Below are 144,179 nucleotides of genomic sequence, written 5' to 3' on the forward strand. Positions count from 1 at the left end.
TCTTTCGTGGCCCGTTTGTACAGGCTGAGCTGTATCTGAACCCATCATAAGTAAATTGGCCTTGATACATAAGATGCCACCGAAGAAGGAAAGGAAAACCTCTTTGAATTCAATCTCAGTGTCCCTACAGTACAGATTGTGTGAATGTTGATATGATGCGTTTGATCATCTTGTTCTTTGAATAGAACAGAACAGACCAGAACAACACAGAACAGAACAGAACAGAACAGAACAGAACAGAACAGAACAGATCAGAAAACAACAGAAAACTTTTATTGTCATTGTATAAGAGAAAAAACGCACAATGAAATTTAGAGAAGCTGCTTCTGAAAAACAGTGCAAATGTACTTTGAAATAGAATAATGGTGGTTACCTATTAGTTATTGCACAGAATGAAAATTATGTGAATATGTATACACATATATGTGTGTGTGTGTGTGTGTGTGTGTGTGTCAATATATCATATTTATGAATTGAATGAATGTAGAGCTCTAATGGTCCAGGGAAAGCACCAATCCTCCCTGAACGCAGGTTTTCAATGTGGACATTCAGCTTTGAGCATCTCCAAAGTTATCTAGTAATAGATGAGGGACGTCAGAGAGAAAAACATTTATACTTGTTGTTTGTTTGGATGCATCATAAATGGCAGACAAAGTAAGAAAGTGGTGCAGAATACAGCTGTGTTACACTCTGCTTGTCTTTCATAGATTAAACTACCTTCCATATAAAAGTAAAGAGAAAATGATTAGCTGATTAACTGACTGTTTGATTGACAGAAATTAAGCCTGAACATATATTGATCATCAATTTTGATGGTAAATGATAAACATTTCATGGTTATTGCTTCTCAAAAAGTGAGGAATTATTGCTTTTTATTCTAATTATATAAATTGTTTCAATTAATTTTTAATAATGTTTAGGTTTGAAGTGTTTGAAGTGTTCTCCAATGAACCTGCAGGTCTTTGGAATGAGAGAGGAAGCTGAAGAACATGCAAACTGCATTTGTTCATCTTTAGCTGCAGCCGTCTTGAACTAGTTTGAAATTAGCTGCACGTCAACCAACTACAGCAGTAAAAATGCTGCAGAAGTTTCAATGCATGTGAATTTTAGTCTCATTTTGTAAAGATATAATCGTGTATCAGTCACAGGGAACATTTCTCTGCATTGAGTACTTTTTTTTTGCACATTTTCTGATTACATCTGATAAAATTGTCATTTCTGCATCCACCAAATACAATGGAGGTGACTGGGGAGCTCACAGCCCAGAAACAAAATATACATTATGATGTTAACTTCTTTTTTTTCCTATAATAATAACCTGTTTCATTTACGTGTTGGACACACTGTTAGTCTTAATTATCCACAGAATACAGTGTCACAAGTTTATACAGGAACTATTTCTCCAGGAAAAAAAATAGTTCCACCATTCACAGAGATCTTTGGGTTATCCAGAGTGACCTGGACACTGTTTCTGCTACGAGACGTTGCTGCTGAATTTTGAAATATGACTTGCTCGTTGCTCTAAGTTACAAAAACAACATTTAGTACCAGTAATGCAGCTACCCTATGAAATGAAGATGCATATCAGTATTTACATCTAATGAAAACGATTGATAACAATGATAATGGTCAATGATCATTAGGATTATTTTCATCACAACACAATTTTTAAGATATTAGAAAAGCATCAGTTGTAATGTAGATATCTGAAAATAGAATTGGTAACAAACAGCATTTACTAGCATATACAACAGAAGTAGTAGTTTGTCAAAGTTCTTGACTTCACGGTCTGCTTTCTGGAGCTTTCTGTTACATCTAATGACCTTTAATGTTGGCTGAATATTTCTTACTGTTTACATGAGAAAACTCTCTTCATCAACCAGACTGTGAGAAGTGGGTACATTTACCAGTTAATGCTCTTATGTGCCAATTTAGGAATAATAATAAAAATGTTCTTTCCTGTGATCAACTGATCACATTTGATGAGAGAGTATGATAGTTATTTTTTACTCTTATCTTTCACTTGAGTCCAACATTTTACCTTTAGCTGTTTTAATGAATACGACCGCAAAATAAGAAATTCAACAAAAAAAACAAAAACAAAGGGAGGGCCCCTCAGTTGAAGATTAAATTAGTATTATTATATCGTTTCATTCTGTAACATTCTGGATTCGCTCCTGATATTGTTTTCCCTCTCATCATCTGTGTCCCTGAACGCAACCCCTGCCGCTGTGGGGCGCGTTCACGCAGCAACACTGCGCGTCCCAGTCATGTGACAGCGCCTCACCGCGCCTGCGCGCAGAAATACAAGATGGCGGAGAGTGCGGAACTGAAGGTAAGGCGCAGCTTGAAATCGTCTTAAATGTACTCGCTCCCCGAGCGTTTGTCTGTCGACTCCCGCGTCGCTTCAGTGGTTTAAGCCTCCGGGGGATGAGGCGGTGTCGGTCCCGGGGTTTCTCGTTCAAACGCGGCAGAAACTTTTCCTGAACGCGCCCGCGCTCGCAGGAGCATGTTTATGTTGATGTTGGCTCGTGTGAACGGACCGTTTTCTCCTGCACACCCGCCGCTGCCGAGGCGGGATTCAATTTTAAAAAAGCAATCCTCCTCTGCGTCCGGTTGTGAGACGTCTGATCCACGGCTCCGTGGCGACCGCTGCGGGAGACTCTCTCGGGAGAAACGGACGCGGACTTCGGGGGCGTCTGTCGCGCCGACGGGCTCCAGACTGTCAGTGGGTTTGAATGTGACAGCGGCTTCGCGTGTGATGATGCTTCGTGTTTGAAAACGCGCCATCGGCCCCGGTTGACATCGCCCTCATCGATAGCGATATGGCAATGTAGATATCGATACGACGATGTGGTTGTAGCGGCAGCAGCGGTGGTTCGTGTTCGTAAAGTTGATGTCGATGCCTCGCATCGTGTCCGTCTCCTGCCGGAGTGACGTGACCTGTTGATACTCGCGCAATAAAAACACGCAGCTCCGTGTCAAAAAGCTTCGATCGGTGGGGAAGTGGTCGAGTCTCAACCAGCGACCACACATCCCTGTTTGCTGCACAGCATCTGGGTTAACGTGCTTGATTGGTTGATTAATTCATTAATTCATTAATTTTAAATCGGTTAGAAATGTGCACCAATCAAGTACAAGGCTCTTGACACTGTCACTTTATTCCAGGATTTATCACTTTATTTCAGTACTGTCTATACTGTCTCTCTCTCTCTATTCCTTGTATATATATATATATACATATATACAATTTTATTTTTTACGCTATTTCACTGTGTTTTCTTAATCTATAAGGTTTAAAGCTGCAACAATTAATCGATTAGCAATTGACTACTAAATGAGCTTTTTATTTGCATGCACTTATGAGTTTGTGTGCATGCATGCACAGAACTGTATATAAGAGGGTGTATTGTGTTTTTTTTTTTTTGCTTGAATGTTTTTGCTGTTTTTGGCTGTTTTGTTGCATACCATGTTGTGACTGCAGCGTGCATGTCTGTGTGGGGACAACGTCATACCAACACCATGAATGTAGATGTTTTTGAATCTTTTTAAATCTTTAAAAAAAAATGTTTTAACTGCCATCAATCAATATCAGCGATTCACTTCCCTTCTCAGATTACTGCTTTTGTGTAAAAATAATCGTTAGTTGGAGCCATAATAAGGTTTTACTGGTTAATTCCATATATTTTAAAAGCTTTTATTTTACGCTTTAGTTGTTTCCTGTACAGTTACCAGATTAGACCTCTATAGGCATGCTCAACACAAAATGTCATCGTACTCGTACAGCGACAGTATAGATCTTGTTCTCTCTGCACTTATTTTATCAGTTTGCTCAGTTAAAAAGGTTATTTGCACCACAGTCGTACAATATATGCGCCATGCATATGAGTCCCTCATCTGGCCCCTGCGCTGTCAGACTCCAGCTTTTAAGACTTTAATTAAATGGTCCTTAACATTGTGTTCAATCAAATGACCAGAGTCGTGTCAGAGCCGGAGGTGTGGCTGCACAGGGGCAGGGTTCACATTCAGGGGTCAGTGATCGGCCTCGCTCCTTGATGGACTTTACAACAGTGTTGACGTGGTAACCAAACTGAAACCACGCTGTGGTTTAACTTAGCAAAGCCGAGTTGGAACCGATCTAGCTGCTATTGATCCCAGTCTTGGGCTATTTTTAGACTTTTCCCCAGTGTGTTGCTGTGGATCTATACATGCTCCTCTTTGTGCCAGCTGCTGTTCGGCTTCAGAGGCCCTAATGAACACAGACAGACCCTCTGCCTCTTTTGAAAAGCCAGATGTGGTCTTACTATATAATCTACCGGCGCCTGTACATTATGCTCTTTCTCTGATTAATGGTCGTCAGATGCAGTTCTCTGTGGAGTTTCTCTTTACTTGGCTTGATTTTTAATTTTCACATTTTCATAATGTAAGTTTGGTGCAGGGCTGCAACTCATGTGTATTCTTATCGTCAATTATTTGCTTAATCTACACAACATCAGGAAAACACTCAGGGATATTTTCCTTTTCTTTGCTCGTTATCATTGATTATCAAAATAGTCGCCAGTTGATTCTCTGCCATTAGTTGTTTGACTGAGAAATAAGTGGCAAATAATATGATAATCATTTTACAAACACAGATTAAAGCTGCTTTTCTCTGATTGGTAATTGATTTTTTTTCGGGTGGGCATTTTGGACTGTTTGTTGAATTCAACAAATGGTAAGTGATTGAGGTTTCCTGTCTGCACAGTCGTGTCAGGCTGGTCTTCTCTTATACTGCGTGCATCAGTGCCATTAGTTTAGTGCATTAACTTCACGTCCTGCTGTTGAGTCTATAATAGTGTACAATTTGAGTAACGTTTTATAGATGCATTGATATTGTTTTAGTGTCAGTTGATTCAATTTCACATTGTTTTTCAACCACTGTATCTGACAAACTGGCCTCAGGTCTTTGTTTAACAATCCAAACAACTGAGGTTTGGTTTAGCAGGGATTTACTGGTGACTGAGTGGTTTTACAGGGGCCAGTCACTCGGGGATGAAATATGCGAACTGTGTTCAATAAATGAGGGCAGCACATTCGGTGACGAAGGCCTGATCTGGACTTTACACTGAAAGACATGGCATGGATGTGGGACAACACTAGAGCAACCAACAGTTTCATTATCGATTAAACTGTCAGCTAGATTCTGGATTTTATACAACAATGTCAAGAAAAGCCTCATATCCTCACTTTTAAGAATCAGGAACCAAAGTGATTATTTATTGAGTCATTCAAATAGTTGCTGATTATTGTTTTAGCTCTGGACAACACATTACAAGATCATAGGTGTAAGAAAAAGGCTGCGTGATTATTTTCTCTCTCGATTAATGTAACGATTGTTCTCTGTTTAGTCTATGAATCCTTTGGTTAACTTTCCAATAAAGGATACCCTTAACTTCCATTAATCTTCCAACCTTTACTCAAGCATTTCTCATAAGAATACTTAAGGATAGAAATTTTAAATCCCAACTAAAAAATAAATCACGTGCCGTTCACTTTAAAGTCTAAGACCAACTTAAATTCAGCCCAACATAAATAATCCAAAAAAGATTTTAGGGCATGTATTAGTAATTAAAGTCTGACAAATATACACAGAAAATCTATGAATGAATGAAGGAACCATTTCAAACTATACTGCAGAGGCCCTTTTCGCATGTGTCTGCTCGAAAATGACATGTTCAAAATGAAAAGAGTATATTTCTGCAACTTCAGGGTCCATATGAATCAGATATATGAGTCAGAGTAATTGAAAATGGAACACAACATTAGTAAAGTCGATTTTGATTTTTGCCTAAAAAATCATATTATAGTGAATATTCTCTATGTAATAAAGCAGATGAAGCAAAAACTTCCATACACAATCCATAGCAGAACATCTGAACATTATCTCTTCTAAATGTCATGCTGATAAAGTCAAGGAGAGCAATGTAACAGTCTTCTATCGGGACATGGTCAGCCTGTACACTTGAGGTCTCATTTAATTTCTCTTATACGTCTAAATACAACTGTTTTATCAAAGACAGGTGTTCATCTCACTCTACAAACACTCTTCGTAGTCCTGCGTAATGACATCAGAGCTGTAATGTGTCATCTCAAAGTGACGACCAGCCTTTAAAGGATTTATAGAACAAAAAAACCCATTCATGACTAAACATCAAAGGTAAGACAAAGTTTGTCACCGTTTGATAAGAGCTTTTCTTCAGTTGCTTGTTTGGTCCGAGTTGCTTATAGATTGATAAGAAAGGCGCCGTTGGAATTGGTGGACTCAAATCTTTCTAATGTGAAGTAAAAAGAAAAGAGTCCCACACTTTGGAAGATCTGGTCTGAGTGTGATGGTGCGCTCACGCCAAAAGCGACGTCAATTTTCGCGTCGCCCACTTCGCGTGAGTATCTGAGTTTGCTCAATTTTCCTCCAGGGCAGATGGGCTTTCACTTCCATCACTGGGGATGAATGTAAACAGTGCGATGCATCTTTATAGCCCTATGTCAGAATACAGTCAGCTCGCAGATGGGGACGATTCACTGTATAGCCATATTTTTTTCATTGTTTTGCCACCATTGTGCTGGCAGTGGAAGTAGTCACAGAGCCAAATCGATGTCTGTGTGCCAGGAAGAGATGTCAAGACAGGACAGACGCCAGTGTTGTGTGATTCCAAAATGCCGGCATCCGATCCGTCTTTTCCAATGACAATATAGCAACTCTGTATCAAAGTGGCTTCTGTCTGATTACGTTTTGTTGCATTTGAGGTACGCAAGCAAAACTTTTGACTTAAGAAGTCATAACTGATCCGATTAAGTGAATATCAACTTTTACAAAGTCACTAATGATGCAACAATGAACTACGGCTGATAAGTCGTATTTATATTGTTAAGTTGTAGTAATCATTGCTGATTATTCCCCCTCCTAGTGTTAGTGAGCACCTCAAACTGTTGCACAAGATCTTTTTACTACTGTTTCACACCTGAGATTAATTTGATTTTGTAGTTTTAATGAATGAATTTGTCTTTTCTGTTCATATGCACCATGTGGGGCTTTTATCAGCTGCCACAGGGCTACAGTGCTAAATATACTGTCTGTGATATTGAGTGCTGGGATGACTACATACAAACAAAAGGTGACTGTGTGCGGCCGGAGTCATCAGTCCATAACAAAGAGAAAACTCAGAAGCTGTGGATGCAGAGAATGTCATTGGAAAGGGAAGGCCCCTCTTTGCTCTGTCCTAGTTAATTAATTTTTTCATTGACTTTTTCTATCTATAAATTCAGAATCAAGAAGTTGTGAAATATCAGTCACGTTCACATCAGACTTAAAATTGCTTGTATTGTCCAACCAACTACCCCAAACCCAAAGAGATCCAGTTATAATGAAATGAAATATACCACATGTGAGAAGCTGAAGATCCAAATAGTTGCTGGTCAACTTTCTGTAAATCACTTAACAGTTTCCACTTCAGTGACAATAGTTTGCCCCAACCTGCTTCATTGTGTCTGTGCTGAAAGTTTGTCCCCCAGATTCACAGCTTGGGACAAAAGGATTGGATATAGCCCTTTTTCTAAAGAACACCTGTAATGTTGCAGTATGGCTAGTCTTTTTTTCCCTTGAGAATTGTTACTTATTTTTGTCAATCGAATATTTGGTTTATAAAATGTCGGGGATTAATGATAAATGCCTATCACAGTGTCCAAAAGCCGGATAGGTCTTTGAATGGCTTGTTTAAGAAGTTCAAACCCCCTGAATCCCCAAATTCCCTTGTTCTAGGTGAACTGGTTCATAAATCTGTGATGCAGCGGCCCAAGACGAAATCTGATCTCGTGAAAGCCTCTTGATGTTGCCAGGCCCCCAAATGTGTCTTGTTGCATTGCATTTTGTTTCACAGGAGTCCCAATCCGCCTCAGCTTCTTTGAACTCTCTTCTCTCTTCTCTGGCGCTGCTGCTGCAGCAGCAACCTGGCAATACAAATAACTGTCTGTGCACTGGCGGCTTATAGGTGGAGACAGTCTATTTGTAGAGCCTGTGGCTAGGTTAATCCCTAATGATACAGGCTCTCATCTCCGCTCCCCTACATCCTTTCAGCACCTGCCTATTTCTCTTTCTGTCATCGTCATTATCGCCTGCAGTTAATGTTTGGTTTAAAGAGAATTAGACGTTCAAATTTAAATTACCAATGTGAAAATTACCCCCGTTCTCACCTGCTGCTCTATTTAAAGCTTGCATGCATTGTGCAGATGTTTGTGCACATTTACAAGCTCATACTGGGTGACTATGAGTGGCACCTCACAGCATCATATCAGACGGAGAGGTACAGGTAAATGCAAAAAATCTGGTTGTTGATAGGTGGATTAAAGATGTATGGCAGACGTGCACAGCGTAATGTAATAAGCTCACACTTTCTCGTCTGGTACAGAGATGTCAGAGGTATTTAGCATCGAAGCAGCAGGAACAAATTGTCTCTAGAGCGTTTATTACTCTTTTCCTCATTCTCTGTATTTTGTGAAGTTTATCAGTTCTGTTGCCACATAAAGATAACGAATGTGCTCTGTCACTTCAGGCTGCGTACGGTCTATATACAGTCAGCCCCAGTCTAAGGAGCATAAAAGCTCTGTTATTGTCGGATATTTTGTCCTCTGAGAGACCATGCTGTCTGCAGCCATTGACTTTTGTGCTAAGCTTTTCTTAGCTCCTGTGGTGATTTTGTTACATGGCCCTGTTGCCATGGAAACGTGTCACATTTGAGATGGACACAGGCAGGTCTTGGTCTGAAACCCGACTGCTTGATTCCAACTGGCAAAGAGAGACAGGCAGAAAGACTGGCCTCCCTTTTGGCAGATTTGTGAGGTTTATAAATATTGGAACATTAGAGACATTTTGGTCTGAATTAAGACGGTTAAATGAATAAAAATGTCTTGTGAAAAGCCGGCCGCAAGATTTAAGAGTCTGGTGTGTTCGTCAGACCCTCCCCTTGAAGTTCATAAATCTCCCACCCCCCCGAGACATTCAGCTTTGTGTTACTTCTCTGCAGAGTTTAGTTATACTTCCACTTTTGTCATTTGTTACTCAATTTATTCTTTGTTTGCGACAATGTGGCATGAGGTTTTGCGTGCGACATGCTTCAAGATTAGCTGCTGTTGTCACCTGATAGCACCTGCACCGCAGGTTACACAAAACACAAAAGGAAACAATCATTTGAAAAAAATTTGGGGAATCTTGCTGCACAAATTTGCAACTTAATAGGGAAAATATCTTAAAATGTTTCCTTTTCATATACAGACTTCATTTTAATAGTTGCTATACACTATGTGAAATTACGGATGGGAACATTTTCTAATTTGCAGATGAAGTAACTGTTGATAAGAGTGAAATATATAGTGTGGCCTTAATTTAAGATTTTTTTCTGAAATATGTTTTCTAGGGTGTTAATCCAGATGCAACTGAAGCATTAAAGGGAAATGCCGTCTTATTTTGCGAAACGTACACACACAAAAATCTCTTATCACCTGAACATTTTCTTGCATTTGCAGAAAATAACATTTTATATCAGGCTATTGTGCTCAGGTGTTTTTTTTTTCTTGGCTAACATGTATCTTCAAAGTCATATCATGACACCTGCAGCCCCACAACCTTTCGTCTCAGGTGAAGGGATTTGTGAATCTGTGGGAAAATGAAGGCAGCTAGTAAATATGAATCTCTTGAGTCCTGTGGGCTTGAAGGGTTAACGGCTAATAATAGTGAGCGCATGCTGTAGCCTCTCCAGTGACCTGTAACCCGAGGGACCGCAGCTTAAGACACTGATTCACCAAACACTCTTCATTCTTTAGGACGTAGCCTGCTATGAGCAGAAAATCCCCCAGCGGTTGTAAGAAAACAGGCTGAAATGAAAGGAAAATGTTGTGATGATCCACTGGGTCACCTCTTACCTGGCCGAAGAGACAATAGATGGATACTGATCTTTATTGATTTTGAAAGAAATTAAGGCATCCAGTAGTTTATTCAGGAGAGACAGTGCAAACCAAACAAACTGAAGTAATAACTCGAATGGCACTCAGTAGAACACAGACATGACATATAATTATGAAAAGAAGTGTTTTTGTTTACACTCAACACTCACTTCCTGTGAATTTTCCTGAGATGTTCCTGCTGTTTTCTTACATGGGCTCACTGACATATTTTCAGAAATGTTACTTTGGGGGCTGTCAAGAGAAGTTCAGGAACATGTCCGAAATTCAGTGCACGTCTGAAAGCAGCTTTGAACGCAACTCATTCCAGTACAACACCATCACTAACTATTAACTCTGTGCTAAAAAAATATCATTTCATTAACACCTCTATGACAGTATCAACAAAAGTTGAACATTGTCATTAAAATAGATTCTATGGTAGAACAGTTGTGTTGGATTGCATTAGATTGTGGCCACTTAGTGTATGTCATGATATAAAATAATGATAAACAGGTACACTAATAATAAGATGTGACATGAAATACTTACCACTTAAATGTGAACTGTACATGAATGTGCAAAGGTTGTGTACAAGTGGGTAAGAGTGTAGATGTGGAGCTGCTTACCGTATGATGCTGCTTCATGTTGACTGCTGTCAGATGTCTATTTCTCACCAGTTAGGTTGAGTTTTAATAAACCATCTGTCAGTCAATACAGTCTCAGAGGCAAAGTATTTCACTTTTACAGTTTTCAGTGAAGCTGGTGAAACTGCCTCAGGCTCTGCAGCATCTGTCAAACACCTGACACGCTACTGTAAAGTAAAAAAAAAAAAAAAATGTAATTAGGTTTTGGGCTTTTGTGACCTAACTGACAATCAAGCATCAAGGTAAATATTCATTTTATAACGTGCCTGTTTAGGTGATAGCTTGGTGAATACACAGTATTATAAAGCTGCTAATTTAAGAACACTACAAATGAACGAAAATGTTTTTTGATAACTTGACATTTTCCAATGTGACTTTCACCATGACGCTGCAGGTCATTTGGCATTAAAATGTCTTCCATTTAGCCTGATGTGTTTTTAGCCGTCTGCATTAAACCGACAACCGGCCTCACTAACAAAACATCACAGGGTCTTTGCCGAAGGCTGACATTTTTTAATTAAGCATCACGTGGAAAGCCACTAAACAAAGTTTTGAAGTGTGATGTATCATAAATCGTATTTTGGATTTTGTTTTTGTGTGAATTTAGAAAAAAATCAATCACCCTGAAATAGCTTTCTCTGCACTTTGTATTATAGTTTCACCGCATATTTCCCCCCGTCATTCAGCCGCAGAGAGTTACGCGAAGCAGAGTAGAAATTGATTTGGGAGACTTCATTCAGCACATTCCAGCCGGGTGTACATATCTATGAAGCCCAGGAAGAGACCGCAGTAACGCAACTACAGGTCCCAGGTGGCCCTGAGATGTAGCCCGACATCAGTGAGGCCAGTCTAAAGATAAGAAGTCGTCTGGCTTTCAACTCCACGAGCCTGCAGTCACGGGTCACTGTCTCTACTATTCCACTTCATCTCGGTGTCTGCCGACCTCCAGTGCAGCTCACTGGTGTCTTGAGTGAGTTTTAGCCCTGCTTATTTTTCAGTACGACCGCACTTCTTTGTCTCAGTTTTATCCTGCCAACAGTCCATGTTCTCGTAAACAGCAGCAAAACTACCAGCAGCGTCTACCTTTTGATATCAGATTACAATCACCCTTGTCTTCACAACTCTGTGCCATTCAGCCTTGAAAGAGATGGATTTCAAATACATTGTCTGCACGTGGCAAGCTGGAACTGGAGTTCTGTATCCTCAGGTGTGGTGGCACAGCATTTAACATACTAATGATTAAAAGAGAAATCGTTTGGAGCTCAGTCGTGCTTAGCTGCGTGAACCGATCCTGCTTTGGGGAGGGATGGCCTGTTCCAAATTTTGTCCCAAACTGTGCACTGGTTCTGATACCACAGAGGCAGGAGGGACGGAAAACAACAGGCAGTGGTATTTCAGAGTTAAGCCTGAGTCAGAGAAGCTGGAAGCCCAAAAGGAGGGGGTGGGGGAGGACAGAGAGGGTGGAGGATGGGGAGGGAGCTGGCACTCAGTACAGAGCCCTCTAGCTGGGAGTGGGAGCTTTATATAATGGCCAGGTAGTGTGCATGCCCCCCCCCCCCCCCCCCCCCCCACATCCACCTACACAACCCCTGCACCCACACAGAAATGCACACATCATGGAGAACCTTTGCAGAAACTGCTTGGCACAACATTATGAGCTTCACCATCTCCCAGACTCCTGGGACTCCAAAGAACTGCATTGTGCTGTCCACCTCCTCAAAACAATACACAGTGAAACTCTCCGAGAAAACGCGAGGATCTCAAAGGGAAACTACTGTATGTCGGTAGCTTGAAGCGTGACTTTGGTCTTGTTAGGTGCAATGACAAGTTACCTGTTTCTAACAGACCAGTGAGACAAAAACCTAAGAATTTCTAGATTGTTAATTCCTGTGTACTTGTAGATTCAGATGAATTAAATAATTTTGCTTTGTTAATGTCTAAAAATATTATCCAATATCCGACATTATTGGATAAGTTGTCTCAATGCTGGTGAAAATTTTTGTTGCACTTGAAATTTTTCAACCAAGTAGCACATGTGCACCTTGGGAAAAAAATATTAAGTGTCAAGTCCTGATGTTACCGCTCTCTCAAAATATTTTTGGTGTACTGCGTCACCTCGCCACGCAGTGGAAAAAAAGGGTAGCCTAAATTTGTCTTCCTGTGCAGGCTAAATTTGTACGAGGTCATTCAGTCTCGCAGCCCAAGGATTTTAAAGCCTAAGTGGAGTTCGTCATCATTATCCAGAGGTTTTCTCATCTTTGATTTCTCTCCCTCCCAAGTGAAAATGGAGGTTTGGAGATAGTTACTTTGCAGCTTCATTACTAATTTATTCTCATGCACACGAAGGAAGTGTCATTGTGTGCATGTCATTTGATGGTCATGGGACTGAATGGTACATTTGAGGTTTTGCACACATACCAGCCATTTGGCCAGCATATGTGATCTCTGCGGGCTTAATGATCTCTCCTGTTGTGCGTGGGTCCTGATGTGCTGAATGTGCGTGAAACTATTCCCTCTTGCATGCTCACTCTGTGTGTGTGCCAGATCTGTGGCATGCATACACTTTGTCTTTGTGACTGCCCTTTGCATGTGTGCAAATTAAGTGAAGCACCTCGCATGATAACCATGGTGTACGTGTGTTTGTGTGTGTGTGTGTGTGTGTGTGTGTGTGTGTGTGTGTGTGTGTGTGTGTGTGTGTGTGTGTGTGTGTGTGTGTGTGTGTGTGTGTGTGTGTGTGTGTGTGTGTGTGTGTGTGTGTGTGTGTGTGTGTGTGTGTGTGTGTGTGTGAACATTGTACAGGTTAATTTCCTGTTTGCACTTCTTTGTGGTCATTTCCCCTTTTAAAATATGAAAGTTGAATGTTTGTTATTAAATGCAAGATTAAGATAATCAATAGCACAAGTGTCGATAACTAACGACTAGATTACATTTTTGCTACTTGATATCAGTTTGATTTTTGGCTGCCAACTTTACAACAGGCCAGAAGCCACAGATGAAAACTAGCCTTTAGATATTTCTGGCATATTTACAGCGTTGTTTATTAGGCTGCAACTAACAATTATTTTCATAATCGATTAATATGTTGATTATTTTCTTGATTAATTGATTAGTTGTTTGGTGCATAACGATCTGGATTGTGTTAGTTGTTAACTGCAGAAAATGCTGGGTGTTAGCGGGTTTAAACGTTTTTTTGGCCAGTGTGAAAGGGACTATAGACGAGCAAAAGAAACCTGAAAATATTCACATTTAAGAAGCTGAAATCAGAGCATTGGACTTTTTTCCCCATAAAAACCACTTGAACCGATTAATCGATTATCACAATAGCTGGCGATTAATTTAGTAGTCAATTACTAATGGATTAACTATTGCAGCTCTAATGTTTATTAATTTGCATTGTCAGTGAGAAATTAAAAACGAATTAAATGAAATTGCTTCAGTTTCAGGATCTTAGTATTGGACATGCTGGTTTAATAACAACTGCAAGAGTTCATCTGAGATTTTCAAGTTATGATCATATCAGAAAATATCACAGTTATCAGGCTATTCAGCATTTCACAGTTAATCATTTGGTTTGTTTGGCTGTTGGATCAAACTGATGCCCTTTGCAGTATGACGATTGGTTAAGCTTGAAGCCCTAACTGCACGTCCGTCGCAGGAACACGCACAGCTAAAGGGAAATGTTATGCCAAGCTCAGACAGCCTGTCGAGGTTGTTTTGACAGTCCACCGTGCCACCGAAGTAGTGGGATTTGTCCCGGTGCTGCCGATGGCCCCTCAGTCTCTCCTCAGTCAAAGAGGAAGGGATATTCTCCATTTATGTTGATTTGAGCTTTGGGAAATTGTGAAGAGCATGTTCCCCCATTTTCTGTCAAGGCGTGATTGCGTCACATGAAGTCCTTGTCATGATCATGAAACCAGTTTGTGACACGGTGCATTATCATACTGGATGGAGGCATTACAATATCTTCACAGATCTTCCTGTGTATATTCCTGTCTAAAAATATTTTTTTATGTATTCACAGATGTGTATGCACAGATCAGATTACATCTGCATGTGGAGTTTTGAGACTCTTCATGGTCTCCAGCTCCTGGCAGATCCACACAAGCATGCTGCGTTTAAGTGCTGGTGAAAAGCTGGGATATCTGGGCTTTCAGTTGATTAACAAATTTCGAAGTGGAAAAGACATTTTCTTAAAACTGAATAACTTGATACTTCTCAATTGGAACATATACATATACCAACTATTGATCTAGACAGTCGGCTGTAAATGTTGGGTTGGTTTCAGCCGGCATCTGTTCTTTTCCTATTTTACCAGCAGAAGAACAGGAACATTTGTCGAAAAATGTTTATTTGCTAAATGTAGGTGTTCCAATCGAGGGGTAACAAGCGTTTATAAAAAAAAAAAAAAAACATCTCCCATGTTTCCCAGTTTTCCACCAGCCTTTGAAAGCAGCATGCGTTTGTGTGTCGTTGTGGACCTGGAGACCATTTAAGAGTTTCAAAACTCCACACGCAAACATCACCTTATCTGTGCGTAACAGGTGAGCCAAGCACAGACATTGAATAATCTGTGAATAAATACGAAAGAATGTCACAAATGTTTTCAAGACATCTGTATACATAGGGTTTGTTTCCTAAAGAAAAAAATTCTCAGATCTGTTGAATCCAAGTTGAATCCAAAAATTCTGTATGCGCTAAATTATTAGATCCAATTGCTTTGCATTTGTGTGTGGAACTCTTGAGTTCCTGAAATTAAACACAAAATCACTTGACACGTGTGCACATTAGTAAATCTTTTAGCTCTTGTAATACACATTTGTGGCCATTTAGACTCTAATTTCTCTCCGTAGACGAAGGGCGTTCACAGAAATCAGAGCCACTCTGCAGTTTTGCCGGCCAGTTTTCTGCAAGAGTTAGTTTGCGTGATTCAGTATTTTGTGTGTGTATGCAGGTGTTTTAAGAACATCTAAGCCTCTTACAGATGCAGTAGTGTCACTCTGAACCCGTGTCTGAGTCTCTCTGTGCCCGATAACGCAGAATAATTGAAACAAGCTATATTTAGCTCAGTGTTCGGTTTTAAATTATTACTGTTAAAGATTCTACCATTGACATTTGGGTCACCTCCCAGGCCTATAGGCAGATATTAAACTCTCCCAGTTTAATCATCAATACAAAATATGTGTAGAATATCTCTGGTTCATTTATTTATAGTTAAAGGAGTAAAAGGAGAGACCCAACTGCCACTCCCAAGGTGCATTTAGGTAGAAGAAATATTCTAGTAACAGCAAGTGGAAGATCAAATCAACAGTTTCTTTCTCAAATGTGAGAATCTGCACCTTTTTTCTGCTTAACAGTGGCTTCAGAAAAGTATTCAGACCCCTTCGCTATTTGCTCTTTTTACTGTGTTGAAGATTACCTTTTTTAAATGAAGAATATTTAACTAAAACTCAATAACGTTAATAATAACGTTGAAAAAAACATGATTTTAGAAATTGTTGCAAAGTTATTACCAATCATAAACCGTAATCTTTCATTTATCCCATTTATTTGAAGTACTCCGAGCCGTTGTTGTGGTTCTCTCTCACGCTGTTGTCAGCTACATCCTGTTTGCTTCAATTACTGTATCTATGAGATATGTCCACCTGTCATTGAATTGATTGGACGTTGGCCACACACCTGTGTGTATATCAGATCCCACATCGGCTTTCATTCCCACAACAAAATTGTGGTGACGTAAAGATCAGGTCAAAGGAACGAAACTATTTTTAATGAGTGTTCCCAGGAGCACATCGGGCTCAATAATTTTGTACTGTTGGTCAGGAAACAAGGAGTTTGGACCGCTCGCCTTTTAACATTTTCTAGGTCATAGGATTTTTTTAAAAAAATGAATGGGCAGAGTAAACATAACAGTTGGCTGTCCTTTTGATTTTGGATTCTCAGGTGATTTTGTAGGATTTTGGCAAATATCGTACAGAGAGCTTTTCTGTCCATTTAGAATTTGTTAGAGCTGTCTTGTGCCTTTGACCTTTGAGGTTCATGGGTATCTCATTCACCAGCTATACCATACAGACAGTAAAGACCACATTTCTCTAAAACTATGTACTTAAACTGATGGTCCTAACATGAAGATATAATATTGTTGTACATGATAATGAGAAATATTATTAAAGGAATGGTGAAATTGGCATTTAAATTGCCAAAAAGCAGGAAATTCTCACCATCAAATGCTTTATCAGCCCGACTTTGCTGTTACTTATTTATAAAGTGTATTGAATAAATCATAATCAGGCCATGTTTATCTGCCTTAGCACCATTTATTGTTCTAGAATCAGAAAAAAAGTTTAAGATACATTTCCAGCTGCAGTGTTGGAAGCCTGACCAGTGAATAAATGTGGATCTCTCACTTCTCTGATAACGTGGCCATCTAAGCTGCAGCCTCCAGCCACCTTCCACCCATCCTCCCTCACTCTCCCCCTTTTTTTTTCACTGGCGCTGTGGAGAATTTCATTTGGTTTGGAGGCTCAGCTGCTCTCTCCCCCATCCCCCATCATCTCATTCATCCATCCATCCATCACTCTCACCAGCTCTGGGCATGGCAAATGATTACCCTGCACACCGCTCTCCAGGCTGACAAGAACCTACAGGGTATCAGCAGGTCTTAAAGTCTACAAAAAAAGGTCTTAAAATCATCTCAGTGAAACCTGATTTACAAAACATATTAGCTGAGATGACATTGTATTTACCATCATCAAAGGGGCAGTCAGCAATTCTAAAGCAACACAAGAATATTTCCTCATGGTCTGCTGGCTGTCGGTTCTGTGCGTGCGGGAAGAAAATCTGGGTTGTCATCTTTTGATCGGTTGGACTTTCTTCCTCATTACAGCAAACTGACTCATTTCGTGACAAGTTCACAGCTTTGATAGTTTCTTTTTTTCACTTCCTGTTCAATTTTTTCCCTAAATACATTTTTGGTGCAGTGGCTAATTCGCCTGAAGCAATTTCCTCCTTCTGGGTTTTTGTGGGTTTTCAGTTTTAGCATCATGTGCCTTTCCATTCTGAACCAAAGTATCACTGGTGAATTCTCGCCTCTTCTCTGGGACAAAAACTGTCACGTTTAAATATACTGTTTGTGTAAAACATCCCTGTTTGGTAAATTCTAAGGCAGAAATCTGTGCCTGTTCAAAGAACAGCCCTGGTCTCTATACTGTGTGTGCAACAACTCCCCTGTTACCACTAGCTATTCTCTCTGTGACGTCTCCTCTCTCCCTTTCTCACCCTCCTTCCTTTGTTGCAGCTTCCCTTTGCACCCACATGTCAAGTTTTTCCAGTAAAACAATACAATAAAGCTCCTTCTTTGACAGACTTTGCTTTGATGAAACCAGGCTTTTCAGTGCAATCTGAGCTGCGATGCTGCAATTTGTGTTTGAATTCAGCGAAAAGTGGAATTTTGGTGCGAAAACATTAAAGTGATTTTCACTGTGAGTGTGATGACTTCGGGATATCTAATCACTTCGGTATCATCTACCAAATTGGCTGTTAATCTTCTGACACTAAAATGTCAAAATTCCTCTTTGATTTCACTTAAAAGCTTTTCATTGTTGTTTTTCAGCGTCATGACTAAGGCTACCAGTAATTCCGGCACAGGTTGGTTCTTTCATCAGGCCACTGCTTCCTTAAGAAGGGCAGGAGGATTTGCAGTATGGGGAACAAATTGGGTCTGCAAGGATTTTCAATATGAATTCATCTGTTTATTATTTTTGGATTAATCCATGAAGAGTCCAAGGTGACACCTTTTAGAATACTATTTTTTTCTGACCAACAGTCCAATATTCAAATAGATAAAGTTTATGACGATATAAATCAGAGATAAGCAGGACATTTTCAGACTGTAGAGACTGAAATCAGATGCTTTGGAAGTGTTCTTGAAAAATGACTCAAACAATGAATCCAGTATCAGTATCAGTTGTCTGTTGATTCATTTTGTCTGTATTTTCATTTGGGTTCCTGTGCCTACGTTAGGAAGAGAGCTGGTTTTTTAACATATCTGACATTCGGTTCAGCTCATTGTCTTTCTACTCACTGAAGACAAGGAAACAAACTGATCTTTTCTCCCTTCAGTCTTCGATCATCGCTTTCGACGGCAAGGATCTCCCACAGGTTCAGCCTCTCTCAATGATTGAAGAAGAGCATCGTCCTTTCTTTTTATGGACATGAGCTGGTGCAATAGATTCAGAATCTGGTGGCCGACATGTCTTGTCAAATAAATCACCCTGAAAACAAAACTGGGTACAATAATTTTATTCAGCGGTTCTTGACTGGGGAGATGGAGGAGGTCTGGGGTTACCTGTCCTGCTGACGATTGACTGATTTAAAGAGGAGGAGGAGAGAAGGGGAGAGGAGAAAAGGGAAAAGAAAGAGAGATGATGGTGAGAGAAGCAAGCTGTTCATCTGTCTCTCCTCCAACACCAACCACTCCCGTTTTCTCTCCTCCATTTGTTTTCCTTCTATTTTTTTTTAAGCCAGAGGAATGTTACACATCCGCAGTACAGTGGAGTGGTGGTGGTGGTAGTGGTGGCGTGTGTTTGTGTGTGTGCGTGTGTGCGTGCATGAGTTTTTTTTATGTGTCAGGTTTATGTGAGCCAGTGTTTGTGCTTGTGTGTATTTGTCTCTCTTTTGTGAGTGTTTGCTTTGTAGAGAGAGTGGGCGGCGGCGGGGGGGGGGGGGGGGATATAGTGTGTGTGTGTGTGTGTGTTTGTGTTAAGGTATATGCGCGCAGCCGGTGTCATCATTTTTTCACATCCCCCTCTCCCACATGCATATTTCATGGAACTGGCCATTTATGTCTCAGACACACTGCAGTGTTGTTTGTGTGTGTGTGTGTGTGTGTGTGTGTGTGTGTGTGTGTGTGTGTTATTGTGACCCTGTGTGCTGTCCAAGCCTACTTATACTAAACAGAATGATATTGAATTATCAAAATGATAGTTCTGCTAAGAAAAGCCTCTAAATGTTGTAGATCGGTGGACAGAAGGCTGCTTCCTGCTGCGAGCTGCTCCTGTGATTGAGCTTCATCGTCCTGCTGTAGGAGCCGTCTGTGTTTGACTGATGTGTTTTCATAACATCTCTGTGGTTCAGACTGAAGGTATCAGAATTACATTCACACACGGGCCACCGCCTCCAGATTTTCTCCTCCGCCTGAATGTGCCTTTACCGAATGTTTGTAGTGACAAAGGACAAGGATAGGTCTCTGTCCTGACTGGTAAATAGCAAATGGATTTTGTACATCTGATTATACCTGTGTGCATGTGTGAGAACCTCTATCATCAATGGTTAGGGTAAGGTTAGGGTAAGTGTTAGGGTAAGGCAAGTCGTGGTTAGGGTTTGGGTAAGGCCGTGTATGTTCAGATATAAAAGCTGAATCAGATTTAGCTTTTTCTGCAACACAACTTAGCGCCATTCAACAAAGAGTTGTGTGGGCCAATCACAAACATGTGACTGCGACTTACCTCAAGATCGTTGTAGAACAGTTGTAGACGTGAACTCTCCAAGGTTGTCAAGTCTTGGCGGTGTTACAAACCAATGTTCTGTGTTTTGGCGTTGAACATGCTTTTTTAAAACACATAAATCTGTTCCTCCAACTGGACCTACAGGATCGGATTTCATTGTCTCACCCCCCCTTGGTGTAGGAAAATGAAACAACACATCCCCGCCAACACATCCCCTTGTGTTGTTTCATTTCAGGGCAAATGTCTGTGTGAATACGGCCCAAGTCTCCATGAAATGTAAGCTAAAGTAATGTCCCCTGAAAGGATGGAAACACAACTGTGTGTGCGCGCGCATAGCTATACATATGTGGCAGCTGTACACAAGATGCAGTGTTTGGTCTGTAAACAGCAGCGGCTGCTGTGTCACCATGAGCAGTGTGAAGCTTGGTTGGAGCCCAGATTGTCTGAAATGGTCCATGCAGGAACTGAACGAGCCCATAAACTGGGCCATTGCATAACCCTGAGCTTTTATTAAGCATAGTTGATTTATTGTTCAGTTGATAAACAGAATTAAAACCAGTAAATTAAAAAAATATATATTTTAAAGCAAACAATGGCAGAATATTAACTGGTTCCAGTATCTCCGATGTGAATATTTGGTTGACTTCCTCGTCCTCTAAGGTTTAATATCTTAGGGTTTTTGGATATTTAAAACATGGGAGGTTGTCACCTGGGTTTGTATGGATTTTTATTTTAAATGTTTTTACATTTTATTGACAAGAGTTCATAAATAAATCATAACAACAACCTGCAGATGAATCGTCACTTGCATGTTTGTTGCGGCCCTTGTTTTTTAATCTGATCCTGCCTGTTGTTAATTTGTTTCCTGCTATAGATAAATATTTTGTAGTCTCTAATTTCACTATTAAATTCATGTTAAAAAATACATATATACTTCTCTATCTTTCATGAAAAAACATTAATTCAAATAAACATTTTACAGAACAGAACCGTGTTTTTCTTTGCCCAACATTTTTACTTCAGAATGTGTTGGATGGCTTCAGGTGGCTCAACTGTTCTGCTGTTATTTGAGGCACACGTTTCTCTGCTGCACTTGCGGGCTCTGAAAGCTACAGTTGCAGAAATGGAACCTGTTTTACAGTAAACGGCAACACGTGGAGGTTTCACTTCCCTTGTCATTTGTATTGATACAACACAGTCTGTGGTTGGACCCGAGCGAAAGGTTTCTTTCTTTCACACCTGGGCCACTCGCAGACAAAATGAAAGCAGTTTTGGTATTGAGTTTGATCTTTAACATTTAGATGATAGTCAAGGTAGGGCAGCAGTAGAAAAAGCCTCAGCTCTGTCCTCTTGAACAGAGTGACTTGACAATATTCCTGCATCACGAAAAAAAGAAAAACATTCCTGAAGGAAGTAAATCAAAAGCCAATGAGTGAGGTGAGGACTCTTTCATTCCAAAATTCTGTATGCTAACATTGAAATGTGGCTAATTATGCATCGCCTTTATTGTTTGCATTGTACATATAAGTGTCTTCATGTTTAAAAAGCTGTCGGTAGGGTTAGGACACAAATAGCACAGAGCACAGCGGCCTTTTTAAATGTCAGTGGAATGCGGAGCCCCCAAGAAGAATGTGCATCAAAATAAGAAAAATAATCAAGGCGTAAAGGTTATGGACACCCACTACACCAGACGTACTCTGTGCATGACAGTAATAACTACTGTGTGTGCATATATAATTGAAAAGCTTAATGGAGACTGGCACATTGGGTCCTAATAGCCCTGTGTACTTTGTCATTTGAGGGGCGTGTGTTTGTGTGCATCTGTGATTTCTTTATGCTCGCTCTGTCATTAAAAGAGATGAAGGCAGGAGGTTTTTACAAGACACACAAGTCTTACCGTGTGTGTGTGCGTGTGCGTGCGTGCGTGCGTGCGTGCGTGCGTGTGCACTTCTGTCTTTGTGTGGACCAGTTTGACTATTAGACCTTGTGGAGTGAGGACATTTTAACTTCACCTTCAAATAACTTTTTGTGTTAAGAGTTGGCTCCAGGGTTCAGGTAACAATTAGGTGAAGGACATCGATGGGGTTGGGTTGGGTTTAGGCATCTAGCTGTGATGGTTAAGTTTTAGGGTATGGTGCTTGGGAATGTCATTGATAGAGTTGGTTCCAAACCCCCTCTGGTGATGATCAGCGACGCCTTGTTGTGACTCATTGAACACCAGTGCAAATGAAAATACGTTGTTAGTCCACATACAAGAATTACTTGGGCAGAAATAATCATCGCACAGGACTGTGCCCAACCCAGCGAGGTAGCAGCAGCCGTTAGCCAGTTAACACAAGAAGCAGTCCTTTCTTCAGTCTTCACATTCTTCCAGACAAAAGCAAGCATGTGGTCACTGGAGACACAAATCAATACCAGGTGTGAATGTAATCAGGTCAAAATCATATACTTGGATATGAAACACATTTCATTTTTTTAATGTAGCAACTATGATGTGTTTAGTTTTTGATTCATTTCAGTTATCGTGCATGCAGTAAGAATAAGTGCTGTTGCGTTTCTCTATCTAAACAAACAGAATCTTTTTTTAAGTTTTACATTTACACCTGTACGAATGTTCTTTAGTTTTGGCAAACTTTCAGCTAAACTTCAGGTCAGTGCTTTTCCCATACTCCTGCTGCAGCTTCTCTATCCCTCTGCCACCTGGGATGTTCCACCTCAACCTCGCGTTGAGCCAGGGAAAATCCTTCGCTGGTGAAAGTTTTTTCTCATTCCAACGCAGAGGAAAAGTGGTGTATCGAGTTCACTGCTTCCGAAGATCAGTGGTGTCTCTATGTATGAGGACATGTGCTGATCCAACTGACTGGTCCTGACACTAGGAAAATAGGAAATCAAACTGTCTCTCTACTGAGACTTTTATTGTCTGCACTGTTGTGCACGTGTAGTAAAATGCTAGTCTCTTGTGTGGATGTGTGTGTAGTTTTTTTTTAAACATCTCTGAGGCAAACTGGTAGCTCAGCTCTGCCTTCGGCTTGGTTAAGAGGCAGCACCCCAGCATCAAGCCTAATAAAGACAGAATATTGAAGTATACCTGGTTATGAATGTAAAATTATTATTTTAATACCTGGTCGTGTTGACATTGGCAGAAGGACGAGCAGAGCAGCCAAGTGGCTTCCTCCTCAGTATCTCCCTCCTGCTTGTCCAGTGTTCCAAGTCGAGCTGAGCGTAACACTGCGTTCACACAGAGTCGTAGACGGTTTCTGGACTCTCATAAATCTCTTGCTCTGCCGATGTGTCAGGCACAAAATGTACACAATCTGTGGCCAATGTCCTACGCAGAGGGAAGTTTTTAATTTGCGGTTGGGCAGTTTCTTTCCAGAGAAAAGAATAGATTTTTTTTACCATGGTGTGTTCTATTTAATACAGTAATGATGATGTCAGAGTGGGCAAGACTGATTGGCATTACCACCCTGGTACTGGTACTTACATACATACCATCGGTCATTAAAAAGATTGGTACTGGCATTTAATCTCAAGAGTTCAAGAGTCAATTTCTAAACCTATTTCTCATTCCCCTCCCGTTTCAGCAAATGGTGATGAGCCTGCGGGTGTCAGAGCTACAGGTGCTGCTGGGCTACGCGGGGCGCAACAAGCACGGACGCAAGCACGAGCTGCTGACCAAGGCGCTGCATCTGCTGAAGGCCGGCTGCAGCCCGGCCGTGCACATGAAGATCAAAGAGCTCTACCGACGACGCTTCCCTGCCAAAATGATATCCCACTCAGAGCTGGCTCTGTCTGGACCGCACCACCCAGCCACTGCTGGAATGGTGGGAGGAGGGGGCGCCGCGCTGCCCGCTGGCTTGACACAGCTGACTTATGAGGGGCATGCCGGTCACGGCGGTGCCCCGTCGCCTGCTGCCCTACTGCCCCTCTCACTGCTCGGCCCTGGGAAGCATGAGCTGACCGGGCTGACACACCACCTACCCACCTCAGCCACGCTGCATCCGGTCCATCCAGATGTCAAACTCCAGAGGCTCCCCTTCTACGACATGCTGGACGAACTCATCAAGCCCACAAGTCTAGGTAAGGAAATCTGCGAGAATAAGTCTGTTTTTTGTGTGAGATGTATTTGTGGAGGTAAGGGGAAGTAATAGCACTGTATCAAAACAGAAGGGGTCATTTTTAGTGATAAAAAAACATAACATAACATAACATAACAAGTTATAAAACTGTATATCCCCGATATTTTTTCACATTTCTCTCTAGGCGTATGTCAAAATATTAATTAGGCTTTATCCATCATTCATAAAAAAAAAGATTCTCTTGTCCTACTTCACAGATTTTACCTTTAAGGGGTTGTTGCTGAAGTTCAGTTTATTATCTCCATTAATAATCCTGCAGTTGGCCACCGCCTTAAAACCAATACATAAATAATGAATTATACATCATGTTTTTCTATGGATCTGAATTTTGAGAATGACTGGATAGCGGTTCAGTATAAATTATAGGTGAATAATGGCTCTTGTTTTGATGTTAAAATGTTATATATAGACTGCTGTGCTGTAATTTGTTTTGGGTGGTTTGTGATATTTTCATTGTATGTATATTATTTCGCTACTAGACCAATTATTCATCTCTGTGGAGCCACTGAATATCTATGAATCACTGCATGAAGGCCGTCAACAACATATGTTGACTGTACATTTATCTAAAAGGTATTGTGTCTGCTATGAAACCACATTCAGTGAGGATTTTGTTAGATGTTTAAAAGGAAACTGTCTTTCCATTGCAGAGTCAAACCTCAATCTGTGGCACTGCTGAGAAAACACAACATTTGTGATCTGGCTCTGTGAAACACAATGACCGCTTAGCTTCCTTAGCAAAACTTAACTTTGTTCCCATGTTGGTGATACACAGCTGAGAAGAGAAGATCCTATTTTTACTTATTTTTTTTATTCTTTATAGAAAACATGTTTACACTTTTATACTGATGGTGTATTTTTGTAAACAAAACGGATTACAGATAAATAAATTAATAATATAATTATTAAGCCAATGGAAACCTTGGTTTAAAATCTTATATTTTTCTTAAAGCTGTATTATCTGCAATCACCAGCAGAGGGCGACTCACTGGTTACAAAAATAAGTCCCTACTTCTCACTTGATTTATAACTTCAGTCAACATTTTCCTGCAGAAAAAAAACAATTTACTGTTTCAATCGCCATTTTCTTCTTCAATACTGCATGATGTAAATTTTTGAAATTGTGGTCTCATTTAGAGTAAAATAGACAATAAAGCACCGTATACATTGGTGTGTGGCTGGTCCATCCAATCGGTGCATGGTTGCAGGTAGGTGACCATGCAGAGGATGAGCTCTCAGTCAGTCCCACCCCCAATTCTACATCCGCTTGCAAAATAACCCCAACATGGCGCTGGTCAAATTGTGAAACTTTAGGCTTCAAAATGGCCGTTCACATACCAGCGGGTGACGTCACGGTGGGTTGCCACCGGGCTGTGCCCCATCCCCCCTATAAACCAGCGTGAGGAATGCAAACAAAAACACAAATCTTTCATGTAAAATAGCTAAAACCTTTTTCACGTCAGACCCCATCTCGAACCAAATATTCAGTATCTTTTCATGTCTAATTTCGTGAAGGCCCAGGGTTGAAGCATTACGTTTCATATCCAGTACACTTTAATCCACTACTTAAGAGACGGGTAATCTTGGCTTTATCTTGGTCAAATTTGTCATTATATTAGCTGTGCATCCAGCACCCAGCCTTCATTTAGCATAATAATACTCTTAGGGGCTCTGGGACAGATTGCAAATATATGGAAATGTCTAGATTTTCCTACATTAGCATTTTAATGGAGTACGAGACCATCTCGTGATTAATTTGCCTGCAGATACATGTACAAACACAGCGCCTGCAGCTCTGTCATCACACCCTCTTTCTCCTCATCCCTCTCCCTTTCTCACTCTATCCATTTCCTGCACATTTCCCTTCCTTCTCTGCCTCCACGCTCTCTCTCTCTCCCTCCCCCTCCTTGTCTTCTATACTCGCTCTGTCTCCGTGGCCGTCCTCGATCAGAATTTGCATGCAAAGTGATTAAATCACACAGGCGTACACCTGTGCCTGCAGAACACACCCGCCCCTCATTTGAATCATATCAGCCTGTCACTCGTGGATACACACCCATCTGCACATGCAGTACTTTCAAAAACACAAACCTACTTTCCAATAAATAATGCATGTTGATCATATTGGTCTCGGAGAAGCAGAGAGAGTGAGGGGATGAGTGTGAGGAGGGAAAACCCACAGGAAGATGTTGCACGGCGCTATACCTGCTTCAAAAAATCAAATTCAGCCGCAGCTCAGAGGTGATGACCTTCTTTAACCTAATAATGGAGGGCAGTAATGGAACCACTTGATTCATTGTGATTCCCCACTCATGGGCCGGCTGGAAGATTTTTCTCATAGTGTCCTGACTCCCAACAACACTCTTCCACAGACTTTCTCTTTTCAGTTTTACTTCCCTATGATTTTCTGATTACTGTTACCTCCCTCTCTCTCCCTCTCTCTCTCTCTCTCTCTCTCTCTCTCTCTCTCTCTCTCTCTCTCTCTCTTTCTCTCTCTCTTTCTCTCTCTCTCTCTCTCTCTCTCTCTCTCTCTCTCTCTCTCTCTCTCTCTCTCTCTCTCTCTCTCCCTCTCCCTCTCCCCCATTGTTGTTGCTTCTCCTGTTGCCGCGCCTCTCATTTCGTTTTTTTTCCCCCCGACTCCCTTCCCCCCACTTGCTTACTCTCCTGGTTTGCTAGATTGTTTTTTTTTGCTGGAGAAAGCTGATTTGTTGGCCGTGTCTCTGCTTTGCTGTGTTTCTAACAGGGTTTTTACAAGTGCACATGTGCGTGACAGACTTAAGACAGTGCAGTGGAATTACACATTATCAATTGGAATAAACAAGTGTTTTCACAGCTGAACTGGTTATTTGTAAAAGAAAAGAGAAAAAATCAGACACAAGTGAATTAGAAAATTTAAATTTGATTTGGTCTGCTTGCAGTTACACCAAAAATTTGGCTTAAAAGAAAAGAGACAAGTAAAAAAACAGTGCTGTAAAAACTAAATTGGACGTTGGTTGGTTTATGCCACTTGTCGTTAAACGGGCCATGATGCAATAAAACAGTTTGAACATTTGACTCAAACAATGTTAGCACTTCGTCTTACGCAACAATTGACAGAACCAGCAAGAGAAAAAACGTATACGATCTCTTCCATACTAGTGCTGCACAATTTCACATTTTTCCCCAAAACAACTATAAATTCATTTCCTAAACTAAAATTCTATGAGTTCTGACCATTGCTTTCATCTAAGTGTATATTCCTCTCATGTTGGTTTCCCCCCATTTTGAATATTTGGATGCTTAATTCAAAAAGCTTTAGAGGTGTTGTTTTTTTGGGGCCGTCTGGTCACAGGGACAGGACTTTTGGCAGAAATGTCGTCCCTTCTGCCATAGCAGCCTTAAACCAACTGCGCTGTTGACACTGCTGTACAGACCCAGTCTCATCTGTGTGTATGTGTGTGTTTATACTGTATATATGTTTGGACTGAGAGATATATGGGTGTTGTAGCTGTCTGTATGTTTCTGTGAGGACGCTGTACAGATTGTGAAAACACATCCGTTTCCGGCAGTTAATCATTTTTCGATGATGTGTGCTATCTCAATACATACATACCTTTTTTTTAACCATTAGATTAATGAGCGGTGGTTTTGATGGTTTTTGGTTTCCCAACACTTCACACAGTAAGTCACATATGGAAGAAAGCCTTGCATTCCCAGTAAGAAGAAAACTGTTCCCTCTCACTGCAGACCCAGTCCCTATTTCTCAGTCCAGATACTAAACACTGCTGCAGCTAATATCACAAATAACCTTCAGATATTACAGCTCTGGTAGAAGAGTTGGAAATAAATGTGGCTACTGATCAGCTGCATGTACATACATATGCAGTAAGTGAGGAATTGAATGTGTAAACGTGTCCTTCGATTTCCTGCCCTAACCTGATTTCTCACAGTAACCTGTTTTGTTTTTTCTGGTGTGCATGTAAATGTAGTTATTTTCACTCACACCATCCTCCCTCCCTGTCATTATCCCTCCCTTCCCCTCCCTACTGTGCACTCTTGTGCTCTTTGCTGAGAGTTATGGGAGAAGGGTTAGTTGGCTCACAGTTTAGCCTTGCCAGTATAAACTGGTCTACAGACAGCCTTCTCCTTTATTACCAAAGGAAACTCACTGGTTTAAATCCACTCTTATCTCCATCATTATCCATCATTATCCCTCCGCCATACAGAACTATGCCTCTCTACTCATTATGGATATCATTGTGCTGCACATGCATTATACATGATTTAATCACCATATCTCCAGGAAAAAGAGATGCAAGCCCATTTAGCATTTTATGAATGGTTTTTTTTGGGGGGGGTGGCATAATGTATTGTTACATGAGAAGATATCTGTGATATTCATACAATGGAGGAAAATGAATTTGAGGGAGAAAAAAAGTGGGGTTTAAGTGATTCAACCGTCTCTTACTTAGAAGACGAGTCGCTCCACGATTTGTCTCTGTGCTGAATCTTGAACACGTTTCAGAAAAGTAGTTGTCAGGGTTACATTTTTGGGATTTTTTTTTCACTGCTCATTTAGACAATAGATCTTTCTCATATTTGCATTTAGTTTTCTTTCAATGTCCTAGAAAATAAAGTTTAAAAAAAGTGATCCATACAAAAAGCTGAACTCATCCATATTGTTGTATGTAGAAATCGTCCTTCATAATCTTCTCACATAACCAGCTGCACCATGACATAAAGCACAACCACACACATGTATTTGCTCCGTTAAATGCATGTGTTTTATATTCTGTGGTAGTTTGTCAGTATATGAACAGTAAAATATGTCAGACATACGATTGGTCTGAACACACACAGTTGCAAATATACCGTACATATATCATCCAGATTTTTTCCATATGTTAATGTGGGGCGGGAGCTACATGTCCTCTGTGACGGAGGTGGATGCAGCTGTAACAGCAGGAGAGCTGCTCGTGCTCTGTCCATGACAAGCTTCCCTGCCGTCAGCAGCAGAGCTGCTCGCGTCCCCGTCACTGTTGGCAGGTTAAAAAAAACACCGATATTTTGGACTGACTTTCAGTGTTTTTTCTACATTGAAAGTTATTCCTTCTCTTCCTGTATAATCAAGAAAAAAAGGTGAATCACTGAGAGACGCTCCGGGTCCAAGTCCTCATGATGGCAGATGATGCTGGAGTGTCCTTGAGCGCTGCATATCTTGTTTTGCCCTTGGTTTGGCAAGCGAATACATGTCGCCTCAGTGAATCAGTAAAGATAGTGTATTTCATACAGTATCAGCTGTGGGCAACAGGCTCTGATGGCCATGTTCCCAAATATCAACAGTGCAGGAGCCGATAAAGCACCTCTACACTGCAACACCAGGACACAACCTGACGTTCACCAGCACATGCAATGACCTCGGCATGATCCAGAGCAAAATCTCTTTCTCGCTGTAAACAGTTCGTCCTTCTCACAAAGAATGAACATCAACAAAGGAGCCCCGGCTTCTCTGAACTATAAACACGCCGCACAAAATGGCTTCCATCTTTCAGAGCCTATTAAACCAGCATCATTTTCTTTGAGGCCTGGGTTGATGCATCATCATCAACATCATGCCTGATTGGACAGACCTGAACCCTGATTGTAACTCTCAACATTTGTCGCTCTTTTATCTGACCCCAGATATAAACAGCGCTGTTCTTTCCACCGTTGTCAGACATTCAGTGTTTCTCTTTGTGTATTCCGTGCTGTACTCGCTTAGACACGGCATATAATTATCATCCACAACGTTAACAGTGATCAGTGAAAATTGCACCAAGCCAGCTCCAAACTTATTGTTAAATAGGATTTACATTTATACAGATAGAAGGGACAGCTGCCAGAATGAAATTTTGAAGCCAGCCTTGGCCGTCCTGTAAGCTCACTGGAATGTCTTAATGAGCGCTGTCAGTATATAACTGTACAGCGCCCTTATGCAGATAATAAAGGGTAATCACTGCAGTGAGGGGGAGAGGAAGTAACCCTTCTGGAAAGTTCTCCGTTGTCAGTGTGGGTGTAACATCCCGATCTGACCTTTTGTTGCGGATCCTTCCAGCACTGTAGTTTTGAATTTGAGTGACGCTGAAAGGATTTTTTCGTCTTTGTTCGGCCTGTGGATGTTGTGTTTGTTTGTGTGTGTGTGTCTTGTGTGTGTGTGTGTGTGTGTGTCTTGTGTGTGTATCTTGTGTATGTGTGTGTGTGTGTGTGTGTGTGTGTGTGTGTGTGTGTGTGTGTGTGTCTTGTGTGTGTGTCTTGTGTATGTGTGTGTGTGTGTGTGTGTGTGTCTTGTGTGTGTGTCTTGTGTATGTGTGTGTGTGTGTGTGTGTGTGTGTGTGTGTGTGTGTGTGTCTTGTGTGTGTGTGTGTGTGTGTGTCTTGTGTGTGTGCGTGTGGTGTACCAAACACAGAAAAAGTAGCAACACCACTAACAAGTTAATAAACTCCAGCTGGGCTTTGTTGTGTTGTAGAGCCGAGCACATTCTCTGGAGCTTAGCTCACACACATCTTCTTTTCAAACCAGACCTGAAATCAGAACCAAGGCTTTTCTTTATTTACTGTAGGTTCCAAATCAGCACGGTAACAACGTTCATACTTTCTATACTAACAGCCATTGATAGCCACAAATGAGCTTGTTGGTAGTCTACTCCATATTTCCACTATATGAAATACTATATGACTTCTGGGTTTCACTGGAGCTGTAGGAGAAAATGTATAAAAAATTCTCTGTAATTTAACGAGTGTCTTGAGATCAGATGTGATCAAACTGGTTCATAAATCTAGTTATGTGAAAACATTAATATGCAGGGTGCAAAGACTTTACGTTTTATCTCTCATTAGAGTTTTTATCTGTGTGAAGAGAATTTATGTAGGACCTTCGGCCCATGTGAACCATTATTATAGTCTGTGGTTTTTCCCATAGTCTCCTTCATTAATTCAGATTGACAAAATTATACTTCTTCAAAATAGTTGTTTGAAGTTACAGCTACAGTTGTTTTCTTCCAGTGAGAGGAATGTTTAAAGATGTCTTTGTCTTGGTTTCCAGTTCAGAGGTTACAAGAAAGCTGAATCTAGAAGACCTGTAATAAATATAACCATAATATTTTGTAATGAAAAGTCTTTTTAGACCAAAATGAACGCCTATATGCTGGCTCTTTAATCTTCTGTGAAACCTGCTTATAAATGGAGTTCTGGGCTTCGAGAATGAGCAAAGACCTGAGAGCACTGTACTGTGTGTTGCCCATAGACTGTATCAAAATAAGCAGGTAACAGGTCTGTTTACAGTTTGAGCTCAGAAAAGCTTTACAGCGTGGGAAAGGGTCTTAGGGGTAGCTGCAGCTGATAGAGCCCCATGACGACAGCAGGGTCATCTGACGCCTGACATTTATGCTGATTCTGCCCTTTCACACCGAAGACAAAAGACAGACGTTAGTGAGTATTGTCCAGTGTGAAAGGGGCTTCTCTAGTTTTTTTTTGTAGTTTTTTTACTATAAACAGCCATCAACCCATTAGAGGTCATTTTCCCATCTGTCATCCTCCTCACCATCTGTCTTTCCAACACATACATTTCACATTATCCGTCCGATTGATGGGTCAGACTTAATTCTTGAGATGAGGGATGAGATTCATCGTGATGAGGAAGATTGAATTCAGATGCGTGGAACGGACGGAGCGCACATCAAACACTGTTGAATACAGCGCCGGATCGATGTCGTCTCCGCATGCGACGAGGACGATCGACCACGAACAAAGCAGCGCAGGAGTTTATATATCACACCATGGACCAACACACATTTAGATTATACCATTTAAGGTTTGACTAGTTTACCCAGACAGATATACAGCACTCTTGAATTCACCATAATTCCGGACAGATCAAACATGGTTTCAAAGTAGTTGGATTTGTTTTAAAGCGTGACATCAAGCACGCAGTCCATCACAAAGTGCAAAGGAGCGTCTTTCAAGTCTGTTCTCTTTGAAAGAATGTTTTTTTTTCCCTCCATAAACTCTAATAGCAACTTTATACCAAGTAGAAACGTGACCTCAGTTGTCCTCCCCTGAAGATTGAACCTTCAACCGGACAGTCAGGTCATGTCAGCTGTGATGTTTAGTCAGAACAAACTCTTGGCTCTCTTTGATGCATGGCTGGAGATTTTCATAGCTATAATCTCTTATTTGTTTGTTGTAATTAGGCTTGTGTCTCAAAATGAATGTCCCAGTGATGAACATGCGGTGACGAAAGCGTGCTTAATAACGGTAATTAAAATTTTGCTCACAGCATCATTAATTTTTGCGTCGTCTTTCAGTGAAGTTAAGTAGAGACTAAATTCATTGAAATTATTCTGTATGACGGAGTCAAAGAAACAAAAATGCTTTTTTCATGTGTAGCGTGGCACGGTGTGTGCGTGTGCGTGCGTGTGCGTGTGCGTGTGTGGGAGAGAGATAGAGAGAGGAAGACATCAGTCAAAGCCCATTTCAACCCTTCTCCTATCGCCAAACCACACACATTGAAATACTGGAAGCACTGACACAGTGAGAGAGAGAGAGAGAGAGTGACTTATAGAGTGATGGAGAGATGAGAGAGAAAGAGAGCAAGCAAGGACAGAGTGAGAGAGTGAGAGAGCACTTTCTATTTATAGCCCGTGTGCGCGGAGAGGAGGAGGAGAGCTCACTGTTGTTCGAAAGCTCACGCGGTGCACACGATTTTGTTCGCCATTACACAGACTGCCACTCAAAAGATGCGGCGACGGAAGCGCACAATAAATGCATCAGCACGCCAAACAAATTATAAACCATGTGGGTGGTGAGATGGGTCATTACTGGGGAAAATAATGGCTGTTTGAAAGGCTGATGAGAGGAAGAGCACAACTGTAGACTTTGTCCCCTTCATCACCCTACATGGAAATGAACTACCTCCACGTACGCTGTTGTGCTGCGTGTGTGCGCGTGAATGATCGCTCACAGCTGTCACTCAGCATTGCTTCGAGTAATTAAAGCAACCATCATGATTCATTATAGGTAAGTCTTTATCTCATCGTCCCCACTCATCCTCGTCATAGCCTTAAGGCCAGAAGAGATTCGGCAATTATGTTTCACAAAATACGACACACAAAGGGAATAAAACAGCACGGAGTTTGAACAGTGATTATAGTTTGTACCTCTTAATCACCAGTGTAAGAAGCATCTATGGGTGGAAAGGCTGAAAGCTTCTGCTCAGTGGCGAAGGTTTGATGGTTTAACCTCAGAAACAAAACAGCGAGGACTCCGCTGTCATCTGTCCTGTCTGTGTTAGAATTAAAAACAGTGTTTTATGGAGACTTGTTTGTCACAACATCGCTGCTCGTGAAAAGCTACGCCTATGAATAGTTTCAAATTTGACAATTATGTGGCGTGAATGAGTGCAGATAATTATTTATGTTATTTCATTCTTCTCAGATTAAATTGTCAATGTGCTTTGCTCTTTTGGACTCCAAAGTCCAACCACGCACACAACTTTTAAATATTATTTTTACCTCTGCCAAGGAGGTTATGTTTTCACCCATATCTGTCTGCTGGTTTATCTGTTTGTATATTTTACAGCAGGATTATTTTCTCTAAACTTTGCAGAGGGATGGGGCCTGGGTCTGGGAAGAACCTATTACATTTTGGTGCAGATTAAGAAGCAGATCGAGGATTTTTTTTCTTCTTATCTCTCACTCGGACCATTTTTTTTAATGACAAATAAATCCTTTAATATCTTATATAACCAGACCATCATTTGTAGGACTGTTCATACTATGCGCTCTACTGAGTGTCATTCTTGTTTTCTTTTGTATTTTACAACGTCAAATGAAAGATCATTACAGTGTTCAACTTTGTTTTCAATATACTTGCTTACACAACAAAATTCGTAGATTATGTGTCTTGCTAAAGTGTGGAAAAACTAATAAAAAACTAAAAAGGAGAGACTTGTCAGTAACAGGATACAGAACTGTTTGAACTGATTGTGGAGGTTCATTATTAACCTGACATAGTTCAAGCACATAACATATACGAAAGCTAAATATGGATTAAACAAACAAAATCATATTCCTTACTTAAGGAGTTGTAGCAGAGCTGGTAAGTGTGTTTTATTTACCATAGACAAATAAAACAGCTTGCTTTCCCCCCCGAGTCCAGTCTTTATGCGAAGTTGATCAACTCCCACCTCCAGCTTCATACTGAACACACGGTCATGATTGAAGTGAATAAACACATTCCCCAAAATGTTTGAGTATTCCTTAAGTGCAGTCTCATGCTAACATATGGGCCCTCACAAACCTTTCTTGCCCTTTGCGAAGTTGCTGTCTCTTTAATGGAGTTTGGGTTAGAAGCCCCAGTTATTTCCAGCACCTGTGGGTGGCTCTATGAATAGAGCGCGCTAGAACACACACACACACACACACACACACACACATTTTTTCTTCGTCTCTGTGTGAGGTGGTGTGGTTTGGATGTCCAGGTGTTCTTTAGCTCCTGAAAACTTTATTACAAGGTGCAAGAGACACTCACTGACACACTGCTCACACACACACACACACACACACACACCTTTTCCGTCTTTCTCTCCCTGTGTATTAAACAGTGGTTCACTGAATTTCACCGTCTATCATGATGCTTGATCTTTTCGTGCTGAGCCTGCAGAGGTTTTGCTGTTCCTGATCTCAGTGTTTGAGCTTCACTGATATTACTGGCCAACATTCTGTCCCTATTCCAACTTGTAATGTGAACATTGGAAAGCAGAACATGATTCCGTCTTGTCTTTACAGGATTTGTAAATCTTCCCAGTTTTTAATAACCTATCTCCTTTCTGTCTCTCTCCCTCTCTCTTTAGCTTCAGACAACAGCCAGCGGTTTCAGGAAACATGTTTCGCTTTTGCATTAACACCACAGCAAGTCCAGCAGATCAGCAGTTCGATGTAAGGCCGCACTGTCAATTGTTTATGAATAATTCATGAAGTGTACGTGCCCTACAGATGGTGTGGTGATAAACTTGTGTCTCTACTCACAGGGACATCTCGGCGACCAAATGTGATTTCTCAGTTCAAGTTCAGCTGCGGTTTTGCCTGTCGGAGACGAGCTGTCCTCAGGAAGACCATTTCCCACCCAACCTCTGTGTGAAAGTCAACGGGAAGCCATGTAACCTGCCGGTGAGGAGCTCAGAGTCGAACACAGAACAAAACCAACAAACATACCGCCTTCTCTGATTGACGAGGATTGTAATGTTTCTATTATTCATTTCTGTTTTCCAGGGTTATCTTCCTCCAACCAAAAACGGTGTCGAGCCCAAGCGGCCCAGCCGGCCCATCAACATTACCTCATTGGTCAGATTGTCCACCACTGTCCCAAACACCATCGTGGTGTCGTGGACCGCTGAGATCGGACGGGTGAGAACCAAAGCCAGAGTCTTTCACAACTTTTACATGAATGTCAACAGTTTTAATACATTGTAAATTGAAATATATTCATAAAATATATTTGTATAATGTTACAAATCATTTTTGTAATTTATATATTTTTTTCTATTTGCTTGTCGCTCTGTGACTGGCCCTGAACTCGGTCTTTATGTGGGAGTTTAAGTGTCAGTTTGCACATTATTGTGTTATTGTATGAGTTCCTGTGTGTCCGCAGAGTTACTCCATGGCAGTGTACTTGGTGAAGCAGCAGTCGTCCACAGTGTTGTTACAGAGACTACGGGCAAAAGGCATCAGAAATCCAGACCACTCCAGGGCACTCAGTAAGGACCGCACGGATTCCACATGCTTTATCAGTCTCAGAATCAATATTGACCTTAATAACCACATCAGGCATCAACTAGACACTAATGCGCCGCATTTTAATACAATTCATTACAGAATTCAGTTGTTCCACTATAATTTTCTTCATACTTTTCTGACATACAAAAAGACACAATGCAACACAAGACAACATAATAAAGTTCCACTGTAAATTTTGTGTATAACAAACTTTTGTAACATTTGGCTCAGTTTTCAGCACCACAGTGACCTCTTGCTTCATGTTATACATGCACAGTAAATGACCCCAGTGACTTTCACACAGTGATGAATGCAAATTTTAAGGAATCGTTATTCGTAGACGCTCTGAGTTTAGATAATGGAATCAGTATTGGGAGAGAAAAATTATTAACTCAGATATGAGCTGATTGTAGAGGTTCATTATTAACTCATATCTCAAGTATGATTTTATATGAACGGCAGTTAAATGATTTTTTAAAAGTATATATTGAATGCTTGTGATGTTGTCTGTCAGCTTGAAGAAGCAGGTTGTGATAGCGTTTGATCATTTGTAGTAATAATGCATATACATATATACATATATATATTTTGTACTGTATGGGAAGTGCTGTAAGAAGAAGTAAGAGGATTGAGGTGCATGGGGGATTCTCTCCTCCCAACATAGAATGAGGAGCATCATTTGTGACCTTGGTGTGAGACAAGTATTAAAGGAGTAACTACCTGAAACAATAAACGGAACACGTCAGTAAAAAGGTCTTGCTGCTGTTTCTGTCTCTCATGTGTGTTTTGTGTTTTGCCTCTTCTCTCCAGTCAAAGAGAAGCTAACAGCAGACCCAGACAGTGAAATAGCCACGACCAGCCTTCGAGTGTCGCTGCTCTGCCCGGTAAACATGCTCCCTTCTCTTCATGAATTTAAGGCGTGTTTAAGAGACCCAGTCATGCCCAAACATGTCCGTCCATTCTTTTCCTTTTCCCTCGTCACTGAATGTGACTCAAACCGCCTTCATGCGCTGACGTCCTGGTTGAATGACTGATGAATGCATGATGCTGTCAAAATGTCTTCTCAGCCCCTATCCAATATCTTCCCCATGTGGGTTTGGCATGTTTATGAATTCCGTAAACCCTCCATCCCCGCTGTGTTTCATCTCCATGCCCTGACTACATGTTTGTGCGCACTGTGCAGCTGGGGAAGATGCGGCTGATGATCCCATGCCGGGCACTGACATGCTCCCACCTGCAGTGCTTTGACGCCACACTCTACATCCAGATGAATGAGAAGAAGCCCACCTGGGTTTGTCCTGTCTGTGACAAGAAGGCCCCCTATGAACACCTCATCATCGACGGGTAAGTCTCCCAACACTCCCCTGCCGGTGACCTGTTTGGAAATTGTGGAAAGTAAGTTAAGAAAAAAGCTAATTCAACCCAAATGTTTGAACATCCTAGTCTTCCAGTCACAGGGAAGTACAGTCTGTAACCTCAGTTTTTGATCTTTATAAGAGGCGTTTGACATTTTGAGAAATATTTTTCTTTTCTTGCTGAGTGTCAAAGAGACAAACTAGCCCAGGAAGTCACTTTGACTGGCCAAAACATGGTGTGTCAGATAACGCCACTTCAGTGTGAGATATAACGAGTCAGCTTTAGAGGTACATTTTTATAAACCTTTGAATAGACTGTTAGCTGTTTCCAGTCTGTATACTAAGCTTCATGTTCCCAGACATGGGAGTCTTCTCATCTATCTCTGAAAAAGAACGCAAATTAGCTTTTATCCCTTATATGATGAAGTGTTCCCTTAAATTGTGTAAGAATCCATGTTGTCCAATTAGAACTAGACGACACAAATTAATGAAATAAGCTGTTGTTTGTTTAATTAATCTCAACTCAGGTTTTTCTTTTTAAGTTATTGTGGGAGCTTTCAGTTCTATCTTGTGGGCTTCTTCTGTCTTTCTCATGTGCATTACAGTAGCCCACAGTAAATTGATCTTGAGTTATGGCTTTAGTTGTCAAACTCAGCTCAACTTTTTGATCTAAATTGACATCTGTCTTTCACTTTCAACACCGATTTACAAAATAATCCCAAAAGAACAACCTTATTTTGTATTGATTGTTGCTTGCACATTTACTCAGGACTTTACCCACAGAGTTCATGTTTCACGTTTTTTTTTATTATTTATAACCTGTCTATAACTAATGTATTTGCGATCATCTCAAAGCTTAGAGTGCCACAGAAACACTCATGTGTGACTTTTAGATCGAAAATGTATGTCCAGAGCATCTTTTAGTCTTGAAGATGACTCTTTGTAGTTTGTAGTTTTTTGGGTTTGTAGTTTGCTTCGGAGATCTGAGGAGAGCAGCTGTAGTCAATTTAGACTCACAACATAAACAGAAAATGCCCGAGAAATGCTTTGGAAAAATCTTTCAGACCGCTCCTGCAGCTTTCAGTATGTTTCACATAGTCACATCACTCATTCAGCCACATTTAAAGCCTCCAGGTGTAATATATATCAATCGTATAATATGAAAATATAGACGTTGGAGTAATCCATGCAGAGAGACAGTGTTGAGTAGGTTACTCTCTTCTTTCAGATTTTAAAGTGGAGTGTCTTTTCCACTGTGCTCAGCCTTTTCTTTAAAAGAAATACCAATTGCTGTGTGTTTGTTTACATCTTGGACGGGCGTGTGAACAAGTTTTTTTTTTGTTCTCAGGCTTTTCGTGGAGATCCTCAACAGCTGCACTGACTGTGATGAGATCCAGTTTAAGGAGGACGGCAGCTGGGCCCCCATGAGGTCTAAGAAGGAAGTGCAGGAGGTCTCCTCTGCATCGTATAACAACGGGCTGGATGGTGAGACGGGGCGTGAGGGGTGAAGGGGGACAGGGTGGAGTCAGAGACAGAAAGGTTGCCTTTACATGACGGCAGTGTGAAGAGGCTGGAAGGATTAAAAGAGGATTTAAGAGACGTGGTGAGAGAGAGAGAGAGAGAGAGAGAAAGTGCATTTACATTCCCTCCTTTGTGTATGCATTGTCAGCCTTAATTTAGTGAAGCATCAATCATAAGGCCACGCAGTAAACTGCCTGTCTCCATAGTAACAAACTTACTGTATCTCATATGAGAGCAGGGGACGTGTACGTGTGCATTTGAGCATGCTCACAATACTCAGCAGCAGTGCTTCATTTTAATACAATCATAAACATTTGTACAAATACAAACTAGTCTCACTGTCACCGCTGCTCTCCAGGTTCATGCCGAACGTCTGCAGGCTCAGATCAGCGGAGCTCCTCGTCGTCCAGCCACGGCGGCGACAGCAGCAAGAAGGTGGAAGTGATCGACTTGACACTGGACAGCTCCTCAGATGACGAAGGGCAGGATTCACCGCCTTCTCCGCCGCCGCCGCCGCCGCCGCCTCTTCCACCCAAAAGACCATGTCCCTCAGTGTCCCCGACCTCGCCGCCCATCATTAACAAAGGGTCAGACACACACTTTTAGACTGTGATCTCACCTCCACGCTAATTTTGGATTTCATTAAATGTGGAAATGAGGCTCATTTCAGTTGCTTGCATGGGTAGTTATGTATCTAGATATTAGGAGTTTTACTCACAAACACACACTTGTCTTTTACAAATCAACATCACTGAAAGTAGGCAGCCAAGGGTGTGGACTGAGAAACGTGTGTCTTATCTTCATTTTCAAAGTTAAAGTAGGTGATTTTCCAAAACAACAACACTGAATCTGTTTGTTTTCATCATGAGCAGAGAGTTAACGTTTAGCCAGGTGTAAGTGGACATGTATGTTAATTTGTCAAATAGAATTAAATGCTTGGCAAACCTCAGGATAAAAAATAAAACCTTGTTAAAGATTTGACTTCAGGTTCCTTTAAACTATAACAACAACAATTTATTTTGAATTCAAATTCATTATGTGCGTCTGTGTAGAAACTGCTGCTGCTGCTCTGCTTCATTTGAGTTAAATGAGTCCTGACGGTTATTGTTTAGAGGTTTGTGTTCTGTGCTCAGTGGAGCAGACGGCACGCCCTGTGACTTACCTGATAAACATGACATGGAATAAAAGTCCTAATTATAAATTAAGTTGCTTCTTTGCCTCTTCATCTCTAAAACTGTCCCTCTGTATCTGCCTTCAGAGTGTTGAACCTGCACCACCAGGCCTCTCCAGTGAGCCGCACCCCCAGCATGCCAGCGATGGACACCGGCTACATCCCTCCTGTACCCCCACTTATCCAAGACTATAGACCCTACTACCACACCCCCAATGACCTGTCAGGTAAACACAGACACACTCACACTCACGGTGACTTGGGAATATTAATTGTAGCGTGTTCATTGCTCAAAACGACAAATTAAAGTCGAGTGTTGCTCAAACTCTCTTTCAAGAGATCCCAGTTTTCCATTTCAATTCAATTAGATTTTATTTGTATAGCGCCAAATCACAACATACTTAAGGCACTTGTTCCATTATTACCAAAATAGTTAGTGATAGTGTGTGATCATTTTGCAAGCTTCTGAGACAATCCAACTATAAAGCGAGGAATCTATGTCTGTATGTGTCCAGAACCCTTAACCCCATTGGTTCTACACTTGGCACGTTTATTGTTTAAGGCCCAAGGAAGTCGGCCATTTGGTATTTGATATAGTCAATATCAATAAACTCGGGATAAACAGAAGAAGGTCTGCCTTCTTCTGCAGTTGTAGGTGCAGGGCAGTGTGCCTCAACAGGAAGTCTGTCTTCGACAGTGTGCCTTAATCCACAGGCTGCCGCTCTTTCGCAGGAGCGTACTACTAAATTACAAATGTTCGCTGCCTTCAACCAAATTCTTTTACGCCGCCAAAAGCTCAACTCTAAAATGGAGGTGTTTCTTTCAGATTAGGCGACTGATATGGGGATCTCTAGCTTCGCTCAATGATGCAACCATTTCATAACGGGTGTATTGTGCAGAACCAAAGAATGAACGATGTCAAGTGTCAAGTTGTTTGTATGAACACACACGACAAAACGCTGCAAGCTGCAATACACAAATCAAATATTGGCTCGCTCCAAGCAGGCATGTTTTCAACGGGCACTGCACTAGTATCAATAATACTGAACAGGAAGGGATGAATATTAGGAAACGTGACAAAGCAATGGCTCATGTTGCTCCTGCACATTGGCATCTCTCACACATGGCAGAGAGAGAGCTTGTGTAGTTTGACCTTAGAATAGTGGAGTCTATGTAATATCTCAGATTGAATAAAACTATGTGGTTTTTGTTGATATTCACCGCTGACTCTGCCTGTTCTTGATTTCCAGAGTTGAACTTCTTCTCTTTCCTTCAAGGCGACAATCATCAGGTATGTGCGCCAGTTCATCACGTTATGTGGAGATGTTGAATTTACCAGCGAACAGCTCACTTTTGGTTTCAGTGGAAGCCTTTGGCCACGGTTAGTTTTAGAATCACACAGGGGCTCTGACTCTACAGCTACAAAAGAACAAAGCTGCTGCATGACAAACTTTTTCTTTTTCGGTAAACAGAGTAGTGATGGAAAATTCCTCATGCAAAGTCAATCAGTCAAGATTTGAAGGTAAAAAGAAAGAAAAATACATACAGTTGAATCCTGGTGTTCAGTAGATGCGATGTTATACGACCTCCTGGTACACAGTGTTCCCGTCGAAGGAGAAATGAGAGCGAGACCTTTGACAGATGACGGTTGTCACCCCAATATCCCTGGTGGGTTGAATTCACGTGGGGCAGTCGCACATAAAGACACATCTCTTGATTTCTGATATCCTGGACTTTCATTCCTCTGTTATTTGAAATTAATATTTTAAAAGGTTGATTCCCCCAAACCACATAAGTCATATTGTCACTTCCTGTGTTCGAGAGATTTTCTGCTGCAGCCTCAACACACTGAGGGTGAATGAATTAAAAACAGGAACTACGTATCTAAAATCAATATCCCTGTTATTCTGGTGAGTCCACAGAATCCACTCTTGACTATTTTCATTATAACTACTTTCTCCTAATAAATAGAGTACTAGCCCATATGAAGATTATAGGCGTCATCTTCAACAGTGACATCGCCGCTGGAAAGATGCAGAGGCAGATATCTCAAAACCCAAACATACAAACAGTAGAAACAGAACTTCCTGCACAACTCAACACTACGGGATGTTATTATGTAAATATGTTTTGTAATTTGGGCAAATGTTAAAAATGTCATCTGCTGTTTTAATGCTGTTCTTCATTAGGTAGAGTCCGGAATTAACGGCCTGATTGCTGCTGGTTTCTTCATGTTTCAGTGTTTTCAAACGCGGCCATGTTCTCGAAGAATCTCATCTTTGATGCTAAAATAATTCTTAAAACTATGATAGTGCAGAAAAAGTGAACCGCTCAGTGCTTCCTCTATAGATGTGCTCACAAAGCTACTGAGAGGAACAGAGGAACGGGGCGGGGGCGTCCCCGTTGCTACGGGTGACATCAGCTTTATCTCCAAAGTGACAGCTTGAAAGATGACCTGTCTATGTGAATGAATATATTTAGCAGTACGCTGCAGCACAGAGAACAAACTCAGTTTGAGAGATTCTCATTAACCTCATCTGAAAAAACATAAAACAAATGTTTTAATCAGTTTTACCCAGTAGTTCAATGATTTCAGATTTATGGTGTGATGAATAATGACCAGTGCAGAACTTTGAAAACCACCTTGTCTGGTGTTTAATAAATTCATTGGTGCAGTGAGTGTATTGTCATTAACTATCTTAAGCTTTAAAGGAAAATCATTTTCTAAGACTCTGGTGCATGAGGCTCTTTACCCCGCAGCAGCAGAATAACTCTAATTTCTCCCAGACGTATGATTTAACATTTAGAGCTGAAATTCTTTGTGAACTACTCTTAAGGCCCCTTCTGACTAAAGTTGCTTTCAGACCTGAACAGCACTGAAGTCCGGACATTTCCCTGAAATTTTCCCGAGGGGCTGTATGTGAGAAAGCAAATGTTCAAAAATGTACAGACATTTTCTAGAACTTTTCTTAATATCTGAAAGCAGCTCATGTCCTCAGCTCAAGTCTTCAATCCGCTCTGTCGGAAGACGTGAGGATGCAGCAAATCGATAAACTCCGATCAAAAACCGCTCCTATAATAATGCCCGCTGTCATTTCTGATTGGTCACACTGGGACATTGAGAATTACGCCATACATTTCTGTCACTGTCTGATTTTTGCCGCAGGATGTCTTCGGTCACCAAACTCCAAATGAGCTGTAGGCAGACAGTCTGAGATTGACAATCACAGATTTTACAATGTTCCTTTCACAGTGCAAAGATAAATACTTTATTAATCCTGAGGGAGATTCAGAGTCAGGGTTCTGACACCAAGATGATTTCAGGAGTTTCTCAAAACTCAGCCAGCACGAGCTACTTGAACTGTTCAGATGTTCTGTGATGATTCCCACCAGACTAACACGTCCTCCTCTGCCCTCCACGGTTTCAGCATTACAGCATGGTGATGGCAGCGGCGGCCGCCGCTTCGGCCTCCGACGACCACGAGCTGCTCCTCAACCGCTTCCTGCCCTACAGCGCCGCCACCTCCTCCGCCTCCCAGCTGTTCCTCGACCAATCGGGAGCCGCGACGGCCACATCGCTGACGGCGCCGGCCAACGGGGCGAGCAGCTCGGGCAGCAGCAGCAGCCTGGTCTCGTCCAGCAGCCTCCGTGACACTCACTCAACACACTCGTCGTCACACTCGGGCTCGCACTCCGCACACACACACCCCGGCGTGGTGGCCAGCCGCAGCAGCGCAGAGGCAGCAGTGGCAGCTATTTACGGCGGGATACCTGACGTTATATCGTTGGACTGACTAAGAAAAAGAGTCGAGACACACTTTGCGTCCAGCTTTGATCCAGCGATGAACCCAGTCACTAACTGTTTGACAGCAGGCGGACATTTGGATCCAGAAACCAGACTTGTGGAGTCTTAATGTCAAGACTGCCTGAAGAGGAGCACTAATGTTGTGAGTGGGTAACAGGTCTGGGGGGGGGGTTCCGTTCACGAGCCTGACCTGAGAACAGTTCTGAGTCATCATTTAAAAGGGTCAGCTGAGGACACCGTGTTGGTTTACTGACTTCAGATCGTACGTACACCAGCACGTGAGCCCACCACACTACTGTGGTGGCACCAGCCAAACAGCAGAGACGCTACCTGAGCAAACTCACAAAGGAGGAGGGCTCTTCTTTTTTTAACAGAAACGAGGAATGGCACCGTGTACAGAGAACAAAATCTATTTTCCTCTTTTAATTTTTGTATGTTAAATCGGGACATTTTCAGTCACGTGAGCTGCTTCTGTCGCCGTTTTAAAAGTGGAGGACTGAGGGTTTCAAATTTTGTTTTGTTTTGTCTTTTTCCCCCCACAAAAGCTTATACATACGCCTGTTGCCACGTGGTTTTCTTTTTCTTTTCCTTTACCTCTATCCTGTTTAAATTCCCTCTTGCATTTCTCTTATCAGAATCTTCAATCCTCAGTCTCTTTCTCTCCTGCTCATTATTAAATTCATTTTGTATTATTTCTTCATCCAATGGCAAGAACTTTTCAGAGGCTGAAGTGACCTCATATTCATGTACTAATAATTTTATTATGCTTCTAAGTTATGTATGATATTTAAACAGTTTATACACACATACGTGTACGTGTGAGTGCGTGCGCACGTGTGCATTCCCTGTGACCTTCAGGTTTATGCTTTGGGGAGTGTGTAGGTGGAAATTAACCATGTTTGGTTTTTCACAAGTTAATTTCCAGTTCCTTATAGAGACTCGCTGGTGGCAAACAGCAATCCGAGACTTTTAGACTATTTATACTTTCCAGTTTAGATTTTAAGCTGGAAGAGAGTTTTTTTTTTTTTTTTTGCACAATGCCAAAAAAATAAATGTATGGTACCAATGGAGATTATCACAATAATCAGAGTGCAGTTGCATCTGTCTGTGGCCACGGTGTGTTTCCAGTCACGTGTCCAGCTGCTGGTTCTTCAGGCGTGTTAAACTGTATCCTTTTGGCTTTCGTCTTCTCAAATCTTTTTTTTTTTTTTTTTTTTTGCTTGACTGTTAAGAAGTAATCACGATGGAGCTCAAACTGTTGTAGCAGCATCGGGCTCTTTAAAAAAAAAAAAAAAGACAGGCATCCCCAGACATGTGCCACAGCTCCACTGGAGCGAGTGACCAGGTGAAACTAGTGCCTGTTCATGTGCATTACAGCGTGTTTGGAATCAGGTTTTCGGACTTAAAAAACAAGAATGTCCCAATGGTCGCATCACAACCGAGGCCCCCGTCGCTGTCTCAACTAAATTTGAGCTGTGACTGATATCTTCAAATGTCCAGGGATTTATGTTGTGGAAGAAGAATAGAGTTAGCTGAAGCAGGCAGTTTGTGCCACAGTGAAAGTGGGTGATCTTAGCATGCCAACTTAGACGGCCCAGAGCCAGCTGCTTTAAAAATACATGACCTGTCTGGAACTTCAGACTTCAAACACCCTCCGAGATAAGTCGGTTCGCAATGTGGAAGTGTCAAAGAGAGGCGGAGGGTTTCTGGATACATCCATGTTGTTGCCATTCAGCTGAGAACGCAGAGTTTGCTCGTGAATGTATCGCAGTTATAAGAGTGCACTCACCTTTTGTTCCCACTTTAATCACGGTCACTATCCACAGCCGAGATCCACTGTAGTCTGGTCACATTAGTGGGGACACGCGCAGTCGACCTGGTTCGCCTCCTCCGTGCCCCCGTCAGCCCACCTCCTCCTCCTCCAGCCTGTGCGTCCTTGAAACTTTCCCCTCTAATCAGTTCCTCTTAGATCTTCCTCTTCCAGACGTCCGAGACAGACGGCTCACGTCAAAGTCCAATTATCAGCACCACAATAACATAATCACATCTGACAGTAACCCCGTGACCTGACATCCTCTGTCCTGTCCTTCAGCAGCCGAGGGACTGAGGGGACCGAGAGTGACCCCCAGCTCTTCCCCGCCCGCCTGCTCTTGGCATCTTTAACTTTATTCCTTGTTCTTCTCGTGGGAACCAACCCCAGCTCTTGAACCGACTCAGTCATTTGCTGGAACAACTCTTGTGTATTTCCTGTGTTATTATAGTATTTTATTTATTTTTGTCATTATTTCTATATATATTATATTTTTTCAAATTGTTTGGTCTCCGTGGGTGACAGTGTGAGTCTTATTTAATATGCATTTTATTATTTTTTGCCAGCGGAGTGATTTTTTTCTCAAAAAGATTCTGTTCGGTTGTTTGTCATGAAAATATCTGTGTTGACTTGGTAACACTTAATAATAAGGGCACAAAACACATGCTTAGTTAATACGAGCATGACTCATGATGATATAATGCATGAATTAATTCAGAGTTCATTAAGAATTCATGTTGCTCACCATTAAGGAATGATGGAGTCACTGTGCGTTTATGTTAGATAACATCTAATGGATCATCAATTAGTGATTAACTCACTTCATACATTCATTTAAAAGCCACCAAATTAGCTGCAGAGCCTGTTTTGTTTTGTGGTTGTTGGATGAAAACGTTAACATGTTGCTCTGTGATCCATCAGGCAGCAGGCGAAACGAAATCTCGTTAAAGAGTTTGATACAGATATTCATGATGAATCCTGCTCATTTTGTCGTTCCCCTGCCAGAGTAACTGTAAACTCTGTTGTGCTCTGTCACACTTCATCCCGATGGATGGTCACAGTTCTTAAGCAGAGGGAGGAGATTCGTCTCAGTGAGGAAGATTGAGGAGTTTGTATATCACACCATGGACTGAGAAACTTAGATTGTGACGTATATGGTTTGACTAATAAGGACATACGGCACCAAGGAGGCATTGAGTTCTCTTAGCATAGCTACATGTGACCCTGAGTATAGTCATGTTGATGATCAGGCTTTACACCGTCAATGTCAAATCTTAATAATACCGACATCAAAAAGGCCAATCGGTAAAGTTTGTAAAACTTTTATGTTTCTTGCCTCGAAAAAAGTAGAAGTTTGGGAGAAGAGATGTTTTCACGGAACAGCGATGATGTACAACCTGATTCCGTCTCATCTGGTGTTAACTCATCACATGAACCTGTGTGTTTGTGCCTTTTGTTATGAATGTTACCGTGACTCGCTTTGCTCACGAAGACGTTGTTTTCACTCATGTCAGTTGAATATGAATCACCGGCGTTTGGAGACTTGGGCTGGTCACAGTTCATGAACGCATCTGATCGCGCTTTAATTTATTGTAACTTCTTCTGTCCTCAGACTGTGTTTGTGCTGCCGATAACAATCCCTCAAATGACGTGAGATCAGCTTGAATGTTTTTCTGTCGAAGTGCTCTACATCCTCGGGTCTGTATGGGATTACCCCCCCCACACACACACACACACACACACACACACACAATGTGTTCCGCAGTGTCCACAGCTCCCTCCTGTGGTTCCCCGTTGTTCCCAGATTTAGCGAGAAGCCGTCATTATTGTGCTGGGTTTTCTTTCTCTCTTTCATTTTCGAACAAATGGGCCGTTTATCGCGGGGAGAAAACGTCAGCCCGCCTGCAGGAATGGATGAATGAAAGCACAAGGCCGGTGCCGTCTCAGCCACTCTCCAGCTTCAGTCAAACACAGGTGTGAACATTCGTGTAGTATCAACACACAGCATATATATTTTTTTCCAGCCGCTTTTATGTTTGCTGATTTGAACTCTGGGTCAGGACACGGGAGCAAAACCAACGTCCGCAAAGAATAAAGCGAACGGAATAAGGCCACTTTAATCAGCCGCTCCTCTTAACTGTGTTTTCAAGAGCTCAACTCTTTGGTTGTCACAGCGTCTCACCGTAGAAGGGAAAGGTCAACAACATGTGTATTATGTCTGTACGGAAACCTGACAAAGGAAAGTTCCAATCCAAATGTGGGTATTTGATTGTCTGTGTGTCTGCTTTTATGTGTTTCAATTCAGAGCAAGAGAATAAATTAATTTATATATTTTTTAGAAAATGAAAGCTGTACGATTATTGAAAAGAAAAAAAAGGACTGTGGCCAATAAAGAGTCTCACACAACGGTAAAGAATCTCAAAGTCAGACTCAAGTCGGTATCTTCACTCACTGCCTTAAAACATTCACAGGTTCTGTTTCCACAGCTCCAATCCCAGAAAAGAAATCATTTAAAAAAAGGCTTTTTCAAGGAGGGAAGAGACGACCGTGTACAGTAGACACTTGTCAGTTTGTACAAACATACCAAGTGGTAAAAAAAAAGAATATTTATTACCTGCATTGGAAGAAATTGTTTACTTATTGAATGTTACCTGTTTATGTAGAAAAAGTTTAGATGTAATAAAAATGCATTCTGGTATTTCTCTGTCTCGTCGTGCGTTTATCTGAACACTGGGTGGCAGCAGAGAGTCGTGTTGATCTACATCTCCCATGCTGTTACGATACTAATCCAATCACGCACGACGTGCCGACCCCAGCCGGTGCCTTCCCGACTGCGACGCGAGCTGCACTTGATGTGAACATCTTAAGTTATTAATGAGATATTCATTTTTGAAATGAAAAGTGATGTGGGGCGGGAAGCGGCGAGCCTCACACTCCGAGGAGCATCCGTTACGCACGAGGCGGATGGAGACCTCACGTCTAAGGTTCGCCCCTTTACACCTCAAGCCCCCCCGCGGACTGAGTGAGTTCAGGGCGGGTGTTGAACGCGTCTTTTCACGCTGTCAGAGCTGATGTTGGATGACAGGACGAGGGTGGGGTGGATGCGGATGGGAGGAGGGGGAGAGGGCATCATCTGGATCTGGACATCGATGTTTTTGTCTAACTTTAACTGCACAGCAGAGTCCAGGTTGTGCTGACCAGTCTGTGAGCTGCTGATATTATGGACGAGGAGAGTGAAAGCGTTTATTTGAACAGGTCCCTGGCGGAGATGGACCGCTTCAGCAACCTGGAGGACATCGACGTGTCCGCGGACGGGAGCCCGGCTCTGAGGTTCCTCATCTGCCTCGTGTACTCGGTGGTCTGCGCCGCGGGTCTGGTGGGAAACCTGCTGGTCCTCTTCTTCATCAGGGTGAAAAAAGAAAGGAAGAAGTCCACCATCAACTTCTTCGTGCTCAACTTGGCAGTGACGGACCTGCAGTTCGTGCTCACCCTGCCCTTCTGGGCCGTGGACACCGCGCTGGACTTCAGCTGGCCGTTTGGAGACGCCATGTGCAAAATCCTCCTCTCCATCACCGTAATGAATATGTACGCCAGCGTGTTCTGTCTCACGGCCATGAGTGTGACCCGCTACTGGTCCGTCGCCTCTGCTCTGAAGAACAGAACCGCGCAGAGGTCCTTTTCCGCCAAATGGACCTGCGTAATCATTTGGACCCTGGCGACCCTGGCGACTGCGCCGACGTCGATTTTCTCTACCGTCAGCAACGTGACTGGGGAGAAACTGTGTTTGCTGAGGTTCCCCGGTGGACAGTACTGGTTGGCGGTTTATCACATACAGAAAATACTTGTGGGTTTTGTGTTGCCAATGTCCATCGTGTCCATCAGCTACATCATGCTGCTGCGTTTCATCCGCAATCGCGGTATGAAGTCAAGCAACCCCAAACGGAGATCCCAGGTCACAAAGTCGATCACCATCGTCGTGTTGTCCTTCTTTCTGTGCTGGATGCCGAACCAAGCCGTCACCCTGTGGAGTGTGCTGGTCAAGCTGAACGTTGCAAACTGGGACCGCGCGTACTACATAGTCCACACGTACGTGTTCCCGCTGACCGTCTGTCTGGCGCACACCAACAGCTGCCTGAACCCGATTATTTACTGCCTCATGAGGAAGGAGTTCAGGAATAAACTGAGGGATCTGCTACACAGAGGGTAGAGTTTGAACGAGAGCAAAATGTGTTGACAAACTGCAGCCTTAACCACGAGGCAACAAGTGCGCAACGACAGTAAAAAAGAAATGGCGTGAGAGATGAGACAGGTCAAAAAGGTCAAACAGGACAAGCAGTGTCATGTCTTAGACTATTTGCTCGATTCTGCTCATGCAAAATGTTAATTTTAGTAGTTCTCGTCTTTTGCGTAATGTCGCTGTTGGGAAACCACTGAAGCTGCTTTTAAGCAAGTTGCTGCTAATTTTGTGTAAAATAAAAACAACTAGCTAATAAATGATATCGTATGCATGATCGCCGTGACGTCGCTTGTTGCATAAAGCCACTAGCAGTGAAGGTATATCTCATCCACGGTCCAGGAGACTGCGTGCGTAATTACGCATGACAATTAACCTTCGCAGTAGTGTGCTCGTTCCACTCATCCAGCTGGTGAAAAGTGGAAAGGTTATATTAAAAAAAAGAAGTGTATGACAACTGTGTTTATAGCACGATCGTGGCTACAAACACAACCTCATCACCTGCTGAGGGCAAAGGTTGGAAAAGACAGGAGGAATGGTTAACAGCGTGTGCCAGAATCAGTTGTATAGAAAATGTATACCAGCTTAGTTTAAATATGTGTGACAGTGAAAATGTATTCATGTTTTTTTCCACGTGTCAGAATGGCTCATAAATAGATGTGCGCCACTGTGACCTGCCTGCAGGTGATGTGATGTGATGGGGTGGTAGGAACGGTGGAGTTGGCCTCCTGCAGGCTCCACTGTTCACACAGACGCATGAACTGCTGATTGAAGCTAATAGGCTCAGCCAGAAACACATTTTATAATGAAGTTTCATTCTTAGCCTCCACCATCACATCCGCAATAGCGCGAGCACTGCATGAGCCACGCAAGGTCTGGCTGAGTGGCCAGGCCGCAGCACACATGCACACACACACAGCTGGGTGCCGTCGTGCGCACATTCATATTGTATCAGAACCGTGGGCTCTATTTGTGTCTGACAGGGCCGAGACCAGCTGCCGCGGTGGAATGAATAGTGTTGACCTGAATGTAAAATGTTGACAATTTGTTTGATTCTGTTTTATTTACAGAATCATTTTAAATATAGGCAAACTGTTTTTATATTGTTTGGATGTATTGAGATGAATTTTATTTTTTGATGTGCTGTATATATCATTTCAAATGATTTTACTGTTGTGCTTGTTCATTTGACATATTTCATTTTATCCCTGGTGGAAACATTGACGCAAGTGCCATTACTGAGCGATAGGATCAACATGTTATCTTGCTGTTTTGATGTATACATATATATATTTCCCGCTGTAATATGTCAGTGCAGATGTTTGTTCTGTTTTCGATAATGTAGGTATGGAACAAGGGCATTGTTCACACTGTGACACGTTGTACTGACATTCGTGTGCTTTGTATGGGGCCATTACACACATGAGCTGACAAGAGTGTGTCTGTTGTCTTTCTTACGAATATCCCCCTTTTCAGGGCTTTATGCAAAAAAAAATGTAACTCAACTATAAATATTAATGCAGAAATGTTTCACCTGTAATTTAGTAGCTAATGATGGTTTTGTTGTTGCTAACAGCAGAATTGGACAATGTGCATTTGTGGTCAGATTTAGCATCTCTAGATAATAAAAGTGGGATTAAAGGACAAGGAGAAGCGCCACAGCGGTGTTGTCTATTTCTCAGAAGGCGTTATATGAAATATAGACCAGAAGACGCATATGAATTCTTATGGTTCAATCTACTTCCAAGCTTCTCTGCTGGTGCTTTCATCACAAGGATGCACAGTAGGTCCTGTAAAGGTCAGCTCCTCCTGACTCTTGGAGGACAAGCTTAACTCCTTTGGTGGAAACACCAAAAAAGCAACAGTCAGGCCTCCTCTCGCCAATCGGACTGTGAAATTGTGTGTAAAGGACAATTGAGTACATAAATATTGAATTAAAACTAACAATAAACACATTTCTTCGTGTTAAAAAAATTCAAAAATGCAGCGAGAACAAAAGAGGCGTTTGTTTTTTACGAGGTCCGCGCGGAGCCCGTGAACGCGGCGGCGCGCCGAGGCTCCGCGGTCAGCTGACCCGGCAGTAGACGGGCCAGTCTCGGCTTCTCTCCTCTGCGCGCTGGGCTCCGATGTCGGGGGTGTCTGTGACCGCAAGAAATGGACTCGGGCAATGCACGAATTTGATCAGTCGCACAACCGATCAGCTGAGTCTGTGAATGGCGCCAAAACAGGACCCTAAACCTAAATTTCAAGAAGGTCGGTGGAGAGAGAGAGAGAGAGAGAAAGACGCGCGGAAGAATCCGTGCAAAGGGGGGCGGGTTTGTTGTTGTTGTTATTGTAGCTGCAGCTCTGCGATGGTGTCTCCAGGGAGGGAGACAGAGACGCAATAGCTTCAAATATAATAGTAGAAATCATATAAGCACACGCAACACTCATGTTTATCAAAGCGTGTCGCCTGAAAAACAAAGCCACACGTCCGACTCACGCGTCAACGTGAGGCTAACGGCTAGCTAAGTAGCTAGCATGCGACTCAGACTGTGTGTTGTGTTCGACTGCTCACGTTTGTTCTTCCCTCCTCGCAGGTGAAAGAGTCCTGTGCTTTCATGGGCCATTGCTCTACGAGGCAAAGGTGTGTTACAGTGGTGTGTGTGTGTGTGTGTGTGTGTGCGTGCGTGTGTTTGTGTGTGTGTGTGTTATGAGTAAAGTATCAACCACAAAACAAATGTCAGCCAACCAACCATTTACGCGGGCCGGTGTGTTGTGTGTGTGTGTGTTCTCTTGTTCCACAGTGTGTGAAGATCAGCATAAAGGATAAGCAGATTAAATACTTCATTCACTACAGCGGATGGAACAAAAAGTGAGCATCTTGGTTCAGACACAATTTGATGCTCTCCCCATCCTGTGTGTGTGTGTGTGTGTGTGTGTGAGGTCTGTAAAATTATTATTATCATTTCTTTTTTGCAGCTGGGATGAATGGGTTCCTGAAAGCAGAGTTCTCAAATATGTGGACAGCAACCTTGCGAAACAAAAAGAGCTTCAAAAGGCCAATCAGTAAGTTTCCATTCATGCACACTAAAGGTATATAGATGATGATGAGGAAACCTGTTCGGGGGCTGCAACCACCGATTATTATCATTATGGGTTATGTAATAACATAAATAATCTGTCTATTATTTTCTCTCTTCGTCGCTTGGTCAATAGAATGTCACAGAGGAGCAGAGAAACTAGAGAATATCCACAGGTTAGAAGCTGAAATCAGAGAATTCAGACTTGAACTGATGTCGATTATTTCAGTAGTCGATAACTAAACGATTAATTGTTTCAGCTCTAGACCTGTTTCCAGGTAAATTAGTGAATAAATGAAAGTTTTTCCCCCAAAATAACATTTTGTAGTGTAGTATTAGTTGCTTTATGAGATGAAACCCAGTGCTCTTGACGGTACATTGCATTATGCATTTATAGAAGGATCCTCACTGATTTTCTCCTCCACAGGGACCATTATGTCGAGGGAAAGATGAGGGGTTTAGCACCAAGTAAGAAGATTGCTGCTGTGCAGCAGAAAAATGTCGATCTGTGAGTATCTACCTTGTTTTACCTTCAATAATTCAACATATGCCATGTTGGCCCGACGGTGGACACACTGTTGGGTGAAGTGACGTTCTTGTGTGTGTGCTGAATGTAGTCACATGTGTAATATTATCATATTATTATTCACTGAGTCTTTTTCTTCTTTGGCTCTTAGGAAAGTGAAAAAGGCCAAACAGAAGAGTAAGTAAAATGTTTCTACAGTTTTACAAACATTTTGTTTTTATAACCTAACGTCACACATTTGCCCAAAGGACAGAAAGATGTCCCGTCAGTTTATGAGATTAGATGTTTGCACTTGCCATTTTGGGCAAAGTGAGTCTGGTGATGCATCAGCCCTGTCAGACAGACATGTTAAAAAACAGCCTTTATGGATCTGTTAAGTGAAAGGAGAAGCTTTTATGTTGACAAACCGCCAAACTGATCTCACAGATTTTTCAAAAAAAAAACCATTAACCTTCATGTCTACATATTCATAAGTTGGGAAATATAATGGTTGTGTCTTGTTCAGCCCCAGGGCCGGGTGAAGGTACGAGCAGCGGAGAAGCAGCCCAGGGCCCACGGAAGAAGAGGGCTCGGGTCGATCCCACTGTGGAGAGTGTATGTACCATCAGTTATTTGTTTAAGTCTAAAGCTAAGAAGAAATGTAATTGACTTTGATTGAAGGTGCCATGTGACCACGCGGCTTCTGTCTGTTTTTACATAATCCTGCTAACAAACAAACAAGCGCACATGGGCAAAACGATTACCTCCTTGGCTGAGGTAAAAAATATATTTTTATTCTGTCTTTTGACAAATGGGAATAATAATTGCAAAATGCAATTGCTGACCTTGTACACTGAATTGAATCAAGTGTACTGTTCTATATGCTCTGTGCCTTCATCCTGTGTAATTTCCCCCTTGGAAAATTCTTTATAATATGGGTTCAATAGTGGTTGGTGTAAAGCTTTGTACTTATAATGATGCACTTGTATGTGTCTTTGTGTAGAGATGACGGACAAGCATTGCTGCTCTCAAACAACACACAACCATCGTAATAACCGGCAAAAACTTTGTGTGTTTTTCTGTGTGTGCAGGAGGAAATGTTCACCAACCGCGTGGAGGTGAAGGTGAAGATCCCCGAGGAGCTGAAGCCCTGGTTGGTGGATGACTGGGACCTCATCACACGACAGAAACAGGTGAAAATACACACACACACATACACATAACTATAACCATTTATATTTACTTCAGCTAATATGAACTGATGCCCGTCAGGAAATGTTGTATATATAATACAACTAATGTCAACTCCTTCGACAGTAATACTCAAATTATCTCTGAATACAGATTTATTATATCTCACATTTTTGTAGAATCTGATGTTTTTGCCACAGCAAAGGGGACAATTCTGCATGAAACGAACTGAATGAAAGTTCCGGATGAAGAGAATGTTTTTCTGTTTTCTTACAGTTATATCATCTTCCTGCTAAGAAGAACATAGAGACTGTTTTGGAGGACTATGCAAACTACAAGAAATCAAAAGGAAACTCAGACAATAAGTAAGAATAAAAATACATAAATTTCATTTCGGATGATGTGAAAGTAGAGAGTAACATTGGTGTCCTGTGACAATCTGCTCAGCATCGCTGCTCGTGTCCGCCTCATCACGCCAAGTGTCATAGTATTTTCATGCGTTCTTTTCCATCAGCGTTGAATTGCTGAGAGTGTAGACACAATCTTGTGCAACGTTCTCAGCGAGACAACAGAACATCTTTATTTACTCAGCAAATCATATACGCTGCCGACATTCTCATCTTATTCTGCCATGTTTTTGTATTGGTGTTGTTCTTGTCTCCTTGACTACCATTTGATAATATACATTTCAGAGGATGATGTATCCTATGATGGATACTTTAAACATAAAGAGTTGTGCTGTTGTACAGTAACACTCAAAAAAGGAGATATTTGCCAAACTGGCGCATTCATGTGCTCGCTGATGAATCGGATACACACATTTCTTTTTGGAGGTTAGCATGACGGATTTTAATCAGTGTTGTTTCTCTTCTGGCTCTGATTTTTCAGAGCGTGATTTCAATGCTGTTCAGCTGCAGATTCACAAGTATCACATTTTCGAATTTGGTCAACTTTGAACTGTTTAAACTGCCTCACAGCACAAAGAAAACAAAGAGACAAGTAAATTGATTTCCTGTCTCAAGCAAATTTTGAAAAAACAATATGATTGATGGTTCTTAAAAGCTGCGACCGCTGTCGTCTTCATGGAAGCTTGTTTGTGGCAATTACATGACTTTTTCTCTTCTCTGTTCATTCAGGGAGTACGCCGTAAACGAAGTGGTGGCAGGGATTCGCGAGTACTTCAACGTGATGCTCGGCACGCAGCTGCTGTACAAGTTCGAGAGGCCGCAGTACGCCGAGGTCCTGGCTGAGCACCCAGACATTCCGATGTCACAGGTTTACGGAGCTCCACACTTGCTGCGCCTATTTGGTACGGACCCTCAACACACAGTTAAAACTCACACACACACACACACACACGGCCATAGTCACAGAAGACAGGTTTGACAGGAGTCACTGAGTTTATGGTTTTACTGGAGTACTTCAAAACTATTTAAAATTGGAATCATTAGAAATTCTTCTGATACACGTACAGTAGCTGTGGGAGTGAATACAGTGATGTGGGTCTCACTGCGCGGCTGAAGAGGGCCGTCACTTTTCCCGAACACTCACTGAAATAATCTCCTTTGTCAGACATATCTCGGTTGAACCAGTATCCAAGGTCTTTGAAGTACAGATTTTTCGTAAGGCCTTTTTAGTAAGTTTTTCCCAAAGTTTAATATGAGCATAATAATCAGATGATTAATTATGAGAGTAGGCACCTCTCTAAAACAAGCTAAACATTATAACCTTCATGAATTTGGAATTTTCTGTGGGAGTGTTGGATTAGAATGCATCAGTTTCAGTCAGGTTTTCTTAATAAACTGACAACTTGGTGTATATATCACCATTGCAGTGAAAAGTACAGACTCCACTGTTATCGTAACTGTGAGTCATTTTAACATCTATGTAAAGCCGCAGATTTAAAGTATGACATATTATTTACGATCATTTGTGTTTCCAAATAAATTGTCTCACAAACATTAAGTAAACATAAGTTAACTAAGTGTTTTCCTTTTTATGAAGCATTTTTACATTCAACTCTTTAAAAAAAAAAAAGGCTCATTGTCCTTCAGTCTTCTGTCTCCCTCTGTCCCTTCTGTCTTCTTCACATATCTTGTTCCCCCGACAGTTCGTATTGGAGCCATGCTGGCCTACACGCCCCTGGACGAGAAGAGTCTGGCTTTGCTGCTCGGTTACCTCCAAGATTTCCTCAAGTGAGATTTAACTCCCGCCAAACCGCCACAGAAAGACCCACTGTCGTGTTTGGCCAATTCTCAAATGTCGTGCCACATCAACATTTCCACCAGTGCAGCCAGGCTTGTTGCGAATCCTCAAAACACAAGTCGAGAAATGGATTTTCTGCTCTGGAAAATATTTGTGCCCTGAGTGACAGTGTGCAGTCAACAGCCTTTTTATGATGGGTTGATCTGACACTTGGCTGTTTTATTTTAATGCACATTTAAAATGGTTTCAACGGATGATTCATGTGTCAAAGCTAAATCAAAACAAAAACAGAACTGCAAGATTCCATTTGACCCGATCCTGCAGTGCAGATATACACGTTTACTGACAAAAGTAATTTAGATTCTGAAGAGATTGAGTTGTGGCATGACATGACATTTAGGCACAGTACATATTTTATGTTGAACTTTCAGGCTACATGATATGTATTTTAGAATTTTCAGTGACAAATGAAAAAACTACTGTTTAGGAACTCAAAATGTCAACGTTTTGACCTCATCTCGCAATGGTGAAGAATTTTCATTCAAATCCGTCCATAATGTTTTGAGCGATCCTGCTAACAAACAAACAAAGAATCCGACAAACCCAATCAATCACATAACCTCCTTGGTGGAGATAATTAAATTGCTGTGACTTGCCACAGATAAACTTTCGTAACTGTATTCTTAGTTTGCACTGGTAAAGATTCTCTGATTAAAACATCTGTTGATACATGGAAAAAAGGACTAATTGTTACCGATTCATTCCTTTTCTCTGTATTGTTCTACTGAGTCAGACACTAGAACCTCTCTGACTTTTTCTTTATTCATCAAGTTCTCTTTGTGCCTTGAGACACAGTATAATAACTATAGTAATTTCCTTGATTTTTTTTCCACAGGTTTATTATTCCATTTCCATTCCAATTGCTTTCATAGGCTTCATTTCTCTTTTTTGTAACAGTTCCGCCTTCAGGGGTCATAGACCTCGCTGTCGTGGCTGGGAACAAATACCGTATGTTGCTGCTTCCAGAAATAACCGCAACCACAATGACAATTTTCTTTTCCATTTTCTCCAGGTACCTGGTGAAGAATTTCTCCACCCTGTTCAGTGCCAGTGACTACGAGGTCGCACCCCCAGAGTACCACCGCAAGGCTGTTTGAGAGCTCTCAGCCCACAGCGCTCCGTCTGAGGCACGTCATCCCCCGTCTCCCTGAACAAATGTACAATAACCATCACTACCCTTTAAGTGCAGACTTGGATTAGATTTTTCACTTGAAATGATGCACTTCCTCCTCGAACGGTCTCAGGAGCTTGTCACAATTGAGAGGTCAAATATTTGAGGTTTTGCTGAACCTCACTGGACCTTTCTCTTTTTTTTATTTTTTTCTCCCTTTGTCCTTATTCTCTCACTTCTTTGAAAAAGACACAAGAAAAAAAAAGTTTCACTGTTGAAAAGTTGTTGTTTCCACAACCAAATCTCTTGTGTTATTGGTGCATTCCATCTGATATTTGTTATTGTTGCATGCGTGTATTTATTTGTAGTGTAGTTTTTCTTCTGCCACATGAGGTGCAATTTAATGCTGGACCACATGGTCAGCGTTCAGCAGTCAATGTTTTTGTATCATTATCTTGTGTATTTGTATCGATTTGTAAAAAAAAAAGGAAAAAAGTTTCTACACAATCTCTGCATTCACTTTGTCGCCTTGTTCATATCTTGTAAATTATTCCATGTCATCACTGTTCTTTCTTGTTTCTCACTGATGAAGTAAGTTGGAAAATAGCAGAGGAACAGCTCAGTAGGATCAAGACACAACGCGCGACTGTACTTAAGCACATCAGACATCAAAGTCTTCAGAGATTCTGTGGTTTAATGTTCATCTGACAAGAAGGAGCAAAAACATCCATCTTTCATGCACGTGTTCAGCTCATGAAAAATATAAGTTTCTCATGTGCCACGTGAAAGCAGTAATTCTCAAGATGTGCAAATGTACAAAATCCAATATGCTGTGGGCAATATGTTTTAACCCTTTATTCAACAAGGAAGGGAAACAATCACGGGTTATTTTTAAGACTTTCATGGAAATGACAGAAGATTTTTAAAGTCATTCAGTAAGAAATTCCGTTTGGTAATTTATTAAAACTTTGTTAAAGAAAATGCAAATCCTTTGAACTGGCAAGATTCAGACTCAAGGTGGGAGTATATCTATTACTGTTGATGGGTTCATGCTAATGGTGCAAATTTTGACTACTGTTGTCTTGTTTATAACATATTTAATGAGATGATAACATGTTCATGTCAATTTGGGATGATAAAAAGAATCAGAGAAATAGTACATTTTCCTGTAAAGTGAATGAAATGAAAGCAAACAGCAGTGTGAACTGAAATGATTAAAAATATTAGCAACTTAAGAAACATGAAAAATCCAAGTGTATTGGATGATCCAAGAAACAGACAGATCTCACTAACTTAGGGATGTTCTCTTCAGGAAGCAATTTCCTTTCACGGTATTAAAAACAGTATTCAGCTAGTCCATTTACTCAGACGTGATATATAAACTTAGATCCATTAAACATGGGCACACTGTGGGTATAAGGAAAACATAGTCATTGACATTCTTTAGTTGTTAGGACCTGGATAACAACGTCTCTGATTTACAGGCCCATTAGTATCAAGAAGGCCGTGGACCTCCGGCCTGGACAGACCAAACAGAAGCGGCAGCTCCATTGTAATTCCATGGCAACTCCATGGGGACTCCATGGTAACGCTGTTACTATGGAGTCATAGACAAAGACAGACACATTTAATGGCCAGTATTATTCAGTTAAATATGTCTTCAAATTAAACAATGCTGATATAATATGAGGCAGGAGACTGAGGGTTAGTGGGAAACAAAAACAATATCCATTTATTGATGAACCCAAACATTTGATTGTGATTTTACCTTGTTGGACGTCTATTGACTAAGAGTCACTCAATAGTAAGTTTGTAGTGAACTAATTCAAACGTGTTAAATCACACAGGTGTGTTTTGTTTCCATTGTTAAACAAGCAAAACCAGAGTATAGAAATACTCTATCATGAGCAAAAGTACATAAGCATTAGCATCAAAGCATACTAAAAGTACTCATGGAGTATGACCCATTTCAATATAATATATATTGGATTATAATAATTGGCGCATTAGTGTATATCCCTTACCTTATCTCAACTCATCATATACTGCATCATAGTTTATTTGTTAATTTTATTTTGTATTATCAAGCTGTATCTGCAAAGTAACTTTCTTATCAAATGAATGTAGTGGAGTAAGAAGTAAAACATTGCCTCCTGAAATAACATGTAAAAAGCAGAAATTTAAATTTAAAATTGTAACATTTGTAACACTTGTGTGTAATGTGTGGAGAGAGTTCTGGCTCATGATTAGAGACCACCAGGGGGCAGCTTTATGTCCCCTCAACCAGTCCACCTGTTTTACCTTCTTTCCTACCGATTTGTGCTTTAAGTTTCAACTATCTTGGTCCTATAGGTGACTGCAGTTTCACTAATACAATTATATCAACATAGCAGAGGTACAGAGAGAGACTACAGTGAACTAAAATACTGAATCAACTTAACTTATACTTTACATGTCTTAGTGCAAGACAGTAAGGCAATAGCTGTGAATTGATTGAAACAAATATTTATGATACAAAGTTTTGAATATTGAGTGTCAATAGGGTTGATATAAAAAATGGATCTATCTTATGTTATATCACATCCTAGTCAACTGAACACTCTTCCTAGGGCTGCTTTATTTGTATATCTGCTGCTGTTTTGTGCATGAACACGATCTTCAGTTCAGAGAATTCACACAATAAACAATTATTTACCTTTCAAAATAAATGCCTCTTGTTTGCCAAATTATTACATTTGTTTTTGTAATACATTTGTAGCCAATCAACAATGTATTCAACCCATAAATGACGACACAGACTAGTCCTCGTGACAATAAAGAGTTTGGATAGTTGCTAGGATATGTGATCCTGGTATTAGTTTGACAGGCAATTTCAGATAATTTATGATAAATGTTATTGTTTTTTTATTACGAGTGTGATATTTCAGGTAGCAGACAGTTAGGTATAGAAATATTTGTAGAAAATAACAGATAGTGCATGTTGTCACTGCAGGTTCTTCATAGATGTGTGAGCACCTCGCCCAGGTGTGTCGCTCTTCAGGTGAGCCCGACATCTTCGCCAGGTTTTCCCTCCCTGTCCCAGGATGTCTCCAACTTCTCTCAACAGCACTTCACCAGGAAGTCCCGCCCCCCTTGGCGTTGCCGATTCGCCAGAAAACAATCCGCGACGCGCAACACTCTGGCCCGGTTGGCCCGGGGGGCCTGTCAATCAGAGCGCGATCAGGATTTGCGGTTAGGCGTCAGGTGAAACTCGTTCCGAGGGGAAAGAGGAGGACGGATGAACTCACTTCGTTTTGAACTTTGCGGCAAGTCTTTTTTATACTTTTTTTTAATGAATTTATTAGCCGAAGGGAACTTCTAACACCCAGGAGCCAACGACGTCCAAGATGAAGAGCCTGAAGTACCGATTGAAAAAGCACGAAGTGACCATCACAGTAAGTTAAAGCCTGTCGCGTGTTCGTCTTCTGTTTTGACTCAGTTTAGCTCCGATCTCCGTGTCCTGTCTGCTGCGTGCTCCCAGACCGCGCTAATGTCTGACGTTGTGTTGTTTTGTTGTCTGGAGCTCCGACCCCCTCCCTCCCTCCCTCCACCTCCACATTAGCCGCGGGCACGTTCCCACGGTGGTTCGGGTGGAAAACACACCGCCAGCGAGTCTGAGCACCTGCACCTCTGGTGGACGATGAGTTATCTTTATTGTTCACGGCCTCCCCATACACGAGCTGACTGGGTTGTTGTTGTTGTTGTTGTTGTTGTTGTTGCTGTTGTTCACTTACTGCGACGCACACGAAATCAGTGCGCCAGAGTGTCGCTGGTATCGGGGGTCATCACCGTGGTGCCTGTAAGACACGCTGCGGGGCTTTTCCCCCTTCTTTCTTCTTCACGGACGTTTCTTTTGTGTCCTGTAAAGACTGTGGGAATAAACTCAGCAACCCCTTAAGAGCTGCTTGGCTTTCAAAGTTGCGAGATGTGTTGACTCCTCTGGGGTTTGCATGTAACTAAGTGCATGTACTCAGAAGTATTTAAGTACTACTTGAGTAATTCAACTTATTGGTACTTCATAATTATGTTTCAGCATGTTCATTAGGGAAGTATTTTACTTTTTGTACTTCATTTATTTGATATCTTAAGTAAGAAGTTACTACAAAGCATATCAAGTTTAACCAAATACCCAACAGTCTACTGTGCACAACTAGAGCTTAAATAATTATAATAATCATATTATAATTCGAGTGAATTATAGTATGATTATTTGAGTGACATTAATGAAAAGTAGATGAGTAGATGTACCGATGTGAGTAAGGAAGATGTAAGCAGATGGTTTTGTCCTTTTATAAAAAAGTATTCAAGGTCCGCCTCAGCAAACACGGAGTAATATTATAATTTAAAAAAAAACCTTTTTTTCTCTTTCAACTGAACATCATTACTTTCCCGAAAGCTAGATTTCTTGCAGGGCTGGTGTATTAGACTTTAGCTGGGTGTAGGAGAACTGCAGCAATCTGGAAACATAATACAAAAGTCCTATATACAAATTTTACATTAAAGGCTCCCATCTCAATAGAATGAGTTTCAATGAGGAATGTTACAGCGATCTTGTTCTCAGGTTGACTCTACCTTGGAGAGTCAACCTGAATGAATAAAATCATAGTACTGAATGAATGAAATATAATATCCATTTGGTCGGTGCTTTTCAGCCAGCTGAAGTAAATCCATCATAGGCCTCATGTGTTATTGATTTGTCACAATCCAGCTATGGCTTATTGACTTTACTTAATAGAAAGGTTTTTCTATCGATACTCATGATTGTCCTCCTCCTGCAGCCAAAGAAACAAAGAGCTAGTTTTTGCCCTGAAGCACTTTCTGTTCCAGTTGTGTAAAAGTGACTTCAGGGAGAGCGAGCTGTGTGTTGAGGAAACAGGCGTGACATTTACACGTGACCTGAGTGATGATTCCAGAATATTCCCACTGCATTCCTCTGTGCAAAGGAGAGATCACAGCAAGACATCACTACAGTAGGTCTGAGCTCCTCGAACATTTATCTGAACTGTGTCTCAGCTCTGATTCGTCTGCTGCCAGAGCTCAAGGCATAGTTATCATTTATTTCATATGAGACCATCACCACCTGATCCACGTTCACCCTCAAACCTTTGATGTTCATAAAACATCAATCATAGCTGACATCAGAGCATTGCATTGACAGCATCAAGTGTGACTGTAAATGTTTTAGGTGCGTGCTTCCCTCATTGGTACACAACGCTTGGGAGGTGAATTCACTCTCTCCTTCCTGGTGGAGTGACTAATAATTAAGAAAAATACACTTGCATTTTCCGAGTGGGAGTGGCGAAGGGGAATCCGAAGGAAACTTGCTTTTAGTATGTGAACAATAAACAGTAACTGAATCCTGGCCAGAGAAGTGAAATCAGTTGAGGGAACAGTGTCTTCTTTCATTATAGTTTAAATTCATTAATTATTCTGGAATTTGCTTTTTCTTTGGTTTTTTTTAAACAAAGGAGCCATAAACTCCCTCTTCAGACTGTAGCAGACTTTTTTCAAGGCATAATTTATTTATTTTATTGTAATGTTTATTATTATTCTCCAATCAGATAATACTCGTCAAGTATTGACAACAACTTGTATTAGACAAAGAATGCTAACTATGCTGCCACACCACTTAAAGACAGATCTGAAAACTTAACGGCAAGAATTCAAAATGCCAACACATTCCCAGGCAGGACCAGGTCTGTTTGGCTCAGGTTTGAACCCGGTGGCTCCAGTTTCTTTTATTCTTTTGTGTAGGAGACCATTCTCCTATTAAAACAATTTTCATTTCCAAGAAGCCCGTTTGTCTTTTTTTTTTCTCTAGTGTCCTTTGGGTGTCATCGTTCCTCCGCCCTCCTTTTCTTCTCTCTTGATAAACCCCACACCTACGGGCCTTAGGCAGGTGTTATTGAATGACCTTTCACTTTGTTACACACATTCACTCGTAACACCATTTTGGATTTGTGTAAAAAAAAAAAAATCCTTACCAAATCCACAAACCTCAGGTGCAATCTCACAGCGGCCAGTGTTTTATTCAGAAATTGCCAATTCACCATATCAAATGCTTTGTCTGCATCAAATCTGATTAGCTCAGAATTTTTTATATATGTTTCACGACACTATAATATTCAGTGTTCATCTTATATTATTAGGCCCTTGTCGGACGGATCAATTATTTTTTTGCATCCCTTTTAGCACAATGTTGGTCCAATGACTTTTAGTCGTTGGCAAACTAATGGGTCTATAGCCCTCAAAAGATGTTGGATCTTTATCGTGTCTGTGTAACTGATTTAAGGGTCTCCATCAAAATAAAATTTAAATTGAGAAGAAACTCATAATATTATAAGAATGAAGTCAGAATTAAATGAGAAAAAAATATATATTTGAGTAAAAGCAAAAAGATACCAGCCCTTTCCTCCTCCTCCTCCAAAAAAATAAATATATATATTATAAATAATATAAAAAAGATTAAATATTTTGTTATTTGTGAAACCAATATTATTGTATAACTTAACAAGATGCTCCACATTCCTCATTTTGCTGCAGGCGACAGGTTGATCTTCTGATATTCCCCCACTAAAATTACACGCAGCCTAAAATTACTACTTTTAATTGTAAAAATGACTTTACTTTCATAATATTATGACTTTTTTCTCGTAATATTGACTTTTTCTTCTCTCTATATTATGACATTATTGTTGTAATATTACAAATGGCCCTTATACTCTGTCATACTAAATTGTCAATAAAGTATTTATGAAACTCCGGGGAGTCCATCTGTACTGGAGACCTGCTGTTATTTTTCCGGTATTTCAGTTTTAACGTTTCATCTTCTGACAATGAAGGAAGATGTAAACTACGGAGAAAAGCCATAATTAGCTTTCGACCAGTTTTGTCATAGCTTTTGGCAGCAGGTCAAGATAACAATCATTCCATGTCTGGAAATAAAATTGGCTTACAACAAGCAAATTTCAAAACAGTGTGGTGAAAAATTAGTTTCACCTTCAGATTGGTGGTTATATTTATGATGGAACTGAAACTGTAGCTCCAGTCAGAGAAAGAGAAACTGGATTTCCTGGTTAGTTTTGAGATTAGTCTATGTTGTCACAGCAAACAGCAAAAAAATCTACTGTCAGCGTAGAACTCGACTGTCTCTCTCGGCTAAAAGGCACGGAAATGACTCTGTTGAACAAAAGGGTTGGTTGTTAATTTCTCAGTGAGGTAGATAATGGAAAAGAAAAATGTATTTTCAGCCTGGACTGTCATTCATCTACTCTATAGCCCACATGAAAAGAGGTCTTTCTGCGTCAGATTGTTCCATGTGTTCCACCTCAATGATCGGAGGGAAATTGTCTGCCTGTCATTTTTTGATTCTCAGTCTTTTGGTGCGAAGACTTAGACTTGGACATGAGGACTGGTGGGTGGTGGAGGAACTGAGCTTCATTTCCGTCATGAAACTTGTGTATCGATTCCTTTTGGTGTTTTGAGTCAGGCCATGGTCAAGGTCATTTTTTTGGTGCCATTCTTGGTCCATTTTTGGTTCCACAAATGTTTGAAAGGATTCTTTAACATTGCCAGAAAGTGACATCCTCAGAACAAGATAATAGAAAGTGTTGGCCCGCAATAGTCTGATTTATCCCACCACAGTTTCATAATGAACCATGCGACACATGCACACAGTTCGCTCTTGCAGAGTGGGGCCGGTTTTAAACTGAGAATTTAAAGAGGAAGCGATATCAAGTTTATGCTGAATCCCGCCTGCCCCGCTGAGGACTGTAAAGACTTGCATTGTGATTCCCCAATCCGATGCTTTTTATTATTTCTGCCAACATCGTGCATCATCACCTCTCGTGTAGATGATAGACGGAGTATCTTTTTATTTGTTGCTGCTTCTATTTCTTTGTCCTGAGGATCACACCCATACTTTCTTCTGTTGTCTACCCCAGTAGGCATGTGCCATAAGGATGAAATGTAAGAGCCTCCCTCCTATCAAAGTGGTGTTATTTGACAAAATAGAGAGCAGAGCAGGGCTGGGCGTTGCTGGTGATGGCAGAGCAGGACGGAGGAGCCAGATACAGTTGGAATGTATTGTTGGGTAGTTGGAACGAGCATGATGGCTCCAAGCCTTTGGCAGTGATCACTATAAGTGATAAGATTGTTAACTTGCTGAAATAGTTGATATCCATGTTATCTTGTCGCAAGAGAATTTAGTAGTTTCTGGAAAGTTAACTTGTGTGGTCCTTATTTCAATTTTATAAAACTGGGGATTTCATCAGAAAACTTGCTTTTGTATTTGGCTCTCAAATTCTTTGAAGTTTAGATGGGCAATGCTGAGTTTGACATAATTTCACAATATTATTTGCAAACTCTGGGCACATAGCGTGAGAGACATTTTTGTCTAGTTTGCAAAATCACAGTGTCAAATCTTTGTTAATTGTTGTCATCAGACCAGGGGAACGGCTTAACTAGATTAAAAAAAACAATAAACAGATTCACAGGAAACCTCATCCTGTGAGATGTTTACCAGACAGGACATTGGGACTGGTATTTATCTCACCTCATGAGTCTGTATGTATGTCATCATTGCAAAATGTGCTCCTGGAGACAGATACTGTAATGGAAACTACCACAGAGGCGGTTTAAAATGCACAGTCATGAAATGTTACAGGTCAAAATGCTGATTCTTTTAAGATGAGTGTTGTCCAGTACTCGCAACTGGTGTGATCCTGTCACAAGTTGGTCTCTAATGCCAATGAAAGTAACAGAAGTGATGCTATCAAATATTCCGAGAAATAACATTTGAACAAAATATCACTTTTAAAATGTGCTATATAACAGAAAGATGAGAAGTTTCTTGATGCATAATAATAAAAAAATACCCTTGTGTGGAAACTAGTATGCTGCGCAGCCTCCTGAACCCCTGAGGAACAGTTCTCATGCTGTTGAGCAGCCTTTAAAGCCCTGAGTTCCCACTAAACATTATCAAGTATAGGGGCTTACTTTAGCAGGTTTTTGGCTTCCACTCGAAGACGCCCAGCAGGCAGGCTTAACCCTCTGCTGGTGGGGCTGAGAAGGTTTTGGATTTGAAAAATCCTCTTTTCCTCCCGTCCTCCCTCATTTTCAAAGTATGCGTTTTGTTTCCTTTTTGGGTTTGAGTTGGTGAAGACTGAATGTTTCAGTAAAATTAGTCCGGGGTCAGACTGCAAGGACGTTCAAACCTCCCCTGACTAACGACTGTCAGACTAAATTATAGGCTTGCCGCCCTGTCAGGAGAATGTTCATACTATACAATGGAGCACAGGCTGCTGTCACACATGAATACAAGGGGACACACAGTACCCAATTTTGTCATTTAAAAACATTTTCCCATTCACCAGAAATTTACTAATATATTAAAAAGAATTTAAAAAGTGACTGATTTTCAATCATGAAAATAGTTGCTGATTTCCTGTCTGTCTCGAAGGAAAGGGAAAATACGAAACTGCAACAAATCTTGTATCAGATTTCCTGGGAAGTGTGGCCGGTATATTTTTCTTGAACCAAATAATCAACCAAGATCCCCATTTTAATTTGTTTTTCTGTTTATTTTTCTTTAGAATAGCAATTTTCCCCCCTCATCCTTTTGTTCGCATAGCCATTTTATTTATGTTCTCTGTAGGAGGCAAACCGTCAGACAGGATCAGCAGATGTTTGTTTTAGGCGGGATGTTGTGTTGGCTGTATAGTAGGTGGTAGCGTGACGGTCTGTGTTTTTAGGATTATAGTCTGGCTCCAGGGGGGCAGCCATGAGGTCATCTCGGCAGTGTTAGCCGTCTGTGTTCCCACAGACGAGGAGCAGGACCAGAGAACCTACCATACTGTGGGTATGCTACCTGCTGGTCATACCAGCAGGTAGCATAAGTGTGTATGGTGGCAATATGCATCAGTGTTTCCCCTACCCCAGCGCCCCGCCCCTCCCCCTCCCCCAGCTGTCAATCGTGAGGACTCTTCAAAGATGTGATTCGAGAGGAGAGGCGATTCTAGCAGACTAAATATCTAGAAGAGTTGCCTACAGCCAATCGGAGAGCTACAACTACAGTTTATCAGGAAGCAAGCAAGACTCCTGCTCACAAAACAGCAAGTCGTGTTGTGTGACTTGGCATTAGAGGAATCATACATTCGGTCTTGACTTTGTAATATGAAATGTGTGCGTGTGCGTGTGCGTGTGTGTGTGTGTTGGGTGGGTGGGTTAGTCATGGAGAGATTACCAGTGTTAATGGGGGAGGTTGGCATGTGAGAGGGGGCTGAGCTTAATCACTTACTTTGGGTGGGCTGCAGCTGGTATACACACACACACACACACACACACACACACACACACAGATGTACAGTGAGGCATGCTGAGCAACAGGAGCACAAAGATTGCGCTGATGAGGGACAAACTGCTGTGAAATGGCTCAGACTAAGCCTGATCAAGCTGTGCTCGCTGTGTTCATGTTTCTGTCTTTCTGCAGATTAGTCAAGCATCTCTGCTCGTGCTCTTGTCTCCATGTTCTACTGGTCGATGCGCTTTCGTCCGACCAAATTTTCATGTGTCAAACAACTGCTGGTGTGGAGAAAACATTGATAGCCTTCATTGATTAAAACATTGTTTTCAGTGGCAGGAAGGACAAACTACCTGTGAAAATGGAGGGTTTTTTTTCAAAATGCCCCCTTCCAATTTTACAGCTTTGAACTCGTCATACGTTATGGAGACTTATTCATTTATTGTTAAATGAAGGTTTACTCAGAGTTGGCTGTAAACTCATTGACACCACGTCAAAGAAGTTGTCTGTGAGGCTGCATTCTGGTCAAAAAAGTGTGAATCTCAGCATAACCACTGTGTAAACATATCAGAATGTTAATTATCAATGAGCCACTCTACAGTAACGTTATCAGTCGTTTGCTATTGTTCATTGATAATGATAAAATATAGTTTGGACTCACAGATAGTGTCACTTACCTTGAACAATGGATGTAAGTTCTTTTTTTTTATTAAAGACGAAATCTTTGTATCCGATTAGGAAAAAACAGGTTTAGTGTCAGTGGTTAATGTTATGGCAAATCTCAGGGATGTAGATCTACGCACTAGAGCCCTACACGTATGGATTTTTGGAGCCGATGCCGATATAGATATTAGGGAGTACAAGATTTCTGATACTATTATATCGGCCGTTGTTTTGGCAGACATTTATAGTTTCAATTTGACATCTTGCATAGCCTTGGACACTTTTGTATGTAATGAAAAGAAAAGCAAAATATCAACCACTGGATATTATATCCTACAGATATTAGGTTGTTGTGAAAATTAATTGAAGACCAATAAACTGTGTTAAGCTTAGATGTATTCTGCTGCTGTGTGCATTCCATGCTTCTTTATGCCCAAATAAAAAAGACCCCTACACATTCACAGTTATCTTGTATTTTTATCAATCAGTCGTCTTTATTTAGATTTATGAATGTTGTTGCTTTCAAAACTTATATCTGGAATGTCCATGTCTTTATCGTGGCTGCCTTGACGTTTAGTGCGCAGGTTGGTTATATGCTCTTGAGGGAGATGTGACCATCAGCCTGCTGCTTCTTCCAAAGGTCCACATGAATGGAATGTGTTTTGAGGAGCAGAACTAGACTATTCCAGAAATACGTGCTTACTCAGAACCTGCTCATAGTTAAGAGTAGGTGGAGCATTTGACTTGTCAAAAGGGGCAAGTTCCTACTCGCTCTCTATCTACCTGTACTTTATTTTACACCATGGGAGACACCTTTTTTTTTTTTTTTAGAATTGACAGCACTTTCATTCTTTTTTTATTTTTCTATCACACACGTTTATGTCTTATCATGATTTTTGCTTGCTTCTCAGAGGTTGTTACATATGGGATTTGGCAGATGGGACCTATAAATCTATTACTGACAAATCAGTGTGTGTTCAGTGTGTGACTTTATTACAGTGGCTGTGGAAATTGAAACCTCTGACTAAAGTCATTTGTTATCACACAGCAAATTAAACTTACATTAAACCATTGTTTAATACATTCCACAAATCTGTCCACTGGATCACCCCCCAGTCACATTCCTCGCCCTGCCTGTGTGTGTGTGATGTCTTGTAAGTGCTGGCCAAACAAGCATCATTGCCAGTGTTTGTGGCCAAGTAGCAGCATGCCCCAGAAGTTCCTCATTCAACCAAACATGGGCATGTCAGACATTAGACTCCTGTGGTGTTCTCTAATATTGCCTAAGGGTTAGGGTTTTCCCAGGTGAGATTAAAATGAGCCACAGAGCATCACACTGTCACTGTCACATGTATAACCTCAGACGGTGGAACGTTTTCTGGGTTTTTCCTTCTTTAAGCATGTATTCCCTTATCGTTTATCATGGCACTGACGGTTCTTGTTTTAATGATGCTTTTTGAAATATAGTAGCTTGTAAAGAAACTTGGTACCTTGTTAATATACTATAGTGCCTTCACATTAGAGACTTAAATACTCCATTACTAGCGGATTGGAAATCATTTCATAGGCCCGCGGCTCTCTGTCAACCCTGTTCTTTTCTTTAATCTCCACATCATCAGACCAGCTGAAATAATATCAGCCATACCAGCAGCCATCTACAGCCAAGAGCCATAACCTCACTTGTTTTTAATTGTCCTGCTCGGGGACCTTGTTATTTCAACGATGGCTATTCAAATGTGTCAGCTAAGCCGCTGACATTTTACAGGAAATTGATGTTTTAACTCCACACCAGAGCTACAGGACTGCAGCTCTCATAATAATCCCAGGAATATTTTTATTTAGCTCTTAATTGTTTTTAAATTGAGTTCATTCTTTTTAATGTCAGCACATATGACGATGATTCTCTGAAACATTTAGTTATTTTATTTGTCCATAATAAGAAAAAAATAATCTGAAAGCACATTCAGGAATTGCATGACGTAAACTACCGGCTCAGTGAGGCTGGTGCCTTGAAGGAAATGCAATCAGCATGCTCACAGTGACAGGTCTCATGTTTACCATCTCCACCATCATAGTCTATGATAAATAAAAATAAACTTTATTTAAACAGTTTTAGCATGCTTCGTTGCGAAAGCATCTGTTTATTATCAGTTTACACCAAGCGCAGTTGTTGGCCAAAGGGAATGTCAATAGTTTTGCATGTATTTGGACCTAAAGCAAAGTACCAGGTACGCATGCACACAAACACGCACACACACACACACACACACACACACACACACCAAAGTCTTCAGTTTTCATTGTCTAGGAACCATGAATGCTTGTACAAAATGATGAACCAGATTTTCTAGAGCAATGTTGAATGCACAGCTTAAAATGAAAGGATACGGTTTATATTTGTTATGGGGATAATAACTGCATTGCTGACCACTGTTTTTAATCTGCTTAGTATTCATTATTTATTTTGCCAGTGTCATGGCTTCTTTCCACTGTGTTTGCATTTGTGAACGCGGCACCCACATCACCAGTTGTCACCCAACTTCGTAGTCCTGCTCTGTTTTTATGTCGTATGTTGACTATATGTTGCATGTTTGTTTTTGGACTTTGGCCCATGGGAAACAACCTGTTGTCCAGCCGTATACTTTGTATGAGGATGACTGACAGTAATGGGAGACTTGAAACTTGAAATTGGAAGCTCATCATCATCCTGATTTTGAATCCAGATTTACAGTGCACTTAGAAACCATGCTTTTAGAATAATCACAAAGAATTTCCCCCGGAGCACCATTGATTTTCTCATTTCACACAATTGCTCTGAAAGCTTTAAAGGTTTGATGAACACATTATACATAATAATCCTCCAAATCCATTTGGGATAAGGGCAGTGGACATGAGAAAGAATTACTGTTCACTGAGACATATCAACAGCTGATAGTAGACTGCTTAGAGCTGTCTTTTATGGATGACACCAAAGTCCTTCTTGAATGGTCTTTCAGAAACAATATTATGCTCTTCCTGTTTTCCTTATGCCTTATGAGTTGCTGGGGGCAAAGTTCGCAGGGTTTGGGCAACTGGTAAGCTGAGCTCCTGCCCTGGCAGCAGGTGTTGGAAATAGAAGAACATAGCAAGGACCAGCTTTGCTTTCATAACTCATCTAAAATCCATTCTCCATTTTGGGTCAATAAGCAGCACAAGTGAAGATATCTTGAGAGGGTGAACATGAAGTTCCCTGTAATCCACTTCACCACTTTTTATTGTTTTTATTATTTTTTTCTACAGGCTCGGGCTTCACTTAGGCCTATGTTATCACTTTATTTTTTAAATTTTTCTTTGAGGGCAGTCTGCTATGGGCAGATCCTGTGCCTTCGAAAATGTCTTTGAGTCTTTCTGTAATTTTTGCTTTTGAACAAACTTATCTTTATGATTGTCATTGCTTCACCCCCGGAGGGTGAGAGGAGTTTTGTTTTGGGCGTGTCTGTGTCCATGCGTTTCTGTGTTGCCGCATGACAACCACAATATTAAACCTCAACTCGTGAATGGGTGGACGGATCTTTATGAGACGTGATATACAACTTAATATTGATATAGTCTGCACATGAGTAAATTTTTTTGGCCACCATGGTCAGAGGTAAAGGTAACAAGGGCCAAATATATTATCTAGTAAATCTCATGAACCGATGGGTGTATCGAGTTGAGACCATGTTCTTGCAGTAAAATTACCACTACCACAACCACTTGACCTTTCTTTTCAAAACAAGAACCAATTCTGAGGTCATACACCACTTTTGCCCTCTAAAGGTCAAATGTCAAGGTCACACTATCCATAGTGAACATTTTTGGATTACTATAACTAGGTCAGTCAAATTTGTTTTAACTTTGAAAATATTTTTTGTACTTTTTCTGTTGCCCATGGATGCCCTATAAATACACATTTTTTGTCATTGTTGTAAAGACAATAAAACATGAAAAAGACCCATGCTTTAATTGTTTTTACAGGCACTTTCATAGGCACTTGTCACTAATCACATAATGGTGCTTTCACTGGTGTTAATACGGTTTCAGAGAGCAGTGGCAGCTCTCCAAGAATGAGTGCGAAATCCCTGCAAGTATTTACACAATAAGTGTTGCTGACAGGGCGCACAAAGCTGCAGAGAGAGTGGTAGATGGTTTGGCACAGGAAGCACGGAAAACCACAGAATCTTTTTTTTAATTATTATTTGTTATAGATTTGCACCTCTGTAGAATTATGTGTAAGATAAATTTGCCTCAAACTCTCTAGACAGAAGAATAGTAGAGCGGCAACAGTTAATCGATTACTTAATTAATCGCCAACTATTTTGATAATCGATTAATCGGTTCAAGTAGTTTTTATGAAAGAAAAAGTCAAAATTCTTTGATTTCAGTTGCTTAAATGTGAATATCTTCTGGTTTCTTTGCTTCTCTGTGACAGTGGACTAAACACCTTTGGTTTGTTGACAAAACAAAACATCATCTCGGGGTTTGGGATACACGATCGACATCTTCACTATTTTATGAAATGTTTTGGACCAAACAACTAATCGATAAATCGAGAAATTAATCAACAGATTAATCGATTATGAAAATAATTGTTAGCTGCAGCCACACAGCATAGAGAAGTTTGACTATTGAAGTATTGGCAATGCAAAGACAGATTCTCCTCTGTGGAAAATGTCAACAGTGTGTGTAGACTATCATTGGTCGCCCTTTCCTCTGGTTGACCACCAGAGGGTGTGAGTGTGCGTGTCTGTCCTGCCTCTATAGTCCACACTCTGCCCAGCAGGAGTGGCCCTGTGTTTAGCAGCCACCCAGATATGCCGTCAGTGCCTCGTGTACATACCAAAAAGAGATTGCCCCTCTCCTCAGGACACCTGGCCTGAACCATCAGTGGGGGCTTGGCCTGATTGGAGAAGGGTTTTCATTCTGAGGCGTCGACTTACCTGTCCCGCGATGACACCGCAAGCATGCTGTGTCTTGTAACTTTCTCGCCTCTCCACTTTTTTTGTTTTTTTCACATTTAATTATCTCCCATAGTCTCGGTCTCTCTTTTCTCTGTCTGTGTGCGCCCCAGAGGGGTCTCACTTACACGCTGCATGCCCAGACAGTTGCACAGTTCACCACTGCACTGGTCTATGGTCACACATTAGGGTGGGGTTCGTGTTGGGGCGGGTGTGGGTGTCAAACTGCTACTGCTACCAGCAGTCCCATGCTAATTGTGAGAAGGCGACAGAAGTAAGGAGGGAGTTCCATGTTTTTTTAACAAACAAAAACATTTCCTTCAAAATAAAAAGAGTGTTTCTCATTGAATTAATAACAGCTGTCATCCACTACTCAGTAGTCAGGATACTCCCATCTTTCTTTTATCTCCACTTAATAAATGGCACTGTGACCAGCACTGCTTGTTCCCAAAGTGTTTATTTTGTAATTCTACTGCTTGGGGAACAGCTGCGACTCAAATCATTTCAAGAGATTTCTGTGGCACAGTTTCTGGTATTTGAGCTTGTCCTTAAGGTTCTCATAAACATGCGGTGGGAGTTTTGGCTTTTCACTGCCAGGTGTATATTTCACCAATAAATCAACTTGTCACTGAGATATTCACACAGCATGCAGCAATCTTAATGTCACAAACAGGTATCTCTGAGTGAGGATAAAAATATAAACAGATAAACGGTGTCAGCTCAGGCCATCGTCATGAGCTGGAGGTAAAGATTTTGTACTTGGTGTTGAAAAGTGATCCGGGTCGTCAGGACATTTTCTTTGGGTTAGGGTTAGTTTGTTTCAACTGGTTTTAATGTGGCATTTGTATATTTAACTCAAAGTTAATAGCAAATAACCCAACAGTAACTAGACAAAGCATAATTCTCGCATGAAGCTGTACAAGCAGACTTTCATGAATTTAATTGTTTTGTAAAGACGTAGACGACGCAATGTCATCACTTTTAAGTGTTGCAAAAATGATTAGGTTTCCTGTTGTACAGTAGGTTTTTTTTATCTAATAAATTTAATAGTGCCCTCGCATGTCCATCGTCTAAGTTTGTTTTTAATTAGCTCAGATATCTTGGCCTTTGATAACACGTATTGAGGGCAGTAGCCTATTTGACTTATATTAATTTCTTCACTTACTTTCATTCCTGTCTAAACAGGATTATTTTAAGTAGCCATGCTAGCGTTAGCAACGTTGCCACTGTATGTATTTCTATGATTATATTATGATTACGCACTAAACTAGGGCAAACGTTGCTCCTGCTAAATATTAGCACGTTAGTTGCATTTGGCTTAAATCAACACTTTTCCCTGCTCATTCACTTTGAATGGGTCCCATGTCTTGGGATGTCATGCGTCGCCGAAATGCATTGTGGTTTTGTTGCTTTGCTTTGCTTGTGCGGGGAGCACCAATCAAATCGAATATAAACAAAAACCCTTGTGCAGGCGTTAGACGTTAATGCAAATACAAGTCCTGCCTAACATCAAATGTTGAAATGAGACTGAAGATAGGAGGCAGAGGCAGCTGTTGAAGTTGGCGTGTTCATCTGGTTGGTCAGTTTATTTACCATGTACAGTATTTCCCTTTTTGCATTGCATGGATACTGTAGTTACCATGAGAGCAGGCAGCAAACTGTGATTGATTGATGTCGTTATGACGATCACTCCACACTCATATGAAAGTATGATTATAGCATGATTTGTCATGTGTTGTTGTGATAATCCAAATTATGTAATTTGGTGTGTCAGCTGCCATCTCATCAAATCAGCCAGTCGGGCATTAAAGGAGGGGTTCCTTGGACATAATACAAGAGTTTAGTATTAAAGCATTAACACTGACCCTGTCACTCAGACAAGAAAGTTCCCTTTCTCTCTTTGTGACAGCATTTTTTCATCCCACGTTTCACATAAAAAGATTAAAGTTCTGCAGAAGGTCGGTGCATTCAAAGACCAATCTCCGCCTCAAACGAAATGTCAGTGGTTTACATTTCATGACATAATGTTTCTTCACAGATCATTTTCATTGTCGTCATCTTATGAAACCACATCACTAACTGAAGTTTGGCCTTGGACACGACTATCACGTAACATATTTGTGTATAGCTTTATGTTTGGGTCTTGGCTCAGTCTGTTATCAGATGACCAGTTAGATATTTTCTGCCGGTGATTTCATCTGTGAGGACATTGGAGACAGATTTGTCTGGCCTGGAGCTTAGAGAGGCAGGAAACTGAGGTGTTGTAGAGTTGCAGCCTGTAAAAAGTGATGGAAAACCTGAACTGAAGATGACAAGAGTGTGTAACTGATGTATTACCAGCAGACACCCAGAATAATCTGTGAGGACAGGTAGAGGTCTAACCTGGCTCATCAAGCGTCAGCTGATGTTTTGTCCCAAAGGTCACTGTGTTTAAATAGAAACTTTAGGTAATGTTTGTACGCAACAAGGGTTGAATATCATTTTGGCATCAACAGGCAGCACAGAAAACAATCTAATCAAGAGAAGCTGCTTCTCCGAGCTAATTTGTTTCTTTTGCCCACATTAATGCACAAGTTGATCATTTTACAAATATCCTCTCTGCATTGAATGGATGCTTTCCTTTTTGTAGCCACACTGGCGACATGGCTCTACGTATGTCAGGTGGTCAAATGCTTTGGAATTATAAACAATTTCAAAACATGTTCCAAATATTAATGTTGACAATTTTACTTTAGACTGAAATAAATATTTTGGCTTATAATCAAGTACTTGCGAAATCAATTACATTCCCACCAGCCTTAACTGAACTTACATCAACACATTGTCATTGTGACCATCTTATTGCTTAACTCCTTCTCTTATGTTGGTGAATACTTATTTTCCTCTGATTTCTGTGTGGAATCTTTAGATTTGCATCAAATGACCATACAATGCATTTATTTTTTATACGAGATAAATTAAAAGAGCATTTAATTAAAATGTTTGCATCCAGCCTTGAAAGGTGTAGAGACAAAAAAAAAACAATCACAGAAAAGGGATAAATCAAAAATATAATTATAATATTTTGGTTTAAAAAAAATGCATCAGGGAGCAAAAACTGGTACATTTTTTAAAACTTCTAGAGGAAACCAAAAGTAAATAAAATAACCCCCCAAAATTGCCAATATCTTTTATCCCTACATGCAACCAGGTGTATGTAAAGTATATCCACAGAATCTCTCAGCAACTACATCAGCCACACAAAGTTTAGATAAAATATTTTGTAATGGCACAAATAATCACCTATTTTGATTGTCATCATCAACCAGCTCTCCTTGATACAGAGTGACTACTGCAGTGGCAACTAGCTTGCAAACAACCCTATTATTAACTAGTACATAAACAGATTCCCAAACAAATACTCACACACACACACACATACATAAGCACACCCGTGTGAGATATTTACGTGACCGATGTACAGTATGCTGCGTGGCTTGGTGCCATTTTGGCGCCTTTGTCTCCATGCTGGGGTGAGCAGCTTTCGTAAGTTGACACCTACTTCTTCATATGACATGTCATGTGGACGAGGTCTTTCTGCATGTTTGTGGATATCAGTGCTGCTCTGTTAACGCCAGTCTGGCAGCGGACTGTAACACAAGCCCGCAAAGAGCTGATGCAGTGTGTAAATTGAACGGGTCCACCTATACCTGCTTTTCCTTTCCTCTCCGTGTCCTGTCGGTGTAGCTGTTCTCCTGTGATGTTTGAAAATGAAGTGAATGAAAATGAAAGTTGTGCTGCTTCAGTGTTTACTGTGTTGGCATTAGTGTAGGTGAAGAGGCAGTGTTGTAGTTTATGGCGGGGCTGCAGTCTCAGACAGCTGGTTGTAAAAGGGCTGACATCTAACCTTGCCACCGTGCAGCTCGGATCAGGGGGCTTTGGAGCCACACCACTCTCTTTAGATGGATGAGTTAACAGCAGCTTTTCCCCCCCAGTAGTGTCCCGTGAGGGTAAGTGCCAAAAACACTTCAAATGTGAAAGCCATAATCCCCCTCTAACATTAATATTTTCAGTTGGAGGCAAACAGGGAGCTTGGTGGGGGGGCGGCAATGTAAGCAAGGTCTCTTTGGCTGGCCTTGTTTCATGCTGGCAGCGGTGATAGACACTATCACCATTACTCATGGTGCAGGCATGTCCAGAATGTATTCTTAGCCCCTGTCTTCCTATCAGTCACTACAGAAAGGTTGGAGGGTCAAAAAATAAAGAGGTAACCAGTCTGCAGGGCTGTCTGCAACACCGCTGTTTACCAGGGAGGGGGTGATATTTTAAACTTGGGAGAGCTCACATATTTACCCCACTGAGCCTGACTGACCTTGCCATTTGGTAGGGTGAAGACGCTGGAGACCACTGAGAGAGAAGCTCGTCAGTTCTTACTCAGTAAACTAGTAGCTTGCAGCTTTTGCAGAAAGAAAACAGCCCAAAGAAGAAGAGGAAGATTATCAAAGCAAAAGAAGACTAAGTTAAACAGAAGGTTTGAGGATAAAGACACGAGAATAGAGGGGAAGACACTGGGAGGAGGTGAGAGGGAGCCAGGCTGAGCTGACTTTTACCCCAGAGGAGGAGTTGCAGTTGCCGGCCAGGGCAGGTCCCGGGGCCGGCAGGGCTGGCCCTTCTGCTTCTCCACCTCTACCCCTTCCTCCTCTTTCACTCCTCCTTCTCCTCCCTTTAACCGTCAACCAAACTGCTGTGCAGTGATGAACTCACGGGCAGAGCCCATGAACAACACAGGAATGCTTAGAGAATCCTGCCAACTTAACTCCACTGCCTCAAGTGAGGGGAAACTCCAGAGGCTGAGCCTTCAATAAGAGGACCTCCACTGCAGAATAGACTGTCATCGTTTTGTCCTCATATTCATTCTCCGTTGCTCTCACTGGCTGAGTGCACTGAGAAACGTCAGGGGATTTTTTTATACACTTTGTTTTTCCCACTTTTTTTTCTCCTCTATTTGTGTTTTTGTAAACCGGAACAGTGGCATCCTTTTCAGTAGCACGGTGCAAGGACCAGCTCCACTCACCCAAGATGAGCCGCTGGCTGAAATGCACCTCAATGCACTTTGTAGGTATTCATTGTCAGTCGGTGTTTCTTCTGTCTTATTCTATCATCACAAATTCAATTACCTGAAAGCTGTGCTTTAACTAATGCTGTGAAGACATTATTCTTGAGGCAAATGTGGGCCATAATCATCAGTGGGTCAATTTGGTGACTGACTTCACAACTACAGCATATTGCACATGTTATCAAAGTGACATGTGTATGGTATTATTGAATTTGTTTTGATCTCTCCTGTATAGAGGCCCGCCCCCTCCCCACTTGAATGTTGTTCCCAGAATCCTTGAGAGTACTCATGTTCCCATGCTTTGTAGCTGTCACTCATGAGCATACTTGGTGAAACTGCATTCCAGAACATTATTGACATATTCTGCGTTAACATTAACACTGTTGATGTTTCTGTCAGAAAATGACTTTATACGTGACACTGTCGCATGAATTAGTCATCTTAAACAACTGGAAACCACATGATGACTCTTTTGTTCATCTAAATGTGTTGTGTAGAATATTTGTTCATCTTGGTTTTGGAAATACTGTCAAACACACTGTATGTTGTCTGATAGTTCTTTATCATCATTGTCAGAACACAGACTGGAACAAGTATGATGATCGGCTGATGAAGGCGGTGGAACGTGGCGAAGTGGACAAGGTGGCTGCTGTTCTCGGGAAGAAGGGCATCCTCCCCACCAAGCTTGACGTGGAAGGGCGCTCTGCGTGAGTCAACACAGACACGCACATCTATACACAGACACACACGTCTATACACAGACACAAACACATTCAAGTGGACATTTGTTCCCATCTACTGTGCCTTTTTCAATTATTGCACATCTAAAAATGCTGAGCATCGCAAATTCCAAACATTGTAGTGGTCGCCCCTACTTCACATTCCTGACCCTGTTTCCGAAAAAAGAACAGATAGATGGAAATTCCATTACAATCAGCTCACTCTTACTAGAAAAATAGTTTTACCTCATGCCTCCTTTTATGACAAATTTCTACATTTAACCTTCTTCCAGCTTGCCTATGAAAGTCATAGCAGTTGCATATCGTGTCCATTCTTATTCCCAGAAATGTCCCTGTTAGTGTCCATCTAACCGGAGGTCAGTGTGGGAGTTCGTGTAAAGAATGTTTGTGGCCACTGAAGGCTTGACCACATTGGCCAAAGTCTGTTTATGTAGTCCTCACAGGAAATTACTCCCTGCAAACTCAGATCAGACCCACTGTTGTGCTTGAAACACCAAGTAATACATTAAGTTCCAGCTGCAGACCATTATCAGGATCAGATGACAGCTTGAAGGACCATATTTTACATCGTAGGATTTTTCAGTGGGAAGTTCAGGTTTGGTGGGTTATTTTTGTCGGATAACAACCTTTTATAAAAAGAGGTTAGTCAGAAAGTTAGGATTGGGGGGTTGGTCAACCTAACTGACACAGGTAGAGGGAATTCTGTGCTACTGGATTCTACCATCCAGTAGCACAGATATTTCCTGTATCTCATACAGACCCTTTATTTTGGTCCTGCTGATGATCATAATGGCTCAGCCTTGGAAAGCATTGCACTGAGCTGTTTAAAAAAGCAGGTACTTTGTTTTATTCCTAATTTTAACCAGATTCCAACACCAGTGTTTAGGGAGTCCGGGCGCCCCTAGTGTAATCCTAGATATATGAAGAAGTCAGCAGTGTCTGGCCTGCGCTTCAGGTTTATTTTGACAAAGGCTTTGTTAAAGCATATAACTATGGAGCAGCAGATCCCAAAAGCAAAGGTGCCGAGTATTTTCAGCCGTGTGTGAAATTCTCTTGTAGCAGCACTGCACAGACCAGTGATCGTATACATGCATGGGTGTATATAAACAGAATTATACAAACGACTTATTTAATGTCGGGTAATAAGGTGTTGGAATTTACCAGAACTAAATCCAGAACTTTGGCTGCCAATTTTGGCGATGACGGGCAGTAGAGAATGTTGTACCTAAACACAGTTACGCTCATCATGTAGTGTTCCCCTGCAGGGCCGACCAAACCGAAGTTGTACACGCTAAATTCAAAACATCACCTTAACTGGACATTTATGGAAAGAGGTTACACATTTGCCAGGTCTGCCCAAAACAAAGGTGAACCACAATCGCAACTCAGCAAGTCCGCTAATAGTTCAGTGGGCCACACACAGACCAACATGTGTCTGTGGCATTCTGGCCTCTGCAAAGGCATGTCGGATGGTGATCCCTTGTAATCATGGACCTCCGTGGGGAAACTAATTACTAACTGTTACCTCCAATATACAATTTGGTGTGCCCCAGATTAACCTCACCATGTTCAGCTAATGAATTCAGCTCTAACTGCTATATCGCGGCTTCCAGCCGAGTAAGCGGTTTACGTCTCTACTGTGGCATTAGCTGGCTTCAAATGAGGTAAGCCCACCCATCACACCTGCTCGTTCCATGCAGTTGTGAAAGCTTGCTGGCGTGGCTTTGGCAGCGAAAGAAGTCCGCATGACAGCACACCACTCGCTTGTCCCTGCAGCACAAAACTGTCACTGACTAAAGATACCGGTGCTTGCCCATTGTTTTTCAGGATTAGCAGCAATTAATTTTGTGCTCAAGTGTCTTTTAAGAATAACAATCGTAAGCTCTGGGTTTCACAGTTGGATCTGCGTGTTGTCAGCTTGATCTTATGAGTGATTGAGGACAGACTGAGGTATTGTCTTTTTCCTCTTGCGTGTCTGGACACAAATACTTGGTATTAATTTAGTTATTGGAGAACTGGAGAATTCAGATGACAAAGAAATCTTTCTCAAGATTGATGATCTATCCAAGTTAACATCAGTAGGAAAAACGTATCCTTAGTAAAGTGGTGGTATACTGGTACATTTATTTACTACTTTCAAGTCAACACCTAAACATGAAAGCATTTACATACTGTAAAATTACGACAAAGACAAAAATGTCAGCAAATGTGGTCAATTCATATTTTTTCTTTGCAGCTGCACTAGTACAGTTCTGTCTTCCTGGGGATAAAATAAATTAAAAACAAGAAGATGGGCATTACATAAAAGAGTATTGCAGAACTCAGCGATGTATAGGCTCATCATAATTGACCACATCTTATGGCGTCTGTAGCTTCAGATTGGCACATGACGGCATCAGAACACTTACGGATAATGTGCAACAATGTTGGAGCAAGTTTCACATAGATAATTATGGAAGAATATGCGCACATGTGACTCTGTTCTGAATAATTCCCTCAGTTACTTTCTGGAAACTGCTGTGATTCATGAACTTGACGATCCACGTCCCCCTAACTTGGAAAGCTCTGGTCTGCTTCCTGTCTGCTGTTTGCCCTGAGAGGTCAGGACCCTCCACTGCTCCGTGGAGAACCTGCATCTCGTGCCCATCAACACGGCTTTTAATACCCCCGCCAGTGTTGAGGTGACAGCCTAGCTGTCTCCTTGGCAGATACTTTGGGGTTAGTGTATAAACAGGTTCATGTGGCTCGGTGGGTGACGGACTGAGATAGGTTTACACACAAGTGCTCTGCAGACCTTCGTGGCTTGTGGCAGCAGTGCCGCCGCTGGTTGAATCAGAGAAGGGGAACAGGAATGTTTTCAGTCAAAAGTGATGATTAGAGACAGGTTGAAAAAAAAAACACAAGCGGTGGGAAACTGCTTAGTGAGAAAGCAATAAACAAGGGAATATGCAGGAATACAAATGTGACCAATGTGTCCATTTAGTAGCTGTTGTGGGGCTTTTAGTCGAACCACGTGATCTTAACCAGATTCTCTAGTTGTTTAGAAAATGTAAATATTCAAATTCAAGGACTTCTCGTCCATGTTGGCTGGTTTTAACTGCAGATTCAAGTTTCAAGATAAATTTTGTGTATGAAAAAATATTCTGATCAGTAATGTGCCCAACAGCTCATATTGTTTGTTGCTATCTTGGCCATTTGGTTTCATCACATTATGCAAACTAGACGGTGACCATGAACTTTATTTTTTTTCCAATTTTATTTGTATAGCGCCAAATCACAACATAGACAACATTTTTTTTTCTTACTGTACTATTTGTGAAACGGTTTCTTTTTTTTTCATTAGGATTTATTAGGAAGCAGTATCCACTGGAAAATTTTGTTTGTATAGCTCTTGGTTTTCTTGGAGACATTACTGGCGCTGAGGTGTATTTACTTTGGGAATGCTGATCCTGCTGATAGCAAGGAGCCAGGCGTCCGTTTGAAGTCTCTCTTGTCCTTAGGTTTCACCCTAACCCCCTTCTCTTCACAGCCAATCCCCTTTTCACTTGCCCTTCACTCCGCTGAGCTGTCTACTCTTTGCCATCTCCCTCCACCTAATGTCCTGTCTTAAAATTTCTTGTTTTAAAGGTTTCATTTGGCTGCAACACGAGGACACCTAGACTGTCTCAAACTCATCCTGGGACACACTGTTGATGTCACTGCGACTGATGCCACGGGTGAGTTCAGGCTGGAATCAAAGCAGCATCCTGGATCCATGGCGATCACATCAGTGACATAGACCTCATACTGAAACCACTATAACATAATAAGCAACAAAGTAGTTGTTTCATTTGAACATTGACCACATACATATTTTTGCTATGATTAAAAAATTTACCACACCAGACCTTGTTATCGCTCATAGTAGGTGTGATATTAGTATCACATTCTCACATTCTGAATTTAGGAAGGTTTAGGTAGTTGTACATGGACGGAAATGTGTGTTGGCAGAAAATCGGTTTCATTAGTGGTCTATTTCTGTCTCTCTGCTCACAAGCAAAAGTGCTAATTTTTTTCATTACGGCAGCTGGGCAGAATGTATTTTGAAAGTTGAGGCTGAGTAATTACAAATTTACAAAATTGCTAGTAAGTCACAAATTGATTCATCCCCTTGTTCAGAATCAATGCAGACAGAAGGCACAAAGAAGTGAAGCAAAGGAGAGGCAAGAATGGAAGCAAATGTTCACATCCATGTTAACTTGCTAGCGGTGTCCTCCTTCTCTGCCTTCGTCAGCACATTGCTGCATATCTTTGCATAATGTCAGATGCCTGTTGATCAGTGGAATAGTGTGACACCGTTGTGAGGACTCTGTAGGTGAACAAAATGTGTAAAATATTAGCTCCATAATGCTTCCAGATGTCAGAAACTCCACAGGGAACCTTTCAAGTGATACAAGTTGAGTCATACACACAGTGTAGTAAAATATGTACATGCAAACCCTAGATTCTGAATGTACTTGATTTCCTCATTTATCGCTTTCAGGTAAAAATGCTCTTCACCTGGCGTCAAGAAACGGACATTCTCTGTGTGTGCAGAAACTCTTGCAGGTAAATTGCAATCGTTCCCTCTGATGTTTCACTAACACTATTTGTCCCCGACTGATATTTTCTCCTGTAAGGAAATATAACCCCATAACAATCTCATATTAGGTTCATCTTAACATTTCCCTTTTTTTCTTGCTCATGTTGGGGTATCGTGTATCTTCACTCTGCTGAATGTGTGACCCACAGAGCAGCTACTCACTCAGTTTCCCTTTCAGCTCCTTTAAATAATTGCTGCCAAACAACTCTGGCATCTGTGCCCACTGCGTATTGGTCAACAGTAGTCCCTGTTGAGTCACCGTGCCCCACATGAGGATTTATGTGTTTACAATGAGAGGGCTACCTCTGTAATATTGTGCCCCTCTTAGCGTCGTAGCCCTTCCCCCTGCCCCCCGTCCCTCGCATGGCAGTAAGGGCGTAGCTGGTTGTGGGGGGTTGTCAGTGGTGTTGACAAGCCTTCCCTCCTGCAAACCTGTCGCCCATTCTTGGTGCCGTCATCACACCAGACATAGCAGCTGGACGCCATCACCTGCCACCCCCACCACCTCCACTATCTCCCTCTGAAAGCCCAGACCCTCAAAGTATAGGGTATCCCCCCCCTCCACGCTCAGCTCCCATTGCCGCTCAAGCGCCTCCTCCCCCCCTAAAGCTTTGTCATTTGAGCGTGCAGCTAATTTTTGTTTCTTGTTGCTAGAGAGAGTTGGATTTTTTTTTAGTGGGGAGCAGAGCTCGCTGGCAAGCCTACCCAGCAACACCAGGCCCCTGTTAGCATTAAGTGCAGGCCCCCATCACCACAGTGCTCCAGTCACTGGTGTCCAACCAGCTGACCGACTGTGAAGAGATGTCACAAGCATGTCAGCAGAGCACATGACCTGCCTACTTAGTTTCCACTGCCAACAAATGGAAATAAATGATTTTGTAAGACATTTTCTTGTTTAGCTGCAACATCGAAACATTATTAAACCATTATTTAGAAACAATTTCTTACATCCAGGAGTAGATTTGAGGTTAGACAACCAGTGGTCTTTCGTCAGTTGAAATAAATTTACCCGCCTTGTATAATAAACCATCTGCTCTCGCATCACCAATGTGACTTAATATTCTTTTTAGTTTTTTTAGCTTTGAAAAACAAAAAATCTTTGCCCATGACATTGTCCACTAAGAGAAAATGGTTATATTTGACTTATTGAGTTGACTAAATAGACTATAATACAGAGAGCCAAATAGTATTGACCCAGCTGCAATTTTATACACAAATTTCTTTATATAAATTATGATTGAGGCCTTTTAGTGTTGTGCAGAATGGCTCTGTGCCAATATACCATCACAACTGGGAAAATAGTTCCATTTTAATACTGATATACTGATATACGATACTGATTGAAATCACAGATGTTCTTTAAGTCTGTGTTGTCTCTGCTTGCTCGGCTTCCTGTGTTAAATTGTCATGAATCAACTTTCATTTTCATAATGAAACCATTTTTTTACAGAATTACTGTAGATTGTCAGTACTAGTTAGTGTGAACTTAAAGTGGGGTTATTAAGTATTCAATTTATATATATATATATATATATATATATATATATATATATATATATACATATTATCATTGATATTTCAATGCCAGTAAAATTATTGGCTTCACTTAAGTCTATTGAGCCAAACCATGTTTATGTTCATTTACAGCACAACTGTCCAGTTGGAAATGTGGACCTACAAGGAAGAACAGCTCTACATGATGCTGGTAAGACTCGACTAGTACTAACTCGTCTACTCTACCCTCCACGAGGCTCTATCTCTGAATCTGCTCTACTGTAGTACTGACTCTGACTGTACTCCACTTTAGTCCCAACTCTTTTTTTTACTTTACCTTCACAAGGACTTTACTCAACTCGACCCTCCTCCACTCAAAATGTTAATGTTTACCACATCCTTTGTTACGCAAAATAAACCCAGACAGTATAATAATGACAAGGTGCTGTGTTTGATTTGACTTTCAACATATAAACCCAGGTCCACACCAGCACTTGAGCTTACCTGGTGGACATGTGTTTCTATGTGTTATTGTAAATGGGATGGAATGATTGCAGTTGTTTCTTTTCTTTTCTCTCTACAGTAATGGCCGGCTGCCCATCCAGCGTGAAACTTCTCTGTGACAGCGGGGGTTCTGTCAATGCCACTGATTTTGTAAGGTTTAATATTGCACCTTATTTCACACATTGTTATGTAATAGTCTCTTTTTTTATTCTCTCTGCCAACTGTGAAGTTGTCATTATCATCAAGTTGTCATCAATCAGTTTGCACCTTCATGGCTGTTACCTTGTTTGTTGCCATTATTGACTACATCTAAGTTTAGAGAGATGAGCCTTTTCTGCTTTGGGGGTTAGAGACAAATTTGACACTTTGGATTGGGCTGTGTGGAGCTGTATTGTGTCATACCAGTGTAATTTTGTGTACATGTGTGTATTTATGTGTCTGTCTTTGATTTTTCTCCAGGATGGCAGGACACCTCTGGTGCTGGCAACCCAGATGTGTCATTCACGCATCTGTCAGCTGCTGCTTGAGCGAGGGGCTGATATCACCATACGGGACAAACAAAACAAGTAAGATATGTCACCCCTCATGGTGTTGATCTTTGGTAGGTTTGGCAAATAGTAATTACAATGATTGCAAATCTGTGTTTCTTACAAAAAGCAACTTTTTGGCATTATTTAAAGTCATACTACTTGGATTCATTGCAACTGATTTCCTTCTGACATTAACATAAAATCACAGAAAATAAAGTTTGCTTTAGCTATGAACTTTATGTCGGAAAGTATTTTTGAAAGGCAGTTCACCTTACTTGCTTCGCAAGAGGGACCAAACAAACCTTTCAACGAAACTCAATACCAGAAAACAGAGAATTACAACAGAAACAAAGGATAAGATAAGATGCCTCTGTACATGTGTACATTACATTTTCATATCTAATGTCAAATGAATGTGTCGGGTTTACTTGGCTTACTTAAGTTCTGAAATCGATGTTATTGTTACATGGTTACATTGCATTTTGCAGTTTAATATAACATTTAACATCATAACAGTGTGGTGCAACAGAATGGTACAAGTTGCCACTTATTTATTGTTTTTTCTAAGCAGCATTTGTAGCCCAAAGCAAAAACAGCCCTTTTAAAAAATGTGATCCAAAAACAACTAGATGTGACAAAAACAGAACCAATTAGCTCAGTTAAGCAAAATGCGTGGGGAATTATGGTTTTTGAAATGTTTTGATTTAAATTCTGCAGATCAATCATATCATTTACACAGTGGTTACATGGCTAGTTTAGTAGTTTGTTTATGTTCTTGCTCATAATCTGTCTTTGTTGATCCCCTCAGGACGGCGCTGATTCTGGGCTGCGAGTTCGCCTGTAAGGATGCAGTGGAGGTGTTGCTGAAAAGCGGCACTGACGTGAAGGCGGTTGACAGCTTGGGTCATGATGCATTTCACTACGCTCGCCTCAGCAAGAATCAGGAGCTTGTTGGAATGGTTAAAAGTTACCTTGACAAAGCCACGAGAGGTAAGAAGCAAAACAACCCCAGAGACAGAACGTAAAAGAATCCTTTAGCAGTCTGCCTGACATATGACTGTTGTGTGGGTAGTTCTGATGATTGCCAAATGATGATGAAGAATTGGTGGGAAAAAACAGCATATACAGTTTGAAATCAATCTTGGAAATCCCCTCCCTGTTTATTTCTAAAAGTTCGAAAACATTTTAAGTTTCCAAAATGAAAAGCAATTCGGACAAAGGGCAACAGGGTTGTAGACTTTTGCTTGCTCTGTTCGAGCTACAAGACATTACTTGTATATAAAGTAATACTGACGCGAGTCATTGATTTTCTACAAGCAAACAGCAAAGTGTGGCACATTTTGGCTACATGTGGGAAAATATGTCAAAACCATAAAATATATCGACAGAAATAGCCTACTGCTGTTTTATTTTTTAATTTCTATTGGTTTGCTTATATTAACATGGTTTAAGACTTACTATAGAGAAGTATTATTATTGCAGCACATTACAATTGTGGCTCCATACCGCTTGTATTTTAAATTTCTTATCTTTCTGTGATTTATTTTATTTGCTTTTAACTTTCTTGTGCACATTCCTCTCCTGGAACGTGTTTTCTGTGTAAACATACCTTTCTTTTGATATTTTTGTTGTTGTCTATTTTTTGTCAAATCGTGATGACATATGGGAGGAAAAATTTAACCTGAACTTGCTATTTCCTGGTTTCATTGCAGATAAAGAGGCCGCAAGGATTGAACAGTGGAAACGACAGGTAATCCTGCAGCATTCAATTTACTGGCCAACCTCATTAAATATGTATAACACCTAATATTAAAATGACCTGTGTACATGTAGCATGATGGAAATACCAATGAAGTGACATTTTTGTAGCCCTGTTTTCATGATGCCTTTTGTTAAAGGTCTGCACGATCCCAGAACTGTTGTTGACATTAATAAATCAGAATCCTTCCTGTCCAGCATTCAAATGTTTAGACACGGCGAAGTCTGTGTCATAAAAATCTTTTTCACATTTTGAATCCATTTTTTTGAATTGGAGTTGTGTTGTACAGCTTTTTCATATTTTAGAATCTGCAAGTTACTCTCTGTCTCTCAGTTGTACATGACTGCCATCTAGTGATTATTAGTGAGAGTTGTTCCACTCACTCTGAGCTCCTGGTTGTATGTGCTGTACAACCTCTTAACGTGGTTGTCTCATCCTCAGCATTCAGTGGAGAGATCAGAGGCAACTGAGGCTAACAGACGGGATCTGATCGTACATGTAAGTGTCTCACACGTCAAAGAAACTCATGACATTCACAGTATTTGCAATCAACAGACAAGGTTAAAACAATGTGAGGATGAACTCATACTGATGATGACTCTACAAAGTCAGGATTATCACCTGAATCTAGTTTTATAGCAAGATTTTCAGTCTCACCAATTATAGTGGTTTTCAGTGAGTGCACCTAGTACATTTCACTGTTCACTACCTGCTCAGCACGAAACAGAAGACAGACACAGTTAGCTTGTAGCTGGTGAACATGTCAACCGTCTGGCAACTAAAGAGACGGATATTTTCTTCTTCAGAAGTGGGTGGAGTGGTGCCAAAAATAGTTTTTGCAGCTTTGTACATTTTTAAGCTTTAAACTTTTATGCGTATACGTGTGTTTTAGGACCTGGAGAAGCAGAACGAGACCCTGCAGGAAAATCTCAGGAAGTACCACCAGGAGCAGAGAACCCTGATAGATAAGGTCAACATACTACAGCAACAGCTCACACAGGTAAACAATACGCCGCCACAGCAAACACGACAAGCTTGACGAGGCAGTACAATTCTGTAAAAACCTCTTAGCAGGCTACTTGTTAATTCAGGCTTATTTTCTGTCAGTGTGTATGGTTTTTTGGGGGGATGGGTAGACCTGAGGCTCCTTCATGAGGTTTGGGTGTCAAATATAAGGAGATGTAATAATAAAAGATGAGATAAGACTTGCTCTCTTAAATTAATATCATAGTCCCAGGTTCTGCCAAGATAATAAATGTATTATTTGATTAAGTGTTTTTTTAAACTACAGGTGACTGTTCTGACTACTGATGTCTTATGTAAAAGAAATGTAATTACTTAATTACTTAGAAAGGCTACATTAACTGAGCATAATAGATTCCTCAACATTAGCTGCCAGAACGATTTCCAGTCACAAGAGAACAAGGAAATTAACTCAAATGTATTTTAGTGGTGTACATTGTCAATAAACAATCCTCTTTTCTTTAATCTCCAGGAAAAAACGACAGTGGAAGACACTCAAAAAGAGGTATGAAGTAGAAATGATCTCTTGGACATAATGGGCCTCATTTGGATGTATATTTTCAGAGCAAATATCAGTTCATTGAAACTGACCCTGAACTCAGACCCTTGCTGTTTTCTGTTACCATTATTCAAATCAGTTGTTTATTTATCTTAACATGTTGTTCTTGTTTTTTTAAAAACTTTTTTATTGTCAGAAGGACCACTTGAAGGTATTACTCAGTGCAAAAGAGCGAGAGGAAGGAGCTCGAGGCCCAGAGACAGTCAAGGTCCAGCTCCGCAGTACTTTGGTCAGTAACTTTATATTTATGTATATATGTGTTTGTGTGTGTGTCTGTGTGTGTGTGTGTGTGTGTGTGTGTGTGTGTGTGTGTATATATATATATACACACACACACACATACATATATGCTGTATATATAGACTGTATATATATGCTTTTAGAAAATGCATAATAAATGTAGCGAACATCACAGCAAGTATATGACATAAATCAGTGCTGTTAAAACATAAGTTTAATATCAGCCATTTGTAATGAGAGTATTTATCTGTGTGTGTTCACAGGGAGACTACACTGGGCAGTCTGTTATCAAAGGTAAGCTTTCCTCCATTTCTTCAATCATAAAGAAAAAAAAGTTATACCATTATTTCAAACTTCACCAGAGGATTATGAGTTTTGTTTCAATGCTGTTTGAACACTTTTGTGTTGCAGGCAAAGAAAATATTTTGGTCAAACAAACTGCCAGTCTTGATTCTGATCAGGTACGTTTGTATTTGTTACATATGACTTGCAAATATTTAAAATGTGTTAGTAGTTTACATCTAAACAGTCTGGCTTAACTGCTAACAGTATTCCGATCCTGAAATATAGCTTTCAGCAATAGATTTTTTTTTTTTAAACCTAATTCAATCCAAAACCCCTAAGACCTAATCAGTCTGTATTGAAAAATAAAGTAAAAGCTGAGGTGACCTGGCAGAACCCTTTTGTGGATGTATGACAAAGCGATCAACCGTGGCTGGTTTTCCATTAAAATAACACAATATTTGTATTGGTATTAATGTTTTCCCTTTTTGTCTGTAGATGCTCCAGAATCCTGCTATGTCACGTTCACTGTCCAGACCTCTAGAGAAGAGTCCGCCAGCTGTCGCCTGGGACCTCTCCGGTGAACTGGATGCACTCCGACATGAACTTGAGGCTGTCAAGAGAAATCAACAGGCATCAGAGGAAGAGACAGCGCGGCTTCAATCCGCCCTGAACCGTAAAAACCGTGAGTGCCAAGAACTGGTCCAAAGCCGAGACGCCATCCAGAGACAGGCTGACCAGCAGGTTCAAGAGCTTGAGGATGCCTTGGGAGACGTCCAGAAGAGGATGCTGGACTCTGAGTGTAAAGTCAAGCAGCTACAAGCCCATGTGGTCGCTGTTAAGGAACACTTAGGAGGCCAGGCGACGGAAGAACTGCGTGTCCAGCTCCAGGACATCAAGGCCAAGTATGAAGGTGCTTCAGCTGAAGTTTGTCGTGTTCGAAACCGCCTCAAACAGAGCGAGAAGGCCCTGGAGGAGTACAAGTCCAGCGAAAGCCAGCTCGCAGCTGAGGCAGAAAGTCTTAACCAAGAGGTGGGAGCTCTGACTGCAGAACGAGATGAGCTTACAGAAACCCTTTTAGAAATGGAAACCCAGTTGAAGGAGACCCAGACTAAACATGGCAACACGGTACCCGCTGAGAAATTTGACAACATGAAAAACCTGCTGAGCAATGCAGTTGACGAGAAGGAACGACAGCTCGCTGAGCTGAGGGAAGACTACGACCGTGTGCTGGAGGAGGTGGCAGAGCTCCATCGAAAGCTTGATAGTCCGTCATCCCAGGGAGGATCAGGGGCGATGTCTGCTGAGGAGCAACAGAGGATACGGGCTGCTCTCGAAGAGCAAAATGCTTCGCTGAAGAGGAAACTGGTGGATGTCACCGCCAAAAGCCAGGCTCTAATTCAGGAGGTCGAGGAGAGTGAAGAGGAAAGAGATATACTACGAGACCAGCTGGATGAGCTCAACAGCAGGATTGAGATCGACTTTATGCCCGTAAAGGATCACGAGGAAGCTCGGAGAAACATGGTAACAGCTTTGGAGGAGCTGGAGGACAAACTGGTGGAAGCCAGTGAACGTTACGGAAAAGCAGAGGGGCAAGTCCAGCAGCTTCAAACGGAGAGGGCTACGCTGCAGGAGAATATCAGGAGTGTCCAAACAGCCCGGGAGAAACACCAGAGTGACATGGAAGCTCTGAGGTCTCAGAATGCCGATCTGACGAAGAAACTTGAACTGCAACAGAAGAGATGCGAAGACCGAGACAAAGAGTGTGTACAGCTGACCACACAGAGCCAGACTCTGAAACAGAGCTTGGAGGGAGAGTATGTTTCCAGGCAGCAGCACGAGCAAGTGAAGATGGAGTTAAGTTCCACATTAGAAAGAGTGAAAGCTGAGATGTTGAAGTTGGAGACCAAGGAAAAAGAAAGTGGGGAAGAATTGAAGAATGTGAAAGAAGGAAATGATAAGTTGAAAGAAGAGTTGGAAAAAGTTCTTTTGGAAATTAAAAAAAACTACATAAGCATAGAAGACCACAAAGCGACGACAGACAAACTGAATGCAGCTGTGGTTGAGGCGGAGAATAGAACAAAACAAGTGTCAGATATGCATGTGTTGGCCCAGGAGGAAACGGCGAAACTTACCCAAGAATTAGAGGCCCAGAAGAAAGAACTTGATACCATACAGGAGGCTATTCAGTCCAAGTTTATTCCACTGACGGCGGCTGAGGAGAAAGAACACTCTTACAGCGCCCAGGTGAAGGAGCTGACAGTCAAGCTGTTGGACATGGAAGAGAAATACAACAAAGAACGGTCTGCTGGAGAGAGCGGCAAGCAGGAGAAAGAGAAACTAAAACTTGAGATAGAATCTGTCCAACAAACACTGGACATTGCTTTAGTTACCAGAGAAAAGCACAAGGAAGTGGAGGAAGAGTTTGTGGGTAAATATGAGGAACTGACTCAGCAGTTGGTCAGATTGGAGCAGCAGCATGAGGAAGTTACACTTCAGAGAGCCGATCTTCAAGACCAGAATGCCCTCTGCAACACCCAGATCCAGAATCTCCAGGAGCGTCTGAAATCGGAGTTGACCCGAATAGCGACATATGACTCGGAGCTTAAAGCCCTCAATGATGCCATGCAGCAGGCCCAGGCCGATTGCAAGAAGGCAAGAGAGACTCAGCAGGAGGAGGCCCAGAGGGTTTGTGCCTTGCAGAAAGAACTGCAGCAGCAGCGTGGGGATCAGACGTCTCTGCTGCAGCGACACGCCACTGCCAAGGAGGCGATTGAGGCTGAAGTCGCCCAGCTTCAGATGGCTCTCCGTGAAGAGGAGGAGAACAACGCCCAGAGGGCCGAAGATGTGGCTGCCCTGCAATCTGAGCTCCTTCAGGCCACACAGGCTCTGGAGGACATTCGCTACAAGGAAGACCAAATGAACCAGCTGAAGAAGGAGAAGCGGCAGCTGGAGGAGGAGGCTGCCAACCTGAGCAACAAGCTACTGAGCTTAGCAGAAGAGTGCGAAGAGGCCCACCAGGAGGCGACACAGGCAAGGGAGGGTGAGGGCAAGGCCCGGGCAGAGAGGGAGGCTCTCCAGGAGAAGGGATGTGCCATCGAGAGAGAAATTAGAGAGCTGAAAGGGAGATACGACGAGTCGCTCAGCACCATCTGTGATCTTCAGAGGAGGATTCAGACTTCAGCTCAGCAGACTGAAGCCAAAGATAAGAAGGTAGTAAATAACTGTCATTATGATTTAGTTACTAAAGCTGTTTTCAGACATGAACCCTGGAAAATGCAGACTTTTCTAAGTGTTCTGTTCACATATGATGAACGCAGCAGGAGATTGTCCGAGTCAGTTGCATTCGCACCACCAGGAACATTCTGTGGCATCTGGGTAGAGCATGCAAGAGGCCGGACATATCGATAACTCCACTGCAGAAAGACGTTTTTGGAGAGTTTCCTGCTGTATTGTCACATGGACTCAATTAGACATTTTCGGGAAATTTTACTAGGGGGCTGGCAGTTCTGGTTAATGTCCGGAGTAATAATTGCATTCTCACATGCAGCCCCTCCAGAAACTTTCAGGAAAATGTCTGGATACCAATGTCTGAAATTAGCTTATTACATACTTAGCACTTTTAATAACTGCTCTGTCGTGGTTTTATTATTCAAACAACCTTTGGTACAGACAGTATTTGTATTGATTCAAAATGTGATAATCCACCAAGGAAATCAATCGGTCTGTTTTAACTCTCAGGCAAAAAAATCTGATTTTGATAGAAAATATGTTTTTTTCAAGCATTTGGTTCTATTTTTTTGGATAAAAATCTTTTTCATTTGTAAGTGATGAAAAACATCAATCGACAATAACGTTAATATTTGTGTGTCAGATCACAGAGTTGCTGACAGACGTTGAGCGATTGAAGCAGGCACTGAACGGTCTGTCCCAGCTGGCCTACACAAGCAACACACCCAACAAGAGGCAGACGCTGCACATCGACACACTCCAGGCTCAGATCAAGAACCTACAGCAGCAGCTGGCTGTGAGTGGACACACGTCACATATTAAAACATGTTTAACGGAAAAGGATGCAAACGCATTAATATCCTGCTTTTGTTAGTGACTGACTGGAAAACAGAATCCTGGGAATCCTTTTCTTTTTTTGGGGGGGCAAATTGAACAGTTAATAGAACAAAGCATACAAATATGATAGAATATGAATGATTCTTCCATGTATGAAACCCTTCCACTCCCTCCATGTAACCTATAATTAACTTTAAAAAGAAATTGGGTGCTGTTCTTACTGTAACACTTAAGTGGAAGACTTAACCGTATCATCTTCATGTCTTCCTCCCTCCCTTCTGCTCCATCAGGATGCTGAGAGGCAACACAGGGAGGTGGTTTCAATTTATCGAACTCATCTTCTCAGTGCAGCGCAGGTAACTTCCTCTCGTCCTTCTCTATTGAAGTGCCAGTTGTCTGATTTCTTTCTGAAACTGTGTCATAATTGGTATATGTATGTGGTAAGCGTATGTTAAAAAACAACAAAACAATCCAGAGAACTGTGCAACGTGTTCTTTAATGTAACTTACTTTGGAAAAGAAATGAATGATTTAATCAAAACATACTTGATTGCTTAAAGGGCCAATCGATTAGTTCGAGACAATCGAGTTTGGTCTTCATAATTTTTTTGTAATTGATAGGTCATTTTCCAACAACATATTCTAAAAAACTTGAATGCACCTGAATGAAATTGATTAACAGAAACCCATTTCTGATCATTTGATTCGCAGGGCCACATGGATGAGGACGTCCAGGCCGCCTTACTACAGATCATCCGCATGAGAGAGGAGTTTGTGTGTTAAAGTTTCCTCCGACAAAACACAATGATACCTACGGACTCAGATTCACGGTTTTCACAGTGTCACTTGCTGTGGCCCCTGTGGGTGCTCAGTGTGTGTGTGTGTGTGTGTGTGTGTGTGTGTGTGTGTGTGCGCGCGCGTGCGTGTCTGTTTGTCTTTCAGCAAAGCTTCTCCAAACAGGGTTTTTCTGAAATTCATTTTGTTGAAGTATGGCTGTACTTCAAATATCTAACTCTGAGATGTGGGTACAGATGAATAACTGTTGGTTTTATTGATACAAATGTGAAACTTCAACACAAACAAATGAAAACACAATTTACTGAAATTGCTTTTATATCACTATATTCAAGCCTCATGTCCTATATCAGACTTACCAGTGAAATCATTTGGACATTATCATCATGTTTTCTAGTTGCTGGAACAGTGTGAAAATGCGATTCCATACATTTCTGTCAAATCTTTTTTTTTTTTGTGGTGTGGATTAACCCATTATATTCATTAATTTAGAAGTTATTTGAAATGTGGGTCACCTTTCGTAGGATACTTGAAATGCTCAGCTGAATGTAAAATGGACATGGACACAAACTTTTCACATTCCCACTTGACAGTCAGCTCTCATACAGTGTTTTTCTATGTAACAGCAATTTTTGCTACAATCGTAAAGGGTAGGTTCACTGTTTTTTTTATCAAGTCAATCTTAATGCAATACTCACATCCCTGCACGATTTATTTGAATGAGTTATTGGATTCTATAGTTTTTGCTCCTGCTCATACTAGTACTAAAGCGATCTCCAAAAAGTTGACAATACACAAGGATTAATGATGGTGTAAAATTGACAGGAGGTAAACATTATCTAACCCCAAAAAGAATCATTATGTCAAAAGGTGTGTGTCTTTTGACACAGACCATTCCTTGTTCTGTGGCGGTTTACAAGTCAATCTCAAACACGTTAGCATTAGCGTTAAGCAGTGGTAGAGGACATATGTAGAGGCCTTAAAAATCTTACATGCAAATCTTTTTTGATGATTTCAACAGTACTTTGCAATCAGTTCATTAGGCATGTAAACCAGCAAGGAAGAGGATTTAAAAAAAAGTCAATATTCTTGGATCTGCTAAAGGAGTTTAGTTAACGCAGACAGTAGAGATGCAGATGAGTATTTTTTGCCAAAACTCCTGTATTTTAATTCTGAAAAAAAAAATTGGTTTCGCTGCCAAATTTCTTAAAATGTTAATCTCTTACATTAGTATAGAACTAGAAAGGAATCAACAGATAGGGGCTTGTGGGTATTGTATTGAACATAGTACAGAGCTGGAAAAATGTGAACCTCTCTTTTTAACCTCGTTCATGTCAGTTGTAACACTTCAGCTACTTTCTTGAGACGTTTGAGTCGGACTGTACTCATTTCGTGGCGCAGTTATTATCTTCTGGAGGTCCAAAGTGGCACGTTTTCAGAATAATCCACAGACCTGAAATTCATCAAAATCTAAAAACTACTTGCCGCTTTGGTAGATGGTAGACTGTGTGTGGGGGATTTGGGAGAGATCTCAGTGAAGTCTCTCACACAGTCTGGTTATATGAGTATTGTGCAATGGCTGTGCTGGATTGGAGTCATGGATGTGTGCAGTGGAGATCTCTTGCTGTGTCCTACAGATTGCAGTGGCACCTCGTCCTTTTTGTTGAAACCAGAGTGTCCTCTAGTGGTAAGACTTGGCTGGCCAAGTTGGTAGAAATTGTAATAATCAGTGCGGGCCGGGGGGAGGGCAGTTGTTGTTTTTGGAAGCTGTAATATATGCACACTTGTGCTCAACACTAGCAAAATGTATTATGAATCAGAATAGGAATTGTTAATGTAAAACTAATTGAACAGAGCTTAACTACTAAAATCTGTTGCTTTGCATTTCTACATTTTAAACCAAGCCACGTTGTGTCGACAGCAAATGTCCCAGCTAAAGCTTGACATTCATCTAAAACCTAATTTATGCAGCAGTGGACTTTGCAGCTCTCCTAGAGCAGCGGTTGTGTTCCCCCTGAGCCGGCTCTTTGTGACTCCTGATGGTGTAGTGTAGTGGTGTTGTGATTGTTGAGCGAGTCTCCTGTGCCTTTACACTGATATATTTTTCATAGCTTTGTACTACTTTAATTAATGTACTACAGTGTGACAATTCTGATATTCAGCAGGTCTGGAAGTAGAACGGCACAAAACACGTTCAGGGTAACATTTACTGTAGGATGCCATTCGATAGGAATAGAACAGATCTATTATGTCATTATAGATAAACCCTATACAAATAGTTTTTTTGACGCACTCTCATCTTCCCCTTTCAGCTAACACACTTTACCAGGTAAAATTTCTTGCTCTCTTTTTTTATACTTTGGCCAAAATAATCTGTTTTACCTAAAGATCGTCAAAGAAAAATATACGTCTTACATTTTATGGAGATATTAGAGAGTATTACTAATTATTTTAGGTATTTCTTACGGTCTTCCCTCCACTGGTTAACATTGACAGTAAATTGAATGCAATTAAACCTCTAAATACATGTTCTGTATACCAAATTGTTAAAACTGGTTGTTTTCTTTGGCAACATTATTTGTGTTTGTGAATCAATAATACAAAATCAATAAAAGTGCCTAACATAGAAAACTACATGTTTGTTCAGTGTGTTTTTACATCACCACAGTAAAGAACACAATATGCCATGCTAGTGGTGTGGTCAGACTGAAGTACTGCACAGGTACGTCAGCAACTATGAGATGGATTGCCATGAAATTTTGTGAACACATTAATGGTCCCCAGAAGACAAATACTAATGACTGTGACAACCCCTTTTTTTCAAGCTACACCAACAGATAACATTTTTATTTAAACTGTGAAATATCTCCTTGGCAGATAGACACAAAATGTTTGTACAGACATCTCCCATCTTTGGTTATAATCGATAATTATTATTCATGAAAGGCATGTCCCGCCCATGAATCAAACAATGCACTAATTCAAACAATGTGCGTAGTGTGCAGTTCATCAGTAGGGCATCAAAGGTGTGGGAATACTTGGTCACACACATCTGTCAAGCAATGTAAATTGTATATGAAACGCATTATTATACACTACTCAAGTCTCATGGGCAACCTAAAGCAGTTTTTGAGAAGCAGACTATAGGTCTCCCAAGTTGCTAAGGCCTTTTTTACAAACTAACAGCTGTGAAAGCTGTGGGAGGATGTCACAGATACATGAGAGGTGGGTTGTTGTCCATAAATTCATAAATGAGTGAGCTATTGAAAATGCAAACCTTGAAATACGCATATTAAAGCAAAATGCTCATTGATATGGATGCTAAGGGATTTCCTATGGCTTTTTCCATAAACTAACAGCTGTGAAAGATGTGAAAGGATGTCGCAGACACATGAGCAGTGGTTTGATGTCAATAAATTCATAAATTGTTTGTTTTTTACTCAGGTGTGAAATACTAAATGTCTGTCATTCTGTATAATGACAGTGGTTTGATATTCCTATGTCTAACAACAAAAAGTTATTGAAGCTTGAAATGGGTCGTCCGCAACGACGCCTATAGTCACATGCGCATTGGGCAGACATTCAATGCCTTGTTCTGTCCACCGCATCGTCATATTTAGTGTTTTTGATTTGATCAAATGTGTGAAACATCTTCCTGAATGTGCTTTCCATCATAACTGAAAAACTAGGACAGATCTAGGTTCAGACGCAGAGATAAAGATAACAGCCGCAAAAACTGACGAATGTCAAATATGAAAAGCATCATCTAAATTTGTACAGAAATACACTAACACAAATGTACAGGGAGCGAACCTGGGGCATGATTGTGTCAATCACACATTCGAGACAGGGATTGGAGTTGACATTGATCCAATCAGTCTCGCCTGCACTTTGTGTTTAGTGCTAATCAGCAAATGTTGGCGTGGTAATATTCTAAAGCCACAGGAGGGGAACCTCAAGCTGCCAACAATCAAAAACGAATTACAAAAAAATTATCTCATGACAACAATCTATTTTTCAATAATGTAAGATTACAGACTAATGTGTTCTTCGGGGGGGATCTTCAGGCTGAATTCGGGTCATGGTCAGGGGGAAGAGGCCACGACGCAAACACAGAGTGCCTCTGTTTTCACTCAAACACAGTTTCACTGGTTTCTATTGCTCAAAGACGACCATATTATCATCGCTGTGGAAAGTTGGTTGTTCAAGGGGGTTTGAGCTAGAGTAAGAGTGGCCTTTTAATATTCCTTGGTAAAGCACCGTAGAAGGAGGCGATTTATGGCAGAGCTCGAAAAAAAAAAATCACCGAGAGCGTCGAGAAAAGCGGCATAAGAAAATGGCGCGCACCGCGTTCTGGTGCGTCACCGCGGCGTCGTACGAGGCTGCGAAATACGGCGTTTTAATGCCAAGTGCATGAAAACCGAGGTGCGCAAATGTTTTACATACACTCGGTGTCTTCAGCTACTGTACGAATACAATTCACAAACACAACAGACATCCGGAAGTTGAAAAAGTGGCGGGCACTACTTCGTCGATGGATTGCTTTGGTCTGGATTTGCTCTTCACTGATTGGTTGTAGAAAACGTTGCACTGTTACGCGCACGAGAAGAGGCTGTAAAAACGCGGCGGTTTCGGTCGTGAAGGGGCGGAAGCGACAGGGAGGAGGCGGAAGCGGAAGCGGAAGCGACGGGTAAAAAGCGGCTTTTTAGTGTGTCACATCAGGGCGTCTGATAAAGAGGCGATTTCATGTGAAGCGTGTGTGAACAGAGGCCACAGGCGGCTCCCTTGACACAAAGCAGTTGCACCTACCTCGTATTTAAGGAGAAACTGACAAACGGTTATTTTGTTGTTTGTTGATGTTGAAGTGAAAGACAAGCCAAGTGTGCATTTTGTGGAGTCTGTGTGCCCAGCGAGCAGTTTCCATAAGACCACCTGCTGACAACGTTACACAGAGCTAACGGCTAAAGAAGATGAAACCTCGTCCAGAGGGAGAATTAGTGAAGGAGCCTCGTTGCCGCTGTGAAGCTGCTTGAACCAGACATAAAGTAACATCGTCTGCCTCAAAGAGCTGCCACAGGATTACTGATATGATCCCAAGATAATGAAAGACACTGACTTGTCACCACAAAAAAAAGAAGTTTCCTCTCCCCCCGGGCTGCCATCAAACAACAGACATAACAAACACCAGACAGCCAGTTTGTTTTTCTTCATGGATTTACAGGCGCGTTTGATACGAGGGAAGGAATTACTGTCTTTACGAGCCACGCACGGCTCTACCGAAGGTGATGAGCAACTTGTGTTGGCTACATCCAGCTGTGAGTAAAACAATCATCATCATCATCATCACCACCATCATCATCATCATCATCATCACCATCATCATCACCATCACCACCATCACCACAACCCTCTGATGTCTGACGTCTTGCTGAAGGGGAAGCAGTTCCAGCCATCGCACTAGAGGTCAGTGCGATCTGGTATGAAGGAAGTAACGTTTATTTGTATCGCACCTTTCACAGATACGAGTCCTTTACATATCAATAAAAATACACTATTAACAAAAATAAATAACAATAGTTAAAATAACAACAAACAACAAATGTCGGGAGAGACACTAAAATGAGTACAAAATACTTGTTCTGTACTTTTGTATGGGCTGTGAAGGATGTTATACGAATTGCTGACGGTTTGTTGCTCCAGCACCTCCATTTCTAAGTGTGGCCTCCTCTAAATATATATATATTCTAAACACAATCTGATGGCAGTTATGGGATTTTTCCCCCTTGTGTGTCCAGACAATGGTCGATCAAATGACATCCACACCATGATGATGAAGTTTGTTTTTCTGAGCTGTTGTTATTGGTTGTTCATTTAGTCCTTGATATTTAATGTTACATTGAAATACCACATCTTCAGGGGTTTTATTTAAGTTAGTTATACACTCTGTGTGTGCTTTTACCCCCCCCCCCCCCCCCCCCCCTCGCTCTCATTTCCCCTGTGAGAACAGCTCCGGTCATGTGGTTTTACTTTAGGCACAATCAACCCAGGAATGAGAGCGAGTAGCTCTTTGGCACACAGCGCTCACTTTTATCTTTGAACCCGTGCCTCTGTTGATTTGTCTGTTGCGCTTTTTTTTTCATCTTTTCTTTTCTTTCCCCCCTCCACGAGATTTATTTTTCATTAAAGCTCTTCAACAGGATGCTGAGAACAGACGTCGGGGCTGTTTCAGTTAGCTCACTTCAGATAAATTCATGGCGTGCACAGTCACCGAGCACAGGGGAATTTTCCATTTAAAAGGTACAATGTGGTAGAATTGGCATTTGCTTTTTGACAATCAAGATTACTAATATTACAAAATGAGTCATTTGATACGACCAGTCAAGCAGAACTCAAAAGCTTATGAGTAAGAACCAATCCACCCCCGTATCCTATCCTCTGCTCACACAACACACAACATGCACACGCCCTCAAATTGAGACAAGACTGGTCCTGGGTTTGATTTCTTTGAGGAAAGCCTGCTGGTTGTGTGGCAACCCTCCCTCCTCTGTACTCCTCCTTCCTCGGTTTTAGGATTCTCTTTTTTTTCTTTGTGGTTTGCACTGAATAAGCTGTTCTCAGCACTTATGGCAAATACAATTCAATCTGTTGGTAGATCTCTCTTTAATCTCATTTCCAGGGTCCTAATCAGTTCCATACATCCACTTGCGGCCATTCGGTTAACCAGCGTAACCCCTTCCCCCGGCCACAAAGAATCACATCTTTGAAAGATTCGTCATCCTGAGAAGGATCAGAGATGTTATTTATGTAGGAGTAAGCCCCGGCCCTCCACCGCATGCCTCATGAGTGGTAAACTGGCTGCGGAGGCAGGCGGGTGGTTATATACACATCAGATACACACCCACGTCTTCGCTTCCCGTCCTCGGAGCTGTCACGAACATTTGTTATCTCACGCAGCGGTCTCCCACCTCTGCAGCTGCTCCGCTCTCCCCCTAACGCCGCTGTGCTTTGTTATCCATACAGAAACTCCTGTCATACACTAATTGCTATGACTTTTTGTTGTGACGACTCCACATGTCAAATTGTTTTCTCAACCTCTTTCCTCCTCTGCCCGCCCTTTCGTCACTTCTGTTTTTTATCTCCATCCTTCCAGACCTACATGGGCAGATTCACCTGTTGGAGGCTCTGCAGTCTAAATTGCTCCAAGTTCCATTTAAAAGTACTTCACATCTTTTCCTCTAACATTGCTGGGCTCAATGGACAGTTTAAAAAACAAACAAATTTAAACCAGAATGATCATCTATCATCATCAACGATCATCTTGTATTCCATACGTACTTTTTTCTTTATAACCTAAAAATTCAACTCGACTGGTGACAGTTCAGAGCGTTTGAGCACTCACGTGCTCCTCGGTAATTCTCTGTTTGGTGTGTGCTTTGAAGTCGTACTGTGGAAAAAACATGGACGCTGTAAACAAAATGTGTTGAATTTGTGTGTTGAGAGCGTTTGAACAACACCTTGACAAGAGCAACGAAAAAGGATCAGGTGTAACAGGCCTATTTTTAATCCAGGTCAATCTACGTGGACAGCAACTAACCATGACAACTTAATACTATATAACAAATTAAATGTGAGCAAATATTCATATGCAATACATATATTTTTCATCATTAATCAAAAGTTTCTTACCATCAACCAGACGCTCTTTCTTCCGCCATGTTTCAATGTCTGTGACGTCAGCAACCTACCAACTCGGCCACCAACATTTTTTCGCAGACTTTCCAAGTTGTTGTTCCAACTTTAGGCACCCCTTTCTGCCACTATTTTCCTTCCTTCCCGTCTTGTGGGGCCATTGTGCACCCCCCCCCCCTGCACTCACAAACATACACACGGCCATGATCAGCCTTTTCGTGTGTGTGTGTGTGTGTGTGTGTGTGTGTGTGTGTGTGTGTGTGTGTGTGTGTGTGTGTGTGTGTGTGTGTGTGTGTGTGTGTGTGTGTGTGTGTGTGTGTGTGTGTGTGTGTGTGTGTGTGTGTGTGTGTGTGTGTGTTAGTAGTGGTTGATATAGCCTTAACCCACAAGCCTCAAGCGGAGATGAGTTGGCTATGAAGGTCTGGTAACTTTTTATTTATTTATTTTTATTTTCAAACTTGTAGCCTCAAGACTTTTACAACCTTCCTCCCACATGAACTTGTGTTCCCTATAAACATATTTTAATCTGTTAAACCAGTGCAGTTCCCCTTTAGGTACAGTGCACATGGAACAACGTATGCAGAATTCTACCAGGACTCTTCCACTGGTAGAAACTGCCTGGCACCGAGTTTCTGGGTGTCATTTAGTTTGTGGTAATTTATGCAGCTTTATTTTAGAAAATACCCAACATAAGCACAAGGCCTCTGTACAGGTCAGATCCACAAGATGTTATCGTAAGGCAGCTATCGCTTCCCCAGCTCCTCTTGGACTCGTTGGACTGGAAAAATGCAGGGCAGTGCATCTGTATCTGTGCGTGCGTGTGTGTAAATGGGTGTAAACGAGGTGTAAAGTGCAAACATAAATGCAGTGAAATTGCAAGTTGATATCACTTTTTAAAAAATACCAATGAGGACTCGGTGAGAGAGTCCTTGGGTTCTGACGCCCTGGAGCAGTTGCTCACTTTGCCTGGTCACTTCTGTCATATCATCCATTTTCTGTTCCTCCCTCACCCCACCCCTCCCTCCCTCCCTCCCTGCCTTCCTTCCTCCCTCCTATTTTACCTTTTTGTCTCTCATCCTTCCTTCCTGGTTAATTCCACAGGTCAGGTCAGTCAAGAGGTCTGTGCCGTATTTGTCTCCTGGTGTAATTGCTAACTATTTCTCTGTCACTAATAGGCCATTACTCAGGCAGCGCTGGCCAGCCAGCTCGTAAGGCCACACTGAGGGCAGAAAACACGAGGCCGGGGGGAGGGGGCCCTCTTTTTTCATTAGTCCCCCGAGGAACCGGACTGCTCTTGGCTCCAGGCCGAGACAGGCGAGGCCCTTTTAATGTTTTTGCAGAGCTCCAAAGCACTTTGTTGCCTCAATAAAGTTCATTTATGGGATAATAAGGCTCTGGAGGACACATGGTGCTGATTTGACTTGAATGGTTCCAGCATGGGTCACATTCCTAAAACCAGCTCACTTGTCTGTCTGCCTGTTCTCCGTCTTTTATTTCACCTCGTTCCTTCGTCTTTTTTCCACGTCCCACCTTTCTCCTGCTCCCCACCTCACCGTCCCCTGTACTCTTCATCCGCCATCATTTATTATTCCTCTTCCTAACACTTTGGCTGTGTAACTGTCTGGTCCTGGGTTGACCTGGGATTTGCACACCTGGGAATGAGTAGCAGCGAGGGGGCAGGAGGCCCTCTCATTTCCCATGATTTATTCCAGAGCTTTGAGGGGGGGAACGTGGCGGGGTAGATGAGGGAAGAGAGGCGATCAGAGGAATGAAAACCCTCAAGCCCGAAAAAACCTGGCAGAAGGTCAAGCTTTACATGCTCAGGCTCGACAGAGCCCAGTGCGCCGGACATTTGCCATATCAAAGGTGTGGAAGTACAAGTATGGCACACATGCGTTAAAACAGATAAACCCATATTCTGAGGACACCTTGACTTCTTTTTATCTCCTTGGTTTTTAAACACGAGGGTTACGTAAGCGTTGGCCGTCTCTCCCTGAAACCCAGTCAGGACATTGTACACCGACGTATGCTAAATGGATTCATCTGAGTTCAGTGTTTTTCTTTTCCCTCATTAGTAGTCGGTTAACCACTAATGCTTAGTGTATCTGCTCAGCTTTTCTTCCTCCCTTCATTGACTTAGCAAGAAACAGATGGGGCCCAAACCGCCAGGGCTCCCTCTCCCTCCCGACTGTCATTCTTCCCACCACTTCTTTTACAGTAATCTCTTGCTCTCAAACGGAAAATCGCCCCAGTTTTGCATGTCTGTTTGCGGCGCAACATATGAGACGGCGAATGTGGTTTAATGGGATAAGTCTTTTGGGGTTGCTTGGTGCTTGGAAACATGGCAGAGGCCACTTCGAGTTGCTTCAGTCAACTTAAAGACATCAGGCCTGAGGGTGTGAGCTTGAGCTTGTTAGCGCAGTTGGAAAAGGCTGTGTTTGATTCCACGATGAGGACTGTTTGAAAAGCTGTGAGTCTCGACGACTCGAGGCTGATTTGATGTTGGCGTTTGGGATCCGCTCCATTTTCAGTTGTGGGTATCTTGGGCTGGCATGCGGGTCGGTTAGCCGCTTCAGCCAAAACAGACCGCCGACGTGAAGGGTGCTACAGCGAAGATGTATTACGTATGAATGGGATGACTTTACATTCAGGTTTAAGATATAGATTGAGAATTGAGTTGTGTGGATATTCAGGCTTTGACTTCCTGCAGTGTTTTAAAAGTATTTTAAGGTTTCTCTTCAGCAGCCAAGTTCTCGGAAATGCGTGGACGTTGTAAAACCCCATTTCTGTTTGTGTATGAATTGAACAAATGAGATACAATATCTACAGACAAACAGAATGGTACAGCCTTTATGTGCCGTAGTATTTCTTGGCAAACTGGGAGCATTCGTGTTAAGACTCCAGATCTGTAGCACAGGCACGAGAGCGGCATTGTCTTTAAAGATTTCACGTGTCACACTCAACTACTGTTGGTGCTCAAAGCTGCAAAGTATGTAGGTATGTGCGGACATATGGTCACTTTTTAAGTCGATTTGAAGACCTTGTTAGCAAACTCTTGATTATTTACGCTTTCAGCAGTTACAGAGCAACACTCACATCGGTCTAATGGAGTCGTGTTTCACTCCAAATGGCAAACATAAGTCCCACGTTCAGTCTCTTTTCATTCTGGTTTAGGTCTCTGCCAACTCCGGAGGGAAATATCTGGCTATTTGGCTCCTAAATGCTCCACTATGTTAACCAGCCATTCGCTAACTGTGTCTGTCTGCAGCTTGGTGGTAGGCCTTGCAAAGTGAGGTCTCTGAACTTAAAAAACATTTTTCAAAACCGAAAACAGCTGCAATCTGAGGCCAAATTCAACGCTATGAGATGAATAAGAGCGAAACAAAAGAGTTATTTTACAAAGCAAACAGCGAAACAATCAGTTGAAACTTGATTCAAAGAGCCGTAATGCAGAGGAGAAGCTGCAGATTCAGGTGAAACGTCTCTTCTGGGCCATCATTGTGAGCGAGCCCTTACAAATTGTCGAATATTGTCGCTTAAAGAAATACCATAAAAACAAATTGTTCGCCCCCTTTCACACAGGAAATATCAACGTCCTGTATCACTGGATAACGCGAAAGATGATTTGTATTTGAAGGATGCACAATAACGAAATCTATAGTGTTCTTGAACAGACTGTTCTTGAAGGCGTCCAAGTCTTCGCCTAAATTGCCGCCTCTTGCCCGATGTCGAATTAGCCTTGAGCTTTGCTTTGATGATGATGATGTAGTGGTTTCAAGGGGGTTCATGTCCTCAACAGCGCTGGGATTTCAGTAGCGAAGAGGTCAAAAGGTCAAACACTCCAAAACCCTGTCTTGTCTCAGCCGTGGTTTCGGTTGCTGAGTTATTGTCATGTGGCATCGTACTGTAGATTAATTACTCCGTCTGACTTCACATCAACTTTATTGGACGGAGTGGTTTGGCGGTCGAGAGCTGAACGAGTTATACAAGGCCATATTGTCACACACCATCTAATTAGACACATAAAAGGAAACTCTTTTCTTTGGGCAGGAGTTCACAGGATGTAAACAGGCTGTAAAACGGATACATCTGTATTCGTTTTCTCTCCTCCCCTTTCTTCAACATTTGTAAATCTTTAGTCGACAGCTCAGAATCAGGAACCAGTCGAAGTAAATTTAGCTGAATAAATGTCTCTTGAGCTGAAAAACATAAAAATGGAGGAGTTTTAATGAGTTGAATGTTCAGCTCTAATACTCTCGTGTCACCACTGACTTATATTTCAGAGGGGAATATTATACTTGATCATACTGCATATATTTGACAGTTATATTTAATAGTTACTTTGAAGATTAAGACCTAAAATACAAACCATATATGTATAAAATATGATGCTTTTTTACACAATATATATAATGTAGTTCAAATTGACTCCAGTTTAAGCCAATAACATTAAAGTGCACTTATTAAAATCCCTCATAACCAAAGGCTATATATGTATTGATTTTTATTTATTAATGCTCTCTGGATCAATCATGGGCAATGTAAATTAGCCGGCTAACTCTGGTGCAGAGCATCAAATGGTTATGTTTATGTTTAAAAGTGTCCAGTGTCCCTCTTAGATAAAATAATGAATGAATGAATGAATGAAATTAGTGATGAAAACTTCAGCGTTGTCAGGATACTTTTATTTTGCTGATAAATCTTAATTTTACTCGTAATGGGAATACTTTTTTACTCAGAGATTTTTTATAGCACTAACGATCTAAGTACATTCTCCACCTCCAGATAGATTTTCATTTCCTAAAATTTTGAACCGACTACTCTTCAAAAGCCAAACAGACACTGAAAACATCTTTATTTTTCTTTGTTCTTAGATCACACCGTGTATCCTCGGAGATTATGCACCTAGTTCATCAAACATGTCGGAGGAGAATGAACCCTTCTTGGCTTGATTTAAATAATTCCCCCAATCCAACATTAGTTTTTCTACTTTTGTGTCAACACTACCTGAAAATAAATACATAAATAAATAACAACATCCTAATTGGATTTCGTGATGTTTTTTTGTCGTGATGAATGTCATCCTCTTTTAATCACTGACTCTAACCTTTTGATGCTCTGGCAGAAAAAGTCATGCCTTGTCACTTTGCCCTCATAACGTCTGCCCCCGCTGAGCAGTGTCCCTGTTTTAATTGATACCCTTTCTTCCTCATTAGGGACAAGTTGAGGGGTTAAAACACACAGTGTTTTTTCCTCAAATTGATGCTTTCATCACGGGATATTGAAGTGTTGGCATTTCCGTGATCTCGGCCTGGTGCGCGCGGTGACTGCCTCTTTGTCTTCGAGCTTTGATGCAAATTCACAGTGATTGGAGGTTTCCGGCATTTCAGTTTGTAGTCTCGTGGAAAGTGCTCCTGTTCACCTGATCTGGGTTATTTGGTTTTTACAAGCTCCAGGGGGGGGGGGGGGGGGGGGGGGGGGTGTGTGTGTGTGTGTGTGTGTGTGTGTGTGTGTGTGTGTGTGTGTGTGTGTGTGTGTGTGTGTGTGTGTGTGTGTGTGTGTGTGTGTGTGTGTGTGTGTGTGTGTGTGTGTGTGTGTGTGTGTGTGTGTGTGTGTGTGTGTGTGTGTGTGTGTGTGTGTGTGTGTGTGTGTGTGTGCGCGCGCGCGCGCGCGCGCGCGCGCGCGCGTGCGTGTCAGAGTTGATTGTGTGTGTAAGGATTCAGGCATCTCACAGACCTGACTTTCATGGCCTCACTTCAGAGAGAGCTTTCCCTTGGCAAGATATCCTGCCCTTGGGGAGACCAAAGGGAAATATTTATATATCATCCCCACAACCAATATTGAGGCCAACCTGTGAGGTCAAAGCCATTCGATGGACACCCTCGCCAGAAATGTGCAAATACACCTCCCAGCACGCCCGCTGACCCACCGGAGTGTCCCTGCAACCGCATCTCTGACCCACTTAGCAGACTTATACATCACACACACAAATTGGACCTATTAATACCAACATGCTCCCTCTGGGATTGTGAGCCGCTGCTTGCTGGAAGATCAAATATAAACATCTGGCTCTTCAGCGATGAAAACTACTGGCAGCATCTAATCTCAGCAGCCTCTCTTCACCACACTACGTCTGCTTTTTGTTGTTGTTTTTCTACTTCCTGTCAGACCCATTTAATGTGACTGTCACTACAAGCTTCTCATGGTTATGACAGTTAAACCCACTACTTATTACTACTATACTAAATATATTATTTTCATATATATTCCCCTATGTTATGGCTGCTGAAGCAGTATTTTTTTTTTAAATATATTGCAATCAAGAAGTTGAGGAAGATGGTTGGATAGGCTTTCTGCATTTTTAAATTGGGTACTCCAATGTTTTCGTATTGTATTTCCATTCCTCTGCGTGAGAGACCATCACGACTCCTGAAGTTACAGTATGCTGGTGATGTGTATGGACTTAAACTCTAATGCTTTGGAAACTGGTGTATATGCAGCTTGACAAGGTCGTTCGACATATGGGGGAGGAATTGTAATGTGCTTGCTTGTGGGTGTATGGCTGCCCGTGTATCTGGACTTTGACCTGTTTGAGTGGTAGAGTTTTATGCATTCAGGGCAACGACATAAAAATGGTGTAGTAAACATTTTCCGTTTTTCACTCATGATGAATTTGATAATAATGTGGATCAGCAGGGATAGTTTGGTTTAAGAGAGAATGAACGGACCATGTGGTGCCAAATATGAGGAAGTGCAGTCTCTGCATTAGAGCTGCAACAATTCATTGATTAGTAATAGACTACTAAATTAATTAGCATATTTAGCTCATAAATTCATTGGTTTAAGTATAGTTTTTATATTTAAAAAAAAGTTTGTGGGTATTTTCTGGTTTCTTTGCTCCTCTATGACAGTAGGTTTGTTTGAGATGTATTCATTTCACATAAACTATACTATAGAAATGTGTTATATATGTTTTTAAAATATTTTGTTTAAGTAAAGTACAAGGCAGCCTTTAAGTATGAGGACAGTTTTTTTCTCTTGAATTTGAAATGAATTGTTACAATGAGGAGAAAGTGGCGACTTTCAGTTTCAATTTAATGTATAGGAAAAAGTTCTACATTTAAAATAGAGAGAATCCATCAACACCTTTTCAAAGCTAACTGTTAGCAAATTCAAGTGGTTTTACTCTTCATATGCTGATTTAGTGTTTTATTTGGTGAGTTTATTCACATGAGGTTATAGAAGAGTTCCTGTGGGTGTGGTCTTACAGCTGCAGCATCAGTCTGTACCAGCAGAGGGCAGCATAACCCCACCTGCTCAGGCCTTTGACAGCATCAAAAAGAGTGAATTGACTTGACAAACAGTATAGATTGTGTTTTGATGTGGGATGAGGGAAGCTCAGGGAACCACCATCCATCAGTACAGTTCTAAACTATTTTTTCATTATTGATGATCTTTTCATGCATTTCATCATTGTTGTGCTTCTTGCGTTTCAAAATCTATGTGTTTGTGGCATTTCAAAACACGTCCAGATAATAACAGTTTTTCACCTTGTATCCACTCAAGTCAGATCAGATGGAACGTGAGGATGATACTGAACGGGCGTGGATGCTGTGAATAACGAGGCCACATCGGAGACAAATTGACTGAGAGGTGTGATTTCTGGTTGCAGGAGGGAACGGAAAAGGGGTTGTGGGTAGAAGAAAAAAAAGGTAGTAGCTGAGCAGAGTAAATGAAAAGAGAATTCTTGTTTCCACCACTCTTGTTATTGCAGCCTGTTCTGGCTGTCAGAGGACTTGGCTGAACCCTGACCTCGCTGCCAGCAGCATGAGGAAGTGGTTAAACAGACTCATAACAAGAGAAAGAGAAACCGAGGCTAAGGGGAGAGAAGTGCATGTTCCCTCTGAGCTTGTCTTTGTTTTTTTGGCACGGCACCTCAGGCCACCACCGTGGTTCCTGTGCTTCTCAAACTCTCTCTTGACTGTCTGTTGATGATCCGGCCGCATGTTTGTGTGTCGACCCAAACCGCATCTCCTCGTTCTTTAAGAGCGAGTGACCTCATTCTCTGTCTGATCACAATGCTCTCATGAGAAAAAAAAAAGAAGGTCCCCAATCCCATTAATTCAACCACTCTCCGCTGACCATGTGGGTGAAGTGCAGATGGATAAACCAGGCTGCTGCTCCATTGCACTCGGGCAGTTTCACGCTCATAAACGCAGTCAGGGCTCAGTGGAAGCACAGTCATCCCGCCCTCCCTATCCCGTCATGTTGTTGTACCACTGTGTGTGTGTGTGTGTGTGTGTGTGTGTGTGTGTGTGTGTGTGTGTGTGTGTGTGTGTGTGTGTGTGTGTGTGTGTGTGTGTGTGTGTGTGTGTGTGTGTGTGTGTGTGTGTGTGTGTGTGTGTGTGTGTGTGTGTGTGTGTGTGTGTGTGTGTGTGTGTGTGTGTGTGTGTCAGCAGACTGGAGGGGACATGCCAGATGTCAGTGCTTCGTCTTGGAGCAATTAAACCGGTTGTTATGATGAAAGAATTTATTTTCCATTTGTTTCTCCTGCTCAAGACTAATTGAGTGATTGAGATCTTAATTAGATTAGCTCCGTTTTTTTCTTCCCACCTCCATTCCCTCACAGCCTCTTTAATCCCTCATTTGTATTTAGACTGTCGAAGTTATACCTCTGTGTTTAAACTCTTCTGTGTCGACACGGAAAGCAGCTAATTACTGCACAACTGCTGCAGTTACTGGATTAAGTCTGGTGGTCAGTAATAGACGTCCGTCCTTGAACAGGTGAAAGAGACACACATGATCACCAGAGAATATTCAGCACATTATTTTTTTTAACATATCTTTATCTCCAGTATTCAATTCTGTCATATATTTGCAGAATTTAGTGTCACATACCAATCATTGTTGTGGGGCGTAGGGTGACTGATGATTCACTAGCACACAATTGCTAGGTTTTGGCAAAAGAAAGAATCGTGTTCGTAAAATCAGTCCACAATACCTCAGCTTCCTCTCCCACAACATCTGGTCGAATGATCGTGAAAAATCCTTGTGGATTACAGCGTCCGTCTGTCGACAAGATGGAAGTAAACACTGTGTGTGAGAGGATGCTGCCTTTTCAGTTCCTGAAATGGCATTGAGGAAGTCTTTCCAGCACAATGTTTTAAAAAAAGAAAAATGTATTACTGATGCACAGTCTTTCCTTCACCGTGCTTAAAGTTGGCTCTGTGCTCTTACAAATGTGACTTTTCTTTTTTCTCTTGTAGTGTGTAAAAAGCTCTCTGTCCCAGAGCTTTGCAGAAACCAGCCAAGTTGTTTTGCATTCTGGTTCTTTGCGAGACAGCACTTGGGTAAAAGCTATAAATTATTTATCCATTGGTTGTTAGCAGAGATACTCTGGATGCTAATAAACTCCCACAATGTTTGATCTCCTCAGTACCTTCGAGCTGAAAATAGTTGATTGTGACTGAGCTGTATTTCAAAGGGGCTCCTTTTATTTGCCGTCTTATTTTATTTTGATGTGTAACAGGCAGCGGGTGGATGTGTTGGTTTGATGGAGAGTGGAGTTAATGAAACCTTTAGATATAAGTGATGAATGAGTAACGCTTTGTGAAATGATAAAGTAAATATCTATGGTTGGCAGCTTGTGTGTGTTGTAAATATTGATTTTAGTAGGTTTTTTTATTTTAAAAAATAGGACCTGACCCGCACGTTGTCTTCATACGTCTAAAGGTCTAATTGGAACTCGCCGATCCCTGCTGAGCCGAGGTTGGTGTTCGCTTACAGTGAGTGACGAGGTCAGAGCCTAGACGCCCAACGTCAACCCTACATTTTCTGCATTCACATATTAATCTTTTCCACATGAGTTGGCTGAATGAAATATACTGTATATATTTCACCGAGATGTTTTTCCAAGACTGCGATAACATTATACCACCCTCTCTTTAAATTATTTCCCCCTGTGCTTGTCAGTGCCGTCACTCAGAACCCGGGGAACGCTGCCATGGGAGATTGTAATGGACAATCAAAGCCTTCACACTCTGTGAACTTTTATGTTAGTATTACGAGGTTAATGTTACTGTGGGCCAGAATTCAAAAATAGCAGGTCGTTGCAGGCTGTGGATGATTCGTCAGCGGAAATCACATGCTCAGCGAAGCAGGTCTTCATAATTGCCCCACAACACTGACACACTGCCTGTTGATGAACTCGTTGCTGCTTACAACAGGATTTAAAATAGTAAATGTCAATAAATACAGTTTAGCTCAGTCACTTAACACCCAATCACTTATTTTCGGGAGAGAGAAAAAAACTGCTTTATTATGGTCGGGAATGCTAAGACTTGTTGGCATCTGGTTGATTGTTATTGTAATCATCCCTCACACACACACACACACACACACACACACACACACACACACACACACACACACACACACACACACACACACACACACACACACACACACACACACACACACACACACACACACACACACACACACACACACACACACACACACACGCATGCATGCAATTCCACCAACTGCATCCTCCTCTCAAAATCTAACAAACATTAACTTCCAGCCCAGTCAGATTGACTTCATACATCCACCAACTCCGGGGGGAAATTACTTGCAAGTTATTTCTTTTTTTTCCAGCTTGGTATTGGCAGACTTCCATATTGTTTTCCCCTTAAAGACATGTCACTTATGAATCAGAATGGGGGGAGGGAGGAATCGCTGTTATTAGAAGGAGTGAAAGTCTTGAAAGTGGGACCCCACCACCGCTGCTAAGAGACGTGTAAAAATGATTCATCATTTTCACCAAGGTCAGAGGTTTTTTGACAACAGACGGTAGCACAGGCTGCGCCACATCCACCATACTGCATGTTAACACCTCTGCAAACACAGGTAAGAACACAATAAAATGCCTGTGTCGGTTCTGTCTTGTGTCAGAGTTTCATGAGGTGAGGTAGAGTTTCTGTTTCCTGTGCTAAAATTATCCAAAGGCACTGAAGGCTGCCGAGGCCCCTCAAGAACATTACTGCAAGTAGTGGGTGTCATAAGCTGCTTTCAGACATGCACTGAAGTCATTTTCCTGGATTTTGAGGGAATGTCTGCAAATGTTGCTCAGGACATTGTCGTTTACTTTTCCTGCCAGAACCCTATTCAGATTTCTGAAAAATGTCCAAGGGAGCTCATGTGACAATACAGAATGATAATTCATTGTGAGCGAGTCGGCGTGTTCATGACCAAAAAACACTGAAAATAGAAAATCCCAAAAGAATACCCTTATTGCCATATACTATCCTTCCTGTGTGCAACTATATGTCTTTATGACATATGGTATTTCATGTCTGTTTGTCTCTGTGCTTGTGTCTGCAGGAAATTTGCATGTCTGGTAAAGCCTGGGGAAGCTGTGACCTTTGCTGTGACCCACAAGTTAATTACAGATGCAAAGCTATTTCAGGCAAAAACAACTGGAGTAATAGAATAAAATATGAGACACGGAATAGTTGGTTTGTCTCAGAACATCCTCTCAATTATTACAGAATATTCTGTGGCTATAAAGCAGTAATTTATTTCCTGTAAACAGATTAATGGAGGCCACTAATTATTAAAGGTTATATCCTTATAACGTCTAATAACCCAAAGTATCTTAACGGCAAACTTTAGTCTCAAGAGAGCTGTGGCTTTAGGAATGTAAACATGACTGTTGGCTTGCGTACTACTCATTATTTAACTTTAATTTAGACTCCGTGGGAAAATAGTGCAAATGTACTGAAGAACTACTATTGACCCAAACTGATTTTGTGCATTATGTATATTACTTCTATAACACTTAAAGTCAGAAGTCAGGAATTCCTAGTGTGTAAAATGTAATTGCCCTTTTAGTACATGCATGTCTACGTTAAACAGGACAAGATTCTTAAACATACGGCATTGGGGACAGTGTGCAAGAAAAACTTTAACTCACTCATCATTTATTTCCTTCAAATTGAATTATTCTGAAGCCCGATGCCTGAAGAAGAAAACGTGCAAAATGTGGCCATGTGGTCTGGACTTTACTCTTTGTTTCTCAGGAAAAAGAAAATACCATGGACATATGTGTTTGCAACAATTACAAAGTCAGAATTTAGTGGGTGCAACTTAACATTGCACCATTCAAGCCTTTGTCTTGTGTATTGACCTTGAATGATTTCTGAGAGGTTAAAACGGATAAAATTAGAAGCTTATTAAAGATAATGCTGAGCAGCATTAACGTTTTAAATTATGTGAATATAGACAGATACTGGCAAGACTTCGTCTTTGAAATTTGACTCTGGCTTTGAACCATATAGGAAGTTGGACTTCCGAATGAGATCATATAATGGGAAAATACAGCCTTCAGTGGTTTTTACTACCCATCATCTCTTAGTTTGATTAAAAGACTTAAGTTTGATTAAAGCCAGGAAACCATAGGAGCCATGGGAGTCTGAGTGTTAGGTATTTGTATAAACTCTGATATGTTACTTCTCTTATACCGCAGGGGGCCATTTTGTTTATGACCCAAGCCGAGTGGACCACCACGTCTGTATTCACAAGCTCTGTTCACCATGAGAGCTGTAAGAGCTGTAACAGGTCAGAGCCGCTCCAAAGAAGTTTCTGTCACGTGTTGAGCCCCAGACAGAAAACGGCACTCTGGAGAACCACAGGCACCCATAAATATTCAAACCCAGAGAAGTTTATAGAGTTTGTCGTTAAGGATTTATGGTGGGCTGCCGAGGCAGTCATGGGGTGGCGGTCGCGCTCCGCTCTCATTAGAGCGCCAGCACTGGTGTTGAGAAACGGAAATAAGTGTTAAGATTCACTGATGCAAACATTGCACCCCGCCAGTGTGAAAGTAATTAAGTCTGCTGTCGTTTGGAGGGTTTAATATTCCCGTTGAGTTGTTGCATCGTGGTCTTTGCCAATTTCACTGTGCCACATTGCTTTCTGCCCCAGATGCCGCAGAGTTTGTGGTTTGGAAGGGAAACCCCAGGACAATGGGTTGTCATGTCTTTCCATTTAAAACCATATTGAATCAAATGGGCTTCATGGGGTAACATGTGCTCAGTCTGGACATTTTCAGGAGTTTGCCATTAACATATGACGAACTCAGCAGGAGATTGTCGGAGTGAGACGAGTTCACGAAAGCCGGTACATTTCCAGAACATTCTGCAGCCTCTGGGTAGAGCATGCAGGAGGCAGGACATGATGCGGAAAGCAGTTTTTTTTGTTTACAGTCATCCACACGCCCACTCGCTCGCTGTGAAATTGAGATTTTCCTACTGTACTCTCACATGGGCTCACTCCGACATTTTCCGAAAAATTTCCGAGGGGGGCTGGCAGGAAAAGTTCCAGTAAGGGCTCGACTAACATGTGTGGTCATCTGCTTTCTCACATACAGCCCTTCTGGAAAATTTTGAGAGCTAAATGTTTTGTAGTTTTGTAAAATTTGTGAGAAATGTGCATTTTAAAAGAACCATGAAAATGGGCACTGGCTACTTTACATATTGAATATTTTGTGTTGAGCTAAAAAAAAGAAAGAAGAGGAACCTGACGTGTCTGAGTTTGTCAGCTTGAATTTCCAGCTCTTGTGTTTGTCCGTATTATTGTGTGAACTTCAAACCACATTTAACTTTTGCGGAACATCATGGGTTTGGGTCAGCATGCTTGTCTTTCACAACCTGCTCTCCACTCAGCTGGATGGAGGCCCATGTGAACTCACCACAACCACATGATGCTAAAACTAATAACCAACATACTGACTACTTCATCTAGCATCTCTCACCTACCCCTTTCTCATCTTTTTACTTCCCCTTTACCTTTTCTCCTTTTGTCTACACACAACTTTTTCCTCTCATCTGCTTTGTTTAGATCAGACATCTCTCTCCTCCAGTCTGTTCTTACTCCATAATTTGTCTTTCACTCACGCTGAGTTTGAGTTATTTCCAGAGGCTTCTCTGCAACCTCAGCTTCCCTCTCCCCCCCCCCCCCCCTCTCTGCTGCTGCCGTGTCATTTCACTACAACCCTAGGCCACAACCAAGCTGTTGCGACAGCACCATTTCCCTTCAAAAACTCTGCGTCATTGGTGTCGCCACACTGCACCAAGATAATAGCTATTTCAAAGGAAAAGGTCATGGAAACCCTGTACTCTCCAAAGACATTTTCTCTATTTTGATAGTTCTGACGGCTTTTACAAAATCCTTTTGCAGTGGCTGAATACATAGAATGCTACCTTGCAATCCTGGTGTTATAGTGTGCAGTATGAGTTCTGTTATCATCTCGGTGAGTGACGGGCAATTTATTAAAATATCTCTCCGAGACACTGAATGTAACCTTTGATGACCTGGTGTCTTGCCTCCGGTTAGGAGAGAGTCATCTTATCTGATCGACTTCCCCGTGGCTAAATGTGTGTCTACATGTGAACAATCAATTACTCCATTAATGATTTAATTTAATGAATTAGCCTTTAGAAAGCCCCACGTCCTAAGGTGGCCTCCAAAACCCAAAGATTCAGGCTACATCCATACGACCATAATGTTTTATAACTAAAAGGATCTACATCCACACAAGTGTTTTAGCACCATATTAGTATTAATCCCTGACCACACTAACACACCTGAAGACGTATATCGCGTGACCATTCACGTACACTGAGCATGTTTGTGCTGGTAGTCGAGTCGTGATTGAGAACGAAACTGACTGCGTCATCGTTTTCCAAATGTCTCAGTTTTTGCCCTCCAGACCACAACACAGCCCTGGAGTTTTCAAACTAAGACGGGCGAGCATTGTCTCCAAACTTTTCCGTTGTATTAACGGATGTAGCTTCGGTTTACTATAACGCAACAAAGAAAAGGAGCAAACCAAAATCTTTGAGGAGCTTAAACCAAAACTATCAGACAAGTAGAAAGTTTTACACCATGGATGAAAAAAATTGTGGATGAAGCGAAGGCTTAGCATATGAACAAAACTGCATTCATTCTAGAAAGTACTTTAGGAAAAAACTATGTGGGTTTCTGTTAGGATAATCTGCTGAAAAAATCAACACAGAAAGTTGAATTCGGTTTTTGGGCAAGTAGTAACATTTAATATATACTTGCTGCAAGGGGACAAGTCAATACAACAGCACAGTGTCTGAGTACCGAGGTTGTCCGCCGAATACAGGAGATGCAAGGATATTTAAGCATGATGGGCGGTTCCCCTTTACAACGTATATCTGGGTGGTACTTGTTAACAGATAAAGTCATACAAACAACAGTTGTCTACACAGACAGTCATATGGCAGGGTCATGAGTTTCCTGAGTCACATTGCAGGGTCATGCATACCCTGAGGCGCTTCCGCTTCCATAGTAGACAACAGGACATACGAAGATCACGTCTGTATACAACATATGAGTACAGACTGTTCTCTCTAAGATCAGCATGTTCTTTTTAGCTAGTTATAATACATATTTTTCTGACAGTTTCATTTAGATTAATAACTTAATTACATGTTGGTTTGAAATGAGTTTGTTGTTATTTCTTTGTTGTTGTTGTTTTTTAAGATACAGCCCAAAGATACAGTTAACATGTCTGAGACATCAGAAGAAGCCACCGGGGGGTTTACTTCTTCTTCCCACGAGCCACACACCCTCGTAGTGCCGTGTGATCCCACCAGCATCCCAATAAAAAGCAGGAAGCTTAATTTCCTATCTTGCCAAAAAATTGCTCATCCGTCCTCCCCTATCTTCACAAGCACTCAGATTTAAATAAAAGAAGACGGTGGAACAAGGCTGATGTTACAAGAGAGTAAACAAGGCTGCCATGTGAGGAATCCAGCTGCATTTTTGCAATATATAAAAGGGGAATTGTTGATGTCTATCTCCCTGTGACAGATGGGGTTACAATAAAAGCAGGGCCAAAGGAGATGTGGTGGTTTGATACCGGCAAAGATATAAAAAAAAACAATTTTTGGAATGCGACAGGCATGAGCTGCTCCAGACATCTTTCTGAGAGGGAATTTTCGGCATCTCAAGTATGAATGCCTCGGCATGTATTCGGTCTCTAGATTAAGACGGCGCCTCCATTGTTGTTAAGCTGTTAACATAATATCCTCCACCAATTATCAATGTGTCCTTTCATACTGGAGCTACAAAGGAAAAGTTGTGTCGTGCACACACTCGTGTTGATCTGGCACTCATTAGTTCCTGTCTTGATATTATGCAGGCAAAGTGTTCATGTGGTGATGTTGTTGTTTGGTGGTGGTGGTGTTTGTTTGTGTTTTTGGTCGAACCAATTACTTCACCAGAATTTGTCTTTGGATTTGTTTGCTAAGAGGAAGCATCCGTTTTTAATAAACCAGTATCTATTACACAAGACGACAAACCAGTACTGATTAAGGGCGACTGTACAGGAGACCCTTTAATGGGTCAGCATTATGCACGGCCAAACGGCCCTTAGCACTGTGAGCTAAAGGGATTTCATACTGGTGTGTTTAAGGTCTTAGTTCATTATTAGTGAAGCTAATGGGACCAAAGAGGGCTGTTTCCTTATGTGTCATTAGTTTCTCTTACATGAGCCCTTGGTGTCTGTACACAGGATTGGAGCGCTGAAAATAGACCTTTTCTGCTTTTCATTGGTGTTTTCTTTTGTTTGTTTTCTACCGTCTTGCTGCCCACGAATAAAAATGAGATATTTGATGTCGTTTGCTGTCGGTCTTACCTACGCCCACTCCTCAATCAGTTTCACCTTCAATCATACACTTGTGTGACTACACTCTCTTCCTCTCAGAAATGCAAACACACATACACAGCAGTAGAAGGGAACATGAGGCAAGCCGCCCTCATGAATTATTATTAGGGTGAGTTTATTGAAATGGCCATGCTTGCTTTTTCGATATCTGGTCAACGTGTTTCCCTGTCTATCATAATTTAATGAGATGTCAATTAGTACTTGCAGGAGTTTGCCAGGTATCTCAGACTGATAAGGCCACCGCTTTGGTGTAGCCTCTGCTCCTGCCATCTCATCATCCAAAGATGCATTCACATAATCTGTGATTATCAACCTCAAATCAAAATATCAGCTCTTCAAATTGTCCAGTAAATAGGCCAAAACTATGTGGTTCTGCAGTCCATAAATGTACCCTCCTTCACATTTGAAAAGCTTTGTCTTGTATACAGTATGTCTTTAAAGTTGAGGTAACAAATCTGAGATATTAGTCCTCAGTTATCCAATGGACAAAGTTCTTAAAACAGTCATCACATTTAGAAATAAACTACTGTCCAATTTATGTCTCTGCATTAACCTTTAATCTTGTAAAGCAGCACTTTGGTGTAAGAAAAACACAACATCATTTGTCATTAAATCTAGTTTCTCTGTCAGAGGATGTGAATAATTAATGAAGGCTTTTGTGCTTTGGCAGCATTAAGTATGCAGGATTTCGGAGAGGTCTTAGTTTCTGTGCAGCAGCCAGCTCCGAGTATATCTGAGTATGAGTCAGTTCAGGCCGCAAGTCTTATATTAACACAGGTTTCTTCTGTTGAGGAGGTTTTCTGGTGTGGGGTGGGCTCAGGTTCGTAGAACTGAATTTAATTCACATCATAACCATGCACAAATACAACTCTGATCTCAAGAATCTTTTGAATTCGTTAAAACAGAAGAAGAAAGAGCCTGTGCACGTCTTCCCTCTGTGTAATAGCCTCAGTCTGTCAGCCTCTATCCGTCTGCATGTCCATCAATAAGTCAACATTACATCTGTGTGTTTGTTGGGCGCGATGATGTATTTATAGGGATTTCCTCAGGCTTTCTCTCTGCACGTTAGATGTTTCGTCATGATGCCGAGCACTGTCAGGTGCTGCCTGAGTGTTACTGGGCGACATCTGACTTAGCCCAATGTTGAATCTGAGTTATCCGTCGTGACTGTGGACTGTCTGATGACATTTGTCACTATTAACTGTCGTGGGTAAACAAAGACTCCTCATCCAGTCTGTGACTCAGTGTTGACAAGGGCACAGAAAGTTCATGTTGTGTTTGTCGGGAGCATGACCAGGGCCCAGCCAGACATGTATAGACTGTGGCAGCTTGTCTTTGTTTTCGATGGGCAGATAGAGACATTTCCCTGTGGATGTCAAAGGACAACGTCCCAGATGTGTTGAGGTGAGGTGGTTTTTTTTATGTTCTCCTTCTCCGTCTTTCTCATTTCCTTCCCTCATACCGATCTTTCTGCCTTTGTGGAGAATGTACAGTTTAACATTTTAATAAAAGTTTAGCGGACTTGACCTGAGGAAGTGTCTTCACAGAGATAAGAATCAGGGAAGTACGTCACCAACAGCTAAATCTGAAATGCTTTCTGATTTGTTTAGTAAATGGAAGTTCAAGTTCTGTGCTTATTTTTTTGAAAGTTATAATATGTGGAAAAGATACCGTGACACCCTAATTCAGTTAAATTCTCTACATATAGTCTCCCAATTAATTTAATTAATGTAGCCCTATATTACAAAAATGTTATAGTGGCATTTAAGAGAATTAAAATCTTCCATTGTCGCTTCAGCGAAAAACTCTGCTTCTCTGAATCTAAGCACACTTTCATTATCTTCCAGATGAGGCAGAAAGATCTGTAGCCGCCAATGACTGCATGATATTATAGGTCAAAGGTCAACATCTGTGATGAAATACATCGAAATGTGGTGAATAGCGAGGGCTTCGTACGATACCAGGAATAATAAAAAAAAACTCTTTTACTGTAAATGAGCTCCGTTTCTGATCGTCCACTTGTTGGCAGAGGTCACTCGCCAGCCCTCCCCGACGTCCACAGGTTCCCTGAGAAGTCTCATTATCCTTTTATCTCAACATTTATCTGACAAGAGAGCAGAGAGGGAGCATCTAGGCCACATTTAAAGATTAATAAAAGGCAGTAAAAAGGAGGAAAGAAACCCCACAAAAAGAAGGCCTCAAAACTCGCAATTCTGTTTAATGTCTGCATGTGATAGGGTTGACAGAATTATTAATCAGGAACTAAAGAAAATTCAGACCTTTGCTCTCCCATGCTTCACTAAGTGTCTTTAGTTAGCACTATTACATAGCGACTGAAGGTCGGGAGGTCTGTTGCTAATTGGTTCTACAGGGTTTTGAATAACAGTGAGCGGAGCCCAATTAAAAAATCACCGAGACACCACAGAGGAGTAAGAGGGAGTGAGAGAGAGGAACCGAGGGAGGGTGGGAGCATAAAAGAGTGAGAGAGAGAGAGAGAGAGAGAGAGTGACAAGGGACGTGCAAGGAAAGAGGGACCACAGAGAAGAAAGACAGAAGTGAAGCCGTTTCATCACTTCTGCTTCTCTTTCCTCAGCAGCGAGCTATTAATAAAATTTATAAATCAGCGGTGGCATAAATTTTAATAGAGGCTGTGGAAAAACAGCCAAGGTCTCTGAAGATGGCTCCACCTCATTTGAAATTCCATTTGCATAAAAGATTCACGTAACACGGTGCAGACTTGAAGGGACTCGTTCTTTTTTATCGCATGTTCATTTATTAGTAATAGCAGCCTTTTTACATGGCGGGATCTCACACGGGCACTTTGGAATATAAATCAGTGTCTTTTTAGAACAAGTGTCTCCTTCCTTTTGCGCCTTGTGTGTGGCGTGCATGTGTGTGTTTTTGTCCAACAATGGTCCCATGGTGTGCGTAAGCATTACGTGCGTGTGTGTGTGTGCGTGTGTGTGTGTGTACGGGCTCAGTGTCCACCTGGTGGCTGTTCCTCTGAGACACAAAGGAACAACCACTCCCCAAATTAGTGCTTTGTCAGGGAGGGCGGAGACGCTGTGTCAGGAGGAACAACATCCCCTACCCTCAGCTGGCTTTCATACACACTACTGGATATGAACAGATATGAACTGACATATACCAGTTTGTCAGGCTGGAAGCTCCGACTCTACCAGTTGTAAGGTAATGTGCTCTCAGTTCAGTCGCTGCTTTGAACAGCAGGTGACTCTGACAAGTGGTGGCTTATCAACAGTTTGGAAAATTAGATGATGCTTCCACTGAAAACACCCTGTCACCTAGATTTTATTTAATATATGTAACCACACACACACACACACACACACACACACACACGTCACCTAGTGGTTTGTGAACTGCTGTGTTGAAGCCCAGAATTTAGCATTTTGGCCAGCGCCCTCTTGTTTTTAGCTTGAGGACACTGCACATCCACCGACACCTGCGACCTGCACCCATTGGATGGTACTGGCTGTCATTCACACAGTATCCACACCCCAATGCATACGGCACTTTATCGTCTATTTGACTCGGAAGTTTTACAAAATGAACATCATGTTGTATTGCAAAAGATTTGGAAAAAAATGTATACTAACATTATAGTTCAAGTGAGAAGTGGAGTCATTTTCTCATGGACTTTCATAGAAAAGTCTTCTTTTTGCAACCAGTGAAGTCGCCCTCTGCTGGTTATTTGAGAGAATACAAGCTTCAGGCACTTCAGTATTGGCTTCACTTTATCCGGACCCAGTGACCACGTTCATTTTTATTTACATGATTTAACAGTGCTATTTGTTTTCTAAACCTATTCCCGGTCTCTGTGATGATGCATCTTATACACCTACCGTCCACCACATGCACCTTGTTGCGACTCTAATACAATTCATTAATGTCGTGCTTCATTTACTGAACAAAAGCCAGTGAGTACATTTGCCTTCACAACATAATTGGGAAACAATTTAGTGGGAGACGTGGTTTATTGAAAAACTTGGGCGCCTCCTGTTTACTGGAAACCGAACAGTATCTGCAGCACACTTTGATCATTATTAGAGCGTATCACTGTGAACTGCAGTGGGCACCTGATACTATAAAGTAGTGAGGATTCTATTGTGCTTGTCCACTGAGACTCTCAGAGCGTCTGCTGTGGATTATAGTCGGCCTTTAATCAACTTGGAGCAGAGGCCACGTCCCGCTACCTCCCCTCACACTCTTTACCCATGATTGGATCGACAGTATTGACCCAGATCATCAAACACAAGCTCTATACATACACCCGGGCCATTACGTTATGTGATCTTTGCTGGACCTCTAAGCAACAAATCAGATTTAATCAATGGATTTAGTTACACTAAGGAATCCTGCAGTAGGTTTCTTGACCAGAATGACCGAAGAGAATACAACTATGTATTTGTTCTCATTTCTTCTGAATTTCGGGATTCCAAATATCCATGTTTACAAGTAAAGATAATATTTAATTTAATTTTCTCAAAGTCAACATTAACCTAAGCAAGGAAGCAAACAAACATGTTATTGGAGATTTCTATTCACACAATACATGATTTATAACACATTATACTGTAATATGAGGACATTTATCAATGTATTTTATATACCAACATTTATAACTAAACACTTATTATTTATATTAGTACAGATGGGTTTTAATGAAGGTTTAGTTGTCCTTCATTATATGTTCATACAGCAGCCTCCACTTAAATTGTCGATAAATACAAATCTTACATACGTTATAAAGTTTTCACCAACTCTGACACAAGTGTTGCATTTTGCCGCCCATCAACTAGAGGTGAAACAAAAAATCAGTTCAGTAATTGATCAGTCAATCGACAGATTTCATTGTGTGATTATGTGTTAAAATTGATTCAGACATAAACAGGAGAAAAAATCTGAGTAATCTATTGTTTTTGTTTTATTAATCATGATGATTTGCTGCTTTCCTGTTTTTCAATTGTTGATCAGGCCATAAAAAAATTTAAGACATCAAATGAAGCTCAAAGAAATCGTGATGGACAATACTTTTCAACATTTCAAAGAACACTTACTGAGTAACACTACTCAAATTGATTGATAGTGGAAATAGAACAGCGCTTGCCGCACTACATGTATTTGCTGTATTAAGGCAGAATATCATTCAGGTGTATATGAAGTGTCCTATGCATCCACATCCAGAGGGAACATGTGGGTATTTGTTTGACATTTACCTGTTGCATCTAATTATGCGGAGCTGCCAACACTGAGTGACTTCCTCCTCATTGTTAACTTCCATTTGCTTTCTCCTCTAATGAAGCAATTAATGTCTGCCGTTTCAATTGTTTGCCGCCAAATAGTGCTCTATTCGTCTGTTTGCAAGAGGAAAGCATTGTGCTGAATAATGCATGGCACATCGCCGTGACAGACAGCGCAGCCATTTGAATTATGAACACATCGGGTGAGATGCTAACTCACTCTGACTAGTTTGAAGGAAAAAGAGAGTCTAAGGCCAAAAAACAAAAAGCCTGCTCCTGTGCTTCTGCGGCTTCACCTTTATTGGATGCGATGGATGCGAGCAAGAGTGGTCGTCTTGGATCCTTCAACGTGTCTTGTTGAAACCCTTTTAAACCTGAAGGAGAGCGGCGCCGCCTGCGGAACGTGCTGCTGTCAGAACGCCTCATTTAGCAGATAAATGTGTCTGATTTGCAGGTGAACTGGACCTTTTTTCTCTTCTGACATTCTGCAGGAAGTGTGTACTTTTACACGCATGCAGGTAGAAATGATGGACATCAGGAAAACTCATTTCCCCTGTTTTCTTCTTTCACCATAGATATTATCAAGGATTATTTATTCTGCTCTTCAACAACCCTAACCAGCTGCTATCTTGCTAGAGGCGTCTCCGGTTTTCTTTCATACTGTCCAATGATCAAACATGGGACTCATAAATCGCCATAGATACTAAATATACAACACAAATCACGTAAAATAGCTCTAAAAATACTTCATCATAGAGTAAAAATCTGACTTAAGATATGTTTTATGACACACTAAACCAAGCTGATCAACATGTTAGTATTATCATTGTGAGCATGTTATCATAAACACATGTATAGTCAAGCTTACCAGCCACTGTAACGATCTTCCTCCATGTTTTGTCTATATACAGCTCCAAGAAAGAGGATCAGCATACCATTAGCATGTGCTGTTTATGACCATTTCCATGGAAATTGCTGTTTCTGGTTCAGTGACTTCCGTCTCTGAGCCAGAAACAATGAATTCATCATCACAAAATGCATCACAGGGGCTGGGAATAGATCGATTTTGTTAAAAAATTGCATATAGCCCCAACTTCTGTTGTCTCAAGTTAAGCTGAACACATCCCTCTATTTTCTCAAAAGATCCGTTCATCTCTCGTAATAGAGTACACAGGCACATCTGCACATTTACATAATCATTTTATATAGTTCCCTGTGGCAGCGTGTCAAGATGTTTTTACCTGTATTTGTTCTCAGGTATTCTTTGATAACGTTTACGGGGACAAGACGGTGTTTGATCAGTGGGAAACAGGAGAGGTTTGTGCTGAGGAAAGTGAGTCAGAGTAAGTGGGGCGTGCTTCAGGGGCAAACTGGGGTAAAGCACGGCAAACCACCGTCTGTCACCTTGAAGAGAGGCAGTTCAAATCTGCAGGGAAGGGATCTGTCATGAGAGAAGCTCGGGCACATTCCCCCTGGGAGACGAGGGGGACTGTTGGTGAGAGACAGGTAGGGATGGTACCGAGGGAGAGAGGAGTGTCGTGAAAAGGGAAAGCTGATAAAGAAATAATGAGAAGTTGTGTGCATGTGCCTGTGCCGAAATCCAGAAAACTGCCTCTGACAAGGTATTAGCACATAAAAGTGAAAAGAGGGGTAACAAAGCAGCTTTAAAGGACACTTTGGCCCGTTTTCTGCAGCGACGCACTGCCTAATCTATGCAAATCAGGCTCAGTATTTGCCTAGCTTGAGAAAGCAACTCTATTATTATTAACAGCAAAAAAAAAATGTGTGGCTGGGGGTTATTTTACCTCTCCCAGCAGGGAGGCTGCACATTAACAAAAGGAAAATTGAATACAACGTTCACCGCCTCTATTATTTTCTGTATTTTCCGTCCTCTTCCCCACACGAGGATGCTTCATCTCCTAAATTAATTAGCTCTGAACATGTCTTAATGATATTTATACTTTTTAGTCTAAGTGCCTAATTGCACTTCTCTAAAGAAACAGTGTGTTTTAGAAGACGAGCTGTTTGCAAGGGGAAATATGGAGAGAATTTCTCAGCTTATTTAGATTCTTTTTTTCTTTTTTTTTTACATGTTCAGCACATCATTAAGTGTGCTCCCATTGTGGCTGTGCTTAACCAGCCTCCTCTCTCCGTCTCGCTGCTGTCTCTCTGGGGATAGATTCTGCACCAGGCTGTTGGTCACTTAGTAAGTGTGTGTTTCAGGGGCTGAGGAACGACCAGGGAGAAATGGAGAGTATGTGTTTAATGCTCTGTAAATATGTTTGTATGAGTGAGGCTGGTGGTGGTTAAGAAGCGGGACATAAAACAAAATAGAATTCAATGGATGTTTGGCCAACAGGTGATTAATCTGGCCTCTTGAATAAGTGAAAATCACAGACTGTCCATCAAAATTGTCAAAATCAGTGACATTACATGAACAATACATAAACACACAACAATTTAACCAAATAACCGGTGCAAGAATATACTGCCCATTTGATATAATTAACACCTTTGTATATTACTTTGTATATTACTTTATACAAAGGTGAGACTCTGACAGTCAATGAAACATCTCCTCTAAGCTATGTTTTTTTTAATTGTACTGCTGCGTAGTTATAACATGAATATTCAGCCGAGCCCAGGACGCCAGAACCAACTACTTGTCATAGACATCTACACACCTCAAAAGAAGATGAATAATACATAAACAATGCTACTGCATGTGCAACTACATAAGGAGAAGTGTAAATAAAGACTAATATGAAAATCCTATTTCTCGACCTTTTCAACGTGGTTGTTATAACCTGTAATCTTCTTTTCAAAACACAGTTCTAATCCATGATGAGATCAGTCATGGATTCAATTTCCTGTCTGTGTGAACGCGTCTGACTCGGACAATCTTCTGAGTTCATCATATGTAAAAAGGCAAACCCAATTTTCCGGACATTTTCTGGAGTTTATTTCTTAAAACAGCTTGTGTTTATTGGGCCGTAGACCTGGTGCAACAGTGCTCTACCACATTTGATACTGTGTATCTACGTTGGATTTATTTTTTATTGTACATGTCTCTTAGTCACCGTGTGTGTTGCCATCAAGCTGAGAAGCACTCGCCTAATGGCAGTGGTGGAATGCCTAATCATACCATTGGCTCAGTGTAATTCTAATTTATGTTACACAGCGACCTTCCATTATCCTCTGCAGTTAACTTGTGTCAGCCGTAGATGACATAAATGTAGAATCTCTGTACATTTAGAAATACATCTGTACAGAGAACAGACCGGATGACCTCACCTGTCTTTCACCTGTCATATGATGGCCTCACCTCCCCCTCCTGCATCTTCTCTTGAACGTGGGAGACTCATGAATGTGAGGGCCTGTAAATATGCCTATGCATATGCAGATGTATCACACTATACATAATGTAACACATATGAATGGATTCTACACCCAGAGAAGATGCAAACAGATGGATGTGATGGTGCACACATGTACTGTACACGCACACACTCCCATGCAAAAGAAGCTTGACAGCGACTGCTCGCCATCGCTGTGGGCTCGCGGCAGCTGCTTGATGTAGCGGAGAGTAGATGAGCTGGACAAATCTGATGTGGCTCTGAGCACTTCTGTCACTCAATATGTTTATATGTAGGGTTTTTGTAAATATCAAGATTAATGTCATTGCGTTTGTGTTTTTTTTTCCGGTGACTACATTTAATTTGATAAGTGGTTGGATGTGTAGTGGGATGTGTGGTCACAGGAAACCAATGACACTCAATGAGGGTAGGAATAAACAGAACGTGGCTAAACTGCCATGAACCGCCGACACCTCCCCCACTTGGCTGCCTGTGGGAGGATCCATCACACTGTCAATTCAAATGCAGCTTAAAAAACATAATCAAATAACTTTCTAAATACTTTGTCGGATCACATATATTGAGTGGTTTCCCTCCGACTTGTGAAAATCTTGTAAAAGAGTTTATCTTTTTCTCTGACATGATTCCATACTGTTGTCTGTAGTTTCTGAAAAGCAATTATTCAGTTCAGTTCAGTTTATTCACAAAAACGGTTTAAAATACAAATACGTCATTGTAACATTAGCTAATGTCAATGTCATTACAGAATGACATTTAAAATATTAGATATTAGGCGTTGTGTTGAAGAGTATTTTTACATTTCCTTTGGCGTCTCTGTCATAAAAGCTTCATAAATGTGACTTTCTACATATTGATAGCATTGTTGTCACTTTCAACACTCATATTCACTGTTTTCTAAATTTTTTACAAAATATTTGCTAGTTCTTGATATTTCTCTGCACCATGTGGCTTCAGTGAACAGCTGAAAGACCCTCGTGTGATTTGATCCTGGGTGTTATGATCTCTGCCGTTGGCCTGCTCTTCACAGGTTTCGACGATGCCGGCCCATGCAGGGCAAGAAAAGTTAGGTCTTGGTTCAAAGATGGCGGCTCTTTCAAAAACGCACTTTGCTTTCACTCTCAGCTAAAGGAAATCCTGCCTACACTTTCAGTGTTTACCCTTTCATCTCAGCTGCTGCCCTCATCTTCTCGCCTCTTTCTCTTGTTATCCCTGCATCCAAATACCCCTGCCCCCCCACCCACCCCATATTCCCCCCTGTTGTGGATATTGCATTACTTCTCTCTTGTTTTCTCCCCCTGCTCCATCTCAATCAAGAATGCAGCAAGTTTTATGAATTCATCAAAATGATCATGGACAGTCCAGGGAGGCATGCAGGGAGGTAACAAGGCGAGACGATGGCTGTTGGAACAGATGGAGGAAAGAGAAAAAGAGAGATGGAGGGGAAAGAAGAGCACAGTGAGGGGGGGGGGGGTTGTTGCTGTACTGCTGAATTTTAATGAGTACCAGGGGGAATTTCTTTCTCACATTTCTTTTCCCTTGCTCCCTTTCCATTATTTTTCCCTCGGATGCACCCATCTTCTATGTGGCTCTAAAATCACTGCCACACAAATGAACTTTAACGCCGTCTGGCTCTGACCTGGACAGCAGCGTGTCACTAAACGGAGCCATCGGCTACGCACCACGAAGACGGCGCTCCAAAATTCCTAATGGAACCGCCAATTTGTCATGTTTATCTTTACTGTCTCCCACCAGCCACCAAACCACACATGCGGCATCCGCGACATCCCCTTCCCGGAAACCAGTGCAGATGAAAGCAGTGTTTCTTACCATGACAGATCTGCTGCTCATCGGTGAATTATTCATTCTTTTCATTAGAGACTTCCAGATAGCATCACAAGCATCCACACTCTCTATTTCTGGTCTTTGTGTTTTTCTCTTGAAGTCTTTCTTTCTCATCAACTTTCTCTCCTATCTTCCTTCACTAAGCCCTTGTGGCCTATGGCTTTTCCTCACTATCTTTGCCCTCTCTCTCTCTCTCTCTCTCCCTCTCTCCTGGGAAGACTTTATTATGCTTTGCACTGACAGCAAAGTACACAGATAAAAGATAATTGCCTGGCTTGACTCCTCCATTGATATGAAAATAGGATTTAAATTATTCACAGCGGTTTAAAGGTTAGTTGAAGGTTATTAGTGGCAGATAGAAGTAGAGAGGCACAGGGTAAATCCTCGCGTGTCACGGGCTGCGGCCGGAAGGTGAGGTGCCTTTCCGAAAGGCGAATTTGCCGTGCAGGCAGTGGAGACATCTTGTGAACAAACCACAAACGCCTCTCAGGGGGACTGGAACATGGCCGCGGAAGTCGGTTATCAAGCAGCAAATTAAGGGGTGGCTTTGCCGCGGAAAAAAACATTGTCAGTTGTAAATAAGGCTGCGTTCGATCCTTTCCCACACTAATCCTTTTCCTTCGTCTGCTGTCTAGCCTTGAATAGCAGTTCTTCCCCTCATGCAGAGACATCAGTGCATGTTAGGTAATAAACAGTGTCGGTCTTCAGAGGATAGAAAAGGTTGAAGTGTTGGGTTTAAGTCAGGGTCAATTCTGTTGGGACTCTGGCTTGTTTTGCACTGTGGACACGTTGGGCTCAGGGGGACGGGTGGGGGGAGTATTACCTGCTCTGTTCTTCCTGTTTCCCCCGAGGACATGTTCACTGATCACAGCAGGGGTTTGTGGGATAAATAGGAGAGTAGAGGTTATGAGGAGTCCTTTCCCTGCTCCCGTTGTATTATCTCGGCACTGGCTTGTGTGTCTGAAGGGCTTTGTTTTGCCTGCAGACAGGATTCAGACATTTCTCACATGGGAATGTAGCACTAGGTGGCCTGTAAACAAAGCAATCCTGCCATCATCCGAAGGTTTGGCTGCCACAACTGTCTGCTTCCACCTCACAGTTATTAGTCTGCATATTCGATTTTGAAGAGCATAACCATTACAACAACTAAGATGATTCAAAACGTCAAATGTGTTAGTTGTACTACTACACACAATACAGAAAGGACTTTGTGATAAAACCAATAAAAGCAGCAGCAATAAAAACAGGGATAAGATAAAGTGCCTCGCTGTGCCGGGACCAAAGGCAGTTTTTGTTTTATTCGAATTAAGAGTGCTTATGGCACATGGGACACATGAAAATTTGAATCCATTGTAGTGGTTTGTCGGCTAAGAATATCCCACAGATGCTACTCATCACAAATATTTTTTGCTTGGAGAGTTAAATGTTTAATTACTTGTGCTTGATCTTTTGTACAGTGGAAGCTGCTTCCTAAATTAACATTTTTAACCAAGATGATTTGAATTTGCAGGTCGAGGTAGATACGATTTCTTACTCATCCTTGGTGGACAGTGATCCTGCGTCACTGTGGTCCTAGAGAAGAAGAGTTACCATCACTGTCTTAAAAAAAAAAGAAAAATGGCTCTATTCCTCATTATAGATTTTATTATCCCGCCTATAATTCATGAAAAAAAGATGAGTAATTTCATTCCCTTATTGGAAGGCAAATTTGTTTTTATTCAGAATTCAAAATTGAGGTCCCTCTTGCTGTCTCTCCCACCCAGGGAGCTTATTGATTACCTGAAGCCAATCACTTCACAGCAGAATATCCTCAGAGAGCAGCCAAGCACCATTTTCCCTCTTATTCTTTAATTAGTGGTACAAACCCCTGGGCACTAATCTATGCGTCCCCTCTCTGTTATTCTTCAGATGTGCACCGCTTTGATTTCTCTGACCCAACAAGAGTACAGTATTTGGACTGGTGTGCGCTGCAGGAATGTTAATGTTCCTGGAAAGAGAGACGCTGTCAGCCTGTTGGCAGACACGAGGAGATCAAGCGAGACTTTCGTCTTTCCATATTCACACCTGTACGCATCATCCCTCTCAAATAAATTCAGATTTATTGCTGTCCCTGAAAAATACTGAATGTAATACTCAAATTTGGCAGGTGAAGAGACTGCAGGGAGGCAGTCATACAGAAGCTGATCCAAATGTATGTCCTTGAAAGTCCTAAAAAATTTCAACAGGATGGGGGGGGGGGGTCGATGAGAAATGCCCCATAAGCTGCTTGAATTTGAACAATGTGGTGCGTTTATTTCGTTCTGTCGTTTGCTGGAGTATGCCAACAAAAAGAAATGACTGACTGGCTGATCATTTCTTTTCTGCTTCTTATTGATGCAGTGCACACCTCAGTACAACCTGCTTTCTGTCCATTCTCACTGTTGGCAGCTCTGTGGGAGTGATCAGAGGTCTGAGGCTTTGCTCAAAGATGCTTTTGGCAGTTGTTTTGTGTGAGCGCAGTGAATGAGAAACACTGTTCCCTCACCAGGTTCCTTCAGCTGTAACTTTGAGCCAGCGCTCCCCCACAGCAATCTTGCCGCCACGTTGAGAAAACCTTAATCACAAACTGGTGAGAAGTTCCTGAATGAATTAATCAGTGATTGATAGGGGAATAAAGTGAAGGTTAAGCTGCCCGGGCATCCACTTGATGTGGCCAGGTTTGTGTATCAGTCATGAGCCAGAGCCGCTACCTAGCACACTTCAAATGGGCTTAGTGCTAAGCCAATTACCATGACTTTGCATGGTGTTGATCTGACTGTGACAATGAGCAGAATGGGCTTAATTGCGTATTGCTGTGATGGCTAATGCTAATTTAGTAGCCTCTTGGAAAGCCGAGCCCCGAGGTAAACAAAGCAACAGGGCTAATATGTTGTTAGTTCCATCTCCATACGCAGGCAGAGCTGCTACTAATCTTCTTACAGCGAGCGGCGTGCAGTCATGCACCTTCCGGCTACGCACTATTTCTTTTCTCATAGAATGAATGTACATCTGTCACTGCACAGCTGAAGTATCTGGTTTAAAAGAAATCACACAGTGATGATTGATCTCCTAAGTGGATGCAATGATGAAAAGTGGGAAATGACTCAGATGACATACAAGAATGTTTTCTTATTAAACAGGGATGAGTAAGTCATTGTGAAGCTGATGTCATATAACACCTCTGGGAGACTGCCATCATCACGCTGTGAGAAATGTTCTCCTTTTTTTTTTTTTCGGCATTGAAGGCCAAAACCTAAGTTTATGTCGTACGTAGGAGATCCTATGACCTACGTACGACATACTTATCTCCTTATATCCTTACACACTTGCATACGTATGTTCTACGTAGGACAAAGGATCTCCTACGTCGGACATGAACTTTAAGGCTTAATTAGCCTGTTGCCCTCCTTGGGCTGTTCTCTCTACCAGCGGTCCACATGGCTAATTAATATTCATCACGTGTAGTCCGATGGTGTCATATGTGAATATTAATTAGCCATGTGGAACCAGCTGAGTTTTACAAGAATTTGCTTTCTACAAACAGTTAGACTACATACAGCTGCAGCGGTTTTCTACATGTTTAACATAATTATGCCTGTTGAACAGGTGTTGGCTTGTTACTCACAAAGGTTTTTTATAGGCCATAACGTTAGTTCACTTCACAAACCGTATTGTCTTATAAATCACTTCATACTATCGGCCATTTATGTGTTTTTGCATTTAAGGATGCTTCCTCACCCCGATTGTTTGGTCCTGACTTTTCAGTTCGGTTTGAATTTGCAAAAGCTTGAAAAGTTCCGAGGACAAAAAAAAAAATTCTGACTAAAACAGGTGGTGTCAGTGCGGATCAAACTGAACCATGGCTTAGTTAATTTGCAGTGTGGTTTGGACTAACGGGCCAATTGCATGAAGTTGAGGCAGGCTCATCACCAATTGAACAATAGAAGAAGAAAAGTAACCAGGAGAGAAGTAAAAATGAAACGAAGTAACGGGAGACAGAAATCTTCAATTGTAATTTTGTTCAAAATCAGAGTTCAACTTGAAAAAAAAAATCATAAAAATGCTAAAAATTGAGGGAGGAGGTATGGAAAGGATCAAAATCACACCAAATGTTCACTCATGAACTTTCTCCTGATTTGCTCTGACAGGTCAACAGAGGAAGTGTGTGGTTGCATTAGTGCGCGTGCGTGCGTGTGTGTGTGTGGTGGGTGCAGTGAGGGCAGCCCTGTCTCATATCTGTGGAGGCCTGCAGGAATGTTCCTTGCCTTTGAAGAGTCTGCTGTCTGTGCTCAACAAATATCAGGTCCAGAATGAAGGGAATGTGGCTTCACAAGGCTCCATCCAGCCCTGTTTTATTAAGGGATCCCGCTTTCTCATCCTGCTGCCTCTGTTGTTGTGGGGGGTATGAAGAGGGCACATACATACTGATGAGGTGAGCTGGACTCGAGGCTGGAGCTCAAAGAGACATTCTCCCTCAGTCAAAACACAAACCAGCCTGACTGGATGATGGAATCACAATGAGGCTGAGGTTTGTGGCTGGAATGCTAGAGGTTTTTTTTTTTTGTGTTTTTCATTATTTTTACCAGCGAACTTTATGTGTCTTATTTTTCCTTTAGACAAGTGTGTTTATAGTCTAAAAGAAAGGGGAAGTCATCAAATATAATCATACCAGAGGAAATAGTAAATTATGGAAGTTTAAATGTAAAATGCTGGAGCAAATGTCTGAGGACAGAGTTAATGTATTTCATAGAGCAGTGATAAAACATCTGGTAAAAGACCCCACATCCCTTGTGTGAGTGTGGATTAGGTTTGATAACTGCAGTTTCTATTGGTGATTCGTCTGGTAATTGGTCCTGGTAATTGTTTTACCAAGATGATTAGAAGAAGCTTAATTTTTATTTAAATAGCTGCATTTCATTTTGTTAGTGGGATGAGTAAAATAAAAAACTGTTTTAGTAAACTATATGGAGTGACTTTTATTTTAAGACTTTAGCAAAAAAATTGGACAAATTTGGCAGCCTCTACTCCTGTCATTGGGGAAGATACTTTTCTGCTAATGCTGCAGCCTGTCATGTCTACCTGCCCATTTATACAGAAAATATTTAAACTAGATCTAAAGTGGTTCAAAACACTTGCTGTTTAATTTGATAAGGCAAATGGGATGCGGTGCCTGGGACGGATGAAATCCACTGTAACCGGAAAAGTTTATTGACCTTCAGGATGGATGGAGCTTGCTCACACTGTTCCTCCCCCCTTCTTTCCTTCTGTCCTCCCTGTCCTCTCCTCTCCTCCCTCTCTCCTCCCCTCCAGCACTGCATTACTAACTCCCGAATCCTGACTCAGCGTCTCACGGGCCCAGACACCAATATTGAGTGCTTTTTATCGTAGCCGCACTTTTTCCTCGTTTGAAACAATATAGCCTGACTGTTGCTATTGATTTTAGTGGATTGTGCTCTGGTAAGCACTCCTTCAAGCCCCTGCTGCTATATTAAGCAATCGTTTCCCACAATAGATGACACTCTTTCTCTGCCTCCCACAGCAATTTGGTTGGCTCTAATGGTCCCTGCATTACTCAAACTCCACATTGATTGCACGGTAGAGGATTTTAAAAGGAGTGGTCGAAGTTTCCGTCAATGTGGCTGTCACAAATGAGGCTGTTTTCAGATCCGCAGGAATTTTTCCCGCGGATCTGGTACAGCTTGACAGTTCAAGGTACTCGTGCCATTAAATGATATTCAAACACGCTGCGATGTAGGCGTGAGGGCTGTGCAGGATGAAACTCAGTAGCCCACAATGAAGTATCTTTGACTAGAAATGGAACCTTGAAACAGTGATGTGCCTGGATTGATTCCACTGGCCCAGCATTTATTTGCATGCCTTTGGTTCTAATGTGATGTGACTACATTTCCCCGCCAGGCACCAAGGCCCTCTGAAGTATGTCTCTTTAAATCACTGGGGCCTTGGGATTGCAACTGCAAATGATTTCCGACGCCAGGCTGCTTTTCACATCAGCTGCGGTGCATTGGATTCCCACTACGCTATCCACTATCTCCTCCCCGTGTCACCGAGCGTCAATAAATCAGTACGCTCTGCTGGCAGACCAGGGAACATTTGGGGGAGAATAACATGCCCTGCAGTCACGCATATTTAAATATACAAGGGTCTGTGTCGCTGCTGATTGGGCCACACATCACAGCCTGGTGCACCCAAGACAGTGGAAATAATGGCTGCAGTTGTGGAACACTTAAGTGGTGAAGCCATTTAGCATGTGACCCACCGATGAAATCTAATTGGCTGCACACCACAGACAGAAGAGCAGGATGTGTGAGAGTGTTTATGTGTATCTTTCACACTGTTGGCACAGTGTGTGTGTGTGTGTGTGTGTGTGTGTGTGTGTGTGTGTGTGTGTGTGTGTGTGTGTGTGTGTGTGTGTGTGTGTGTGTGTGTGTGTGTGTGTGTGTGTGTGTGTGTGTGTGTGTGTGTGTGTGTGTGTGTGTGTGTGTGTGTGTGTGTGTGTGTGTGTGTACGTACTACTAAATACTACTGATCAGTAGCCAGTGTGTGTTTAGAAAATAATACAGCCATTACATTACTGTGTCCTTCTTTATTCATGTTGGACTCCAACAATTACTTTCATTATTGATTATGTGGTTGATAATTTTCTCAGTTGATTGGTAGAGAGACGCAGCGATTACCTGCGAACATTTCTTCTGCTTTTGCAGATATTTTTTTGCCTGGGCATGGGCAAACTTCTCACAATACGATAACTTGCAAGACGAATGGTGTATAAAAAAACAAAAACAAAGAAGACACCGATTTAATCTCGTCGAAAGGTTCAAATTTCGCTCCTTGAACCAGAACGGAGCCCTTTCCTTTAGGTGGAAAAGGGGTATGAAAGCTTCAGAATGGTTCTCCTCAGCTTGTCGTGTTTCAGATGCACAGTCAACAGTCTCCTGACGCATTTGTGTTGCACAGAACGATGACTGACTCCAAGGTGGGGGTGGTGAGAATATTACAGTCGTGACTGTGACGTACATCCATGTAAAAGGCGGCGGCTGCCTACCCAGCTGTCTGTCAACATCTCTGAGGGGACAACTGTCAGATTAAGAGCACTAGCTTTATGTCAATAGATCACAATCTGCCTTCTGGCCTCAATTATATTGCCTTTCATCCTCCGAACACCACGCCTCCACCCCCCCTTCACTCACACCCCCGGTGTGGAGGGGAGTATTAGCCGTGAGCCTCATCATGTATTCAGAGCTGTAATGGCTTCTCGGCGCCTGCACTGCATTGATTAGCACCGAGGACCGAAGGGAAGCTACATGTTGGCACGGGCTTTATGAACATTGCCATGATGGATGTCGGGCCCGAGTGTCATTAGTGCTGTTGTGCTGTGAATTCAGCAGTAGATTGCCAGAAAATCCTCTTAGCGTGGCCTGATATCCTGTTAGCGTGGCCATGGCACGGGACATGTGCAAAAGGGCAGTGAAGACTAATTTGCTAATGGAAAATAGTGTGTATACGTGTGATGTTCCAATGCTTTGATACTTTTTTTTTTAGCTATTTTTGCAGCAACTATCTTTGGAGTAATATATGCTGGTGTTGTGAATATGTGGAGTGAACTCCGTCAGTTCACATGAGGACTGGAAACGCACTCTTTTTTTCCTCCATGTATTGCCTCTACTCCCCCACTCTTTCACACATGGACAGTCCCTCTGGGCCCACCTCCGCCAGCCAGGGTTTATTATCTATTTGACAGAAGGGCTGGTGGAAGGCATTTGAACACCCCATAAATTGTCATGCAGGCTGCAGTGTGATGCCTACCAGTTTCATTCCCCCGGCAGCCTGGCATATAACCCCGGTGCCAGCCAATCACGCCGCCATTCGCAGATCCTAGTTGAAACGGTGCAGCGCAGTTAGCGGCGGAGATGATTTACATAGTGGCAGAGCTCATTTTCATAATGTTTCCTTTATTATCCGAGGAAGAAATTAACCCAGGAATATATTTACATACCAGTCGCCAATGGTAACAGCTTGCTAATTGCCTGTTAGATGATTAATAAGCTTACAGCAGATGCTAATGAATCAAGCACTCTTTGTTTCAAAGGTGCTCATGTGGCAGGGCTTCTGTTGTTTTTTTGCAGCTTAATTACAGCCATAATTATGTACTTGTTGCATCTGCTTTGAAGCAAATACAATCAAATTATGGAAACGATATATATCTGAGTGAACGCTTGGCTAATTGTGGTATGAATGTTGACACAGAGTTGTAAACCAAAGACACATTCCCTGTCATCGGTTTAATTGAGGACGCCTCCTGAAGACGTAGCATATTAATACAGATTGACACTGTGTTGTTTTCTCTGTGCATCAGAGCACCAACTCGGCTTCACTAGTTCTCACCAATAATTTCGTTAACTTTACATTTAGTGCTTGTCTTTTGTTTTCAGCAATTCTGGCGTCAGACTCTCATGTCGTATCCTACTGACTTTGGTTACACTCAGAGTTTCACCCTAGCAGCATATTGAGGTTGGCATTTATGATTTTGAGTGAAATGTCTCAACAGCTGTTGGATGGTTATTGGCCATGAAATTTTCTACAGATATTAATTACACCCTTTAGGAATTTAAATAAATGTTTTCCTCTTGTGCAACCATCAGAGCTTATTTTGTGAATAAACACCTGCAAAACTATTGACAATATAATCATTGTCATTTAGTGACAATAAGCAATACAAACACCCTAAAGTAAGATGGTGAACATGGTTAAAATTATACCTGATTTCAACATGTTACGCTACATGAAGCATTTGGTTTTTTTTTCATATTATTTTTAATTCATGAGTAAATCAAATCACATTTACATTTTCATGATATTTTTCAATATTCTCTACTGTGACTTTTAACTGCAATTTACTAAATTCACAATGGATCATTCAAAAATGCATTTGTTGGTTAGAAAGGATGTGGACTTTTTCATCCTGCTTCCCGTTACCCTTCTCGCACGGCACTGGAAAACCTTTCAACAGTTTACACCACGGTACCATCACATTACAGTACACAGTTAATTGCCAAAATTAGTTGGTGAGTAGCTAATGGCTTCAGATCTCTTTCACACATTTTGCTCTGCTCTCTTACATAATTTGGAAGCGTTTTGCACATTATGCTCCATTCAAAAGAGCCAATGTAGTTTTAGATTGGATTTTATTTTATCATTCTAGCTCCTAGTTCTATACATGAATGTGTGCCTGCAGAAAAACATTAAAAAACTGATACACCCACAAAAAATGTCTGTGAATTCACCCTCTCTCCAATCTTGTCTATTCTTTGGTACAGTATTATCATGCCCTTCCTAACACACAGATAAGCTTTGGTTTATGGAATAAAGGCTAGCTCACCGTTTGTGATGCAGAACCGAATAAATCCCCTTTCAAATCCGCTGTTTTGCATCAGTTATTATTTCAAATATCCATTGTACTGTTTTAAGATCTTGAGCTCGAGAAGCAACCCCCCATCACATACACACACCTACACAATCTCTTTCCTACTTTCCAGTGAAGCATGCCCACTGCCCATGTTACACATTTAGAAAGAAAACATATCCCTAATCCCTGTCTCCTTTTTTTCCCAGGCTTAAGTTTACAGTTTAATAAATGGCTGTGATTTAATTGTACCACAGCACACATCTCTCAGTGCAGCGAGTGATTAGCACGACAACATCTTCTAAAACCCTGCGCTGCTGTTTATTTAATTGTCCCTATGATGCCGCGGCTATGCTCTATTTATTTTGCTGCTTAACTAAAACAAAAGGCAAGGTTCAACGTTAGTTGAGGCTCATGCAATATTGAGCAGAGTGAGAGACTGCGCCGCACTCTAGAGATGTTTCTCCCAAACATGCTGCACAAAGCCGAGCGAAGTGTGTACTGTACGTGTGTGTGTGAGTGTTCACTGTGCCAAGCCTGCGAATAACACAACTTTCAGTCTATGAATAATTTCCTGCGTTTATGCTTTCTTTGCCCCCTGAGTTGCTATTTTTTCCCTCCGGCTTTCTTCCATTTCCAATGCAGATTTCTCTCTGCTCCAGCTCCCACATTTGTTTCCCTTTTACCTCGATGATCACTTGTAATCATAACTAAAACCTTTGAATGCATTTTTTCCCCAAAACATGTTTTGCTGTTTACCATAACAACATTCTTGAGTTGGTCACTTGATATTATAAAATAAAAACAAAGAAACTTTTGCAAGTGTTGTTATTGAAAAAAAAAAGGAGAATAGATTTGAGGCATTTGACCCCATGTTGCTTTTTATCTCATCTGGATCTGGAGCTATACATGTGCCAGTGAAAAGGTGTAAATCGATGTAATTCACACTGCAATCAGAAAGTGATCAGACCTGCCAGTCAACTTCCAGTCTGATTCTAATTATGTGAACCACATGTAAGCTACATGGCACCTTTTTGAAAAAGGTGCCATGTTGCGATGTAATTGCTGAAGTTCACCGAACCTCCAGCTAGAAAGTTGGAAAAGTACATATTGTACAGTTACCTCTGACCTTTGTAACTTTTGAAAGTCACCTTACGATGATGTCACCTTGTGATGCTAAATCTGTTGATATAAGAGAGACCTGCAACTTGTCTACTCTTCTTGTGACTGCAGACTACAAGAATGCATGTAAATAAATGTCAATAAATACATGTGACTGTAGGATCATGGTTGCATAATCTCTTATCTTGATATCTAATTACATTTTATCACCGCTACTTATGATAACACTGTACAGACCAAAGTAGTTAGAAATAGTTTTAATATGGCAACAAACAAGGTCGGTCATACGTAAGAAGGATGGAGCCTCCTGTCTGCAGTTAATTTAGTTCGTATTTGTTCTCTTCTTCTTAAAGCTTGTGGATCACACGAAACAGAGCAGTATCACCGGAAATCGTGCCAATGTAAAGGTTGATTGGAAGTATGTGGGCCGTGAAGGTTACACCATTTGAAACGGACTTATATATATTTTTCCTACGTAAAGGCAGCATAAGCATCCTTGTTATTCTGAACTAATTACCAAAAGTGTTGCTAATGATCTGTCATTGCACAGAAGAACTAGTTACAGTAGGTCAAAGTTGAACCAGTGAATTGAGCCGGTAACTGTGATGGATGTTCACAACAGACAGTTTGGGTGATAATTCTCTTTGCATTAGGTTTTTTGGGGGGTTAAGCGGCGTTTTTCTTACCCACAAGAAAAGTCCTATACATGTCTTTTAACTTTGATAACTTTATCACTTATCATCTATGTCATTTACTTCCAAAACTCTTGTTTGTCACCATTCAGTTTTTGTACTTTCTACATGGCTGCAAAAGCCTGTCTAAATTCTTCTCTCACCACAATCATATCACATTAATGTTTGGATTTTATGTCTGTGTTGTCCTCAGGGGTAATTTAATGCAGCTTCTTAACATTAAGTAGACACATAATACCTGTGTCATCAAAAATAAACCCCTTTTGGATTGTCAAGAACGAATCAACGAACGTCATCTAACCGAAGATGTTTATCGGCAGTCGTGAGCCCTCTCTGGATGACGCATGTTTCATATGAGTTGGTCAGGAAATTGGTAATTGCTTCATGATGCTGGTAATTTTAGAAGTTGTCCTGAATGGCTTTATTGTTACCAGAGGTGCCCTGATTCGAGCTTCCCACAAGTCTTGACGACAGCTGCACATGTTGACAGACACACCTCCACCTTTTGTTTCACATATATTGCGGATCAAAGAAACATGGAATGACCGTGCAGATAGTGAATAACCTGGAACAATCGGTTGCCTCATACCGAGTGTCGGCACAAAATCTCTGTAGAGAAACATTATTTCCAAAGTGCTATTGATCGCTGTAAAGAGTTTCTAGAATGGTTCCCTTGGATTGAGGCAGAATAAATCACCATGGAGCCTGAATACAATGGTAGGAATAGAGGACACATTCTGCTTTGGATTTTACACTGAGTTTGGGCAAAATCCTGTCACGCTCACCTCAGACGAAATCAGCCCTCTAAAGTCATATTAATGTTTTAGTGGATACACACAGAGAAAAAAAATCTACCTCTGACAAAGAAAAATGAAATCTCTTTTAATGTTTCATGATTTGAGTGATCGACTCTATAAAGATGAAACTGTTTTTCTGGTCTCTTGTCTCCACACAGATGCCGATTTTCCTTTTTGAGCCAGTCAAGCTTTTCTTTTTACGCCATAAGAGTTTTAGGGGAGGACAGGCTGCGCATGCATGATATTAATCCCCTATTTCTGTCACCAGGGGAGCGTGAACTTGCCTTTCATTGATCTTGTAAAACTATCCGAGTTTAAATCTTTTCCTCCCTCTTCAAAGTGCAGTTAAGAGAAAATCTGGGTGCGTTTATTTCTGAGCTGCCTGGGGAAAAATAAAACTTTAAAAATATGAAAATAGACGCACTGAAATACCGAGGTCATACTCATGCAACGATATACATTCACAGTATCCAGGCCATGCTAGGGATACCTACTGCAGTACATTAGCTGCAAATGCTGGCAGGGGATCTCGTGGAACCTCCTCTCAGCTCATTAATTTCCAAAAGTTGGCCAGAGTCTGCAAAATCGTGCTCATAAAATATTAATATCAACAAATCTTTAAGGGATGTGTAAGAAAATATCATAGAGGGACCAATTAGGGAGTGTGCCTGAGGATTTTCTTTGCACTTTATCCCTTTCAGTGGAAATCTACACTTTACATTTAGGTTTACATTTTCTTACATGTTTAACACAGAGGAAATTGTGGTTTGTAGATCAACACATTTTACTAAAAACATGCCCTCTATTTAAAATGTAAATTCCTTATTAAACTTAATGTCACTGGCTATGCATACCAACACGCACATATGCACGCATACAGTGTCTCACTGAGTTCATCATGCTGAAAGTATTTGTCTGTTTTAACTTGTGCATTATTCATTTTTTTTATTCAAGAAACTACTTATTCGTCTTTGATCCCCCTCTCCATTAAAGAAAAGCAGTTTTTTAAAAAAAATACCTATTAGGATTATTGTTTCACTGAGCAGATCTAAATATAATTTAGGGTGTTTGTTATTCTGTTCTTTTAAAGCTACAGTGTGAAACATCTGTGAATAAGTTCTTATTCACAGATGTGTTCATATATGTATAATCACTTGCAACAAAGAACCAATGTTTTTTTTGTCACCTTTGAATGAGTTACATATAGTTACATCAGTTGGACCCGACCTCTGTGTGAGTCTCAATGTTTAGTATGTCGTGTTGAATACAGTTGTTGCAAAAACGGTCCAGAATATGTTGCATATGCGTTAAATTTTCAGCGCTGCCAAGAAGCGGAAATGGAATTAGAGGTGCTCCACCATAAAGTGTCTCCTGTCGGGTGCTCAGTTGGTTGCGGTTTGCAACTTTACCACCAGATGTCGCCAGAAAGAAAAAAAAAATT

General features: G+C 41.4%; 4 protein-coding genes across 7 annotated transcripts; all 4 read left to right on the plus strand.

The window, feature by feature from the left end:
* Nucleotides 1–2,285: 2,285 nt before the first annotated feature.
* Nucleotides 2,286–48,406, plus strand: LOC118302050 (E3 SUMO-protein ligase PIAS1-like). 3 transcript variants are annotated; one of them, XM_035627853.2, is made up of 13 exons: nucleotides 2,286–2,335; nucleotides 23,704–24,199; nucleotides 35,125–35,209; nucleotides 35,302–35,440; nucleotides 35,543–35,677; nucleotides 35,922–36,027; nucleotides 36,857–36,930; nucleotides 37,230–37,390; nucleotides 38,750–38,886; nucleotides 39,281–39,509; nucleotides 40,181–40,320; nucleotides 41,344–41,384; nucleotides 43,522–48,406. In XM_035627853.2, the coding sequence occupies exons 1-13, from the start codon at nucleotides 2,312–2,314 to the stop codon at nucleotides 43,885–43,887; spliced, it is 2,133 nt and encodes a 710-aa protein (XP_035483746.2). In that variant the 5' UTR covers nucleotides 2,286–2,311; the 3' UTR covers nucleotides 43,888–48,406. The 3 variants fall into 3 exon arrangements, with proteins under 3 accessions (XP_035483746.2, XP_035483745.2, XP_035483747.2); XM_035627852.2 differs by lacking the exon at nucleotides 2,286–2,335 and adding an exon at nucleotides 6,249–6,419; XM_035627854.2 differs by lacking the exon at nucleotides 2,286–2,335 and adding an exon at nucleotides 21,372–21,556.
* A 435-nt stretch (nucleotides 48,407–48,841) lies between these two features.
* Nucleotides 48,842–51,588, plus strand: rxfp3.3a1 (relaxin family peptide receptor 3.3a1). The gene has a single exon (XM_035627855.2). The coding sequence runs from the start codon at nucleotides 48,929–48,931 to the stop codon at nucleotides 49,913–49,915; it is 987 nt and encodes a 328-aa protein (XP_035483748.2). The 5' UTR covers nucleotides 48,842–48,928; the 3' UTR covers nucleotides 49,916–51,588.
* Nucleotides 51,589–52,011: 423 nt separating this feature from the next.
* LOC118302052 (mortality factor 4-like protein 1) lies at nucleotides 52,012–58,583 on the plus strand. 2 transcript variants are annotated; one of them, XM_035627857.2, is made up of 13 exons: nucleotides 52,168–52,195; nucleotides 52,522–52,568; nucleotides 52,729–52,796; nucleotides 52,904–52,990; nucleotides 53,141–53,180; nucleotides 53,432–53,512; nucleotides 53,682–53,707; nucleotides 54,036–54,124; nucleotides 54,601–54,702; nucleotides 54,977–55,065; nucleotides 55,837–56,009; nucleotides 56,811–56,895; nucleotides 57,978–58,583. In XM_035627857.2, the coding sequence occupies exons 4-13, from the start codon at nucleotides 52,909–52,911 to the stop codon at nucleotides 58,060–58,062; spliced, it is 852 nt and encodes a 283-aa protein (XP_035483750.1). In that variant the 5' UTR covers nucleotides 52,168–52,195; nucleotides 52,522–52,568; nucleotides 52,729–52,796; nucleotides 52,904–52,908; the 3' UTR covers nucleotides 58,063–58,583. The 2 variants fall into 2 exon arrangements, with proteins under 2 accessions (XP_035483749.1, XP_035483750.1); XM_035627856.1 differs by lacking the exon at nucleotides 53,141–53,180 and having other exon boundaries at nucleotides 52,012–52,195.
* A 2,730-nt stretch (nucleotides 58,584–61,313) lies between these two features.
* uacab (uveal autoantigen with coiled-coil domains and ankyrin repeats b) lies at nucleotides 61,314–95,902 on the plus strand. Its single transcript, XM_035627834.2, has 19 exons — nucleotides 61,314–61,510; nucleotides 79,726–79,856; nucleotides 83,517–83,605; nucleotides 84,412–84,476; nucleotides 86,158–86,215; nucleotides 86,588–86,658; nucleotides 86,968–87,074; nucleotides 87,847–88,028; nucleotides 88,751–88,788; nucleotides 89,239–89,295; nucleotides 89,690–89,797; nucleotides 90,293–90,325; nucleotides 90,516–90,608; nucleotides 90,883–90,913; nucleotides 91,031–91,080; nucleotides 91,400–94,114; nucleotides 94,776–94,928; nucleotides 95,260–95,325; nucleotides 95,680–95,902. Exons 1-19 carry the CDS (start codon nucleotides 61,463–61,465, stop codon nucleotides 95,749–95,751), a joined length of 4,167 nt encoding a protein of 1,388 aa, XP_035483727.1. The 5' UTR covers nucleotides 61,314–61,462; the 3' UTR covers nucleotides 95,752–95,902.
* The last annotated feature ends 48,277 nt before the right edge of the window (nucleotides 95,903–144,179 follow it).

This window comes from Scophthalmus maximus, chromosome 4 (genome assembly GCF_022379125.1).
Source record: "Scophthalmus maximus strain ysfricsl-2021 chromosome 4, ASM2237912v1, whole genome shotgun sequence".
NCBI lineage: Eukaryota > Metazoa > Chordata > Actinopteri > Pleuronectiformes > Scophthalmidae > Scophthalmus > Scophthalmus maximus.

Coding starts and splice junctions, on each gene's coding strand:
- LOC118302050 (XM_035627852.2), top strand. CDS start 6,369: ATGGTGCGCTCACGCCAAAAGCGACGTCAATTTTCGCGTCGCCCACTT. Junction 38,887..39,280: donor GTATAACAACGGGCTGGATG/GTGAGACGGGGC, acceptor GCTGCTCTCCAG/GTTCATGCCGAACGTCTGCA. Junction 39,510..40,180: donor CCGCCCATCATTAACAAAGG/GTCAGACACACA, acceptor ATCTGCCTTCAG/AGTGTTGAACCTGCACCACC.
- rxfp3.3a1 (XM_035627855.2), top strand. CDS start 48,929: ATGGACGAGGAGAGTGAAAGCGTTTATTTGAACAGGTCCCTGGCGGAG.
- LOC118302052 (XM_035627856.1), top strand. CDS start 52,156: ATGGCGCCAAAACAGGACCCTAAACCTAAATTTCAAGAAG. Junction 54,125..54,600: donor TCGATCCCACTGTGGAGAGT/GTATGTACCATC, acceptor CTGTGTGTGCAG/GAGGAAATGTTCACCAACCG. Junction 56,010..56,810: donor ACACTTGCTGCGCCTATTTG/GTACGGACCCTC, acceptor TTCCCCCGACAG/TTCGTATTGGAGCCATGCTG.
- uacab (XM_035627834.2), top strand. CDS start 61,463: ATGAAGAGCCTGAAGTACCGATTGAAAAAGCACGAAGTGACCATCACA. Junction 88,789..89,238: donor TTGAACAGTGGAAACGACAG/GTAATCCTGCAG, acceptor TCTCATCCTCAG/CATTCAGTGGAGAGATCAGA. Junction 90,914..91,030: donor TGGGCAGTCTGTTATCAAAG/GTAAGCTTTCCT, acceptor TTTGTGTTGCAG/GCAAAGAAAATATTTTGGTC.